The sequence below is a fragment of the Mauremys reevesii genome, linkage group 24 (genome assembly GCF_016161935.1).
Source record: "Mauremys reevesii isolate NIE-2019 linkage group 24, ASM1616193v1, whole genome shotgun sequence".
Taxonomy (NCBI): Eukaryota; Metazoa; Chordata; order Testudines; family Geoemydidae; genus Mauremys; species Mauremys reevesii.
The window spans coordinates 6,818,599-6,958,891 of NC_052646.1; the positions used below are offsets into that span (position 1 = coordinate 6,818,599).

The window sequence follows — 140,293 nt, forward strand, 5'->3', positions numbered from 1 at the left end:
GCCCATTCCGTTTGAGGGATTGGTCCTGTTTCTCTGCAGCATCCCAGCTGTGGGTGTCATTGTCCCTGACCTTCCTTCGCGCGAGCACCAGGATACAGCTGATGCGGGTGGCCGGAGCTGGGGATGGGCAGGGGCGTAACTACGGGCAGGGCTAGAGAGATCATGTTTGTACTAGGGTGGTGCCAGTTGAGAGCAGGGCCCAGGTGTGCTGGGTGCTGCCCGGACTCAGAGACAGTGTAAACAGACCGAGGGTGGGAGGGAAGGGAGTGGGGATGGGACTTGCCCAGGTCACCCAGTGGGTCACTGGCAGAGCTGCGATTAGAGCCCCTGGGTCCCAGTCCAGCGCTCCACCCACTGGACAGCGCTGCCTCCAGCACCGTGCAGGAGGGGCGGGACGCCCTGGTGCAGGGAATTGTGGGGTAGTGGAGGACGAGCTAAACACAGGCTGGGTGCAAAGGGGGTCGGGGAGAGGGGTGGCTCTGCACGTGCTTTGCCCTGGCTCCCCGGCACGTGGGGCCGATATGCGCCCGGGCGCGCACTGTAGGGCTGGAGTGTGGCTGGTCGGGGGAGCTGGGTGACGTGCAGACAGACCCCGGGGCAGCTGGGAGGAAGAGAACTCCTGGGGGGAGGAGAGCCCGCTCTGCTTTAGCACCAGGTGGCGCCGGCCCCAGCTGGCAAGAGGTACATGCCAGGCTGCCGGGCTTGGCACTTGCCCTGTTCCCTGCTCCACACTGCCGCGCTCACCCGGCCAGCTGCCTGGCTCCATCTCGGAGTCGTCCTGCGAGACACCAGCTGCTCAGCCGAGGCCGCCTTGAACAGATTGCGGAGAGACGCCCGGGTCCAGCTGGGCCGGGAGCAAGCTCTGCCCTTCCATCCCCCCTTGCTCAGGGCTGGATTCCCTCCCACGCTTCTGCCCTGGGCCTGGGGCACCAGGGTCCCCCGCCTGGCTTGACATTCAAACCTCTGTCCTGCTCCTCAGGGCTGTGGAAGATAAAAAGACACCCAGGATATGGGCGTGGGAATGGGCAGGGTGGGAGGTTAATGTTGTTTTTTCTAAATATAATGTCGAAATTGACACATTCCAACAGGAAATTTCAGTTTCACCAGAATGCTGTTTTCCGCTAGCCAAAAGTCCCATCGGCAAATATTCCACCAGCTTTAATCATAATCCCCATGTTACTGATGGGGAAACTGAGGCACAGACTTTCACACAGGCCCATCTCCCCCCACCTGCACCCTCGTCTGGATCCCCTGTGCGCACGTGTCCATGTGTACAGGTGCATGCTCCTCTTTCCTGAGCTCCCCCAAGGTGAATTAATCTCTTGTCTGGCTCTCTCGGCCCTTTTCTGGATCCCTGGCTGGCTGCATGCACCCTCAGTCTGAATCCCCTGCATGGCTCTCCTTTTCTAGATCCAGCCTTTTCTGGAGCTGCCCCCCCATTTCCTTGCTACGTGCCCCCGGTGCTACAGGTCCCTCTCCCTACTGCCCCAGATGTACAGAAGCAACAGTCCAGCTGTGGGGACCCCTGTCCCCCACATAGGTTGGGGATCGGCTGGTGGTGTGTGCACGGCTGGGTTCACTTCCAGTTCAGAGAGAGCTTTGCTCACTCCAGACGTGGGGGCTGCTAGTCCCCAGATGGGTGTGTGTGTGTGTGTGTGTGACACACACACAGACATGCACACAGCTGCGTCTCTTCAGCCGCTGATCCCCGCCGCGGAGGTGGGGAGCTCTGCAGGCCCCCCCGAGGTCATTGTTTGGGAGCGTCTGGTCCCTCCCCTCCAGACGCCCGCTGGTGTCTCTTTTCCCGTGACCCCTGCCTGCCATGCGTGTTGTTGGAAACCCGGCTCAGCGGCTGCATGTTTGCTTGGGCTGGCTGGCCTCCCCCCTCCGCCACCTCCCGTGTGCGGCCCAGGGGCCTGAGACCGTTTGCTTTAAACAAAGCGGGTGCCAGGTTGTCGCCTCTGCGAGATGCCCCGGCCCCACAGCCCCGGCTCTCCGGTCACCCCTCCGCCAAGGGCAGGAACGGGCTGGGCTCGGGGGAGAGCTCTCTGCCTCCTGGGTGCTACTGGCCTTGTGGAGGAGCCGAGCGGGCCGTGGGCACGGGGCGTCTGGCTGCTCCCAGGCCAGGCTGGGTCACGCAGATGGAGCAGGACGAGGCCTGGCTGGCCCGGCTCCGGGGAGCAGCAGCCTGGGGCTGGCGGCTCGGCTGGGCAGCAGGTTCTGTGGAGCGAATTCCCAGCTTGGGTGGCAGGGCCCAGCCGGCTCCGCTTCATGCTGAGGGGGCTTCTTTGCCCAGCTCTGGACTGCAGCTCCCCCCGCACCCCGCAAGCAGGAGACTGGCTGCCCCTGTTTGAGTCACCTGCCACTAGTCACTACCCCCAGCGCTGGCCTCGGGCCCTGGTGGGCTGGAGGGAGCAAAGCTCCCAGCACCAAGAGATCAGTGGGGACGGAGCCTGGTATTTACCAGCACCAGATAAGCCCAGGGGCAGTGCTGGGATTTCTCGGCCGTGGGTCACCTTCACCAAGGGCACTCAGCAGCCGCTCTGGCCCTGTGGCAGGCACATGCCGGGGCGAGGGACCAAGCCCTGGAGAAGGGACTGCAGGAGACGATCCTGGCCTGGCATAGGGGCAGGATGCCGGCCGAGGGGCAAGGACACACTGGGGGAGCAGCCACAGAGCCGGTTACGCCGTGCCCCATTCGGGGGTTGCGCTCGGTTACAGCTGTGGGGTTTGGCCTGGCTAATAGGTTCAGCCAGCAGAGATTACACTGCCGAGCGTAACGGGAGGTGTGTGCCAGTCTCTGGCACAGGACAGTCAGGATGCCTGGGTTCTATTCCCAGCTTTGCTAGTGTGGCCATGGTCAAGTCCCTTAACCCTGCCCCGTGCCTCAGTTTCCCCATGGCCCTGATAACACCTACCTCCCAAGGGGAGCTGCGAGCTCAGGGGGCTGCTGCTGTTAACAAACCCTGGCCCAACCTCCGTGGCATGAAGAGACCGTAGAGCCGAGCACAGAGTAAAATCCCAGCCAGAGCCACAGCAGGGCGTCTTCCGGAGCCTGGCCTCGCCTCCAGCCTGTTCAAAGGATGCACCTCTAGCATCCTGGGGGGGTCGCTCCAGCCTGCCTGTCAGCTGGCGTCGGCCTAGCGCCCTGGTGCATGATGGGAAAACCCCCAACCCTCTGCTAGGGTACCTGCCGCTCCACAGTGAAACGGACCCGGGACACCTGAGGGCAGAGCTGTTAAACTGTGTCTCTGTTGGCGTCTCGCCTGCCTCCCCCAGCCCTTTGTGGTGGGCGTCCTGGCCAGGAGACGAGGGGCAATGCTTATGTTTGTCTTTATAGGTGCCGGGGGTGTGTGTGTGCGGAGTGACACATGGCTGGCTGGGCACGGATGGGCTAGTAGATGGCTCTGGATGGCAAGTGGTGGACTTGAGGGCTGGGTGTAGCGAGTAAAGGACTAGCTGGCCTATTGGCTGGCCATGTACAAGGCTAGATGTTCTGGTCGGGCAGCAGCCGGGCCAGCCGGGCGAACGAGTCGTCCAGTCGGGCAGCAGCCGGGCCAGCCGGGAGAACGAGACGTCCGGTCGGACACGTCCTCCGTACCATCTGGAAGGGAAGCCCAAGAGTTGGCTGCAGACGTTAATTTGGTGCAGGTTATTTCCCGAGGTGGCCAAGCCCTGCCTGCCAGAACAGTGAGTCACGTGGACAGGCCCATTGCACCGTGAGACCCCCCTGGTAAAATCCTGCGCCCCCGCAGCACGGGCCACCCCTGTTCATCACAGCCGCTGGCACTGCTGGGTTTCAGGCTCCTCCCCAGTCGTGCTGCTGCTGGGTCCCACTTGGGGGCTCTTGGTGGGGAGGGGAGAGGGCCGGCCATAGGAAATAGATTTAAAGGGACAGGACTGAGTCGGCAGCTGCTTTCCCAAGTGTGTGGGGGGGTCCTTTCCAGCAGGTCCAGCCTCCATCCCCCCAGACCGGTCCCCTCCAGGGCTTGGGCCCCTGATACCAGCACCAACGCCAGCCCTGTGCCAGGGAAGCAGTGAGGGGGGCTGCGGGTAAGTCCTATGGGGCGCTCAGGTTCCTGGCGCCCTCCCAGCCCCAGCTCGCCGGCCCCACACCAGGCCACGGAAAGGAGGGGCAAGTGGCTGGTGGGAATGGCTCAGCGCCTGGCTCGAGCGGCGAGGGAGTGAGTCGCTGATGAACAGTGGCAGGCGGGCGTGGAGGGCACGTGGGGTGTGTGTAGGGAGACCTTCCCTGCCCCGGGGAGAGTGTTCCCCACCTCACCGCCGCTCAGCTGGGGCTATAAAGAGGTTGTCTAAGAGAGGCAGTAGGTGCTAGTGGTTAGAGTGGGAGGAAACGAGAGGGCTGGGAGTCAGGACGCCTGGGTTCTCGTCCTGGCCCTGGGAGCGGGGTGGGGGCTAGTGGGTAGAGCCATGAGCGTCAGGACGCCTGGGTTCTAGTCCCAGCTTTGTCGGCCTCTCTCCCTGGGAGGCCTCCAGTGGAAGTCGAGGGTGTTTCCCCTGCCTCTGGGAGGCCCACTTAGGGCTAGTAGCCGAGCTGGGGATGGCACCGATGCAAGATGGCTTCCTGCTGGGTAGGGCTGGGGCAGCTGTGGGGGGAGGATGCAACGAGCCTGCAACTTCCTTCATACAGGAAGGAAGACGAAATCTGTAACCCTGCCTGCCTAATGCCCGCTGGCATCTCTGGCGATCAGGGATTACGCCTATGCCCCAGCCCTTCTCCCTGCAATCAGACGCCATGTGGTCGCAGAGAGGTTTGGCTGCTGATCAACGGCCAAAGGAATCTGTCTGGAAGGCCCCAGGCCCAGCCGTGCCCTGCCAGCTCCCATCGCTGTGGAGAATGGACAGTGTGTGCCGGGCACGGCTCATCTGGCGAGAGACGCTGCAGAGGCAGCCCCCGTCCTCAGAGCCAGGCAAGCAACTATGATCCGGTGGGTCAGGCCCGGGGAACTGTGAGTCAGGAGCCCTGGCTCTGCTGTGGGACCACGGCTGAGTCACCTCCCCCGCCGTGTGCCTCAGTTTCCCTCCTGACCCGAAACAATGTTCTTTTACTTTTTGATTGGCAGAAAATTAAAAAAAAAATTGGCTTTCATTTGCCCTGAACTGATTTGATTTTTTTGGACTTGGAAACCAAAACTCCCGTTAGTTTCAAAGCTCTGCCCCCGGCCCCATTGTGCCAGGTGCTGCCAGAGCGCGAGAGAGTCCCTGCTCCAAAGAGCTCACAAAGGTAGGCGGGAATCTCAGGCACAGGGTCAGTGGGAGAGCCAGGAATAGGACCCAGGCATCCTGCGTCTCAATCCAGCGCCATTGCGTGGGCAGCCCCGTTTGGCTGCTGCCTGTAGCTCATCCTGGCAACTCTCCCCTGCATCTGGGCTCACGCCACACTTGTCTGAGAAGCAGTTGGCAGGACTGGCTGGAGCAAGCGCTGCCAACCTGGACACCCCCCCCCCCACCCGCCCCACGTGCTCCCTGGCTTGTGGGGGTGTAACCCTATCCAAGAGCCTGGGCGGATGGGGACAGGCTCGGAGTGAAGGGGCCTCTTTGGGCGGCTCTGGGGATCCTGGAGCTGCCGTGACACGCCCAGCGTTGGGCGCCTGCCACCGCACGTGTTTTCTGGGGCTCTCTGGGAGCGGCTAGGCTGGCAAAAGGAAACTCAGCGCCTGGGCGTGGCCGGCTGCCGGGCGGAAGGAATCCACAGCCGTTAGGTGAAGGGTTTGTGCTGTGCTTTAACCACCCTTCCAGCAGGGCCCTGCCTGTTTTTCCGGTGGTGCCTGCCCAGGGGTGTGGGAGCCAGGACTCCTGGATTCTCATCCTAGCTCTGGCCAAAAGTGTTGGTGGGGATAGCTCAGTGGTTTAAGCACTGGCCTGCTAAACCCAGGGTTGTGAGTTCAATCCTTGAGGGGTCCATTTAGGGAGCTGGGGTAAAAATCTGTCTGGGGATTGGTCCTGCTTTGAGCAGGGGGTTGGACTAGGTGACCTCCTGAGGTCCCTTCCAACCCTAATCTGCTATGATTCTGTTACCTAGTACTTACAGCAGGGGTTTGGGTGCCAGGACTCCTGGGTTCTAGTCCCAGCTCTGGGAGGGAGCGTTGCCTAGCAGTTACAGCAGGCTGACCCTCTGTATTACATTGGTCAAGTCACAGCCTTGCTCTGTGCCTCTGTTTCCCTCCCTTCTGTGACTAGAGCAGGATGAGCCGGAGTCTTTCTCCAGCCTCTGATGAGTTAAAAGGCCTTTGCAGTTTCTCCCCAGCTAGTGACCGTTGCTGGGGAGGTGTCTGTGCCCAAAGGCACCGGTGAGCTTGTTCTTGGCATGCGGCTGCAGCCTAGCTGTGGGGCGCTGCACATGCTGAAAGGGAGTAATTAGACCCCGGCTTTGGCACGCCGAGGAATAATTGCCATTCCCAAACTCCTGCGATCCGGCACGTATCAGCTGCAACCTGCAGTAATTGCCGGGAAGCTCTCCTGGGCTCCGGGGCGCACGCATCTCCTCCAGTTTGTTTAAGGCTGACGTTAATGAAGCGGTGAGAATCAAATGCCGTGGCTGGGTTGGAGAGCCAGGAGCCGGGCCACGCTGGGGTCACAGGCTACCTGAGCTGCCTGCGGTCGTGGCGCTTTCATGCCCAGCCAGCGTGCTCACATACTTGGAAGCAGGAGACAGCTTCAGTTCTGCGGCTTGGAAAGCCGAGAGTCTCAGGCGATCGCGATGGCTGTTAGGATTTATGGGGCCGGCTCTGAGTGGGGGTGAATCCGGAGCCAGGGGCAGATCCTGATCTCCGGGACGCCCGTGTAAATCTGGAGTCAACCCACTGACTGCAATCAAGTTAGGCCCTGGTTTTGATCGGTGGCACCTTGGTGTAGCTTTGGAGTCACTCCACTCACTGCAGTGGAGTTAGGGCCAAATCCAGATCTCGCCTGCACGAGTGTAAATGTCACCTCACTCCATTGACTGCCGCTGATATTAGAACTGGATCCTTAACTACACTAGTGTAAATCTGGAGTCACCTTACCAGCTTTGCTGGATCTGGGGTCTGATCCTAATCTATTACACCAGCATAAATCCAGAGTCACTCCATTGTCATCAGTAGCATGACTCCAGATTTGCCTTGGTGTTACTCAGGGAAGAATCTCACCCTGTAGCTCACACCCTGGGCCAGATTTGCATCTGTCTTCAGCAGAATCGTGCTGAGTTTCCAGTTAGCGTCGGCCAAACGCTGACATGAAACCGAAGTGGAATTGGCCAATATTTGCACCAAGCAGTCGGCTACGAATGATTGTTATCGGGTCTGTAGTGCTGCCAATGTGCTTGCTGCTGCCCCCAAAGCAGCGAGGGGCTCAGATACCATGGTGATGGGCACCACGCCTGGCTCTAGCTAGTCTGTGCCCCAAAGAGTTTAAAATGGCCCAGTAGAATTTAGCTTGACCCTGCCTATTAGGTGCCTGGTTTTTTTGCTAGCCCTTGTGGGGGTCCCTGGAAATACGGCCGTGGCCAGGGACCCCATTGGCAGATGTGTCTGAGCTGGGAAGCGTCTGGGGTTAGGAGCGATTCCACCAGGAAGGACGTGAAGTTTGTGCTTCGTGGAGCCTCCCAAAAGCAAAGCGAAGCGTTTTCTAGGCTTGGGCCGCATTGCACTCCTGGTTAGGGCCAGGCGCCTGCAACCGATTAGCGCTGTCTCCGCGGAGGCCTCTCCGGGCGGGGAGCTCAGGCCAGAAACATGGAAGACTAAATAACCGTGCTGGGGCTGCTGTACCGAGGCGAGCGGGGATGGATGGGAGGGCGTGAGAGCTGAGCCGCTGCTTCGCTGGGCGACCACGCGGGGCTTCGTGGCCAGCCACGGACAAGCCTGCTGCTCACCTGGTGCAACGTGCAGGGTGCAGCTCGGGGCCTGTGGGCTTGTCATTCACGGGGTCCTGGCTTGGGGGATGCAGCTGCTACAGGCTGGCGGCTGAATGGACCCCTAGAAGGGGATGCCCCGAGCTGCCCGCATGGTGACTGCAGATGTGCGTATGCGCAAGCACCCACGTGTGCAGAGGGGCGCACACTCACACATGCGTGTGCTCACTCATGCCTGGGCACAGGTGCCCGTGAATGCCTACCTGGGCACGTGCCTAAACACAGGTACACAAAGACGCACAAGCACATGGGCTCACCTGCCCGCACGCACACAGGTACACGTGGCCGTGCACTCACGCACAAGTGTATGCACACATGCATGGCGCACGTATGCACAAGTGCTCGTGCTCGCTTGTGTCCGCTGTTTACTTTGTTTTTGCTGCTAGCCTGGGCTGGCTCTGAGCGAGGGAGCAGATCAAACCAGCAACCCACCCCTGCTGGCTCGTTCGTGTCCGAACACAGAGCACTTCACTGCTGAACGAGGGCCTGGGCGTGTCCCTAAGGTGCCAGAGCCGTGAGGCTCATGGTGCCAGCTAACATGGGCTCCATCGAGGGTGCTGTGCCAAGGGCGAGGTCTGCACGATGCTGCCTGGGGCACCCTACGGAAGGGTGCACCGGGTGCCATTGCGGTTCTGTGCAATGCAGCAGCTGGAGATGGAGGGGTGGGGGCCTGGCCATTAAGGGGTTAATCTTAGCAGGCGGGGGCCTGAGAGCACCCCGCGGGGTGGAGGGGGCAGCTGGGAGGGCTGCAGGAGGCAGGAATGTTTACGCCTGGCTGGGATCCCCTGCCACTTGCCCGGTGCTGGCTGGCCACCGTCCCCACTCTGCTGGCATGGCTGTGCTGCTGGGAACCAGGGCAGAGGTGTAAGCTCCTTATTGATCGCTCACAGGAAGGAAAGCAGCACTTGAAGTCTGGCCATGATCCCCGGAGCCTTTCCAGGGCATCGAGCGCTGGCGTTCCTTTGCGCAGGTCAAAGGCGCCAGGTGGGCGTTGGCCTTGGGCGAGGAGAACAAGGGGACTCTCTGTAGACCGGGGTAGCCAGGCTGAGAAACACACGGGCATCGTGACGCAGGGTGATTGTGCAGTAGCCCTCGTGCAGCACAAGTGTGCAGGCTCCCGCAGCCAGTGTGAGACCTGCACGCACAGTGGGTGTGCTAACAGTACGCTCCGTGCTCTGGGCACCACTGATCGTGCCATCGGACGCAGCAACGGTGTGATCGGCATGCCTGGTGAGCGTGCAGTTTTGTGCAGCCCAAATGCCAGCTGCGTGGCTGGCAAGTGCAAAATCCCACCCTGCTGTGTGTGCTCTGAGCACGAAACCTTCGAGCACCGTGAGCATGCAGTCTTGCTCAGGGCGCGTGCGAGATGTGTGCACCAGGAGTGTGAAACACCCTGCAGCCTGTGTGTAATCTGTGTGCACCAGGAGCACGCAGCTCATGCACACCTGAGGCCGTACAACCCTCCACTGGGAGAGTGCTCTGTCCGTGCACTGGGAACGTGCAGTCTCACACCATGAGTGTGAACCTGCTGGCTGATGCGATGACCGTGCTGTAAACTAGCGTGTGTGTGTGCGCGTGTGTCATGGCTGAGCAGTCTTGTCACAGCAGCTTCTCCTTCAGCGTTAATACAGGTGCTACTGACCTCCTGATCCCAGGGCTAATTAAACCCAGCAAGGGTATTAAGGCAGTGGCTGAGATTTCACACCTTTCTGGGGACAGGGATTCGATGATCTGTCTGACCAGGGCTTAGCTGGATTGGACTCCCTCCCACATCCTTATGAGCAGGGCCCAAATGCTTAATTCATGCCTTCACTGTTAACAGCATCTCTGAATGCTTCACCAGCACTGAAATGCAGCCACCTCTAGGGTGGGGCGTGACGCCTGTTGAAGAGCACGTGGCAACACTGCATAGGAATCGCTCACCTACCATGGAAATGCAGCTGCCCAGGCGCAGGGCACAGCAGCTGTTTAGCGACAACACCTAGGAATCCCGTCTACAACACTGGAATGCAGCCACCGCTGGGGTGAGGGCAGCGGCTGTTTAACAGCGCACAGGAACACTGCACAGCAGGAAGGTATAAAGAATGCTGAATGCAGCGGGAAGGGGGTTCCAAGTAGTTCCAGTTTCTTTACACCAGAGACTGGCCCTTGAATGCAGACATGGCCTCTTATATCATGGGGTGCTCCCCCCCCCTAATCTCCTGCCATCCTCTCCTAGGGGTTCAGGGCTAGATTAATCCCTGGCATAGCCCCTTTGGGGGTCAGTGGGCATCACAGTGTGTGGGGGGTGCTGCTGGGAGCCGGAGCCCTCACAGAACCCTGCTCCCCACAAGAATCGCTGGGCTGTCTCGGCCACAGCTTAAATATTTGCACATGGCGAGGAGCAGAGGCGCCTGGAGCCAAGAGCTCTTGCTTGCCAGGGCCGGGAGCTGGCTAGGCTCTGGGGTGTGCGGTTACGGGAGCGTGGCAAGCGAACAAAGCGGGGCTGGGGGGTGAGGGAAGGCAGGGCTGGGATGTGTGGGAGACGCTTGCGGTCACTTTGTTGTGGGCTGTGAAGGCCGCCAGGGCAAGGCGCCTGCCCCGCTCTCCCTCCCTCGAGGAAGGAGCCGGTCTGTGCGAATGCTCTGGGGAGCAGCTCTATGGAGCGGAGACCCCCTGTCCCATGGGAGGGGGGACATGGAGCAGAGCCAGGCTGGCTGTCAGCAAGGCATCTCCAAGACTCCGCTCTGCGGATGATGGGGTATACAGCCCCCCTTTTCCCTCACTCCCCTTTATCTGGCTCTTCCACTCTCATTTCTTCCCTCCCTCATCCTCCTCTCCTGTCTTCATCCCTTCTGCATCCCACTCCCTTGAGAACCCCCCACCCCACACCACCACCATGTTGTTGCTGAGGGAGAATTGCCACCGCTGTGGGAACAGATCCCTCTGATCCACTGAGCCCGGCTGGGATACAGGCAGCCCCGAGGTCCTGTGAGTGGCCCGGCGAGGATGTCAGCGATACATCCTCCCTTGATGCCCTCTGGTCCTGCTGCTCAGGTGCATTGTGGGATACTCCCACCTCCCTGCCTGGCCTGCTTGCTTCATCCAGAGATGAGGCAGTGCTGTGCAGCGGTTAGAGCACTGGACTACTTAACGTTAGGGCCAAATGAAGGTTTCCAGCACAGAAAAACAAGCTGTTCCTCCTCCCCCAGCCTATTGCCTGCAACGAGAGCCCATGCATGCAGTCCCCCAGCTCTGCCTGTGAATTCACACTGGCTCCCCTTGGGGGCTCTGGAGTCACAGCTGGAAGAACCTGGCCCAGTGCCTTGAATGTAGGCCCAGATTCTAGCCCAGATTTGAACCCAGGAGTTCTGGTTTGCTGAGCTGGGGGGGGGGGTGGGGGCGTTCCAGGAAGTGTATTCAGTGCAGAGGCTGAATGCAGAGACAGGAAGACAGTTGTTAGCCTGGTGTGGAATTTGCCCCCGCCTGGTTTTTGCGACGCCTCCCTGGGGAAGTCCAGGAGACCGATCGCTGTGTTCCTGTAGCCTTTCCCCATCTGCCCAGTAATCTCATCTGCTAATCTCACTCGCTGAGCCCGGGATTAGTTCCCAATAATCCTGTAAACTCCCCCCCCACACACACACACCCCAGAGGTCTTAATTGCTAATGCAGGTCAGGGCAGCAAAATCCTGCCCCGCTTCAGCCAGCTCTGGAGGTGGGATGATGTATCGGGGACTGGTGTGATCCCCTGTATAACACAGGCCAGGGTTTGTACCGCTCTGCTCCCACCTCTCAGATGTCACTTGTTACTGAGGGGAGGGATAGCTCGGTGGTTTGAGCAGTGGCCTGTTAAACGCAGGGTTGTGAGCTCAATCTTTAAGAGGGTCACTTAGGGATCTGGGGTAAAAGTCTGCCTGGGGATTGGTCCTGCTTTGAGCAGCGGGTTGGACTAGATACCTCCTGATGTCCCTTTCAACCCTGATATTTCAGGCTTGTACAGCACCTGGCCCTGCCTGGGAGCTCCTGCCATAGAAACACAAATTAGCCTTGTTTTAACAGATGGGGAAACTGAGGCACAGAGCTGGAAAAGAATTTGTCCAAGGTTGTGACTTGCCTCCTGCTTCTCAGCCCTGGGCTCAGTCTATAGCCCGCAGGTGCCCTTGCAACCTGCTGCTGGCTGGGTTAATACTGCGCATGAAGTTTGCGTGAGTCGGGAGCTTCGGGCTGGTGGAATAGCCCTGGAGACCAATGGCCTGTGTTTATCTACAGAGCCAGTACCGCAGGGGCGATGGCCCAGCAAGCCCCCCAGCCCTGGAAAAATGTCCCAGCGGCTGGGGAGGGGGTGAGGACACTTCCCTCCTGGGTTGAGGCTGCCACGTGCAGAGAGGCTTGTGGTCGCTTGCCTGGTAGGAACCCGCCTGAGACCCAGCAAACTCGGTTCATACAGGGCATCCATCGTGCTGTAACCACTTTCACGGCCCGGCCTGCCCTCCGTGCTCAGCCCCTGCAGTGAGGCACTTCCTGGTTCGCTGAGGCCAGGCTCAGGCTGCCCAGGTCAGCGCCAGTGCCCGTGCCCTGAGCCAGCCTGAGCCAGTGCCCTGGGAGCCGCCTGTTCCCATCGGCGCCTGGCAGGGGGAGCAGGCTCTGCTGACAGCTCGCTGTCTGAGCTGCCCTCTCCCATCAGCGCATTAGCATCAGCGAGGCTGTGGAGCAAACTAACCCCTTGGCATCCGCCCCGTTAGCCTCACCAGCTTCAGCCGGGGGAACTCAGAAGCTGTCTGACCGGGATAATATCGTGTGCCCCTGACGGGACTCCCCGCTTGGCGCTCCGTGGGCAGCGCGTCTTCGGGCAGCACGTTCAGAGAGGCTCCCCCCCATTCGCCGGTTCCCCATCCCGGGGGCACCTGGAATTCAAAACCCGTCCGTTCTTTGCGCCACGCAGAACAGCATCAACTCACAGGGAGGTGCTGTTTGGATGGCCCCAGGAGAAGGGAAATGGGCTGGAGCAAATTTATGCCAGCCCCGCCCCTAGCATATGGAAGCAGCGTGGTCTAGTGGGTAAATCACTGCCAGCCAGCCTGGTTCTGCTCTTGCCTGTTCTGGGTGACGGTGGGCAAATCGCGTCGCCGCTCTGTGCCTCGGTTTCCCCTCCCACCCTGTGTCACTCTTGTCTGTTTAGATTGCAAGCTCCTTTGGGGCAGGGATGGTGCCTGCCCCACGGGCTCTGGTCTTGCTGACTTTCCAGTAGCATGTAGAGGCCCCATCTGAGATGTGGGCCCCCACTGTGCTAGGGGCTGTATGGACACAGCGTGATAAACAGCCCTTGCGCCAAAGAATTTGCAACCTAAATGGACAAAGGTGGAGTGTGAAACTGAGGTGCCTCCAGGGGATGTAACTTACCCAAGCTCATCAACAGAGCCAGGAATAGAGCCCCAGGCTCCCGTGGGCCAGGTCTGAGGTTACCACCCCCGCTGGACCCGTGGCCTGAGACATCTCTCGTTTGCTTGTTGATCCTTAGCCGCTTTGACTCAAGGAGCTTTGAGACCAGAGGGAAGTGGCTGGTGTTTTCCACACCAGCCTGGCAGATTCCAGCGTTCTCCACCCCTGGGCTTCCTGCACGAGCCTTGTCAAAGGCAGAGCCAGGAGCGGGGTGGGTTTGAGGTTGGTTGTATGGGACCGAAGCAGCAGCTCTCTCTCTCTGTGGCCAGACCCTAACACCCCTCTCTCGCCGGCCTCTCCTGGCAGGGATCAGGAGCTGGTGCTGCATACAAACCGACTGGCCGAGGTGTTCCCGGGAAAGGGAGCTAGGGCAGGCTCGGTAGCAAGCTCTGGGCTTCCACCACGATTGAAAAAGCTCTGAGCCTCTCCCAGGCTGAGTTCCCCCTGCAAGCGTTTGGCCCTGTGACCCAGCACATGGTTCCAGCCCGGGCCCCGCCAACACCTCTCTCCCCCCACACCCCTCCTCCAGCCTGTGCTAGGCCCCACCTGGGAACAGCTGCTTCCCTGGGTCCTGACCCCCTTCACCTCAGCCAGTTCTGGGAAACCACCCAGGATGGGGCCCGCTCCCGCCCGAGTCTTCTGCTGCCCCGCCCCTCTGAGGAGCCATGAATGGGGTGCGTGCGGGGGTGGGGGCAGTTTGCACAGCAATCGCACTTAGCCTGGTGTTTCCCCCCCTTCCTTAGATTTCTGTTCTGCAGCTGGGGGAAACTGAGGCACAGAGCGGTGAGAGTGACTTGCCTGAGGTCACACGGGGAGTCAGTAGCAGAGCCGGGGATAGAATCCAGGTGTTCTGCCCTGCCCCCCACCGTCTGCGCCGTTCAAGCTCCTAGAGCAGAGCTGCCCGTGGAACATGAGGGTTTTCCACAGAGCCGGACACCAGCGAAAGCCTTTGTCCTTATGGCCTGAGCCTGAATGCCACGGAGCTGGGAGGCTGCAGGAGCTGGCTTGGGTGACAGGTTCTCGCAATATGTCCCCGTGGCGTGTCCCTGATGGGGACCACTGAGGCCGTCCAGTGTGAGCTCCTGCATTGCCCAGGCTGGGGAATGGCCCCAGGATAATTCCCTAGGCCATAATGGGTGGGTTTGTCCTGTGTTCATTAGCCAATGGGACCAGGGCAGTGACTCCCAGTCCCCTGCCCACTATACAACTAGCCCTCCCTGTCTCTGAAATAAGCGGTGCCAAGCTGACTGTCCCCTCGATCTGGGAGGGTGGGGGATATGTCTCCTTGCAAATGCTTTGCATGGACAGTCGGGAAGCAGCAGGGCAGGGCCAAGAGACAACAGATCCCAGGCCCGGCCGCCAGGAGGGAAAGTGGACACTGAGTGATTCCAATTAGAAATGGACCCAGGGAGTTATTGGCTGGTCACTGAGCTTAGCAGTCTGGCCTGTGCACGATGGGTCAGGGACCCAGACCTGAGAACACAACCCCAGAGGCCTGAATTCTTGGCACCTGCTTTGGCCACTAGATTCTTCCACCCCCCCACATGGGCCCTGCTCCACCCCTGCCATACGCCCTCTGGGTAGGTAACAGAGCACAGGAGTCCTGGCCCCACGCACCTCCCAGCGCTGGGAACAGAACCTTAACTCTCCCATAGGGGCAGAGTTAAGGTTATGGTACACACACACACACACACACACACACATACATACACAGAGTCAGTGATGTAATGGAACAGCCCCCGCCCCACATACAGTCAGTGATGTAATGGAACAGCGCGCGCACACACACACACACACACACACACACACACACACACACACACACACACACACACACACACACACACACAGTGATGTAATGGAACAGCCCAACGTGCTCTGGTGCTAAGAGGTCAATGCATTTCCTGTGCCCGCTGCCTTAGTTATGCTGCATGTGCTAGGTTCACCTGCTGCTTGGTGCTGCTGACCCCAGAGGTTGCTCAGGTAGGTTGGGGTCCTTGTTGGACCTGCCGGGTGTTTCTTCGCCTGGCCCCTCTCTCTCCATTTCCCCTTGGTCTCTAGTCTAGCTGGTTTGCTGGGTCCTGACCCCCTGGAGGACACAGCTGAGCCTAGCTGAGAGTAGTGACTCCAGTCCCACCCCATGGGGGCAGAGTTAAGGTTATGGTGCTTGAGTGGGGCCTGGCTTCTGTTCCTGGCTTGAACACAGACTCCCCGTGTGGCCTTGGGTGAAACACGTGGTCCCTCTGGGCCTGAGTTCCCCACCTGTAAAGTGAAGGTGACGATCCTTTGTCCAGTTAGACTCTGAATTCTTGGGGGCAGGGCCTGTCTCTCATTGTGGATGTGCAGTGCTAGGCACGGGGCGGCGGGGGTGGGGGGGCTCAGTCGGGGTCTGTGCAGTGCTCGGCACATGCCGGGGAGGGCTGGGCTGGGTCAGGGTCTCTGCAAAGTTTGGCACAGTGTGGGGGGAGGGGACCTGGGGTGGTCCGGGGTCTGTGCAGCGCCTGGCACAGTGGGGAGGGGACCTGGGTGGGTTGAAGTATGCACAGCAGCTGGCCCAATGGGATCCGGGGCTGGGTCAGGACCGCTCACCACTGCTATAATCTCAATAATCATAAGCAACTCCCTCAAGGCGCCTCTGGCCTTTCCAGGCTTCCCGATTCCCCGCCCCCCACTAATCCCGTCATCTGCACCAGCACCCGCCTCCCCCACAATGTGATTAGAGCCCTGGGACGATCCCCAGGCTGCTGCTCCGCCCACTAAGGTCCCGAACCTGGAGAGAGGCTCTGGTTCCAGTCCCCCCTCCCTGCTCCGTCCCACCCTTGGCACCCCTCAGCTGGCCAGCCCAGCCTCGTCGCTCTGGGCTTGGCGGCTGGCTTCCCATAGCTTTCCTATGACACGGCCTGGCCCACCGCTGCTGCTGCATTAGCTAAGGCGCTCTCCGTCTGACCCCTCGCCACCCAGGCCCGAGGGGCGCCGCAATTCGTGTTGCTGTTGGCGAAGTCGCCCTTCTCTGCCTCGTCCTCCGCTCTTGGCCTGCAGCCCTCCCAGCTCCAGCTGGGAGCTCTGCCAAGCAAGGCCTGATTTGCTTTTGGGTGGGAGACCCCAGGGGAAGGCCTGGACATGCCGAGAGCAGTGATACTTGTGGGGGGGGGGCTCCCATGCTGGAGTTGGGACTGGAAAAAGCTGGCAGTGCCCAAGGACGCTGTGCTGCAGGGAGGTACTGGTCTGAGTCCAACTCTCTACCGGCTGAGGTTCTGATCCACCCTCGCTGCCCTGCGTCCTGGCACTGAGCCCCACAGTGTCCGGCATCCCGGCCTGGGGTTGCTGCCCCAGGGTTCCAGATCCTAATGAAACAACCCCGCACCTCAGTTCCCTCCCAGCACCAGGACCGCGGCTGCCAGCAAGGGCCGGGGGCTGAGTCACTGGCGTGCGATCAGATCACGAGACGATGATTACAGAGTCACCCGCTTTGGCGGGGAAGTCATCGTGTGCCTGTTCTGCTTCGCTGGCTGGATTTCCTCCGCCCAGGGGCCTGGGTATGCTAGAGGCGGGGAGGTGTTCTGGGGTCAGGGGGCCGGGCTGGGGAGGAAGGAGAAGTGAGTCTGGAGAGACCCCAGTCCAGATGGGTGACTTCAGCACGCTGGTTAATGAGGGGTTGTCCCAGCACCTGATCACAGCCACGTCCATCCCCATCCTGGGCGCGTGCCGTGGAGCTGAACAGCAGGCGAGGCGTGTGGCTAGTTGGAAGCGGTACCCAGGTACGGAGGCAACGCTGGGGCTGTTTTCTCGGGGATTCAATGGAGCAACTGGCGGCTGTGGGGCGTTTTCTCCAGCCCTCGAATCCTCTGGCGCTTTGATTTTTTTCAACATCCTTTAAAAAATGCGGGCACTGGAGCTGGACATGCTGTTCCATGGCTGGCTCACCAGAAGGGCCGGCAAAGGGTGCTCCCTCGCCGCTGTCTGTCCTGCGGATGAGGCTGGCTGGTGATGACCAGCTCGGTGCGTGGGGCATCACAGCAGCAACAGCGGGTGTGCTGGGAGCCAGGACTCCTGGGTTCTGGTCTCAGCTCTGGCCAAGAGTGTTGCCTAGTGGTTACAGCAGGGGGGTTGGGAGCTAGGACTCCTGGGTTCTGGTCTCAGCTCTGGGAGAAGGGTGTGGGCTAATCGTTAGTGCAAGTGGGCTGGGGGTCAGGACACCTGGGTTGTATTCACATCTCTGGGAAGAGGGGTTGTCTAGTGGTTTGAGAAGAGGGTGCTGGCTGCCAGGACTCCAGGGTTCTATTCCTGGCTCAGGGAGGGGCATATCATCAGCACATATCTGTAGCTCTAACGGCGAGTGCTGCATGGAGCAGCTGTGGCTGGCTGCCAGGACTCCTGGGTTCTCTCCCTGCCCATGCACCTTGGGACTGGCTGGTTTCCTGGCGGTTAATCGCTACATCTGGCGCACAGTGCTAATTCTGGAAACACTCGGGGAGGTGACTCCAGGGCAGGATCTTTGTTAGTGTTTATTGAAGCCATTTAAAAAAGGCCCAAGAGATGCGGCTCCAGTGGGGTCTGGGACAGACGCAGCAATGCTCAGCCCCACCCGGCTCGGAGAGCCCCGGGCGCCCCGGTGTCCCGCTAAATTTGAAGCTACAATGGAATCAGACAAGCTGAGATAAGCGAGAGGGCAGAGGTGATGTTTCCTGTGTCATGTCCCCCCAGTGAGCCCGGGCCTCCCACTGCCAGGTGACTTGGGACGGTCAACATTTGGCCGGGCCACTGGGAGTCAGCAGTGGCGAGTCACCTGAGGCCACTTGCCCTCAATCCCTTCTCCAGACCTGGCTTACGTTCTGCTCAGTGCCCATAATACAATAGCCTGGAGGAGCTTGGAGGCACCTGGAGGCTCATGGGATTGTTACAGATGAAATATAGAGGCCCTCAGCTATGGGCTATATCACAGTATGGGCTTGTGGATAAGGCAGTGGGCTGGCACTCAGGAGAGGGGGGGTTAGTTCCTGCTACCAACTCAGTGCGTGACCTGGGGCAAATGAGTCCTGCTTTCTGGGTGTTATTTCCTCCATCCTGTGTGGGTTCTCGATCAGCTGGGTAAAGCAGGGTGTCGAAGATTTGCCAACACCATTTTCATTCAGAGAATGCTGCTTCGAGGAAAGGAATTGTTCTCGGGAAGTTGTAGAGATTTTTGGCTACATTTCATTTAGGAAAAAACCATTGAGGGGGGAAAAACATTTAGAAAATCTTGAAATGTCCCATTTTGACATTTGGGCAGGAAAAAGTTTGGATTTTTTGACCTGGAAACGACTTTTGGTTTGGAAATTGTCTTTATTTTTTACAGTGAGAGAGACGAGTGACCCACACCAGCGAACGTGTCTGAATTTCATTTCACAAAGTACCGGTAATTCACAGTTTTGTCCCAACTGAAGACAAGGGGGTTTTGGGGTTTTTTTCTGAATCTCGAAACTTTTCATGAGATGAAAAATCCAATTTTCCGCCACGCTTTAATTACAAGCTCTTGGGGAGCAGGGACTGTCTCTTGGGATACGTCTACACTGGAGCTAGAAGGTGTCGTTCCCAGCTCCAGGAGCTGTACCTGCCACTAACTCGGCTTGAACTAGCAGGCTACAAATAGAATGCAACACTGACAGCACGCATGGCTAGCTGCCCTGAGTACATACCTCATGGCTCAGGGGGGTCATCCTCGGCTACCCCTCCTGCCATTCATATCACTGCAGCTACCCTTCTATTTTTAGCACACCAGCTCAATCAGAGCTAGCGCCGGTATGTCTCCTCGAGCTAGAAATTACCCCTTCAACGCCACTATGGACGTCCTCGCTCTGTTGGAGCATCCCTCAGCACAACGGAACCCTGGTCTCAGCTGGGGCCTCTAAATTCTGCAGCAATAATTCTGATTCAAGCTGGCTGGAAAATTTGACATTTTTTCCCACGAGTGCTTCCAAACAGACGATCTCCGAATGGCGTTGGTTTAAAAAAACCAGCAGTTTTCCTGTTTTTCTGTCAAACAGATTCGAAATGAAAAATTATTTGTTTCAAATTGACATTTTGAACTGAAACAGCAATTTTCGTTTGGGTCTGACTTATAACAACAGGCTTGAAGGATAAGATTTTTATCAGTAAACGGTGAATTCACCGTAGTCTGCAGAAGAGAAGAATGAGGGGGGATTTGATAGCTGCTTTCAACTACCTGAAAGGGGGTTCCAAGGAGGATGGATCTAGACTGTTCTCAGTGGTAGCAGATGACGGAACAAGGAGTGATGGTCTCAAGTTGCAGTGGGGGAAGTTTAGGTTGGATAGTAGGAAAAACTTTTTCCCTAGGAGGGTGGTGAAGCACTGGAATGGGTTACCTAGGGAGGTGGTGGAATCTCCTTCCTTAGAGGTTTTTAAGGCCCAGCTTGACCAAACCCTGGCTGGGATGATTTAGTTGGGGATTGGTCCTGCTTTGAGCAGGGGGTTGGACTAGATACCTCCTGAGGTCCCTTCCAACCCTGATATTCTATGTTACTATACCAACAAAAAACATGTCCATTGATAATAACTGACATTTATAGATAGGCAAAGTAAGAAAAATGCTGCTTGAGAACTCATTAGCGTCTTGCCTGAATGTGTATGAAGCATGTTGTAATGAATGCACCATAAAGCAGAGGTGTGGGGGAGCCTTGGGGCTGCTCTAACTTACACTCTGCTCCCTGCTGCCCCCTATAGGGCTTGGGGAGCACAGAGTATGTGTAGCACAGCTCTGCTAAAACAGCTGGCTGCTAAAGCTTTAATCTCAATATCTACTGTGATAGACCCAGGCCAGTTGGGTACAGCAGAATAGCAGAAGGCAGATATACTGGCCACTGGATTAACAGTTTTCTGTTCCCTGACTAACCAGAGCAGGGGCTGCTCCAGGCTAATGAGAACACCTGACTAATTAACCTGCAAAGAGTCAGGTGAGGCCATTAAGCTAATGTGACCACCTGACTCTAATTAAGGCCCTGCTGATACTATAAAAAGGGCTCACTCCAGTCAGGCAGAGGAGAGCCGGGGAGCCAGAGGAGAGGAAGTGCGGCTGAAGGGCTGGTTAATGAAGACACCCTCAAGTCATCGTTAAGGGAGCCCTAAGGTAAGGGTGAGGAAGGGAAAAGCAGGAGAGCTGTGGGGAAGTGGCCCAGGGAAATGTAGCAACTCTGGCAGTGAAAGGTTGGCGGCCAATGGCAGCTACCATTAGGGTCCCTGGGCTGGAACCCAGAGCAGATGACAGGCCCGGGTTCCCCCCAACCCACCACTACAGGAACATCTCCTGGGAGGGGAAGACAGGCCCCTGTCAGGACAGGAGGCTGAACAGAGACTGTGGGAGTTCTCTCCCCAACCTCCTCGCTGGCCTATGATGAAAAGGGCTCAGTAGACAATGACCCTGGCCCTAGAGAGAGAAGGGCTACGTGGAGGGTCACAGTGAGCCACTGAGGCTAGCAATAACCGCCCAGAAGGGCAGGACCCACGGGGGCAAGGTCAGAGCTCTGCCACACAACAGTAACTAATTATTGTCTGACCGCTGCACAACTGTGAACATTTAAACTGATAAAAATGCTTAAAATAAACATTGAGATTATCTGTGGAAAATAATAAAACCATAAAAACCAAATTCTGTCAAACCTTATTGTACGACTCGTGATCTCTAGCTCTTAGCTAGTATTGCTTCCCCGCAGATCCCAACGTGCTTTACAGGAGCACCACCCTCCTTTTCCAGAGGGGAGACGCGAGGCACAGAGCCCTGAGGCAACTTTCCCGGTGTGACGCCACTTCAAATGTCCATTTACAAAAGAGGAACAAAGCGACAGTCTCGCTCCAAACACAAATGAAAACCGTTATTTGCAAGTCGGTGCTGTGACGCAAGTGGAACCACAACGTGGAAAGATGAAATGAAGTGAGAATTTTCCTTTCCTCCGTTCCTGGGCAGGGGGGAAATCAACATGTTTCATTAGAATGGACATTTCCCTGCCAAAAAAATAGGTTTTGGAGGAAACTTGTCTTATTCTGGAGGCGGGGTGGGAACTTTCCATGAAAAACATTCGGACCGGCACTGCCGCGGGTACTGAGGGACGCTAGCTGAGAACGGCTAGAGGAAACCCGCTGCATCCGCACCTCAGTTTCGAAGGACCCAGAGATGTTTGCCTCTGGTCTGTTGGAGAAACAGGCCCCGTGGGTAGGTTTCAGATGCAGATCCCAGCTGGAGTTGGGCTCCAGCTGGGATCTGAGTTGACGCTCAGAGGGCTCAGTGCTCAGAGATTTGGTGCAGACTCAGAGCCCTCTAGCTCTTGTTGGCCTGTGTGACATGAGTTTGAAAGGTCTCAGCTCCTTTCCCCGGTGGGTCCCTGGCTCAAACTGCCCCCTTACCATGGATTCACACTGGTCCCCTCACTGGAAGCTTGGTTGCAGGGCCTGTCGATGAATTGCAGTGCCTAGGACGGCGAGCAGCAGCGTATGTCTATGGGGAGGTGAGGGGGAGCCTTGGGGCTGCTCTAGCTTATGCTCTGCTCCCTGCTGCCCCCTATGAAGGCAGAATATGCTACTCCAGCCACACTCCTGGTCTGCCTCCCATGCCAGGGGCTGGGCACAGGGCCCTTTTGCCAGGTCCACACCAGCCAAGGGGGGCCCTGTTCAGAGGGAGGGATTCTGGGGGGCTGGTTCCCCCCACTTTCTGGCCTCTTTGCCTGGCTGGAGTGGCCTAGAGGGGCCAGTGTGTGACTGAGAATCAGGCCCGGTGTATTTCAAACCCGACGTTTAGCTTTCTGAGCCGTCCCCTCCAGTCGTGTTGCAGCCAGAGGGTGCCCAAGCTCTCAGTGCCCGAGCTGGAGAGGCAGCTGGTGGACATCAGGCCCAGAGCCTGCAGGCGCTGACAGAGCCTTCAGACATCACATCACGCGGACAAGCCGCCAGGCCCGATAGGAGCCGGATGGAACGAGGGGCTCTGATCTCCCGGGGGCTAATTTGGGCCTTGAGCCGACACAGCGACAGCTGCCGGGAGGGATGTTTCCCCAGGATAAGGGGACCCTGTTGTCTGGGGCTGGGGCGCCAGAGCAGCTCTGCCCGCTTGGACTCGAACGCAGAACCCTGAAGTGGGGTGGGGGGCATCATCCAGGCCTCACTGCTGCCTCCGGGACGCCTCATACATCCCCAAGCGCGTCCCAGGCTGCGGGCCAGATCCCGCTGCTGGTGACGCCTGGCCCCAATCCGGAGTGACTCCGCTGAGGCTGAATCCGGCCCCGTGCAACTGTCAGCAGTTTCTAGCAGGGGACTGGGGCCCAGGACTCGGTTCTAGTCACAGCTCTGGGAGGGGGAGAGAGGCGTAGTGGTTAGAGCCGGGGAGGAGGAAGAGTCTGGACTCCTGGGTTCCCTTTCCTCCCAATCTCAGGTGATGAATTTTAAAATCCAACAGGGCAGCTGTGAGAGGAGGAAACAAGCCAACGCCGAGTCTGTCCAGCCGTGGCTTCCCCTCTATTTTCCTTCCCCGGGGAATTGTCAAGGGGCCGGGCAGGGAATTCGCTGGATCTGCTGCAACTTGCCAGAGGTGCCTTTGCGAGCACAAGGTCAGTGAAGCAGCGGCAGGAAAATGCCTCCTGCCGCAAAGTCCTGGGGGCCTTCCTGGCACAAACCCACCCCAATTATTAGTGATTAACATCAGGCCCTGTCTGCCCCCACCCCGCCTGCGCTCACGCAGTGCAGTGACAAGCCTGATGTCGAAGTGCCTCTCGACACATCGCTGTGTCCAGGGCCAGCCCAGGTGACGCGTAGGGTTGGGCTGGAACTGGCTTTCCCATTTCATGGGAAATTCTGCCATTTCAACCGTTTTCCCCCCCCCTCTGTTCGGAAACGGAACGAAATCAAAATGTTTCCAAATGCCCCCCCCCCGAAATTAACACGCCCCACAAGGCTGTTTAATAGCTGAATGGATTTGGAGGCCTGAAGATCATCTAGGGGGCTCCTGACACCCTGAGCCGGGGGGGTGATTACAGAGGGGATGGTCTGAGGAGATGGCTTAGGATGGCCTGTAGCCGATCCGCGACTGCTAGAAGCAACTATCTCCAACGGCCGGAGAGGGGACGCCAGCTGGGCAGGGCTACAGAGAATTCTGTCCCAGGTGTCTGCTGCTGGGGCTTGTCCACACCCTCAGCGTCTAACTGAGCGCCAGATGTGGGGTCAGGAAGGAATTTCCCCCGGGGTCAGATTGGCAGAGACCTTGGAGGGATTTTCGCCTTCCTCTGCAGCGTGGGGCACGGCTCACGTGCAGGTTTAAACTAGAATAAATGGGGGATTCTCTGTCACTTGGAGTCTTTAAGCCACGATTTGAGGACGTCAGTAAGTCAGCCGGAGGCCAGGGGTCTGTTACAGGAGTATGTGTGTGGGGGAGGCTCTGTGGCCTTCAATGTGCAGGGAGTCAGACTAGATGATCATGATGGTCCCTTCTGACCTTAAAGTCTCTGAGACATTCCCATGCTAGCTCAGGGGCGGGGGGTGGTTGTCTCCTCCACCGGTGGACCGCAGGGAGAACTTGCAGTGCACATGGGTGGAGGGAACCAGCACAGAGCATGGTGCCTGCCTGGGATCCTGGCCTGGAAAGGGAGGTCAGGAGAACCGGAAAGCTTCTCTCCACCTTGCTCGGTGCAACCCAGCCCTATGTCCACAGGCCCGTGCCTTCAACGCCGGCCCCAGCCCAGGGGCTGTGTACTTTGGCCGAGCCCCTTCGGGCAGCTGGCAGCCCCTTGCTGAAGGAAGCCGCCGCCGGCACACAAGGGCGCACTGTTCCCAGCCCTGCACAAGCACAGGCCGTCCACGCCCACGGATGCCGCCCGCGCTGCCCGCGGCATCGCCCTCCTCGGGGGATGAGGGCTCAGGAAGATAGACGAGACCGGCTGACCAACCAGGCTGGGTGCAAATCAAGGTGGCTCCCGCCGCTGCGTCATGGCCTAGTGGGTGGAGCGGTAGCCTGGGAGTCAAAAGACCAGGTTCAGAGGCAGATTACAGTTTTGTGGGGTCCTGGGCCAGAGCCAGTGGAGGCCCCTCCCGACCCCTTCCGCCTGCAGTCCCTCTTTGTCCCCTCCTGCCGAGGAGTGGGGTCAGGTGCTTCCCCTGCCAGGCGCTCTGACCCTGCTCCCCAGCAGGAGCACCGGGCAGGCGGAGTGGGTCAGGGCTCCTGTTTTTCCAGGGCCCCCCAATTGGCTGGGGCCCCTGGGCACAGGCCCATTAACCCAGTGGTTAATCTGCCACTGGTTCTAGTCCTTCCCTGTGCCTCAGTTTCCCTTTTCTCTTTAGATTGCAAGTTCACAGCGGCAGGGACTGTGTTCGTGCAGCACCCAGCCCCATGGGGCCCTGCTGCTACTATCTAATCAGCCCAAGAGACAGAATTCCCACTGCTGGGACGTTTCTGCCTTTTCTCCCCTCTGAGCCACCTGCTTACCACAGGGGAAAATATGCCAAAAGAGAGGGAAAAAAAGCTAACCCCGGCTCCCTGCACGCCCAGACCACAGTGGCTAGAGGGTTTTACTCAACATAGCAATCCCAAGCCCTTCGCCACGTGCTACTGATTACACACAGCCCCTGGCACCTGGCCGCAGCGCTGGCGAAGGCTTTTGAGTGCCAACGGGCGGGTTAGTCAGCCGCCCCTGCTACTTTGTGGCCTACCCCTAATCCCACCACTAATTCAATGACTGGAGTTGGCTGCCAGGATCCTGCTCTGCTAACCCCAACTATTCAATTGGGGGGGGAAGGGAGGGGAGGAAACAGGGATGCTTCCTTAAAGGCGGGAAACCCAGAGGCCTCTTTAAAAAGCCCCAGTGCGGTGAGGGAGGGGGATCAGTCTGCCTGGATCAGTCAGCCCTTGGTCTCTCTCCTCAGGAGTCCAACGCCTAGCACACTGGGGCCTTGGTCTGTGATTGTGGCTCCCAGGTGTTACCATAATACACCTAATAGCAATAAAATGTACAGCGCCTAGCACACTGGGGCCTTGGTCCGTGATTGTAGCTCCCAGGTGCTACCATAATACACCTAATAGCAATAAAATGTACAGCGCCTAGCACACTGGGGCCTTGGCCCGTGATTGTAGCTCCCAGGTGCTACCATAATACACCTACTAGCAATAAAATGTACAGCGCCTTATCACATTGGGGTTCTGATCCATGAGTGGGGTGCCCAGGTGCTACTGTAATACACCTACTAGCAATAAAATGTACAGCTCCTAGCACACTAGGGTGCTGCTACAATACAAATAGATAATAATGATGGTGAGTCCAGCCCCTCACCCCCAGGCAGACCCCTTCCCACTGGGGAATGACCACTCAAGCCCCCAGTCCCAGGGGCCTGCAGGTGGGGATATTGTCATCAAGATTGTCAAAAGGGGGCGGGGATTGGTGATGGGGGGAGTGGTGACTTCACCTGAGACGCCTTTAAAAGGGCCTGAGTTTTGGAAAGCGTGAAGCCACCACCCTCCGAGTGCCAGGCCCCTGGAGGGAGACACCCAGAGTCACTTCTGAATGGCCTGGCCTCGGCTGACAGCCAGCGGGGCTGGAGTCAAACCAAGTGGCCTGCTCTTAGTCTCCTGAGCCAGTCGGTCCCCTCACGCGCTGGCTGCCAAGGAACTTCTGCCTGGGCTTCCCATGCGGCAAAAGCCCCTGGCGGGACCTGCTCTGAGACCTCCTCCTACGCCCCCGGATCCCTAGCGCACTAAGATCTGGGGTCTGGGGTCTGTGGGGGTTGGCGCATTACAGAAGCCGGAGGCCGGCAGATTCGTTAAGAACAGATCGGGCCCGCAAGGACAAGCAGTAGCTGGGGGACTCGGCTGCGGTCTCGGGGTTTTCTCTTCCCCAGAGAAATGCCCCCCTCAGTGAGAGACCGACATTCGGGGTCTCAGGGAGGCCAACAGGGTAGAACAGTCCAGCTGCCCTTGGAAGAGTCGCTGTCTTTTTTAATCCCACGTTCTCTGGCCCCAGATCAAAGCGCGATAAGCTCAGACTTCGTCAAATAATAAAAAATCCCCTTTTTTTCCTCAGGTCCCTGTGACTCACTCGCTTTCTATTTCCTCTGGATGGGCGCAGGAAACCAGCCCTGCCAGAAAAATGCTAATATTAGCCCTGCCGTGCGCACATCTTCGCTGAGGGAGCGTTATTTAGACGCTGTGGCGATGCTAGTGTCTGTCTTATCAGTAGCACCCTATCTCCACCCTCTCCGCATGTCCTCTGGGGCACCCTCTCCCTGCGCGTCAGACCCAATGACTCGGGGGCAGCAGGACAGTCTCTAGAGAGGCAGAGTTGTCTAGTGGTTAGAACAACATGCTGGGAGTCAGGCACCCTCGGTTCTATTCCCAGCTAAGTCACTTCCCTTCTGCGTACCTCAGTTTCCCCTCCCATTCTTTGTCTATTTAGCTTGCAAGCCTTTCGAAGCGGGGATTGTCCTGGCACAATGGGATCCTGATCTCTGTTCGCGCTACCGTTAATGCAAATAGGCACCAGCAAACCTGGACACCTGCCCCATTTCATCCGGGACAGCTCCCTCGCAAAAGAGATGATGCTGGGAAAACCTGGGCAGGTGGCAGCTCTCAGTGCAAATCCTCCTCACTATAATGAGGTCAGCTGCAGCAAATACATTTGAGAAAGGGTCCTGCTAACGCATCAGCTAAAGGAGGGATCCTCCCATCAGGTTTGGGTGCCTGCCGGGCCCGTCACACCTGGTTGCAGCAAACCTCCCAAGCAGAGCTGGGTGACATGGGCGTTCACTCTGCATGATCCGGTCTGTGCTGAGCCTGCCAGTTGGTGGCGGCTAGTCATGGGACCGAGCCCGGTCAGACCACTGCCCATCAGCTATCCGGTGATAACTGGAGACACTCGCCCCACACCTGGGCTGGATTCATACCTGTGGCTTCGGGTTCCACCACCACTGGTCAAGTCTCCATCTGGCTCTGGCTCAGCCAGCAGGTTCCCATTAGACCAAAGCACCAAATTATGCTGGGCTTCTGGTTCCCACCCATAACGGGACCCTTCCCTCCCTCTGTAACGTGCCGTGAAACCCAGGAAGGGGAAAGAGTTGGCTAGTGTGATTAACCAAAGCCAGCTTGACTTTCAGATGCTGAGCACCCTCTCCACTGCTCTGGGGTGTCCGGGTCTATCCTGACCTGTGGAGAGGCAAAGCAGAGCTCCATAAATCAGGGATGAAATCTTCACTCTCTTCTTCCTCCCTACCGGGACAGGGGATGGACTGGCCGTGATCCAGTCCCAAATCCAGAGAGGACCAGGCAACACCTGGAATCCCATTTAGCGCCCTCCTCAGAGAGCAGCTCTACGGTGCTCTAGCAAAGCAGATGGCAGCAGCGGGGCTGGGTGTTAAGGACGAGGCCGGACTGGCTGCCATGACAGCCGTGCAGTTGGCCAGCTGTGGGGACGGGCTCGGCCAGTCCTCAGCCAGAGGGAAAGCACATGGGACTTCTTAACAGCAGGGAGAACATGCCAAGAGCAGCCCAGGCTGGATGGGTGGCGGCGCCTTCTTTGAGTCCTAAACTTTTGTGTTCCTTAGAAGAGCTCTGTGAAACTGGGGAATCCCTCCGCCAGGAGCTCCAGCCCAGGGCACCACAATATGCCACCACCACAATGTGCGTAGACACAGGGGTGCGTAGCATCGCATGACCATGACCACGCTGCATGGTTTTATTCCAAGCGTCTGAAAGCACCACAGGGTTATTGCTAAGCCGCTGCAGCCAGGTTAATCCCAGGTGACCGCGGGACTGTCGCCAGTCCGTGACCAGGCAGCGTCTCCTCCTGACCTCAAGGCTGGTTTGATGTGTGGGCGCTTTGTGGCCGAGGCGGGCAACGTGATGAGTTCTGTCCTCTTGAGGCCAGTTCTTAATGGTCCGTCCCTATTCCTGACAACATCAGCCTGTCTCGTACTCAGCAGTTGCCTCCTGATGGCTTGCTGAAGAAGGGTCCAGGTTGCAGACCCACGGAGCTGAGGCTGCTAAACCAAGTCCCCATAGGATGTCTGGCAGCCAGCCCCGTTGGAGGACAGTTTCCTGCCTGGATAGATGAGGACATCCCCTGCTGCTGAGGTGCAGCCGGAAGCACCAACGTCTGCATCACACCTTTTGTGCCGACGTGCTGGGTTTTTGGTTTTGCCCAGAAACCTTTAGCCCCCAAGTCAGCTGCCTTGTGCTGGAAGCTTTCTGAGATCGCCTTCATCCTGACCAAAGAGGACGCCACCGTCGCATAAGCCAGGCTGGTAAAAGAGGTCGAACCAACGGTTATCTCAATATTTGCAGGGATATGGTCAAGGAGCCAATCCATTGCACAACGGGACTGGGCTGCGGCCAGGACATCCCTGCATCACCCTGGATCTAGTGGGAAACCTGTTGGTTCCCCAACGCAACCGGGTCCCTAGAGCTTGAATTAGTCTCAGCCAGCTCTCTCGACCGAATCGAAGGCTGCCTTTAGGTCCATGTATGCGGCTGTCGAAGATCAGTTCAATCCACAGTGGAGCACAGACAGGACCCCAGAGTGGGAGAATTCCCCTTGGCTTTCCTGCCGGGACCATCCCAAAGGCGGTGGCAGCACTGAGGACAGAGCACCAACCACGTCGTCCTGCTGCCAGACGGCCACAGCAGGCTGAGCCCAGGCGGACGCAAACTACTGACGAGCACCAGACGCTGGCCCAACCCCTGAGCCACAAGGCAACGTTGCCCCGAACTCTTCTTCCTGGAGTCGTTGGGTCCCTGGCCTAGGGGCACCTCTCCCAGCCCTGAGTCCCCCCACCCCACTGGCCTGTATCCCGCCTTTTAGCCTGGTGGGTGGAGGGCTCATGCCCGAGGCTCCGCTCTGAGCAGGTGAAGCAGCTGCCTGCCGGACGCGGAAGGCCCTCGGAAGTGCCAGGCAAAGTGTCTTCTGCTTCGCACAGCCCACAGCCATAGCAGCCCTGGGGCCAGGGGAAACCCCAGACTGCAGGCCTGGAGCCAAGAACCAGGGGACGGGGAGCAGCACAGAGGGAAGGGGAGCGAGCCTTCGGAGACCCTGACTCCCAGCGGGCGGGAGGGGGCTGGGAGCAGCCTGAGCCAGCGTTGTCAAATGCTTTTAATTGCTCTGTTCTATTTTTGGCACAGGAATTTGCTGGACAATGAGCGGCTCTGACTTGATGTGCAATTACCTGGGGCTGGGGGGACCCACTGGTGCGAGAAACTCACCCTCCCTTAGCGCCCCCCCCCCCAGTCCCCATCTACCCTCCTCTCTAAAACAGTGCTTGGGAGAGGAGTCCCATGCACAGCCCAGGCACAAGGGCTTTATTCGCCATCCCAAATGCTTCCTGGGAGTAAAAAAACCCACTCGGTTCCAGGGAGAAATGGGGAGAAATTACAAGGCCCTGCCAGGGGGAGAGGATTACAGATGGGGCTGGGAAGGAGATGCAGAGAGGCCGGAGCTGGGAAAAGGCACAGACAGGCAGCAGCTGTTGCAGAGGAGAAGGCTCTTGTGCCAGCAGCGGTGAGTGGTGCAGAAGAAAGTGGCACTAGATGCTGTGAGAAGAGGAGAGAGAGAGAGAAACAAGGGGTCTGGTTTCCCAGTGCCCTGCACCTCGTGCGGTTAGTTACACTGCCAGCCCAATGGTTGCAGTGCACTGGAAGAGGGTGGTATCCCTTTAAATAGCTTGTGGACCCCTTGACAGCACTCACCGTGTTTATGTCTCCAAAGGCACCAGCCGCCCGGCAGAGCAGCAGTGTGTGTGCGGCGCTAGGCTCGGCACACTGCAGGTAGTCAGCAAACAGGGCCCTTGTCGTGCCGTGGGGTTCCTCCACATTATCATCATCTTTGTGTACAAGAGCAAAAAGACACAACTATGTTGTGGGGACGCCATTCTTCATTGCCCTGCAGAGACGGTCATTGACAGCAGTGCCAAGCCGGGGGGGGGGACCCTGCCCAGACTGAATGCACTCTCGTGGCAATGGTGCAATGCTGCCAGCCCTCAGTTTTTGAAAATCAGGAGTCAGGCCCCCAAAATCACAAGACTGACTTAAAATCATGGGATTTTTTTTTTAAAGAAAGATACACGTTTTAGACTCTCTTATTTCCTTTCCAGGTTTAGGGTTCACATTTTAAAGTTTTTTTTTCCAGAACCACAAGGACTTAGACACTTGCTTTTTCTTTTTTAAAGGAAAATCAACATTCTCCCAAAATCACAGGAATCCAGGAGCTGGAGCTTTCCAAAAAATTTCACAAGAATGACGCTCATTGTTCACCAACCACAGTGCCATAAAATGTGACCCAAGGGGCATGATTCTGCGTGGTCCTGATCCTGTGCTGAGGTTTTATAAGTTATTCAGGTAACGATATGTTTTCTAGTACAAGAGTTTTCCCTGGGAAGCATCCCTTTAAAAGCAGAGGTGATTCCCAGCTGCTGCTTTAGGTCCTGCCTCTACTAAGCAAATTGGCGTTGGTATAACTGTGTTGAAGTGGCAAAGAGTCCTGTGGCACCTTATAGACTAACAGACGTATTGAAGCATGAGCTTTCGTGGGTGAATACCCACTGCATTGGATGTGTTGAAGTGGTAAGACCAGGCTAAAAGCCTCCAGCAGAGGGGGTGGGAAATTTTTCTTGGAAACCTATTTTTAGCCAAAACCGCCGTTTTTTATCAAAATCAAGACACTGGGGTGGGGGTGGGGGAGAGAAGTGTCAGTTTTAATCAAATTTAATTTATAAAGAAAAACCCTGAAGCATTTCAATAACGTCAAAGCGCCCAGTTTCACCACTGCCTGGACAAAAAGTTGTGATTTTTTTGGCTTAGAAACTAAAGCCATGGAGATTTTTTTTTAAATCTAACTAAACATTTTTTAAAAAGGTTTAAAAGGCCAAAATCAAAATGAAATGTTTTGCCGGACCTGCAGGACAAAGCACATTCAAACAGGAGCGATCTGGGGGAAGACCTGTGGCCTGTATGATACGGGAGGTCAGGCTTGGTCGACCCCTTTGGTCTCAGGCAGTGCCCTGAACGTGTGGGGACTTGCTGCAGGGCCGGAGAGCTTGGATTTCTTTCCTTGCAAAGGATGCAGATCACGTCTCTGAAATGCAACTATTCTGCCTCCAGCGGCACCCCGGTAGTGCCAGGGCTGAAGGGCTTTTCGACCCCAAATGAGGTTCCCCCCCCATCCCGTTAACTCTGGTAGCATTGTCTGGTGGTTAGAGCAAGGGGGTGGCATGGGAATCAGGTGCCTGGATTCTAGTCCTGTTACTGAGAGGAAGTGGAGGTTGGTGGTTAGAGGAAGGGGAGGGTTTAGAGCCCGTGGGAATCAGGATTCCTGGGTTCTATTCCTGGCACTCAGAGGAAGTGGAGTCTGGTGGTTAGAGCAAGGGTGGGTGTGGGAATCCAGACTCCTGGGTTCTATTCCTGGCTCTGAGAGGAGATAGTGTCTGGTGGTAGATCGGGAGGGCTGGGAGCCAGGACGCCTGGGTTCTCTGCGTATCACTATATATAAAATGTGTGCGTACCGTTTATTTGTAGTATTCGGTTAGGATCCAGGGGTTCCTGGGATCAGGTCCTGCTCGACTGCATCTAGGCCAGACCCTGCCCGGTGCAAGCTTGTTCCATGCAAAGTACTGTCTGGTCTAGTTGTAAGTGGCTGGAGCAATGAGGCCTTTACCGCGTCCCTGCACAGAGCTCCCCACGAAGAAATATTTCCACATTCAGCCTCCTCCCATCCCATTCCCCTCCTGCCGGCAGGGGCCTGAGCTAAGCCCGCTGAAGTCAATGGAAAGAGTTCAACCGGGTTTGGATCTGGCCCCTTGGGCTGCGTCTCGGACACCCTCCCAGGCTGCGACCGGAGAAAGCCCCAAGCGCGGAGGCGCAGGCCTGCGCTAGCAACCTGCCGGAGCGCATTGCGTTCACTGGGTTCTGGGGCTGGAAGTCCTGTCAGGGCTCATTCGGGGCCCCCGGAGAGCTAGAGCAGCGGCGTCCAAATCTGTAAACACGGGGCAGCCAGTGACCCGCCTGGCAAAAGACTCAGTAGCGTTGGGGAGAGCGAGGGCGGCCGGGCGGGGGCTGTTTCCCTGCGGCATTTGTCAGACATAATTGTCACCATGGCTGGGTGGCTCTTACCCGCTCTGCAGCAAGGATTCTTGGCCAGCCGCTCTCTGCCCCAGTCGGCACTGGGGCACCCACCCCCCTCGCCAATGTGCTGCTGCTGCTCCCTGACCCACTCCATCTGTCTAGCTCTGGGCCTGAACTGGCTCCCATCACCCGAATATCTGAGCTCCTCATAGACCTTAATGGATATAAAGGAAGCAGGGCAGTGCCATTACCCCCATTGTACAGATGGGGAAATTGAGGCCAGCTCCTCAGGCTCAGCCCCTAAATACCTCCGAGGATCTGGGCCCAAGAGATGAAGGGCTAGACTGTGAATGGGATTTCAAGTACTGGAGAGGGACGCTCGCCAGGGTTGCAGGCGTTATATTTGAAAACTACAGGGAAGTTTTCTTCGCATCATGATCCCCTTTGCCTCCCCTGGTGAGTGGCCCAGAGATCCTGCTGTGCCCACACACATCCCACCACAAGCACCAGCGCTGGGCACACATGGGCCCATCTGGGGCAGGCACCCGTCACTCGCCAGCCACCCTCTGTGCATGGGCGGGGGAAGGGAGCAGCACGAGGCCCAAACGTGGGTGCCTCCTGTGTCATTCAGCCATGTCCTGGGCAGTGGGCTTCCATGTTCAGCCTGCCCTAGCCCCTCCAGTCCCCAGGAGCCAGGGCCACTGCGGCGGGTCCCAGAGCGGAAAGACCCCCCTGCCGCCGAACTGCCACCGAAGACCCGGAGCAGAAGCAGCTGCCAGGACCTCAGCGGCCAAAGGGGAGTGATTTGAAAGCAGCCTGAGTTCTGAGTTCACCCCCAGCTAAGGAGCAACTTGAAGCCAGCGGGGCCCAGCCCTGTAGCTGTGCTCTGAACGCCCCTCCCCGCTGATACCTGCCAGCCCCGGGAGCAGGAGGGCCGGATGCAGGCCACCGGTAGGTGCAGGGCATGGAAGGTGAACTGGAGGGGCGGGACTCACCGCCCCCTCTCCTTGGGTCTGTTCAGAAGAAGAGTCAACCTGAACCTTTGCCAGCGTTTCATGATTCATCCATTCGAAGGCCAGAGGGGACCCTAGAGACCCTCTAGTCCGACCCCTTGTATGACACAGGCCAGAGAACTGCCCTCCAATTGTTCCTAGAGCAGAGGCCAAAACCTGACAGTCCTTCTGCAATCTGGCAACCTTTGGTTTCGTGTTCTCTCCCTGCTTGTGCCTCAAACCCGGATTTCCACGTGGCGGTTGGGACAGGAAGCAGGAGCAGAGAAAGCTGCTTTCCCAGCGCTCTCCGCCTGTTCACAAGCAGGTAATCCGCGAGGATGGCCAGGCCGGGGACCCGGGGCAGCCCAACTAAAATCAGAATCCCGTCCTTGACTGTGTCCTGGAGCTGATGCTTTAGAAGGAGATGCAAGACATCCTCTTGTTAAGACACTGAGCTGCGCCTCAGTCTGAGTTCTGGGCTCTACTCCCAGCTCTGCCCCTGCTTTCCAGTATGACCTTGGGTGAGTCATTTAGGTCCAGATCTTCAAAGGCATCCCAATGAAATCAAGAGGAGTTGGGTGACCTAAATAGCTCCGAGGATCTGGACCTTAATGGCTCTGGGCCTCAGTTCCCCAGCTGTAGAATGGAGCTAGTGATCTTCCTTTGCCCCTGCCTTTGTCTGGCCTGTTTAGATAGGCACTCACTCTCACCATGTGGATGTGCAGCACCAAGCACCGGAGGGTGACTATGCCATGCCCTGGCCGCAGAGGAAGCGTTTTCCAAGGCCACACCTGTTTGAGGTTCGTTTGTGTTCTGAAGCCCAGATCTGCTGAGGGATTTTGTCTCTTTGCGAGGCTGATCCACTTCCTCGTGGTCAGTTAAAAGCAGCCAAGTTTCCAGGTGTTTTCAGCCCTACCTGGGGAATTCTGCTTGGCAAGAACGCATGGTCCAGCCTCTCGGGCGAGAGCTGCAGCCCTCGTAAATGCAAACCCCACAGGATGGGGCTGGAGGGGTTTGGAGGGGAGCCTGCCAGGTGCCGCTGGAAGTGTGTGGGTGTGACTCGCAGGTGGCGCTCCCCAGGGATGAATCATCTCTCCAGCCTGGGGCTGGGTTTGGGGGCTGGCTCTGGCTGGAAACATAAAACCCAGGCGCATGGCAGGTTTTATGGTGCTTCCCGCCAGAGCAGGATTTCCCTGTGCCACTCCCAAGTTGGGGATCTAGCAATTATCGCTCCTCTTCTCCTAGCCGTGTACGGCCAGGCCTGCGGGAGCCAAGGATAAGACCAGCTTTCTGTTCAAAGAGCAACTCTTCTAATGGCTCTAAAATCCACACGGATGCCTGGATTTCCTTGAATCGTGGGGGCACTGGCGAGGGTTAGTGAGCCGAGTCTGGGCTAATTGGAGCAAGGGGTTCCCTGTTGCTTTACAGCACCCGGAAGAGAGCTGAGTTCTCCCCAGAACAGCATGGTCCAATGTTAGGAGTTGAGGCGATCGGTGGGAAGGGGGCCGGTGTGTGTGTGATGAAGGACGAGGGGTTTTAGCAAGAGGCTCCCGGGGATACTCGGCGTCTGCCTGTGGCCATCTTGTCGCCTCCAATGGGCTTTTTAGGGGTAAGATTTATTTGTGTGATGGTAGCTGCCCCAGAGACAGACACAGGCTCCAGCTGGGGAGCTGAAGCCCAGAGAGAGAGACTAGTCCAGGGTCGCAAAGGGAGGCCGGGTCTCCGCAGACACCTTTCCCAGACTGACAGTGGCCAGATCCTGTACAGCGCTTTTCAGCCACAGAGCACCAGGCGCCTTCCAAAGCGGGTCAGTGCCATTAGCTTGACGTTATTGGTGGGGAAACTGAGGCACAGAGGAGTGGGGAGGGACGTCCCCACGCTCATCCTGCAGGCCAGCGACAGAGCCAGGGATAGAACCAGATCTCCCAGGCCAGTGCTCTATCCACTAGGCCAGGCTGCCTCCCTAACTATGAAGCTAGGCGCGTCCTCTAGCAATTAGCGCAGGGGCCTGCGAGTCCGGATGCCTGGGTTCCCTTCCGATCTCTGCCGCCGAGTCGCTGTGCCAGCTTGGGCAAAAATAGAGGGCCCAGACATCCCCATATGAGCAGAGCCGCCCAGGGGGCAAGGCAGGGCTGGCTCCAGGCACCAGTGATCCAAGCCGGTGCTTGGGGCGGCAGTCGACGAGGGGCGGCCGTCCCTGTGTTTTCGCCGCCCCAACCAGCGCGCCGAATTGCCGCCGGACGGCGGGAGCAGTCTGTGCGCCGTTAGGGCAGCAGGCGCGTTTCCACGGTGGCGGCAATTCGGCAGCAGCGTCCATGTTTAGCTGAAGCCGCCGCGGACAGCTAAACATAGAAGCTGCCACCGAATTGCCGCCACCGTGGAAACGCGCCTGCCGCCCTAAGGGCACACGGACGGCCCCCGCCGCCCGCAGCTGCAATTTGGCAGCGCTGCTTGGGGTGGCGGAAACTGTAGAGCCGGCCCTGGCCCCAGGTCCCGGGTCCTGCAGGGGCCCCCACAAGAATACAGTATTCTATAGTATTGCACCTTTTTTTTATGGAAGGGGGCCCCTGAAATGGCTTTGCCCCAGGCCCCCTGAATCCTCTGGGCGGCCCTGGATATGAGGGGCTTTGTCTTGCAACTATCCACCCCCCCCCTCCCGGAAAAAGAAAAGTGTCCTATTTTTCACACTTGCTATGTGGTCACCCTGGGCAAAAGTCCCTTCCCTTCTCCATGCCTCAGTTTCCCCCTCGCCCCCCCGGAGGTTTGTGGATAATCACCCAACTTGGGGGGAGGGGATGAGTGCCTTTGAATTTCCAGCCCCCGGGGGTGTAGGGGTCAGAGGGTGGTTAGGCGGAATGTATGAATCAGAGCTGGCAATGCGGGGAGGAGGGTCTCTTGGCTCGGCTCGGCTCGGTTTTCTCTTCGGTCCTTTTTCAGGCCGGGCGCTGGGAGCCTCCCGCCGGCAGTAACTTCACGCAAGGAGGTAGAGCCGGGGGGAGCAAGCCCCGGGCGCGGGGGAGGCGGGGCGGCCGGGGCTGCCTGTGGAAGGAGGCGGAGAAGGGGCAGGAGGAGGCCGGGCGGCTGCTGCTGCGATCCGCGCCTGCGGGGGGGGGCTGCACCCGGGGACCGGCTGGAACTGACCAGCCCCCGGTCCGGCAGCCAGGCAGCGGCGGAGCGAGGCAGCGACCGGCGGGGTGACCCGGCCCCGGTGCACCCACCCGCGGCGGCTTGGGAGCGGGGGGGCGAAGGGAGCAGAAAGAAAGTTACAGCCGAGTCCGGAGCGGCCGCCCCCCCCCCGGCCAGCATTGCACGGGGAGGTGGGCGCGGAGCAGAAGCGGGGTGAGGGGCTTGCAGCCCCCCCGGGATCAGCGGTCCTGGACTGGGGGCGTCCGGAGACGCTGGAAAAGCGCGTTTTCTGCCTTGGCAAAGGAACCAGCGGTTCGATCCCAAGCGAAACATCTGGCGTGACCAGCTACTCCGTGGATTTCCCTCCCAAAATATTATATCCGGCTCCTGATTCTTTCTATCCCTCCAGCCCCCCTTTTCTAGATCGAGCTAGAGCTTTTCTAGATCTATCTATCCCCAGATACCCCCCCATCTATCTATCCCCTTACACCCCCCTCTCTATCTATCCACATCCACCCTCTCTACCTATCTAATCTCTGCCCCCCCCCCTTATTTCTCCAGGAGCATATTTCTTTCTCAAAACAAACCCCAGAGCCAAAGGGTTAAACGTCCAGTCTGCAGCCCCCTCGCCCCAACCCCTGGATGGGACTCGGGAGCTCTTCAGAAAGAAGGTAAGTGACGCGGCTTGATTATTCTCTGTAGATAAGTGGATTTCTCCTGCCTGTTACTCACTGGAATTGGGTCGGTTTCACTGTAGCTTGAAACCTGTTGCCTCAGTGTGCTGCTGGCTAATTGTCATACACCTGTTGGGGGTTTTGAGACTATCTTTTAGCTGCTACTCCCCAGAAAATGCCAGAAAAGAGAGAGAGAGAGAGAGAGACTTTGTGTGTGTGTGTATGTGTGTGTATGTGTGTTTAAAATGGGTCTTGTTGTACCACCCTTGGTTGCAAATGCATCTTTCATCTGCTAGTAATATTTCGCCTTGCACTGATGTCCGCCTGAAAACACCACTGGGTGCATTGTTGTAAAAGCAACAGGGTGGGGCCGGGGGGTCATAATATTTCAGACACCAGAGGCTTAACAAAAAGTCAGTCCGGCTTTTTAAAGTTCCCCTTTTTTCTGCCCATCGTGGGTGTGGCATCGTTACCGCGGGGTGTGTATTTGTGTGCACTGGGGTGTGTTGAAAGCCGTGGCTGGAACGTGCCAATGGGAGCCAGGGGCGATGCTTTCGCAAGCCACACACACAAAAAAAGCGCCCCATCAAGTTTGCTTTTACTTTTATTTCTTGCAGAGACAAAGCTTTGCCCCCTCCCTGCCGGGGAAATAGCTGGAAACATTTGTTTATGGAACGTGCAAGTGAGAAATTCTCCCCCCTCCCCAACGGTTTTCTCCTTCCCAGTTGTGGTTCTCACCCTTGAAGGCTTTGGACCTGATGCAACCCCCCACCCCACCCCCAGCCCTATTGATTTTGGGCGCCTCTGTGCAGTAGGAAACAACAAAACGCGGGTTCTACTGTTTCACTTTGGCATCCAAAAATACTTCAGATTCTTTCATTTCAAAGGGCTCAGGGAAGGGGGCAGGGAGGGGAATGTTTACAAACAAGGACAGGTTACAGAGAGGAAGAGAAAGGTAAATGCAGAGCTCTGGCCTTTAGCCATTTCTGGGCCCAGCACAGATCTACCCTGTGGGTCCGGGTATTTCGGGCTGTGTTTTCCAAGCTACTCCAGTGAGGAATCTGAGCAGTGGAAGCCACTGGCGGCTCTGCTGTTGTCACTAAAAGGGAAAAGGATTGTGGTGAGGGAAATGTAAAAGGACCCTGCGTCGCATAAAGAAACCTAAAGGTGCTGTTGGGTTTTTTTTAACCTTGATCTGTAGCCACGTTTGGCTGGCACTACCCTCCCGTGATTTACTCAAAGAGTAAAACCTATGACCTCTCTCCCATTCAGTCCTCAGTGCCAGCCTGGGTGGTCCTTGGTGCAAGCGTGGGATGTGGGTCGTTTCTCTGCAATAGATAGATAGATATTATTCCGGGACACATTGCTTCAATCTCACCCCAATTTGGTGCCAGCCCGTCGCACCCTGCCCATGGCTCTGTTCCCCAAAAGACCCTAAAAACCACCTCTTGATGCGTATCACCCATTGTTGCAGCTGCTGCTGGGGTGATTGGAACCTCAGTCCTTCCAGGACTGCGTGCGCTGGACTCCGTTGTCGTTCACACGGCCTGGCTTAATCCCCGAGGGAAAATGTTAGCGGGCCGTAATCCCCTGGGAGGTGGCAGGCGGCGGGCGGTGCTACAGCAGAACCCACCTGCTGTCAACTCCCAGCAAAATTCCCTTTATAGAGCCATGTGTCGAATAAGGTCCCAGATTGTTTCACTACATTGCAATGTGCTGATTGGGACGCTCCCGTGTGGAGTGGAGTTGCTTGGTGGGAAAAAAAATGACTTCACACTAAATGTGTTTGTGTGTGTTCTCTCTGGGGCATATGCACTGTAATAGCGGCTAGAACAAGGCAGACTGCGGGCCAAATCCGGACCTCCAGGCACTTTGGACCACTCCAGACTCCACAATCTTTTTATTTGCTTATTATTATCATTATTGTTGTTGGCTTTTTTATTATTTTCACTGGAGTCTGGACCTTGGCTATACCTTGACCAAGAAATTTGGAATTTGACAAAAAAAAAAATGTGACTACCCCTGGGATAGACTGTCAGGGATCCTGCAGTCTAGAGCTAGCTTTGAAAGAGGAGTGTTTGTTTAATCATCAGATCAGGGACCGGAAGTTATGACACCTGGGTTCTTTTCCCGGTTCTTCCATTGCGTGATCTTGTTCAAGTCATTTGCCTGCTCTTCAGTAATGCCAATGACAAGTGTTTGAAAATTATGAGTCATCTCTCCACCTCCCCTTGCTGCAAAAAAAAAAATAAAAAAAAAATCCATGAGATTGGTTTAGAAATCATGAGATTGCTAAAGAAAAGAATAAATTTTGTGGGATTTCTGTAAGACCTTGGGATTCTGAGACTTTGATGTTCACAACTTGAAGCTTTTTTCATAACCATGAGGGTTAGTAATGTACTTTTTTAAAAAAAACAAACAACCAGGAAGCTGAGATTCTGATGTATTCACATGACTCCAGCAGCTGGCGCTGCAAGAAAAGCGCCAAGTAGCTCAAGACTCTCAGTTAAATTAGGAGAGCTGACATCACTGTTTTTGTGACTCTGTTTTCCCAAGGGGAGACTATTCCTTGCTGTTATAGAGGAGTTGTGAAGTGTCACTGATTAGGGTCTCACGGGCTCCCATGGGAAGTTTGCCTGAGTGGGGAGTACAGATCCCGGCTGGCTGAGAAAGGTTTTGACCTCCTCCGATGACAGGCAATCTATAAGAGCAAAGTATTATTTCACAAGGATATGGGGATATATTATACGCCTCCTCTAAGCATACATTTGAGTGGCAATGCCAGCATTAACCCCTGCCCACCCATTAACCCTAAATCCTGCCCCCGGGCCCTCAAATCCTCTGCCCAAGTCAGTTTAGAGCCAGCACGGAGTCCTAGAGACTAAACTTCATATCCATCCCGAATCTCCTATAGTCTAAGGTCAGTAGCAGCCCCAGAAGCTTTGAGTGGTCCCCAAAATAATGTGCAGTGGAACTTGCTAATTGCGGACTGGAACGGAACAAACTCTGTTTATAGTGGAAGAGAATGGAAAGCCAAAGCTATTTCAGTGCCCTGCAATGTTCGGATTACAATCCATGCCCGTGACAGGGCAGGGTGTGTGTGTGTGTGTGTGTGTGTGTGTGTGTGTGTGTGTGTGTGTGTGTGTGTGTGTGTGTGTTTGTGTTATGACTTTGCTGTAGTATAAAATCCCTCCTTGGTTACATGCCCCTGGATTATTCTGTGTATTCTGGAGCGCCACCCTTAGTGCTGGGTGCCGTCCCGACACATAAGAGATGATGCCTGAGACGTCATTAGATGAGGAGCAAATAGCATTTCCCTGCTGAATTTATTCCCTTGATTGAAGTAAATGTGCTGCTAGCCTAAATATCACATTTAGAAGCTTCCTTTTCACGTGGGAATCAAAGAAAGTAGAAACGGAAGAACCATGCGGGCTCATGCCCAACACTGGATTTTTCCCTATGCACACCGGCGATGCTCTGGTAGCTTTCCATTGCAGGAGACCCTGCCCCTGCTAACAAGCTGGCTTGTCTCTCTGCAAAAGTGTACTCTGCCAGGGTAGTGAAAGCGGTACAAGCCTCCCCTAGTTATACCGGTGTAAAGGTGCTTACAGGAAGGGGCAATAAACTATCCCAGCATAAGGCACTTTTATACCAGGACGAAAACTACGTGTGGACCAGGCTTTAGATCAGGGGTCGGCAACCTGTCAGAAGCGCTGGGCCGAGCCTTCATTTATTCACTCCGATTTAAGGTTTCGTGTGCCGGTAACACATTTTAATCTCTTTCTATAAGGCTAGAATATAGAACTAAATTACTGTTGTATGTAAAGTAAATAAGGTTTTTAAAATGTTTCAGAAGCTTCATGTAAAATTAAATTAAAATGCAGAGCCCCCCAGACCGGTGGCCAGGACCCGGGCAGTGTGAGTGCCACTGAAAATCAGCTCGCGTGCCGCCTTCGGCAGCTGCGCCATAGGTTGCCTACCCCTGCTTTAAAATGTTCGGTCAAGCGCCCTCTCGAGAAGGGCTCTTGCATGTATCACGTGTCTGTAACACACGACTGAATGAGGGTACGTCCACACTGCAGAAAAACCCCAGCGGGAGCAAGTATCAGAGTCTGGGTCAATTGACCGGGCTTCCCAGGGCTAAAAACAGCAATGTAGGTGTTGGGGCTGTGAAACCCAGAAAGGGGGGGCGTGGGTTGACCTGGGCTCTGAGACTCGCTGATGTGGCTTTTGTTCTGCACTGTGGATGTGCCCGATTCTGCAAACACTTAGAACGGAGCTGCTTGACTTTAAGACCAAGAGAAATCCTGCTGAAATCGTTTGTCAGGGAAAATTTGGTAGAACTTTTCTCATGTTCATAGCAACTTTTCCTGGGGGGGATAAAGATCCCCATTGCCCACTCAGCTCTGTTAGTGACGTTTCTGCCCCGGATGTTGATTTGCACCAGTTTGCATCACGTTCTTCCTGATCGGCCCTTGTCCCCCTGGGGATGGAAGCTGATTCGTTACTGTGTGCTTGGTACATCTAGTTACAGGTGCGTTCAGCAGCAGTGTGGGACCTGCAGCTGCAATGGCATCCGTGCAGACGGACTCCTGCACCCAGATCTGATTGCAGGACCGGGGTTGGCTGATCTCTGCTTTAATGCAGATGGTGAGATTGTTAAGATGAAAGGCGAGATTTTACCAAGAACTCCGGGCCAGATTTCCAGAGGATCGGCACCCACCACTGGGGCTCGATTCTCCAAAGCACTCAGCGCCCAGCAGCTCCCATGGTGAGATTTTGCAAAGATCTTGGCAACGCGCCCCCCCCTGCTGAGCTCATCTGAAACTCTTGGGCTTCAGGAAGACGCAATCCTTTCTTGTGTTCCAAAACGTGAGCAGCGCTTGGCCGCTGGTGCTGAGCAGCCTTGTAAAGCAGATGTCAAACCAAAGGAGGCCGGAGGGCTGGGACTCTTAATGGGACTGAACTAAGCGGAGCAGTTTGGCTCGGAGCGGGAGCGTTCTCTTGATGTTGGCTCCTCGTTTCCTTTTGTCTCCGGGCCTCTGCTTTATTTCCCAGCGCCTTGTCTCCTTTTCCAGCGCATCTCCAAGAGAAGAGTACGTCATAGTGTTAAGGAACATGTGTGAGCGTAATGAATTGGAACAGCCTCGGGTCTCCAGGGAGGCGTTGTGGCAATCCGGAGGATCTGGGGCCTAGTCCTAGACCTGACACTTAACATAGGCCCTTAGGCAGGTTATTCAGACCCAGCTCAATCGGTGGAAGGGAAATCAGTGGCCGTCAGGAGCCGAAATCCCTTTGAAGAGCTGGGCCTTAGAACCTGAGATACTTACGCTTGTCCTCAAGTCTGTCCCCGTTCGGCGAAGCCTGCGTTTAAGTGCTTGGATAAATGGGGCCTGGGTGCTTTGCTGAATCAGGGTCAAAGTAACTAGTGATTTGGGGGGCCCAGCTTGAGACAGCCTGCGGGGGGCTGGAGAGGCCCAGTTCCCGTTGATTCTGATCGGGTGTGGTGGGTGCTCAGTGCCTCTGAAAAAAGAACAGGAGTCCTTGTGGCACCTTAGAGACTAACAAAGTTATCTGAGCCTGGACAAAGCCCTGGCTGGGATGATTTAGTTGGGGATTGGTCCTGCTTTGAGCAGGGGGTTGGACTAGATACCTCCTGAGGTCCCTGCCAACCCTGATATTCTATGATTCTATGACTCTATAAGCTTTTGTGGGCTACAGCCCACTTCATCGGATGCATAGAATGGAGCATATCGTAAGGAGATACATATACACATACAGAAAACATGAGGCACTAAAAATCCAAGGCCCCCTCTGGAAATTTGGCTTTGAAGTTCTATGATCTGTTATCACCAGCTGGGGAAAATGCCTCCGTGAGTCATTGGGGAAGAGTGGAGGATGGGCTATAAGGCTCAGCTTCCAAAATTGGATTCCCTTAACCCCTCAAAGTCCGAGGTGTCGGTCCTGGGCCGCCTCTAGATGAAATGGTGGATGAAATGCCTCCTCCCTGGAATGGGCTGCCGACGTGCTAAGTGGCGGTGCTGAGTCCCGATGTTTTAGTCCAGATGCTCCCGTGGTCTGAAAACCCCACAGAGGAGAAAGTCTCTTTTCAAAGACACTCAGGCCCCATATCTGTGATGGGACGGGCCAGACAAAATGAGTTGGGACTGGGTTTGGGTCCCAAGCTACACCCCCTTTTCATCACTCTCCCATCCGACTGATCAGCTCTATGCTGCCTCTACCCCACCAGGTGCAGGGGGCTGATGGAGAGAGGAGGTGGAGCCATAATGCAAAGTGCTCCGGCAGTCCTTGGCTGGTGTAAAGATCCTTTGGCGGCGTGTGGCTCAGAGCAGCCTTTAGGCTGCTCTAAATTATGACATGGGCTGGCCCAGCCCTGAGTCAGGCTAAAGATCAGGGGAAGAGGGGGATGGCTTACTACTCTTTTTTCCCGCTTAGGGTCCCCTTGCTCTTTGCAAAGATCATGGATCTTCATTTTATTGTGATGACCTGGCTTTTGTTTAAGGACCTAACCACTGCTCTCGTCCAGCTGTTAGTTACTAGGGAACATGAAACAGCTTGTCCAGTGAGAAAGGGGCAGAAGGACCATGTGTGGAAATGTCTCCAGGCAAACGGTCCTGTTTTGAGCCGGCTAGTTATAATGGAGGCTTTTCCTCTCCCTTTTTCTTTACTACCGTCAGAATTATTTGCATGAAAATGGGGTTTTTGCCACTCTCTGGGGCTCCCCTTCTCCCTCCTGACATCATGTTTCTTGTTTCTGGTGTCACCGTTGCAGCGTCGCCGACTCTTGACATTTTATCGCGATAGCTGGTGTGGGTTTTTTGTAAACCCCCAGCTCCTGGAGTCCCGTGCCAGTACAAGAAGCTCCCCTTCGGTTTAAAAGAAAAAGGTTTCTAGCCCTCACAGTGGCAGATAAAAGCTTGTGTCCTGAGTGTGTCCTGAAGGCTCAAAATCCAGAAAGCAAATAAAAAGGACTCAGAATGCATTATTTGTTATTTTTAAGCCAATCCGATGATTTTGGAGGGCCTGATAAGTGATTTTAGGATGCTTGCAGTTGGCAGTCCTGTAGCTGGCTGCCACAGAAATGACTGTGATGTTGTAACTTCAGGTAGGGAGTTTATAAGCACTGGAGCCAAATTCCTGAGTTCTCATGCAAAAAGTTCTCGAGTCCCTTAATAATAGAGAGCAATAAAAGGAGTGAAGGCAGGATCTTTTCCATACAGAGTGTTCCTGAAAGTTTTTTCCACTAGGCATCAGCTGTCTTGGCATCCAGCATTGGTTTTATTCATTGTTTTTTGTGTGTTATTAAACTGGCTTGCTAGACAGTTAGCTCACAGCATCCAACGTTATCTGCAGATCACCTCCTGTTTTCTGTGCGAAAACATCTGTCTTAGCTTTCTGCTTTCCCCGGACACTTAATTCCTCTAGCATATTCCCCCCTCGCCTTAACCCCTCCCTACTCCCACCTCCCTGCTGCAAAGGACTGGTGGCTCATATGAGGTTATCAGAAACTTTGTGCACTTGAATCTGAACCAAACCTAGCAGGGCTGTTTCTATAACAATGGGGGATTTGGATTCAGTTCATAACCCAGATCTGGGCCCCACCCAGAAAAACTCTTCCAAGCCCTGGTGTGTTTTGGAAGCTTGGTTTCATGGTTGGCTCTCTCACTGTAACAAACCAAATGCAAAATCCCACATCTCAAATTTTGGGGCGTGTGAAATGCACGTTCAGATCGGGTTCCAAATTTTCCAGCTTTCTAGTTGAAAGAGGAAGCATCTGGTAGTTGAGAATGCCAATTTAGGGTTAGATTTTCAAAGGGTCTGGAATAGGAAATATGATCTCAAAAATTGTGTTCTATCAGGTTCCTATACCACGCCCATCACCGTGGCACCTGGCCCCTTTGCCGTAGTGCCGTAAGGGATGGGACTAGCATCTGTCACACTTTTTCTTTAATTTTTCTGTGGGACCAGAGACCCAAACACAATAAACTTGCCCTGACCTATGAGAACCAGAAAGTGAAACTGACTAAAAACATGAAGTGAAATTGGCCAGTCTGGTTTTACAGTCAAAAGTGAAAAAAATGTTAAGTACCTCAATAGCATCAGGGATGAAAGCCCAGTTGGACACAGAGATTGCTAAGTCCTGGTCTTTTGACTCCTGTTTATTCTCGTGGTGAGTGACGGAGCGAATACAGATGCTCCCACTGTCATTCCTATACAGTCCCCTTTTTAATACCGTGTCCACATTTTTAACAAGTTCTGGTGAAAGTTTCACAGCCAGCATTCCAGGACCGGCTAGCTGACAAGCGCAGCTATGGGGGTTTCTCATAGCTCGAAGGACAGTTCAGATAGGGGAGCGTCACTGGACGGTCTGAGAAGAGCGAGGTTCTCATCCCAGCTCTGACAAGGATTCCCTGGGTGAGTCACTGCAACTCTCTGTGCCTCAGTTTCCCCTTCTGTGCAATGGGGAGGATAACGCTGTCCTTGCTCCCGGAGGCCTTGGGGAGGGTTAATTAGTTCATCTCTGAAAAGTGCTGTAAGCGCTTAGCATTGAGAGCTAAGAAGTGGCTAAACAGAGTGCTGAGGAGGGCATAGGAGGAGAGGCAGGGATGATACCTTTCCCTGCCTTACCGTTAAATCCAGGGCCAGATCAGAGGCCCTGTGGGTGACCCCTGTTGGACGGTATCTGATGGCATGTCGGGTGAAACGTCACTTTACAACCTGATCCAATTCCCAACAACCTTCACTTTTCCGACTGGCCTCGGCAGGCCTGCCAAGCACCCCTGCCCTCTGCTCCCCCTGCCCCTTACGGCATTAGCTTGGTGGAGGGGCAGCCGGGGACACACATTATCATGTCTTCAAGCCCAGAGATCTGGTTCCAAAGTGATTAGAGCTAATCGCTTTCCTCACAGACAAAAACCCGCTGCGTGAAGTCTCCTGGCTTCTTTCTGCTCTTTGCATAATCTCCTCTGAAGCCTTGATGAGGGATCGTCTCCCTCTTGATTCTTAGCTGAACCAGCAGGTTCATAGATTCATAGACTTTAAGATCATCTAGTCAGACCCCCTGCATAATTGTATCCTCAGCATTGAAACGCCCTTGAGCGCTAGCCTTGGGGATCAGGTGCTGCCGGAGCTAGGGGTGCCCACGGCACAGGTCCCATCGGAGGAGTCTTTCAATGTCCCCTGGTTCCCAGACATGATTTGGTGGACGTTGTGAGGGCTCCGCTATCTTGGAGATTAGGCCTGGTACGTCTGAGTGGTGGTGGTGGCTGCTGGATTGACGGTGCTGGAGAGCTCTGTGTCTCCAAAGGACAGGTGCAGCGTCCGTGTAGGCCTGATCTCCAGCCTGGCTCAGTCCTACCCCAGAGAGAACTGTCTCAGGAGGTGAGAGGGGAGCACAGAGGCTCATTCAGGCTTCGGCCGCCCGGCCCACTGGGATGGTGATGCACACTGCAGTGAGGGATCGATCTCCCCATGCCACACCCCGATCCCATGGATATTTGCAAGGTTAGGCCGGGCTGAGAAGGAAGGACCTGGGTCGGGATTACAGACAGTCTGGGGAGATGCTTCCTGAGGCTAAACGCATCCTCCTCCTTCTCCACAACAGCGCCTGCTCAGGTGACGTGATAGACACGCACCTTTGAAGTCCAGGGTTCTGGAGTGGCTCGTGCCGGGCTTGGGGGTTCCTGGCCGAGGCCGGGCTGATCAGAGAGCTGGCAGGGTGAGTGGTGAATAATTTGCAATGCCAGGGAGTTTGCACAACCATCAGTCAGCGAGGCCTGATTCTCAAGCAGTGTACAGGGAGGTCGTGTGGCGTGGTGGCCGGATCAGGTCGGGTTCAGGACACTTCGGGGTCTATTCCCTCTCACCAGCGACGTGGGAAGTGGATCAGCGGGATAAGAGCCTGGGCACAGTGACTGGAGAGAGAGACAATGGATGCAGCTAGGCCTTAGCGCTGAGATTTGGGAGTCCCTTGGGGCAGGGCGTTGGGATGTTGACCTGCTTTATTCCAGGCTATTTGACAGCGCTCCAACGAGCAGGCATTAGAAGCATTAGCTCCGTTACGGGCTCTTTGCATGGCAGAGACGTGTCTTGGCTGAGCGGTTGTCCTGCTGCCTGGCCGTGGCTTGTTGAATGCTCCCACACCCTGGAGAGATGGGGCTATTTCCAATCGCCCGCTTGGTCACGACCGATTTGGGAAGCTAAAGGGGAATGCAGTGGGCGCAGCATATTTAGTTCCCACTCGGCCATCTGAGCGAGTGCCACATAACGAGGAGCTGGAGACATCCCAACTAGATAAAAATACCAGAGCATGGATTAGGGGCTGGTTGGCCAACAGTGGACCGAGCCAAAATCTCACATTTAGCATGACTACCTTAAAGTTAACAGAGCCTAATTCTCATTAATGCCCACTCAACAGTGTTCACAAATGGAAAACGTTTTTGGTTTGAGGCGATTGAAACGTTTCATTTCAATTTGGACCCTTTTTAACCTTTCTTTAGTATAAATTGAGTTCCATTTCGAACCGCTCAACCACAAATTTTTGTTCCAAGAGCTTTTGAAACTTTTCCCCAAGGTTTTTTCATGTCGGGAAATTGGTGGAAACGGGCCCCTTCCCGACAGGTTCGGTTTTGGTGAATCAACGTTTTTTAGCAAAAAATCGTTTTGTCATAAGATTCCCGGACAGCTCAGTATAAAAATGCACCTTGTTTTTGCAAGTGAGACAGCCAGGGGCCCAGGGGAGCTGGTCTGATTTTACCCAAGAGTAACTGACCACAGAATCTGAGCCAGCGATGTGTAGTGTCAACCCCACGATTGGGGCGTTGATTTACATGGATGACTTTTTAAAGAGGGAGTTGAATGTAAATAGAAATGTGACCAGGGGGTTTATTTTAAATAGCAACAAAAACATTTGTGGTTGTTATGGAAACAGTTGCACTCCCCCCCACCGCTAGTCATTTTGGAAACCTAAACATAACAGCACAAGACCCAGGAAGAGAAATGGTCGAATGGGGCTGGATTCTGAATTCCCTTGCAGCCTTGGGTGCCGAGATGGGAAGCCAAAGGACCACCGTCATCCTACTTCTGAGAACCTGAACTCAGCAGGGGCACAACGGAGGAGGGGACCTGGGGCCCCTCCTCGGCCCCTGACCGCAGCCAGGTGGCACCCCAGCAAAGTCTCTTCGCTTGGCCACGTAGGGGTGGCCGGGCCAAATTTCTGTGGCATTGTGACCTCATGCACCAGGTCGCAATACCACTCACTCAGATTTGGCCTGGCCCCGCCTCCACCATAACGAAGGGGCAGCTGAAGCAAACGTGTCCCCCCGCCCCACTTTTTCAGTCCTTCCAGCACCGCCCCACCCCTGCCAAAAACCCAGAGAAAAAGAACCACACGCAGGACAAAAAGCCAGTCTCTGCCCCAGCCGGGCTAAGGAGTGTTTTGAGGGGGGTTAGAAGGAGGTCGTTTTGTGGACGTTGACAGGGAGCTTCCCCCACTGGGGTGAGGAGGAGCAGGGAAGGAAGCACAAAGGGGCTCATTTGCCCACGCGTCACATGGGCGACAGAAGCTGGGATCGTGGGTCGACATCTCGATGGTGCGGGAGAGATGCTAGGGAGGGAGGGGCCGGGCTGGGAAGGGTCCTGACTCCTGAAAGTGAAGGCAAGTAGCCGACGTTTGATGTGATGGAGAAGAGGGAGCCAGTGGAGGGATGCAGAGAGGGGCCAAGCGACGGGCCAGGAAAACCATCTTTGCAACAGCCTCGTGAATGTCTCTGAGCGAGGCCAGACGGCATCTGTCCGGGCCAGAGAGGAGAAGGTTGCAGCAATTGAGATGCAGGATAAGAGCCTGCCTGGTCTGGTCCTCGTCGGGGCAGGGACTGTCCCTTGCTCTGTTCACGCAGTGCCCAGCGCGATGGGTGTCACCATCCGACACAACCGGCGGTTGTCTGCAGCGCCGGACCCAGGATACGAGAGAGACGAGGTGGGTGAGATGATCTCTGCGTTTGGATCCAGCTTCTGCTGGTGAAAGAGACAAAACTTTCGTCTTCTTCAACCCGAACGCTTCTCTCTCTCACTGGCAGACGTTGGTCCAGTAAAGCCGAGGTTCTCAACGCTTTTCTCTCTGACGCCCCCAAGATACTATTAAAAACTCCACTGCCCATCTCTCCCACAACAACTTTACTTAAATGCCAGGACCAGCGTTAGGGGGTAGGAAGCAGGGCAATTGCCCAGTGCCCCACACCAAAGGAGCCCCCACAAAGCTACGTTGCAGGGCTCAGGGCCCCGGGCTTCAGCCCCAGACAGTGGGGCTTCAGCTTTCTGCCCTGGGCCCCAGCAAATCTAATGCTGGCCCTGCTTGGCAGCCCCCCCTGAAACCTACTTGCAGCCCCCCAGGGGACCCCGCACCCCTGGTGGAGAACCGCTGCAATAAAGGATATTACCTCCCGCACCTTGTCTCAACAATCACTAGAGGGAGGAGTACGTTCACCTGCAGTCCAGGGCCTGACCCCACCCTCCTGCACCCAAGTCCCATGGATGACAGTGGCGTGACACCAGCGCCGCTGAGATCAGGATCGGGCCCCACGTCTGCATCCAGTGCTGATGAATGCACAGCCGCTCAGCCAGAGGACAGGCGCAGAGGGACAGCCCCCTGGATGCAATACAGCCGAGACCTAGGGGGTTGGCAGCGAACGCATTGTGGGGACCGATTCTGATCTCACCGACCCAGGGCGAAATCCAGAGAGACCCTATTGGCTTCAGTGGTGCTACAGTGTGAACAGAGCAAAGCTGCAGAGAGGGGTCATATATGAGGGCAAGGGAGTCCCAGTGCCGGCCCATCTGGAGCACCTTGGCCCAGGTGCGGGAAGACGATTTCAAGGCTGGGCGGTGAAACGTAACAGGAGGGATGGAAGGGGTTAAACTCCTAGTCCTGAGAGCGCTGGAGTCTCAGGGGAAGTGATCAAAGCTTATAAATACCTCCAAGGGAGCCATCTAAAGGAAGGATGGAATTAGCCTGGGTAAGGAGCAATGGCCCCAAGTGGAGGAAGGAACAGTTCGGTCTTTGCAGAGGGAATTCTTTATCGGGACAGTTGAACAGCGTGCAGCCATCCTCCCCCACAGCCTGGGGACGGGACCTCGGCCCTGCAGGGGCAGGGAACTCCGGGGGCGTGCAAGCTGCCGTTCTGCCTGGGGAGCGTCACAGCCCCCCCCCCCCACTCTGCACTGGGGGAAATGGGGCACAGGGTGTACAAGACGGTGTGTCCGTGTGTGCTGTGTCTCTGGATCGGGTGTACACATCTCTGTGCACGGGAGCAGAAGTGGGTCTGTGTGTGCAGTGTGTGTGTGCAGTGTGTGTGTGTGTGTGTGTGTGTGTGTGTACATCTCGGCTTGCTCTGGGCTGCTGGCTCCCGCTGTGCGGTGACCGACTTTGTCCCACTGGCTGCAGCGCGTTGCCAGCTGCCCAGATTCCTTCCACAAAACACAGAGGCGAGCGCCAAGAAAGAAGCCCTCAGTCCGGCCTGACAGCATCCTGCCTGGAGGGGCCAGGCTTTCGCCCAGGATCCTGGCGCAGGGTGGGTGGACTCTTCTGGCGATTGCTCTGGGTAGAGCCAGGGGGCAAAGTCTCAGGGTTGTGCTGAATTTTGATCTAACAGAAAGTCCTTATTTCAAAGGTGTGGGGGTGGGGGGCTGGTGGGAGAGCCGAGCTTGTGTGTTGCACTGCTCAGTACTTCCCTGGACGGGACGGACCATCTGGGAGAGCAGCAGCCCCGACTTTGGTTCTTGGTTGCCTGACGGGCCCTGGCTCTGGGGCAAGGGCTGGATGGCTCAGTGGGTTGAGAAGGGGCTGCAGCGTCCATCCCCCCAGGTTACCCGTTGGACGCCAGCCCCGAGCAGCAGGAGCCAGCAGGAGCGACAGTCAGGTGCCCTTGTTCTCAGACAGGTCGGGTGGGTCCAGTTCCCGGGGAGCCGAGCGCTGGTGAGGGTGGCTGTAGTTGGTGCTAATTGCGCCCCGAGGGTTGAACTGGTCTCTGGAGACTGCACACGAGATCTTAGCCCCTGGGCCCCGTTTCTGACGACCTCGTGGGATGTCGACAAGAGGCAACTGATCACAAGCAGCTGCTCTTGAGCCGGGGTAGGTCAGAAGCCGGTCCCGTCCCCAGGAGACCCGCCCTCCCCAGCGCTCTGGAGGTGTCTCAATAAAGCCCACGTTGGAGATGGGATGAGCCCGTCCCATCCAGTCTGCCGAGGGGCCACGCACTGGAGCGACGCTTGTGCTCGATGTGTCCCAGCTGTTGTTCAGGGTCCCTCAGGAGAGCCGCGCTGCCGTCGCCGAGATCTCATGGTCTGGAAGTCGTCCCTGGGATCTAGCCTGGCCTCAGTTTTATTCTGGTGATGCCCGTTCGTACCCTCTCCTTCCCTGGGGCACGGGTCACCGAACTCACCGATGGCATTTTAGGTGTGGAATTCCAAAGGAGATTAAAAGAGTCCGGTGCCTAACTCTCACTTCAGTGGGATTTGGGTGTCCGATTCCTATAGGTTCCTGTGAAAATCCCACGCTTTGTAAGCACCCGTCCCCTTGAAACCCTCCCTCTATGGGGGCAGCCGCACTGAGCAACACCCGCTGCACTAAGAGGCGTGACATTGGATAGACACGTACCCTCTGATAATCGCAGCTGCCACTAGTGGGGCACCAGTTCTTGGGATTTTATTGGGAGTCTTGTGAGATTTGTCATTTTCCTTAAAGCCCCAGCTCCTGGAGTCAGGTGATGAAGAGCTCTCAGCTTTTATTTCAATAAGAAAAGACTTTTCCTAACCCTCACGGTTGGAGAGAAAAGCTGGAAAATGTAACTCCCCAAAAGGCTCTAAACCCAGAAAGGAAATAACAAGATCCCTGACTTCATTATTTTTTTTCAATCTCATGATTTTTTGAAGGCCTTTCTCCTGGCGTTGGGGGCTGGCAGTGCTGCACCTGAGCTGGCTGGGAACCTCACAATAGCCTCAGGGTTATCAATCCCATCCTCCTTCTCTGAAAGCATAGGCCTCTGCCACCTGAGCTAATGAAGAATCCTCACTGCAGTGTGGCATCTAAGACACACAGCGAGCAGTTCCCAGTTCTTTCCAGCAGAGAGCCGTGGTGCACCCACATCTGCAACGATGCTTCCCCCATGCAGCTGGTTCTTTGATTATAAAATGTCCCTAAAGGGTTGAGTGTTAGGTTTAAAAACAGAGCCACCCTTAAAACCAGAACTGCCTGGAGGCATGGTCAGTATTTAAGGTGGAGGTAAAGGGCTAATACAGCAATTGACTTTTGTCTCTTACTATTTTTATGCAGGGAGGCAAGGATGCCTTAAAAAGTCCTGGGACTCTCAGGACAGCCCAGATGCTGAGAGGAAGAGAAGATCATCTGAAGAAGTAAAGCAAGGAGCTTCCACCTCAAAGGAAGGAACTGAGGCAGGATGGGGTCTGTTTATGGAGGCTGGATCAGCAGGTGAGGCGGGATAGTCCCTGAGCTTCTTTGTAGGTTTAGATGTGATGGGGTAGGGAAGAGAAAGAACTGGAATCTGATGCACAGGGACTTCAGTCAATCTGTGGAACTCACTGCTGCTCAGTTTATTTTTGTGGCTTGCTGTGTCCATAGGGCTACAGCCATTTCATCCCTCACTTTACAGCTAGAGGGACAGTGCTTTGTTCAAGCTCACCCAGCGAGTCAAGGGCAGAGCCAGGAATAATCTATCTGAGCAACTCCCAGTCTGCAATGTGTGGATCTCACAATACCCCGGGAGGCAGGGCGGTGCTATTCTCCCCAGTGCACAGATGGGGAAACTGCGGCACAGAGCAGCTAGGGGACTCACCCAAGGTCACACAGAGAGGCTGTGTCAGAGGAGGGAGTTGAGCCCAGCCAACCCAAATCCCATGCTAGTGTCCCAATCACTGGGCCATCCTTCCTCCTGTGCTCTCTGCCTCCCAGCCTGTGTCCTGTTCACTGGCCCATGCATGGAAGCCGTGCGAGCTCAGGTAACATGGTTAAACAGATCTCAGGTTTCAGGGCAGCGAGTGACCATCTGCTGGGGTCAGGAGTGAATTCCCTCCTTCCTCACCTCCCCACGTTCCACGCCGCACAGGCAGTCAGGTGCAGTGTGGAATGTTTTTTATTTCCTTTGTCTGGAGCATCAGGTCTCGGCCATTGCCGGAGGCAGGGATGCCAGACGTGACGAGCTGACAGTCTGATCTGCTGGGGCAACTCCTCTCTTCTCTCTTGCCCAACTCCTACTTACTGGGTGTTACCAGGCGGCCGGGGTCAGAAAAGTGACAACTGATGTCCCCTTCTTATCCAGACATCGGCGTGCGAGTGTGTGCACACGTGGGGATGCGTGTGTGTGTGTACACGTGTGTGCGTGTGCTCGTGTAGAATCAGAGCTCCTTTAGTGACACGGATGAGTACTTATCCTGCTAGCCCCCTGGAGCCATCTCAGCTCTTGGGGAGGGAGCTGGCGTCTGTCTATTCCCATTACCCCAGCCCAGCTTCCGGATCAGGTGGATTCAGTTCTGGCTTAGCCCCTCGGGGTCAGGGTTACACGCGGGATGGCACGTAAACCACACAGAGCGTGGCGTGGTTCTTACGAGCCTGGGGGAAGGTGTGGGGCTGGTGGGTAGAAAGCCCGTCCTTTTACTTGTCAGCTGAGCCAGCCAGACCGAGGGTCTGAGACATGACGAACGTGGGTCTGCCCGCTGTTGAGGCCGTCCCCCCACCCCCGAGAGCAGAAGGATGCTCCCGGCCGGCTGGGTTTGCAAGGCAGGGGATCCCAACTGTTCACAGGGAATTTTAGAACATTGATTGGACACACAAGTCGGGTGCTAAATGCCTCTGGGAAGTGAGGCTCGGTCCTGGCCCCGCGGAGCGTAACGTGAGGGCCCTAAACAGACCAGAAACCAGGGTGAAGGGAAGAAGGTAAAGATCAGGGGACGATTAATAGGCTCATACGGCCACGTAGAAAGCGCCTGATCCAAAGCCCATTGAAATCATGGCAGATCAGTCGGTCCCTGGGGCTCTGGGTTGGCTCTAGGGCACGAACACACGGGGGTGGCTCCCCTTTCAATCTCACTTCTCGTAAGGTTGGCAGGAGTGAGTTTTATGAAGGGATTGGAAGTGAGGCCAAGGCGCTGGCAGTTTTGGGGATAGTGTCCTATTATGTAAGGGCAGCCTAAAAGTCTGGGTGCGTGCCCCCGGCTCGCCCTCTGGGGGCTGGTGCAGCGAACGGATAAAAGCCCGCTACTGTTGCTAGCTAGTGGAGTTGCTGCTATAGCGTAAGACTGTGCTGCAGCTCCTAGGTTTGATCTTGCTGCTGACCTGTGGTGGCATCAGTTCTGGAACGGGATGGGGGCGTGGAAGGAAACCAGCCCACACCAATGTATTCGCACTGTTGCCGTGACAAGGACACAAAATGCACCGAAAAGGGACCATCAGTGAAGCGAATTCAGCTCACTTCTGCATCGGGGATGTGGGAGCTTCCCTGCCCCGAGCCCCTGGTGCCCAGCACAAGGCCCGTCCCTGCGAGATGAAAGGGGCAGCCATGCCTCCGGCATTGCTCGGAGCAGAGGGGCCCGTGGAGGGGGCACGGATTAAGCCGGATTAAGACTGCGCCCATGGGGAGCTACGACGCCCAGCATCCCACGCGCCGTGTCAGGCCGAGATTGAGCCCCACACTGCACGCGGGGACCTGTTCGCTGGCGAGCCCCTGCATGGCCTGAGGCTGCCCCAGGCTGGGCTGGTCGGCTCCACAATGTCTCCGGGCGCTCAGATGGCGACCCAGATAGTGTCCACTGGCCTCCTAGCTTGGGATGTGGCCTTCCTTGCCCGCATTCCTTCTCCGCTAGCTCCCTTCACATTCCCAGTAAATGTCGTGAAACTTCCTCTGACAGCCTGGAGGGCCCAGCTCTAGCCAGGATGGCTAGCAGAACTGGGGCCAGATCCTCAGCTGAATCTGAATCTGCACGGGTGTAAATGACAGCACAGGTTGCCAGGCAGCGGAGCAGGAGACCCAGGGAGTTTCTGCGAGCCGACGTCCGTCTCTGACCCTGACTCTGATCACACTTAAACTGGGGTAAATCCAGAGTGACACCATTGTCAGTAGGTCAGAGTCTCAGCTGATATATATTGGCTGCAGCTTCCTGGACATCAGTGGAGCTGCACCAGTTTACACCAGCTATGGATCTGGCCCAAAATGGATATAAACTGGTGTAATAGAGAAGAGAATCAGGCCTCCTCTTTTTCCCCTCCGCGTCCAGGCGGCAGAACAGAAGCCTGGAGGCTTCTGCGTCCATTTAATTAGACAGCTGCAGAACACAAGTTGCAACAGTGTTTCCTCTTTCTCAGAGGCCAGATTCTTCTAGCTAATTGGATGCGTTCTACTCAGACCCTGTGCTACCGTCCTGAGCTGTTTAACCCAGGAGCAGCTGGATTGCAGGAGCGTGTGAGCAGCGGCGAAGGGGCTGGTGCCTGAGCGCAGAGTGGAGGTAGATGGGAAATGTTCTGGCATTGACTTCCTAGTGGGAGTCGCTATGGGACCAGGAGTCAGTGCGTGGTGAAGGGAGGCATGTTGCAATACAGGACACTTAAACGGTTTGTGGTTTGGGCTGTGAGATGCAGAGATCTCGGCTCCACGTTGAGTCTCGAACCAGGGCGGGCTCAGGGATGTGTCTCAGGCTGGGAGCAGATGAGACGCCGAAGAAGGTGCCCTCTCCAGGGGAGGTCAGGCCCAAGGGCCGCAGCTACTTAATTCCAACCCTGCCGAGGCGGTGGAGCGGTTCCCGGGAGCTCTCTCGAACAAGCCGACCTTTCAGACCGCGGCTCGACGCGCCTGCAGCTCCCCGTCCAAGCCGGAGGAAACAATAATAAACACAGAGCACGAGAGAGTTCATCTGTGTCGACAGCGCTTGAAAAGACCAGCAACCTTCAGCCCTCTTGGCTCGCACCCGGCTTCCGGCTGGGATCTGGGCTTTGCCACCAGTTCACTGCCAGAAACCATGGCACGAAGCTGAATGAGATCTAACAGGGGGACCTCGGAGGGGATAGAGGAGAGGGTTCGGTTGGGTTAAGAGCCCCAGGAAGTCAATCTGAGGCTCTGAATTTAAGACTTTAATCTGAATCAGAATTAGAATCTGAATCTACTCCGAATCCAAACTTTTAATCTGACCATGAATAATTTCCCAAGGGTGGAGGTGCATTCACCAGCCCTGGCAATTTTAAAATTGGATGTTGTTCTAAAATACATGCTCGAGTTCAAACGGGATTTAATACAGGGCAGTTCTCTGGCCTGTGTTATACGGGAGGGCAGATGAAAGGATCAGAGTGGTCCTGTCTGGCTTTAGAAGCCAGGATCCGGTAATCAAAAACACACATCTTAAATTGAATCTGAGTGAATCGAATTTGAATCCTGCATCTTAACTGGAATACATTTAAAATGAATTGTTACTGGAATCAGAACTTGATTCTTAGTCTTCATTTGAATACATCTCGTTTGAAGTTTACTTTGAATAAATGTAATCTGAATTTTACTCTGGATTTGGATTTTAGGCCCTGATCCTGTAGACGTTTACACAAGAGCTTCGTTTTATGTAGGTGGGGATTCCCATTGAAACGAACGAGACTGTGAAGTTAAACGGGCGTAAGAGTTTGCAGGGCCAGCCCTTCATCTTCATTTGAACCTAATCATTTGAATCAGCGTTTTAATAAATTTGAGCTGAATTTTAATCTGAACTGTAATTAGAATTGCAGGATATTTTAATATGAGTTTGAGCTAAAATGTCAAGAGTGCCTAAGTGGTTTTGGAGCCTATATTAAATTGATATTTAAACTCCTAAATCAGTTAGGTTACATCTACACTGCAAAGCAAATCCCGTGGCACTGAATCTCAGAGCCTGGATCAGTTGACTTGAGCTTGCAGGGCTCGGGCTGCAGGGCTACAAATAGCAGTGTAGACACTCCCGTTTGGGCCGGAACCCAGGCTCTGAAACCCAGTGAGAGGGGACGATCTCGGAGCCCAGGCTCCAGCCCGAGCAGGAGCGTCTACACTGCTGTTTTAGCCACGCAGCCTGAGTTACTTTACTTGGGCGCTGAGGTTTTCCTTTGCAGTGTAGACGTACCCTGAGGTGCTTTTGAAAACGTTGCCCTGAATCAATTTAGTTGGCATCTGACTCACTCCTTGATCAGACTGATTTTAACCCATCACCCTGAGCTCCGGATCCCACATTTGCTGGGCTCTGGCTGCAGGCGCTTCCCCGAACAACCGAGCAATGCAACCGCCTCAGCTCCCTGGGCTGCCTTCGGGGCCCCCACGCTGCCGCCAGCTCTCGCCGGGGGAAAGACGGAGCCTTGAACTCGGGGCTCGGTGGGCGGATGTGCGAATCCTCCTGGAATGTCTGCGCTGGTTTCGTCCGCCACCAGAGACCTTGGACTGGGGGTCAGATTCCCTTTAGGCAGAGCTTTTCCGGTCTCCTTTGGGCGGCGACTTTTCCCCCAGTGCTGCCTGTGGCCACTGGCCGTGTTCCTCCAGTCTGAAAATACCCTGTGCCCTTGACTGGGCCGGGCTGGCTTTCCCAGGCTGCTGGCTGAAGGAATGCTGTGGAAGATGTACCCTCTCCAGCAGGTTAACCCCTGGGGCCTCGGCCGGCTCCTGTGGTCGGCGTGTGCGGAGGATCAGGGGTCTTGCCCCGCATTTCCCAGGCTGGGGATGCTGCAGAGGCAGCTCCGGGCCAGACACCGTGGGCCGGGCACTGGGGCTGCGTCCAGCCCTCCCTTGGCTGCAGCAGGAGTCTCAGGCCCCGGTCGGCATTACCCCGGTCCGACAGCTCGGTGAGGGCCCCTGACGCGTGGCGTGGCCTGGCCCAGCCCAGGTTTACTCTGCAGGCACCCGCACAGCTGGCCGCTCTTGACATCCCCTCGCTGTGTTTGCTGCCTCCCCGGTGCCATTTGTGCCGCCTGGGTGTGAAACCGCCTGCTCCTTTGCCCGCCGCCCCTCCAACCCAGCCTGCATGTTGCGAGCACCCTGCTCGAGTCGCCCCGGGAGCTGGATCCCCTCTCTGTTCCCGGCAGGGCTGGTGGATCATCTGGCGAGTCCAGAAAAGGGTCAGGAATTCCAGACCCCAAAGACCAAATAATAGACTGGGAGGAGCCCTAGCCTTAGATCTCCCATCGCCGCCCTGGTAGGTGACTGATCGCCACCGCCCTGACGCTGCTTCTACCAGGATTTCGCTGGGAATGGCCTCTCCACAGACCCCTCGCTTGTGATCGCCCTAGCCACGGCCAAGCTCCTGGAGCAGACACTGCTGGGTCCATGGAAGGATTCCTCCGTTGACCCAGCTCCAGCCTTTCAAAGAGTTGGGGGAAAACCTCTTCCCTTGCTGGTGGGACAGTCTAGACTACAATGCTACAGCTGCTGTGCGGGAGCCGTGCCGCTGTGGGGTGGATGTACCACTCATCCTGCTGTCCCCGGGGCCGAGACCCGGGCTGAGGGTGCTGTCAAGGAGCAGGTGTCTTGGAAGAAGGACGGGCACTGATTTACCGTTCTATTTCCCGTGTTCTCGTCTAGCTTCCCCCCACCCAGTCTTTCGTCTAGTCGCCGTGAGGATGCCTCGCCCGTATTTTATGTCCGGAGAGCGCCATGTGCTTTGCAAAGGAGGGCGATAACCTTAGCCCCATTTTAAAGAGGGGGGAAACTGAGTCACGGAGCAGGGCTGGGACTCGGGCAGCAGTAGAGCTGGGACTAGAAGGCAGGTCTTCTGGCGGGCTAGCCGTGAGGGCGCGGTGCACTCCCGCTCTCTTGGGAGGAGCGGTTGGCTTTGTAACGTGCAGCCAGCCAGGGACAGGCACCGGGGCAGCTCCCCCCTCACTGCCCTGGAGCTGCGGCCCCCTCCCGCAACCCCCGGGCGAAGATGCGCTGTTCAGACCGGCCCTCGCTCGGTTATGTGAACGCTGCGGCCGCCCCCGGCTGACTCAGGGTTCACGAGCAGTTCGGCTTCCCGTTTTCGTGCCGAAAGGAGCGAGGGGGCTCTTCCCGGCGGGGAGCGGGGACGAGCGGGTCGGAAAGACGATGAGTTGTTATTTTGCTGTTTGGAGGAGAAAAGAGAGAGAGAGAGAGAAGGTGCTGGGCCAATTTCTGTGAACTCATCGTCCGGGAGGAGAGTGGATGACTCAGGAGGCAGCGATGGAGTATAACTAGGTCACTGGTTCAAACGGGAGCCCCCGTTCAGATAGTTCTGGGGGTGCATGGGCGGGGGGGGCCTTCGCTGGTCTTGGTTTGTGCCCCCCTCCAGAGTATTGGTAGGTCTGTATGCTCCGGGGTGGCGCCTGACGTTGGACGTGGTCTCTCCCCCCCGCTTGGAATTTTTTGGCAGCGACGCCCCCGGGAATTGGGATTACGGGACCTTTTCATCTCCAGGGCGCTGGTTCGTCTCCAGTGCTGGTCAAGGAGCGTGGTGGGATTGGGGTAGGGAGCTGCTTGCTACGCGGACGCCAGGTCAACCCTTCCCCCCTCCGGCGGCATGGGAGTGGCTCAGGGCTCCAGGTTCAAATCCAGCCCGGGCTGCTAGCCACACAAAATCGTGGCCAAAGCGTTACTGAGTTGGAGGAGCTTTTCTGAGTGCTGCTTCGAACGCCGGAGTCCTCGAGGGGTTTGTTATTGTAGGGTTGCTCCTGAGTGTTGGGGCTGCCTATACAGGCTTGTTGTTGGAGAGTTGCCCATGAGTACAGGGGCAGCACGCGCAGGTTTATTATGGTAGGGTTGCTGGGGCAGGATGCTTTGCTTTTATGGTTTCCCAAACTCTGAGGCCAACAGGGACCATTGTGATCCTCTAGTCTGCTTTGTTATTGTAGGGTTGCTGTTGAGCGCTGGGGCGTTGGCGCTGGTGGAGGAACAGGGCGTCCTAGCCACAAGGCAAGAAAGCATCGCTGCTTTGGGTAAAAGCTGTACAACAGATTACACGGGCCAATAGCAGAGACGCATGGAGGAGGCTGGCCAGCCTGGGGGGGTGGGGGGGTAGACACCCCTGTGTTACCGTGAAGAGCAGATCTGGGCACCTCTCCTCCTCCTGGATTCGCGCGTGGAACAGCCACTGAACATTAGCAGCTGTGAGGTGTTGGGATAAGGGAGCTGCCCAGGAGAGCGAGGGGTTAACGGAGACCGAAGGGAGCAGGGCATTGGAGCAGCAGGGTGGGCACCTCCTCTTGCTAATGGCAGCCTCTCTGGTTTCTCTCCAGGCTTGGCGTGCCTGGACTGGCCCTGGCTCTGGCCCTGCTGACGGCCCAGCTCTGCCAAGGCAGCAGGAAGGTGAGTCACCAGACCAAGGATCTTATAGCTGGGCAGGGGGGCGAGATGGTGGGGTGGGGGGGCAGCTTGGGAAGCAGAAAGTTCGTCCATGAGTGATCTCACCAGCCCCAATGGCACATGTGCATCGCCACCTCCTGGAGTCATCACCCGCTAAAAAAGCATCAGGGAACTTGGCTGGGGCATCCCTCTTGGGGTCTGCTGCTGGGCAAACGGGGATACACCCCGGCCCCCTCCCCCGGAGCCGGGCTGGGACGCTAGGCAGGGTTGGGGACCTGGAGACCTTTCTCCTGGAAAGCATTGGGGAGGTGCCCCCTAGGGGGCGCTCTCCCTTCTGTGCGGGTGACGCCAAACGTGCTGGCTGCACCTGGTCAGTCACAATCTCCTGGTGCTTTTTGGGGGGTTGTACTGGCCAGTCCTAACTGGAGGTAGATGGTGTTCTCCCTCCATGAACCTCCCTTGGGGCTGGGTATGTTGTACTCCAGCACTGCATTGCCTGGGGTGTTGCTGTGGGCTGTTAAACAGCTGCCATGTTCTGCCCCAGAAGTGGCTAAAAATCAGGCAAAGCAGGAGCAAGTGGGAATGGTGGGGCAGGGATAACCCCCTGGGGCCTGGTTTTCAATGACGCTGAGGCTCCTTTATGCTATTCAGGCAGGAAACATTCCCCTGAGAAAGTCCTCATCCCGGGGCCTCCCCTGGCATAAGCATCCGGCGCTCACCCTGCTCCCAGCCCCCTGCATAGGGGGTGGATCTGGGATGTTGCTCCAGCACATTGTGCTCTGGCTAGTCTCTGCTTCCCCCAGCCCATATGAGGCTGTGAGAAGCAGAGCATGAGTTAGAGCAACCTCAGGGCTGCTCTGAATTACACCGAGGGCCCGGCAAGGCCCTGTGTGCAGGGGTCACAAGTGTAGTGGAAAGTCACAGTGTTGCCACAGCCGCTGGGGGGCGGGGGGGTCTCCTGGGTCAGGACTCCTGGGTTCTAGTCTCAGCTGTGGGTGGGGAGTGGGGTCTATCTGTTAAAAGAAGGTGGGTGAGCAGTCAGGACTCCTGGGTTCTATTCCCAGCTGGGAGTTGGGGGAGATGGGGTCTAGTGGTCAGAGTAGGAGGGGTGCTGGGAGTCCGGACTCCTGGGTTCCATTCCTGATGCTGGAAGGGAGTATAGTGTAAGAGTCAGAGCACCTCCCCCCCCACCCCGCATCCTGATCCCATCCCTGGAGGAACAAGTAAAGATCAGGCCCTGGGTTAACCAGTAGCAGAGGAAGGTACAGAAATAAGTGGGAGAAAGAGGCTTAAGTTTCGTGCCAGATTCTGCCCTGGGATTTGCATACGCCATGGGAGCTGCATGCACGCGGCACCGAACAGGGACGGGAGCGCACTAAGTGAGCGAGGTGGGCAGGTTCTCCGGACAAAAGGCCTCTTCCTTTCACCAGATTCTCCGTCTGGGGGGCTCTGCGGGCAGCCTGCATGTCAGGGCTGCCTGTGGGCTGGGGGAGAGGCCGGAGCAGGGGCGACGTGTGTTAAAACACAGCATCACATCATGGGCAAAGTCCATGAGAAGCGGGATGCTGCGGGGGAGGGGAGCTTCCGAACCACCGTCATCGAGGAAATTCCCAAAGAGCCGAGCCAGCACGCAGTGTCCTCCCTGCGGCCTTGGTATGTTGCAGGGAGCGCTGGCGGGGGCAGGAGCAGCATCTTGTCCGCGTTAGGCGTTTACAGCCCGTGGAAATCAGCAGCAGTCTGGGCTGAGGGGGAAGCCAAGCACTCTGCGGGGTGGGGTGGTTCTGCGTGTGTTTATCCGGGGCAGCGTTGCCAACCTGGCTGTGTGGTGCAAAACGGAGCTTTCCCTGGCTCCGCCGAGCAGTCCCCCCTCACCCCCCGCCAGCCCTTCCTGCACCAGTGTCCTTAGTCACCAGAGGCCCCCGCGCAAAAGCCAAGTCGTGAGCCGACGTTCGCTCTTTGCCCTGCACGTTGTGCCCAGTCAGTGAGTGACACACGCAACTGGGCTGATCTGCTGGCGTTCTGCGCCCGCATGGGCACCCGGCCGCACGAGGCGCCAGCAGTCGGAGGATCGGGCCCTCGGCTGGGGGAGTTTGGGATTTGGAGTGGCGGGCCCTGCTGCTAGGGGTGTGCGGCTGAGGCTTGGGGGCAGCGGAGCAGGGGCTCCGGGCGTCACTCAACAGCTGGCTGTCATCCTGCCTGGAAGCCCCCCGATGCAGCCATCTCCTTCGCACATGGTCTCAGCGTTCAGCTGTTACTGACTCAGGGCAGGGCAGGGGCGAGCACCCTGGAGGTGAAAGGCTCCCTATCTTGTTCCAAGCCAACCAGGGCCTCGCATGCAGAAGCAACCCAGAGAAGAGCTGATTAATAATCCGATAAAACAAGCCCTAGCTCGGCTCACCAGCAGATCTCAAAGCGCTTTGCAAAAGGGGTCGGTATGAGTCCTCACTTTTTACAGCGGGGGAAACCGAGGCACGGCCCGGGGCCGTGACTTGCCCCAGGTCACCCCACAAGCAGCACTCGGCCTAGATCCTGCGTGCCAGGCCAGTGCTCTGCCTACTCCGCCACAGGATTACGGTAGCATTGAAAGCCCCCAGCTGGGCACTGCAGAGATACAGAGTGCGGGACAGTCCCTGCCCTCTTGCTCACAGTCTGAACAGCCAAAGGGGAAACTGAGGCTCGACAGCCAGCCACAGTCACCCAGCAGCTCAGTGACAGAGCTGGGACTAGAGCGCTGTAAGCAGCTGCCCAGAGTCTTTGTGTGAAGGGGCAGCAGGGCTGTATCCAGGCCTGCCCCCACTGCTTATCCTGCACTGGCAGCTCCGCTTCCGAGTGCTGGAAAGGCTCTGAGGCATCGTGGGCCTGAGCCCCAGCGGCCGTAAATCGGCTTTGCTCCAGATCGACTCCAGTCGAACGGCGCCCTCGGCTCTCAGCCTGGCTGTGTTGTTCCTTAAGGTGCCGTTGTTCTTGGGGAGGAAGGAGAGGGGGCCCCAAATCTTTTGAAATCTCTTTCCCTCCGCCCACCTCCACTGCTTCTCCAGCCCGGGAGGGAGCAGATGAAAGTGCCGGGCACAGGGCGGCCGGGTCCCCGGTGTGGAACTCCCGGCCTGGCCCGCTGGCGCTTTCCAGCGTCCCTGGACATGAAAAGAAAAGCGTGAGAAATTTCTGATGCGGACACGGGGGCCTGGATGGGTTCGTGGGAGGAGGTTGTGTGACGGGGGCTCTAGATTACTGGTCTGAATGCAGCCTGGAGCGTTACTGGGGGACAGTCATTATGCCCATCTGGCAGCTGTGTGCCATTGGCCGGCATGGAATGAGTTGCTAGTTCTCAGCCTAGGACCAGTGTTGCATAGGGGCTAGAATCGTGGCGTAGGACTTAGGAGACCCAAGTTCTACCCCTGACTGCCCCTTGCTCTGCCTCAGTTTCCCCATCTGTCAAATGGTGATGAGATCCTGACCTGCTTTGCACTGTGCTTTGAGATCTCCTGATGAAACGCGCTCTACGAGCGCCAGACGTCATTGATGCTTCCCCTGGAGATGCTGAGCCTTAGCAGAATCTCCTTTCGATGACTGAGCTATAAAAAAAATACATAGCGCCCCCCCCCCCCCCCCCCCCCGGGTGAAGCTAGCGGGCTGCAGCCAGGCTGGCTGGCTTGATCTGAGCCACTAGAGCAGAGGTCCCCAAACTGTGGGGTGCAGGAGGAACGTTTGGAGGGGGCAGCGGCAGTGGGTCTAATAGCCCTCCCCACGGTACCTGTGCCCTTGTTAAAATCCAGCCAAGCACTATCTGTCTCCGAGGCGCTCCTGAACCAGGCCAAATATTCTGGCAATCGGTGAGCACGTTCATTTTCTTAATTTCCTTTTTTGGCTAACGATGAGCCCTCCAGGCCAGGGGCCTTTGGGATGTTGTAGCGAGGAGGAGCGAACAGCTGGGCAGCGATAAAGTCTCCAGCCTGCTCCCCACAGCTGGGCCCGCCCCGCCTGGCGTGGGATTGTCCCTCTGTCTGAGGCACCCGGGAGAGGCCAGGCCAGGCAGAGCCAGCTGAGGCGGGGGGTACGGGGAAGGGCCCTGCGTTAGGCAGCAGGGACACAAAAGGAAATGCTGACTGGGCAGGTCTGTGCCCCTCAACCCAGCCCGTTTCCCTTCAGCCCCGTCTGTTGGCTTCTCTTCCCCCTGCTCTGGTCTCTTCCCAGGTACCAACCCTCCTGCTGCCGGATCCAGGAGGCTCTATCTGCCCAGATCTTTCCGTCTGTCCCAGCCCCAGAGACCTGGGCCAAAGCTGCCCCTTGGGCACCCAATGCCACCCCTGAGCCCTGGCTGCTGGGTCAGGCGTTACGCTGTGTGGAGGGGGTGACGCCCCTGGTCAGATGCTCACGGGGTGGAGGTGGGGGCCTGAGCCCACGCCAGCGGAGTGGACGTCCTCTGCTGTTAAGGGCCATGGCCAACCGGAGGGTGTGAGAGCCCAGCTGGTGCGGCAGCGTCACCTCGGCCTGGAGCTGGGGACAGGCCCCTCCTGAGGGAGCCCCCCGGTGACCGGTCCGTCTCCTTGTGCCCTTGCAGGTCCCTCAGCGGACGTCTCGGCAGGTGCCCGAGGAGGACGGAGCTGGAAACCAAGCGGCGGGTGCCTGGAGCAGCTGGGGCCCGTGGTCATCCTGCTCCCAGCCCTGTGGGGTGGGGGTCTTGGAAAGGGTCCGCACCTGCCTGCCTCCCTATCAGCGAGCCCCCTGGGGGGGCCCTCATGGCCCACACACGTACGCCCAGCCCCGGTACCCAGAGGAACGGCCCAATCCTTACCGGCCCCGGCCGTCCTACCCCCTTCACACTGATGGGGAGTCAAGGGCGCCTCTCTCCCCACCGGGGCCTGCCCTCCCCCTCCACAGCGGCCCCAGCCACACCCGGGCGGCTCCCCCTCCCGCCCGCTATGGGCCCCAGAACAGGTACATCCGCCACGAGCTGCCTTTGTCCCCGCTGCGGGAGGCCTCCTCCAGCCGCAGGAGGGACCCAGCCCTCGCCCCCAGCGCCCCAAGGCAGGAAGAGGACCCGTCTGGCAAAGCAGGAGCCTCCAGCCGCGGCCTGGCCCACTCTTCGCGTCGGCTGCGCCACCCGGATGCCCCCGCCACCCCCCGCCCGGAAAGGCCCTTCAGACGCGGCAGCTCGGCACCGGCACGGCTGCCCGCCCAGGACTCACTCCCCCTCTTCAAACCCGAGCGGCGGGGCAGCCACGAGGCGGGCGGCGCAGCCAGCAGCTCCCGACACGGTGCCCTCGAGTCCAAGTGGGTGGTGTCCCCGACGCAGGAGTCCCGCGCCGCCAGGAGGTGAGAGCCGGGGTCCCCTGCGGCACAGCCTGGGTTCGCGACCTGGGCGGGATGGGAGGTGCGAGAGAGGGAACCGGCTGGCTCAGGGTGTTGGGTCAGGTGCCATTTGTCCTCCAGTCACTGACGGGTGTGGGGGGGTCCCGGCACCATTCCTACTGCCCTGGCCTCTACTCTGAAGCCCCCCTCCCAGCTGGCAGGCTCGGATCCTAACTTCCATAGGTGCCAAAATACCTTGGATCTGGGCATGGAGACCAAACCACCCGTGTCTCCACAGTGGGGTGTGAGCCCTGTCACTGTCCTTGTCCTGGGACCCTCAGGGCTGCCCATCCGGCAACGGCCCCCAGGGCTAAATCCAGTCAGAAACTAAAAAGGAGCCAGGTGATCTTTGTGAGTGACCCAGGCCTCATCACCATGCTGTTGGGGCACCTCAAATGCACTTCACCTCCCAGCCCCTCCACGAGGCAGGGCTGTTAGCCCCATTGGGCAGATGGGGAAACTGAGGCACGGATGGACTAAGGGACTGGCCCAAGGTCACGCAGGGGGTTAACAGTAGAAGGAGGAACTGAACCTGGATCGCTTTAGCCCCAGGCCTTAGCTCTAACCACTGCACCATCCTTCCTCCCATGCTTCCTAGGGGCTCTGCACAGGGCCAATCTTGCTCTCTCGGCACATACTAGCTAGGAAGCAGTGTTGTGTGTTGTGTGTGACCCACAGCTCCCGCACAGCGTCACAAAATCAAGGCCACACACCGCCGCACGGTGACGGCACCTGGAATGCCCCATGGCAACAGCAGGGAGAGAGCGCAGATCCTCCCACTCCAGAAGCCTAGCCCCACCCCTGCTAAACTATGGGAGAATCCCCTGAGCTGTGTGCAGTACAGGGCTCATGACACAAGGTGTGCCATTCTGAAGCCACCCAGGTCCCTGGCTCCCCCTTTGCTCTGTTTATGCAGGGCCTGTAACAACACGTCCCCCCCCTCGTTGCAGGTCTCGAATTCGAGAGTCGATCAAACCGGGGAAATATGGCTACGGGAAGGTGCCCTTTGCGCTGCCCCTGCACAAGGAGGTGGCAGAGGGGGGCACGCCACGGTTCAAGAGACACCCAGGGCCCTCGAGCGACCAGCCACCGCCGCCCACCAAGACTCCCAAGCGCAAGGCCAAGGAAGCCCCCAGCCGGGAGAAGGAGCCGCCGGCCAAGGGCGAGCACCATCCGCAGCACAAGCAGAGGAAGGCCATGCCAGCGGAGGACTCCGCGCAGCCCCGGCTCCAGGCTGGAGCGCTGGCGGAGAACATCTCAGAGCTGGCAGGGCATAGGGCGAGGCCCAGAAGTGGGGGAGATGGGCCTGCTCCACACCACCAGCCCCACACGGCCGAGCAGGGCAGCGCTGGGCCACTGAAGGCCGAGGCCACAGCCAAGCCCCACACAGGCCCCTCGGAGGACAAGGCGAGTCCTGGAGAGAATCGGGAGCCAGCAGCAGCAGCCGCAGAGCTGCGAGGGGCCCGGCATCGCACCGCGGAGGGCACTCCCCAGCCGGGCCCCTCTCCCACGGAGCAGCCATCCCTGTTCGTTGGCTGGGCTCTGGCGGGCACCGTAGGGCCCGGCGGGGGAGAGCCAATGGCTCTGGAGGAGGCGGGTTCGCAGGAGTCGCGCCAGAGGGCAGGAGCGCAGGCGCCCGTCAAGCGAGGAGATGGAGACGGTCCCGGGGACGGCGCAGGGGGCACCCAGCAGCCTTCCCGCCCTGGGACGCCCGCGGCAGAGAGGGCCCCGAGCAGCGGCCGCGCCCCTTGGCCACGGGGGGAGCTGCGCCTCAGGCACGAGGTGCTGAAGAACCACAGCTCCGCCCTGGAGGCCCAGCTGGCGCCCAAGGGACACGGGGCAGGGGGTGGCCACAAGGAGGCGCCAGAACTCGGCCACCCCCGTCCCCACTCCCACCATGGGGCCACAGGAACACCAAAGCCCAGGCCTGAGGCCACCCACCTGGCCCAGCCAGAGGGAGCAGGCCCTGCCGACCCCCCCGCGCGCTCCCATCCCCACCAGCTGGCCAGGCCCCGTGCTCAGAGACAGAACGAGTACCGCCCGGGCGGCGACGGCCCCCGGGCCTCCCAGAGCCTCTTTGTGGAACAGCCCTCGCCTCACCGGCTGGCAGAACCGGACATCTGGCTGCTCCACCACGGCAGCCCCGTCCAGTTCCAGGCCAGGGGGCAAAGGCCCAGGCTGGGCCTGCACCTGGGCCCCGAGGTGCCCCAGTGGAATCTCTACCACCCCGGCACAGAGACCTTCCACTGCGAGGGGGAGAGCAAGCAGTTCAAAGCCTGCAGGCAGGAGGTAAGGGCCTCTGCTTTCCCTACAGGAGCGCCGGGTGCCTCCCCCTGATGGGACTAGAACTTAGAGCCCTGTGCTTCAAACCCCCTACAGGAGACTCTCCATTCTTCACTAGCAGTATAGGGCATAAGACACACAGGTGATTAGCTCTGCTTTCCTCCAGGAGAGAGCAGTGCTGGGTACACACCCCCACCCACTTTATTACAGTATTAGCCACCCCATTTTACAGGCGAGAGGGGAAGTGACTTGCCCAAGGTCACCCAGCCCATCGGGAAAAGAACCTAGGAGTCCTGACTCCCTCCTCCTCCACTTTAGCCAGCGGGACCAAACTATCTTGTGGGGCCTGCGTCCATTTAACAGTAAAAGGATTCGAGTCCATCTAGGGAAGTGGCCGCTGGCGGGGCTGAGAGCGTCTGAGCTGGAAAGGCAGACGACAAGCGATTCGGTTGCTAATGGAGTTTTTCCTGCCAATTTGTCCTTTTTTTTTGGTTTAATAAACAGTGAAAAATATACAAATGTCAGGCCCAGCCGGTTCCAGGCGAGCCCGGCCACCGTGCTCCGAGAGCGCAGGGCTTATAAATCACCCGTCCCACTCGTTTATACAACGCCGGCCAAACCTCCCCCATTGGCTGGCGGGAACTTGCTCCTGTAAATAGCCATGCGGGGCTGGAGGTGCGGGACAGGCCCCAGAGCATGCTGGGAGAGTTACATGGGCTGTTGGGAAGAAGTTATTTAGGGGCCCCATTGTCTGGTGACTTGAGGTCATGCCGTTAAGGGGAGGGAGCCAGGACGTCTGGGTTTGCTCTGTGAGGGGAGTGCGTTCCAGTGGTTAGAGCAGGGAAGGGGGCTGAGCAGGGAGTGTGGTTTGATGGTTAGAGCAGGTGACTGGGAGGCAGGAGTCCTGGGTTCTGTTTCACTGGTTCTCTCTTGGCCCCGGGCGAGTCGTGTCCCTTCCCTTTGCCTCAGTTTCCCCCCTATAACGGGACAGCCCTCTCCTGCCTCACCAAGTGCAGCTCCAGGAACATTTTAAAAACACCTGGAGATCTTCACAGGGAAGGTGCCCAAGGAAGGCAAAGAAAGTGCATTCACAGCCCATAGCATCTTTCCCCTCAGCTGGGGCCTCGAGGGCTTTGCTGACTCAAGGGGTTGATCCCTTCCATTGAAAGATTGTGGGATGGGGGGTGACTAAGCAGTAAGGGGGAAAGGGGATGGGCAGAGAGTGGAAGGAATGGAGTAGGAGAAGAGGGGAGGACGGATGCCAGAGAGGAGAAAGAAAGGATCATGAGCATCACATGAGCAATCCCTGATGAACAGCTGCCATGGCCCACCCCAGAGGTGGCTGCATTTTGGCACTGGGTAAGCAACCTCTGTTACAGCGTTGCTACATGGCTCTTAACCAGGTGCTGCCCTCCCACCCCCACCTCATTTCAGCAGTGCACAAGTGATCTCTGTGCAGCATTGCCGTGTGGCTGGTAAAGACCTGCCATGCCCCACCCCAGGGGCAGCTGCATTTCAGATCCCAGGGTATTTGTATCTCACACTGGTGATGGGCACTGATATAGCAACACATGCCCCCACAATGGGTAGCAGTGTGGAGACCTGCTTGGCGTCTCCTAGTGCCATATTCAGCTGCATCCCAGCCTCCTTTCCCTTCCAGCCGTGCCCAGCTGACCAGCCCGACGCCCGAGCCGTGCAGTGCGCTGCCTTCAACACCCAGGAGTTCATGGGCCGCCTCTACCAGTGGGAGCCCTTCACAGACGGTAAGGGACTGGGAGCCGGGACTGGGATTCGGTGTCCCCATGGTTACAGAGGAGGGGGGAGCCCAGTGGACTCTCATTGCTCTGCCATGACTTGGCATTCCCAGGAGGTGCCTGCATCTCTGGTGGGCTGGCCCACACCCTCCGGGTGTTGATTGCTCCGGCTGCAGAGTCGCAGGGTGAAAGGTCCTTGCTCTCCGATGGCTGTCGCCCTGAGACCCTGGACTGCAGCTGGGGCCTCTCCGCTCCCTCCCCCAGGGCTGAGTGTGGCACTGCAGAAGGGCCCTGTGCTCAGGGTTTTATCTCGGGGGCTGTTGGCCGCGGCCCCTCTCGCTCTCTGGGTCCTTTCCCCTTCCCTTGCTCCCCCGCGGGCGCAGGCACTGCTCCCACCCCCCCTCGTTCCTGGCAGCTGGATTTGGTCTCTGCACCTGGAGGACACATTCCTGCAGCTGTCGGGCTTGTGTACTCACACGGTGACGGATGGGCCCCAGCTGGGCCAGGGCGTGTCTGTCCTGTCGGCTCCAGGGTGACCCACGCCGATGGTCTTTAACAGACACCCGCGTGTCCGCGTCTCCCAGCCAAGGGAGTGGGTCAGGGAGCTGTCTGGTGGTGCTCGGCTGAGCCCGGCAAACTCGTTTCACTGGTGATGGAAGCACACTGCCCCGCTCCCCTGGAGCCTTTCCCACTGCCTGGGTCACTCTCTGATGAGCCGGTTAGTTCTCAGCGCTCGTCTCGAAGCTGCTCGGGAGCGTAACCCGGGCCTGGGGTTTGGACAGGGGGCGGGCTCATGCGTGTCCTTCTTGAGCATGGCAGCAGTTCGGGGGCTGCTGTGTGTGGAAGTGATTGCGTGTGCGGCATGTGAACAGGTGGGGCAAGGATGGTGCCTGGACGGATCTACACATATGCTTTGTGTGTGTGTCCCTGGCTGTGTCCACGGGCTCCACCTTGCATGTACTGCGTGGATCTGCATGTGTGTTTCATGCGAGCACGGACTGCGTGTGCCTTACTGGCTGTGAACATGTCTGCAGGGAAAGGGCCTTTTGTCTCTTAAATCACCAGTCCAGGGCACTTTGGAAGCCAATTAGCTGGAAAACTTCTCTCCAGGGAGGCCGTTGTGCTGAGGAAGGGGGTGGAGGGTTCCCCATGCCGGGGGCTGGGGTCCCAGCAGGGTGCTGGGACATTCTCATTTCCTGCCTCAGTCCCTGACTCGCTTGCTCACTTCCTTTCGCTTGTGTCTTTAGCAGGAGTGTGGGAGAGGGGGCACGGGTGGGGCGGGGGGAGGGCAGGACCTTGACACCTCTCAGGTCTCGGGGGCAGCTCCAGCCGGGCTGGATGGGAATTAAATAATAATCCGTACGAGCACAGTGTCAAAGTTTGGAAAACACTTGGCTCTGAGTTGAAGATGATTCTGATCCAGAGAGGGTCTGGAGGCGGTTCTAATCTGGGGGAACCAGGCACCAGTTCTGATCTGGGGGAAGCCAAGGGCTGGTCCCAATCCAGGGTGTGTGTGTGTCAGGGAGCAGTTCCGATCCAGAGGGGACCAGGGGCTGAATCTGATCTGGGCGGGCAGGGCGATCTGGGGAGGCTACGGGCTTCGTTCCAATTCCGATCTGATCTCTCAGTTCTGAGCAGGGGCATCACAGCCAGTTCTGACCTGGGGCACTGGGGTCACTTCTAATCTCATTCAAACTGGTTTGTCCGGTCACTGCTGGGAACCCTGGGGGATCTTCTTTTAAATCAGTGACCGCCTCTGGGTGGCAGGCAGCAGCTGTAACCTTTCTGAAATGCCGACCCCTAGGCCCCACGCCCCTCCCAGAACCAGAGATGGAACTCAGGAGTCCTGACACCCAGCTTCCTGCTCAAAACACTAGCAGCAGCTGATTTGGGAGTGAGGAGTGCCCAGGAAAGCCCATGAAAGGAGCCCCTCTGTGCCCCACAGTCCCTGGAGGCCAAGCCTCATGCTGAGACATTTCAGGACCAAGCAAATTAGATGGAGAAAGGTAGAAGCTGGTGCGGGGGTGGGAGGGGGCGAATGGAGGTGGGAGTCAGCCCCTCATCTCTGTGCTGCGGTGCCCACTCCACCCACCTTTCCCGCCCCACCGTCTGTGCCCAGTCCCCACCCCCACCCCCATCCATGGCGCGAAGGCTGGCAGGCGTTTTTTGCCGAGTTCGGCAGATCCAGCCTTTTCGGCCATAATCCCCTTTCTCATGGCCAATGGCCTGTGCAGTAATTGTCGAATGGCATCAGCCCCGCGCCCGGTCTGTTATTCTACGCCCCGCCGGCGCTCTCTGCCCAGCTCGGTCCTCAGGCAGGGCAGGGGCGGCGGGAATCCAGAACCCACGCCGGGTGCCAGCAGGCGCCTCGCTGGCTGGCTGCCTTCCCCGACTCTCTTCTTCGTTCTTTTCTTTCACCTTCTCTTTTCTGTCTCTGTCATTCTTTCTCTCCTTCCTTTCCCTCATTGCCTCTTCCTCCTCTCTCGTCTCTCTCCTCCATTCATCTTTCTTTCTTTCTTTCTTTCTTTCTTTTCCCCGCCCCCAGCTGGCACCCTCCATCCCTGCAGGACCCCTTTACAAACAATCCCCTGCCAGAGCCCCCTTGCCCACCCTGCCGGGCTTTCCCTCCCCCGGCCACGTCCCCGGAACGGCCCTGGTCTAATGATGTGCATAGCAAATTGATTAAGCGCTGGAAGATTTATAACCAGCTGACGCTACACTGTTTGTTGTGCGCCAGGCGCAGCAGAACCGAGGGCTGTGCGAATCTGAGCCGCCAGCCCCTCTGCCTTCCCCGGCATGGGGAGAGCCCATCTCACGGCTTCACCCCACAGCCAGGAGCTTGCCCCCCTCCCCAGGCCTTGCCCACAGTGGGTCTGGCACTGGGGTGGGGGTCGTTAGCCATCAGGCTGCTGCCAAGAGGGTGTTTATCAGATTCCTTTCTAAACCCAGCCAAGCAGGTGACAGCAGCATCTCTGTTAATAACCCTTTGTCCTTCTCCGGCCCCGGCTCACCGAGGATTTCAAAGCACTTTACACAATGGGAGGCAGGGACCGACTATTTTACAGGTGGGGAAACTGAGGCACAGAGCAGGGGGATGCGACTGGCCCAGTATCACACAGCAGGTCAGTGAAAGAGACGGGCATGGAACCCAGGAATCCTGGTGCCCAGTCCCCTGCTCTAACCATGGGGGCCACACTCTCCTCCAAAAAGCCAGAAATAGAACCCAGAAGTCCGGGCACCCAGCCCTCCCCATCCGTATCCCCAGGGCTCTGGCATGGGGCGTGCCACTCCCGCGTGGGGCAGCCAGTTCCAGGGCAAACGGCTCTCTGAGCTCGCCCCGGAGCCGGGTGGCAGAGCCCTGTGGGTGGGGGAGTGCAGGGGAGCTAACGAAGCCCTGAGCGTTCATTAAACAGTGTTCTCAGCGGGCGCCGGCCCTTTCCCCGCGCTCGGTGGTGCAGGCCCCTAAGCGGCTTTACCCAGTTAGTACAAGGACGTGGCTTGTTAACGGCTCTGCGCGGCCAGGGCTGGACCAGCCGGGAGTCCGTGATTAGCTCAGCGCAGCTGGGGCCTTTCGGAGGACGAGCCGTTGCTAATCCGGTTCCACAGCAGGATCAAAGGCAGCCGCCCCCGCCTGGTGCCTCTGGGGAATCATTCCAAAGTGGATTTGCTGGTGCCACTACAGTTCAGATCCGGCACTGCCGTATCCCCAACTCCCAGTGATGGGCCCGTGGGCGAGAGGCTCACCCCTGTGGGTCGGGGCCCAGATCTCCCATGGGTCAGGGGCCCAGATCTGCTGGTGCATCCCCATGGGTCAGGGGTCAGAATCTCCTGGCGTGGCCCAGTGGGGTAGGGTCCCGGATCTCCTGGCGTGGCCCAGTGGGGCAGGGTCCCGGATTGCCTGGCGTGGCTCAGTGGGGTGGGGGCCCAGATCTCCCGGCGTGGCCCAGTGGGGCAGGGTCCCGGATCTCCCGGCGTGGCCCAGAGGGGCAGGGGCCCGGATTGCCTGGCGTGGCTCAGTGGAGTGGAGGCCTGGGTCTCCCTCAGCTGACCAACCGCTCCACCCCCCTGTGCTCTGCCCCATGTGTCCCTTCCCCGCCCCATCTTGCATTGTAGAGCTGGCCCTGTAGGTTCAGAGCCCAGCACTTTGATTGAAGGGGGGGGAGTTGTTCTATCTCTCAGCTCCTTCCAGGGGCTAAAGCTAGACAGAGCCCATCCAGATGTGCAGGATCTGCCCCCCGTCCCAGCCCGATGTGCAGGATCCACACCCCTCATCCCATCCAGACGTGCGAGATCCTCCCCCTTCCCATCCAGATGTGCAGGGGCATGCCCCGCACATGCACTCCCCACGCAGCTACCTTTCTACCGTCCATGCCCAGCCAGCCCTCGGCTGCCGAGCCCCGCCGCGGGGTGAGGACGTGAAGCATGAATAGCATTTCTGTTCAAACACTGTGTTCTTTCCAGTTGGCCGGGGGAAGAGCCGTGGCCTCCAGCCGCTGAGACAGCACGTTGGGAAAATAAACTCTGGCGGGGTTATTATTATTAAAGGGTCCTGCTCCCCCCGAGCTGGCACCAGAGGGCACCAGCATCTCTGATTGCTTGCTCTGCCGGGGGAGGGGTGGCGCCCAGGTCGTGTGGCGTGATCTGGGGCAGAATCGAGGCCTCCCACCTGCCCCTCAGGTTGATGCCATGTGTCCAGCTGCTGGGACGCGCTCTGGCCAGCGTTAAACCGGCCCCGATGCCCACAGCATGCCAGGGAGAGGGGAGGTGCCAGGCTGGAGGGCAAGGCAGGGTCACCCAGTGGGGACGGGGACAGAGCAGATCTGGGCTCAACCTTGCCTCCATAGCACCCCTCCCTTCCCCTGAAGTCTGGGGGAGGTCAGTACTCGGTGGGTTCGGGTCCATCTGGATCGGGGTCAGAACCTGTGGAGTTGGTCCATCGGCATCAGAACTTGGTGGGTTTGGGTCCATCTGGGTCAGTATTTGATGGGTTTGGGTCCATCGGGGTCAGAACTCATGGGTTCAGGTCCATCTGTGTCAGAACTTGGTGGGTTTGGGTCCATCTGGGTCAGGGTCACAACTCGGTGATTCTAATTCATCCCATCTAGTTCCAAATGTCCCACCTGCTGAGGTTTCCACCCCCGCCTGGCGACAATTCTGCTGTCTCATTAGACCCCCGAACGATACCAAACACCCCCTGCCGACCCTCCGAAAGCTGCCTCCTAGCCCCTCTCCCTCTCACCCCTTGGACCAGCCTCAAGAATCAATCTTCCCTTAACATAGCGACAACCACCGTTTGCCCCTGCCAGCGGGGTTTGAGCCCTGGCCCTCTGCATCTTGAGCTAAAGGAGTAACGGTCAGTTAGCAGCAGTAGTAGGGTGTTATCCTTGGTGAGGCCTCCCCTGTCCCCCTCAGCCCCCAGTGCTGCGCTCAGACCACACCCTTCTTGAGTGTTATTCACCCCCATGCTCCAAGGCTCAGCAGCCTGGGGAGAGGGAGGGTCAGGCAGATAGCTCAAGAGGAGACAGACTGAAAAAGAGGCTGTAAATCTCTTGGTTTGACTGCAGGGCTGAGGGGCGTCGCAAAGTGTGCAGTCTCTAAGAATAGGGCCGCGTCCCTTTAAAGAGTTTGTGACCCCGCTAGCTGTGCTCACCATGCTCTGGACTGTCAAAGATGCCACGCGTTTGCTCCCGGCGCGTTACGCCGTCGTTCGCCCCCGTCCATCCGTGTCTGTCTCCCACCTGCGCTGTCCCACGCGCCCCCCCTGTCGGCGCCCGCCCTCGATTTACAACCGGAGCGGCCTGGACTCTTCCCGCAGCTCCACAGCCGGATTCAATCACCCAGGCTGGCGCAGGGCGGGAGCGAGGCCGGGGGTGGGGGATCTCGGGGGCCCTGCAGACGTTTGCTTCGAAGTATGCGGTGATCTGTCAGGCTGGAGAGGTCTGCCAGGAACTGTAGTGTAACAACAAGCCGTGTCCCGCAGCGGGGTGGGGGCTGGGAAATCAGGTGCCGATGACCTTTGCTGGGGGGTGGGGGCGGGAGGGGCTGCAAGAAAGGAGCGGGGCTGTGGGCAGGAGCCCAGGCGCTCGACCTGGAACAGCCTTGAGACTGATCGGGGGGCGGAGGGGGAGCCAGAGAACGTGACACTCAGTGATTCTCAACCTTTTCCGGAGTCTGATTTGTCTTGCGTACCCCAGGTTTCACCTCACTCAAAAACTCCTGGCTTACCAAATCAGACTGAAAAATGCAAAAGTGTCACAGCCACACAGTTGCTGAAAAAAATGGCTTTCTCGTTTTCCCCATAGAATGATAAAATAAACCAACTGGAATATAAATATTGTACTTACATTTCAGTGTGAGGCTTGAGCCTGCCTTGCGTTTGCAAGACTTGTCTGAAGCCAGAGCCCCAGGCGGCAGGGCTGAAGCACGAAACTCAGCTTTACGGGGTCCCCTGCGGCTGGGACCCCGGGTCAGTTGCCCTGCTTGCCACCCCCAATGCCGGCCCTGCACTTGCGAGCCCCCAGGTTGAGAAACACTGATCTAGATGAGTCGAGTACCCCCTGGCCGTCCTCTGCGTACCCCCAGGGGTACACGTGCTCCTGATGGAGACCCACTGAGCTCAAGAACCAAGGGCCAGGTCTCTTCACTGCCTGTTTGCCCAGGGTTGTGAAGATCACGGGCCGTAGCGGATGGTGGGGGCTGCGCCGTGAGACTGAATTGGGGGTGGGGAGCCTGGCGCCTGCTTTTGGGGTCACTTCAGGCCTGGGGTAAAATTCAGAGGGGCCAACGTGATTGAGGAGCCGCAGGGTCATTTTCCCAAGCGACTTAGGCGTGTCGGGCCTTTAGGAGCCTGGCTCCTGCAGTGAGAGGAGACGATGCAAGGAGTTCGTTACACTGCAGCTGGTGGGGGGGTGACTGAGCACCTGCGGAGAGGCCCAGGGGCCATGTGCTGCAGCCAGGCACCCCAGCTGCCAGGGAGACGTACCCCAAGTGTCACTGCATGCCAGCGGCTGGGTGGCTCTGGCTTCAGACACCACCGTGCAAATGAACATCCCTGCAAAGGTGCGGCTGCTGCCAGGTAACCCACCCGTTTGGCTCCCAATGTGAAAGGGCAGGGCTTTGAGTATGTTGAGGGGTTGGTGACTCGGTGAGTTCGGTTACCCAGAGACCACCCGGTCTTTCTGCCCTGCAATCTGCGGGGTGGGGAGGGAAGCAGCGAGGCTGAGAATCCAGCCAAGACTCAGAGGCCTGGGGAAGAAAAGAGCCCGGACGGACGGGACGTTTGCGTTGGAAACGGGAGAGCAGAAAGTCATCCCAAGTGATTAATGACCTGTGAAGAATGATAGTGGTGGAAAAAGAGGGGCGGTCAGCCAGGCTGGGCTGGAGTCTTCTCCTGCATTCGTTCCCCCCACCCCGTCCCTCCCTCTTCCATTTTCACTCTGTCTTCCCATTGCTTTATTCAACCTGTTTTCTCCCTCTCTGTCTGGTCCTCCCCCACTCCATTTTCCCTCTCAGAGCCCCAGAATCTGCCCCTTCCCCACTCCCTGCAGAATGGGCCCAGAAGATGCGGAGGAGATCGGCTGGTGGGGTCAGACCCCAAGGCTGGCCGAGAGCAGAGAGAGAGAGTGTGTGTGTGGTGGTGGATTATTCAGGTGAACCTAGAAACTCCCAGTTTCCCCTATGGGCAGACGCTGTACTGGTATAAGCATCTCTATACCAGTATAACTCCACCCATAGCGGGGAGTGGGGCAGTGCTTTAACGGGGCAGCTACACGATAGTACAGCCGTCGCAAAAGCAGGGCCCTGTGGGGTGGGGATGCTCTGACGCTGATTTCAACCTGGCCCGGCGCCTGCTGGGGTAATGTACAGCTGCAAGTTAAACCGGGAGAAACAGTTTGACATAGAGATGGACGTCCGCACCCAAAAGCTGAACTGGTTTTAACGAAAAGCCATTTAACTGGTGCAGCTTCTGGCAGATCTTAAATTGACGGGACGAAGCGCACGGGGCCTAACCCACCTTTATACAGCGGTAACTGCAGCCACAGCACAGGGCCTGACCCGCTTTATCCCCGCTGGTTTCAGAGGACTGTAGCTAGGGGTTAGTCCCGTGGCTTAATGCAGAGCTGGAATGTCCATAGAGCTGCGTAGACCAGAGGACAAAAACTCTGCATAGATAAGCCCCTCGTTCCCTTCCTAGCCTTTGAAGGGCTCTAGCAAAGGCATTTGGAACGTCGAAAGGGCCCCATTGCCCTTTCTCTTATCTACTGTGGTGCGGACGTGTTCAAAGGACGCGGGTCTTTGCCAGCCCGCCCGCGTCAGGGCGAGACGCAGCTCGTCTGAGCAAGCAGCCATCTGCGTCCCGCTTGGCCCTGGTGTAACTGATTTCCCAAGGCGTCTGGCCAGCAGAGAAGCAGCACCAAACCTCTCCAGGAGATTGGAGCCGGGTGGTTTTCCTTTCCAGGAGCTGGGCTCGCTGTTTACTTAAGGGCCTGCTCTGGCTGCTACCGCTGCAGTACTGGAGCATCTTCTAATCTGTATCTTCCCCCCCACCCTGCTTGTGGGGCAGGGCCACCCTGTTATCCCCCTGGAAAGGCTAATTAATGGGAGCGAGGCAGCCAATGACCTCGGAGGAGCTGGGCCTACATAACATGCGATACAGGACCCTGGTAAAAGAGCAGGGAATCAACCCCATCTCTTCTAAATCTGAGGCTACTGCACTAACCACTAGGCCATCCTTCCTCCACGCCCCAGTGACAAAGCCAGGCTTGGCGCTGGCTGCCATCTGGCCCCCCCGGCAGAGCTGTCAACATCCAGGAGATGCACGGAGCGGCTTTTAGCCAGTAGCCCAGCCACCTTGTTTTCACGTTCCTGGGGGAATGCCCTCCGGTCCTGGCCGCACATCATCCCACCGGGCTAGGGATGCTGCAGGGAAAAGCCCGGCAAGAACCGAAGGCTGGACGTTGAAGCCAGACCCATCCCAAGCAGAACTAGGGGACTGATCTTTCCAAGCGAGGGTGATTAACACCGGAACGAACTGCCCGGGGAAGCGGGGACTTCTCCAGCTCTTGACATCTTCCGGGCTTTAGCCGAATGCAAGTTTGGGGGCCAACGGAGGGGCTTTCTCTGGCCTGGGTTATACAGGAGGGTGGCCTGGAAGATCTAGTGGTGCTTCCGTGAATCCTGCACTGGCCCGGGCAGATGGGGCTGGCTCAGGCTGCTCCCTCCCCAGCTTTTCTGCCACAATGGAGGGGGATTTCAGTCCAGCCACAGAGCGTAGGGGTGGTGTGATTGGCCTGCGACCCTGGGGGAAATCAGGAGCAGGCACATGCGCGCCACTGGGGTAAAGCCGGCGTAAGCAAGAGGCGACAGGGTGAAAGCAGCTTCCCCCTCCCCCTCTGTATTATTTCTGCTCCCGGCTAATATTTGGATTTCTGCTAGACGCGGGGGGAGCGGGGCTTGCACAAAAAGCCCTTTGTTCCCTGCCCCGCTATCAGCCCCAAGGCTTTGCCAGCCGGGGCTGCCAGGCGAGATGGGGCAGCGAAAGGCCAATCGCTGCACATCTGGGGGGGCAAGGGAGGGAGCCATGTGGATGGGGGGAGAGGGGGGGGCCTTTGGTGATAAATCACCCCCGGAGCCGGCTGTTCTTAGTAAAATAAACTCTGGAAAATGTTAAAACGTCTTGGCTGCTCCCCCACCCCACCCTGGCCTGGAGCGGGGCGGGGCCGGCAGAGGGGGGGTTAACCCTTCGTGGGGCAGCATGCAGCTGGGGGTGGGGCACTTGGGAAGGACTAGACAAGGTGGGCATTCGATTGCTCCCCCCAACTCCGTTTCATTACCGAGCCCAGGGAGGAGGTTGGGAGGGTTTGGACATTCAGCAGCGACGCCAAAACGCCCCGGGCCCAGCCCCCCAGGCCCCAGTACTCAGAGCCGGGCTGGGCTAGCGGGTGGCTGGAAGATCTTGGAAACAAACCGGGGGGTGGTATTTTCTTTCCGGTCCTGTCCCAAAGAGCGAGCGCCCTGTTCACCCCGTCTGTGCCCGCTGGGCGCAGGGCACGCACCCTCCTTGGGCTCCTCCGAGCTCCGGGCGACGCACACTGCCAACGACGTGTCTTTGGTTTCTCTGCGAGCCCCCGGGCGGCTCCCAGTGCGGCCCCTGGATACCCAGAGCGACACCCCCGGCCCCTGGGGTCTCTCTGGTCTCTCACCTGGTCCATTCCCTGGGGTCAGGCCCAGCTGAGCGGCTGCTTTTCACGAGGGCAGAGAGCCCATGCTCAGAGCTGGGGTTGGGGTGCGTGAGCCACCCGCCAGGGGCAATAGTCTGAACCTACCATCCCCATCAGCCTCATGTTGCTCCACCAGCTTGGGGGGGGGGGAGAATGCCCTGATCTGACCCTCTGAGAAGCCCCCTTAATCCCCCTCCAGGATATAATAAGCCCCCCTTTAGCTGTGCCCTGGGAAAGCCTCATTTTAGGGATGAGCGGGCGCTGGGTTGGTGCCAGAACACCCGGGGTCTGTTTCCACGGGACGATGGCAGGGAAAGGGGGCGATGATCCAGTCTGGGAGCTCTCTGGGGCAGAGCCGGGCTCCCGCTGGGGCTGCCTGGCGCACGGTGCCCCCTGCGCTCGGTGGGAGCTCGAGGTGCTGCCGTCGCCCGCCCGGGGGTTCTCCCTGGCAGGGCCGCCCTGAGCCCCGGCTCTGTGTGGTTGCAGTGCGGGGCTCCCAGCGCTGCGAACTGAACTGCCGCCCGGTGGGGTACCGGTTCTACGTCCGGCACACGGAGAAGGTGCAGGATGGCACACCGTGCGAGGCCGCCTCCCTCGACATCTGTGTGGCTGGAGAGTGCTTGGTAAGTGAGGCGGGGGTGTGGGCGTTTACATGCAGGGGGGGAGCTCTGTGCCCCGGGACCTCCCCCCACCCCCAGGACCCACTGCTCTAGGCTCTGTCTGTGGCTGGAGTTCAAGGGAGAAGGGAACAGAGTAGACTCTGGCCTGGAGTGGGGCATGGCGACGTCTCTGGGTTTGAGCAGCAGGCTGGGAGCCTGGACTCCTGGGTTCTCTTCCCAGCTCAGCCACTGACAGACTCAGTGCTCCGTGCCTCAGTTTCCCCCTTGGTGCAAAAGGAGGGAGCCAGGGGGCAGCCCCCGGGGGAAGGACACTGGGGAGGAAGCCCGGAGCCCTGCCCCACTCAGCAGCCCTCACCCACCAACTCAGCTCCATCTGCCCTTCCCCCCACCCCCTGCCCCTCTCTGGTGGCATGTCCGTTCTCCTAGCCCCCCAGCCCCTCTTTGCCATGTACTCCTCCCTCGTTAACCCCTTCCTGACCTTGAGCACTGACTGCATGGGTGTGTGGGGGGGTGGGTAATTTATACCCTGCGTTTAACTCCCAAGTTTAACATCTGGCCCAGCGCAGGTCTCCCTCCCTGCCTGGCTCAGGTGGAAACCCCTGTACCCCCCAAAACTGGACCAGCTGTTAGGCTGCCCCCAGGAGCAGCGGCACCTCTTGGCAGAGCAGGGGTGCTCCCCTGGCTGCAGTCGGGGAGCCCCCCGTGCTCTGGGGTCCCTCTAGGTAACAGGAAGGAAACGGGGGGACTGCTGCAGAGGGGCCTGTGTTGGGGAGGGGCTGTGTGGCCAGCTGAGGCATCAGCGTGTGAAGGACAGGGCCGATGTGGTCACATATCTCTCGGCTTATGGAGTCCGGCTGGGGCCTGGGCGAGAGTGGGGGCGGCCCCCTGATTTAAGGCAGGCCCTGGTTAGTGTCTCAGGGGCTCACCTGGGAACCCACATTTGTGCCATCACCCCCCCATGACAGGCTGCTCCAGGGCCCATTTGGAGAGGCGGGGGGGGGGTCCCCCCGGGCCAGGGGGTCGGACGGTGACTGTGTCGGGTCTCAGCCCAGCTCCTAGTGCGATGTGGGTTTGCTGCCCCCTCTCCAGCCAGGCCAAGCTTCGCCCAGGGAGGGGGGGCCGTTAGAACATGGCCAGGGCAGTGGGGTGCCTGTGCCACACATGGAGGGGTCTGTTCTGCACAGGGCTCACGGGCACGGCAGGGGAGCCGGGGGGCTGGCAGGGGTGGATCTAGGTGGGGGGGAGGAGGGGGGCTTGCCATGGCCCCATCCCATCTGAGTCCACATGCCTGTTTCTCCCTGGCTTCGCCTCGCAGAGCCCCGGCTGCGACGGGGTCCTGGGGTCCAACCGGACGCTGGACAGCTGCGGGGTGTGCGGGGGCGACCACTCCACCTGCAAGCTGGTGGTGGGCAACTTCAGCGACTCCAACGTGCCCATCGGCTACCACAAAATCCTTGCGATCCCCCAGGGCGCCACCAGGATCAACGTGACCGAGATGACCCAGAGCCCGAACTACCTGGGTAAGGGCTGGGGCAGGCCAGGGTGGGATGGGATGGGGAGGACGGGGCTCGTCACACCAGGGGATTCTGCACTTGCATTGGAACTTGTGCAAGCTTGCATGCACACATGCGCTATACACACACACATCTTGCATACCCACACCTTGCACGCTACACACACAAACATGTGTGCGCCTTATATGTGTGCACAGCTGTTGCTCACACATTTTGCACAAGCATGTGGCTTCCATATTGCCTGCACACTTCACACACAGGCATCACAAGCACATGCCTTGTACATGTGCACCTGGCTTGCCTACCTTGCACACTTGCATGGGTCTCATCTATGCACACCTGGCACTCACGTTTTGCAGGCTTGCTCCTTGCCCATGCCCAGCTCACATGCGCTGCTCACACACCTTGCACGAGCACACTGCACAGATGCATTGCACGCATGTGCCTAATACATGTACACCTGGCATGTACCTCTCCTGCATCACCTGTGCACTTTGCACATGCACACCTTAAGCACGCGCTACACATGCAAACCTTGTGTACACACGCTATATCTTCATGCAGGCACATCTCATCTAGACGTCACACACCCGGACACCTCCCACCCAGCTGAGATAAGGGCAGGCAGCTCTCCTGCTCCCGGGTCTCAGCTGATTGCCTGCATGGTCAGGAAGGTGTTTGGTAAATTCCCTCCCATGCAGCTCTGTGCTCTAGGCAGGTGTGTATCCTCTGACACACCAGGCATTGGCGCCAACGAGGGGCATGAGCCACGGGGCAAGGAGCTGATGTGATGGGAGAGCCCATCACTCCCAGCGGAGTTTGGGTCCAGATTGGCACTTTGCAGCTCAGGCCATTTTCTAATGGGATCTGGGACAGCCAGTGTCATGCACCTACAGAGACGTGCACACTTATACATGGGTACACAGATATGTGCACATATGTGCACCTACACATGCACACTTTCACAGATACACCCACATGCAGGCCATGCCCACACACACGGGTAACCTGAAACACGGACACAGATACATCCATGTGGGCACATAGACACACACATTCATAGACACACACACGTGTCCTGTGCAATGACACACAGATTTGCACACACACATACACATGTGTATACTGACACACAGAGACATATACACACACCTGTACACTGACACACACCCCGTACGCTGACACACACCCCTGTACACTGACACACAGATACACACACAGCTGTGCACTGACACACACAGACATGTACACTGACTCACACACACACCCCTCTACACTGACACACACAGACATACACACACACACACCTGTACACTGACACACACAGATACACATACACACACCTGCATACTGACACACACAGACATACACATAAACACATGTAAACTGACACAGACATATACACACACACTTCTACACTGACACACACACACACCTTTACACTGACACACAGAGACATGCATGCAGCTCTATACAGGCACACTTGTACATCAACACAGAGACATGCATGCAAAATCTACATGGATATGTGCACACACAGAAACGGACACACATGCACACACACACACACACACACACACACTGAGTGCACCTTTCACTAGCTGCCCTTATACCATGCAAGCCGCCAGGGCTCCCCCTTCTTGCCAGGCTGTGCTGGGATCACAGTCCCCCAATGTGGAAACTCTCCTTGTGCCCCGGGGCCTGGGCTCCAGGGCCGCAGTCCATGCAGAGCACGCCGGGGTCCCGAGTGAGCACGGGGGGAGTCCCGGAGCCCACCCCAGGCTCAGGACGCTCACCCCCCTCCCAACACACACACACTCTGTGCTGCAGCCTTGAGGAGCCGCTCCGGGAAGTCGATCATCAATGGGAACTGGGCAGTGGATCCCCCCGGGCGCTACGAGGCAGGCGGCACCGTCTTCGTCTACACCCGGCCAGGCCACGGGGAGCCCCGCGGGGCGGGAGAGTCGCTGACAGCCGAGGGGCCCACCACAGAACCCATTGATGTGTATGTGAGTACAGAGGGGGCCTGGCTCGTGGGGGGACAGGAGGGCTGGAGAAGGGGGGTGCCGTGTGCCCTAGAAGAGAATGGGGGAGCAGGAAGGGATTCTGGACCCGGGGCCAGTGGGGAGCAGGCTAGGGATGCAGGGGTTCCTAGGCCCAGGGAAGGGGGCTGGCAGAGGAGCAGCCGGTTGGCTCCACGCGTGGCAGGCCGTTGCTGGCTGTGTGGGAGAGACATGGAGGCTGGCTGGGTGGCCTGTTGAATGGCGGGTGCCCCCCACCCCAGGTGCCTTGCTCGAGCCGCTCTCTGTCGTCTCCCCCAGATGATCTTCCAGCAGGACAACCCCGGCGTCGCCTACCGCTTCTTCCTGGCGGGGGCCAGACCAGACAGCCCCGCCCGCCACCCTCCCAGCCACCGGCAGGACGTCAGTAAGGAACCTCCTATCACCCTCCGGGGGGCCCTTCACTTCCACCCCGGGGGCCCTTCCCCCCCATCACCCACTGGGGACCCTTCACCCCATCACCCTGCAGGAGGCCCTTCCCCCATCATTCCCTGGGGGCCCTTCACCTCCCATCACCCTACAGGGGGACCCATCACTCCCACCCTGGGGGCCCTTCCCCCATCCCTCAGGGGGTCCTTCACTCCCCCCTGAGGCCCTTCACCCCCGTCATTCCCCAGGGGCCCTTTCCTCATCACCCCTCAGGGCCCTTCCCCCCATCATGCCCTGGGGGTCCATTTCCCCCCATCCCCCAGGGGTCCTTCATTCCCTCCCCAGGGGCCTTTCCCCCCCATCACCCCCTGGAGGCTTCCCCCCATCACCTCCCAGGTGGCCTTCACATCCCTAGTACCCCCTGAGGGGCCCCCCCCCCGGGAGGCCCTTCCCCGCATATCACCCATTGAGGGTGCCCTTGTGCTCTCCCCTCCAGGTGCCCTGACCATGTTATCACCAAGCGACCAGCTGGTGCCACCCACCTCTTACGATCACCCCATGGGGACCCGGCACCGGGCGCCGGCACCGGCCAGCCAGTCGGGCAGGACCCCCGGAACACTGCAGCGCAACGTCCGCGTCCCACCACTGCCGCCCCCACCCGCCCCGCCCCGGTCCCAGGCACACGACGTCTATTGGAAACGGGTGGGGAGCACCGACTGCTCTGCCTCCTGCGGGAAAGGTGAGCGACCCCCGTGCCCCAGCCCCCTCCCCGCACCCTGTCCCCTCCTCTGCCCTGTCCCCCAGTGACCCAGACCCCAATCCCCATCCTTCACCTCCTTCGCCTCGTCCCCCTGATTCCTGTCCCCTCCTATGCCCCCTCCCCCATGACTCACCCCTACCCCCATCCTCCCCACTACCTGTCCCCTCCTTCATCCCTCTGATTCCTGTCCCCTCCTACGCCCCACGCCCAACCCCATCCTCCCCACTACCTGTCCCTCCTTCATCCCCTGATTCCTGTCCCCTCCTACGCCCCACGCCCAACCCCCATCCTCCCCACTACCTGTCCCCTCCTTCATCCCTCTGATTCCTGTCCCCTCCTACACCCTGTCACCCCACTTAACCACCTCCCTACCCCGATCCTCCCGACTAGCTGTTCCCTCCTTCGCCTCATCCCCCTGATTCCTGTCCCCTCCTATGCCCCATCCCCCATGGCCCATCCCCTCCTACGCTCCATCCCCCATAACCCATCCCCCTGATCCCCATCCCCCCAACTGCCCTTCCCTCCACTTCTTGTCCTCCTGCTCCCCAACCCCATTGCCCCATTCCTCCCTGTTGCACCTTCCCCTTGTGTCTACAACCCCCAGGTTATTGGGGTCCCCTCAGCCGTGTCTATGACCCCTGTGTTATATGGGACCCCCTTTCCCTCTCCCCCCCGTGTCTCTGCAGGGCTCTGGCAGCCCGTGTTCCGCTGCGCCGCCCGCCACTCCCAGGAGGAGGTTGGGGAGGAGCAATGCGCTGATGCCCCCAAACCGCCCGCGCCGGACGAAGCCTGCAACACCCAGCCCTGCCCGGCCTAGTGAGTGTCTGCGTCCCCCTGCCCCCGGCCTGGCCGGCGCCCTCCGAGGGGAGCCAAGGACACAGGGCCCTGGGGAGGGGGGGCAGGTCCAGGGCTGTAGTGAGAGTGGGACCCCCCACCCCGGGATATAGTGAGTGCGGACCCCCGCCCCAGGGCTGCAGTGAGTGTGGGTCTCCCCCAGTTCTGTAGTGAATGCAGGTCCCCCCCCGGGGCTGTAGTGAGTGCGGGTCCCCCCCCCCCAGTTCTGTAGTGAATGCAGGTCCCCCCCCCGGGGCTGTAGTGAGTGCGGGTCCCCCCCAGTTCTGTAGTGAATGCAGGTCCCCCCCCGGGGCTGTAGTGAGTGCGGGTCCCCCCCCAGTTCTGTAGTGAATGCAGGTCCCCCCCCCGGGGCTGAAGTGAGTGCGGGTCCCCCCCCAGTTCTGTAGTGAATGCAGGTTGTCCCCCCCCCCCAGGCTGTAGTGAGTGCGGGTCCCCCCCCAGTTCTGTAGTGAATTCAGGTCCCCCCCCCCCGGGCTGTAGTGAGTGCGGGTCCCCCCCCAGTTCTGTAGTGAATGCAGGTCGTCCCCCGGCTGTAGTGAGTGCGGGTCCCCACCCCAGGACTGTGGTTCATGCTGGTGTCCCCAGGTGCTGGTGGCCACGGCCACAGGCAGGGCCTGGAGCCCAGAAGGCCCCAGTGCCCAGCCTGGGCTGACCCTGACTCTCTCCGGCCGCAGCTGGGACGTGGGCGAGTGGTCGGCCTGTAGCAAGTCCTGCGGGCCGGGCACTCAGCACCGCCAGGTCCTGTGCCGCCAGACCTACGCCAACCGGAGCACCATGGTGCACCCGCAGCACTGCGGCCAGCTGGACAAGCCCAGTCCCACGCAGCCCTGCCAGCTCCACGTCTGCAGCCACTGGGAGGTGCGCACCAACTGGAGCGCGGTAAGGACGGGCCGGGGCTCGGGGTGGGGGGCGGCTCCCTGGGCGGGGCTTGAATGGGGGGAGGATGGGGGCTGGAGGGGCCATGGGGCTGATCTGGGGTTCCTGGGGGGGGGCGGTGCTGTGAAGGGAGGGATGCCTGGGGGTGTCATGAGGGAGGGGAGCCCCTGGGGGGCAGGGGTTCCCCTCCCATCCCATACAGGAAGAGGTTGTCGTGGTGACACCAGTCTCCATGGTGACACCATCTCCCTCTCCGCCCTCCCCGCAGTGCTCGGTTCTGTGTGGCCTGGGCCACCGGACCCGCCACATCCGCTGCATCAGTAACCATGGCGACCTGCTGAGCGACGGCGAGTGCAACGGTAGCCACCGGCCCCCGGCCAACGAGGCCTGCGACATGGGGCCCTGCGTGCGCAGCTGGTTCCACAGCGACTGGAGCAACACGGTCGGTGATACCACCCCCGGTTCTACCGGTGCCACAGCCCCTGCTAGCCCAGCCCTGCCCCCCAGCTCCGCCGGTGCCCCTCAATCCCGAAACACAGCCCCCCGCTAGCCCAGCCCTGCCCCCCAGCTCCGCCGGCGCCCCTCAGTCCCGACACACAGCCCCCGCTAGCCCAGCCCTGCCCCCCAGCTCCGCCGGTGCCCCTCAATCCCGAAACACCGCCCCCCGCTAGCCCAGCCCTGCCCCCCAGCTCCGCTGGTGCCCCTCAATCCCGACACACAGCCCCCCGCTAGCCCAGCCCTGCCCCCCAGCTCCGCCGGTGCCCCTCAATCCCGACACACAGCCCCCCGCTAACCCAGCCCTGCCCCCCAGCTCCGCCGGTGCCCCTCAATCCCGACACACAGCCCCCCGCTAGCCCAGCCCGGCCCCCCCTGCTTCGCGGGGGCCCCGCAAACCCGACCCATAGCCCCTGCACGGCCCGCCCTGCCCCCCCGCCCCGCCGGTGCCCCTCACTCCCGACACCCAGCCCCCCGTTAGCCCACCCCTGCCCCCCAGCTCCGCCGTTGCCCCTCAACCCCGACACCCAGCCCCCGCTAGCCCAGCCCTGCCCCCCCCAGCTCCGCCGGTGCCCCTCAGTCCCGACACACAGCCCCCTGCTAACCCAGCCCTGCCCCCCTGCTTCGCCGGTGCCCCTCAATCCCGACACACAGCCCCCCGCTAACCCAGCCCTGCCCCCCAGCTCCGCCGGTGCCCCTCAGTCCCGACACACAGACCCCCGCTAGCCCAGCCCTGCCCCCCCCAGCTCCGCTGGTGCCCTTCAATCCCGACACACAGCCCCCCGCTAACCCAGCCCTGCCCCCCAGCTCCGCCGGTGCCCCTCAATCCCGACACACAGCCCCCCGCTAGCCCAGCCCTGCCCCCCCTGCTTCGCTGGTGCCCCTCAATCCCGACCCATAGCCCCTGCTAGCCCAGCCCTGGGCTCCTGGAGCAGGGACAGCCCAGGCATGCCAGACTTTGCAGTGGTCTTGCAATGCTGAAGCCCTTCCACTCGGAACAAGGGCGAGGCACTGCAAACTCGTTTCTCGTGTGACCTCAGACCCTTAGAACCCAGGTCTCTGCAGAAACAAGGCTGGTGCCATGGTGACCCTCCCCCTACCCCCCAACCTGGCCCGGGTAAGTTCAGTGGGTTCCCTGTAGGAGAAGCTCCCTGCCCCAGGGCTGGGGCTGCTGCTCCTCTGGGGTCGGGGGCCAGGAGGGGCTAGGTGCAGACCCTGGCCGGTGGCTCCCTGCCTGGAGAAGCCCAGCCGCGGCTTCCCTGCAATGCTGGGCAGTGCTGCTCTCTAGCGTCCCAAGGAGGGAGCGCAGCTGGGAGGATCTGCAGAAGGACGGATGAGGGCACAGGCCCTCGCCCCAGCCCCTGCATGGCCCAAGGAGCCATGGGGCCAATGCGGGGTGGATCCCTGTGTAATGAGCCAGGGTGTGGGGGGTCTGAGCCACCCCAGGCTAGATAGCGCCAGGCCCCAGGAGTCCTGCGCTGGGAGGTGCAGGACTCCTGCACCTCCCTGGCCAGGTTCCCCCCTGGCCAGGTTCCCTCATGGCGTCTCTCTCTCTCTCTCTCTCCCGTCGGTCCCAGTGTTCGGTGGAGTGCGGGACGGGCATCCAGCGCCGCTCGGTGGTCTGTCTGTCCAGCTACGCCAACGGGCAGGTGGAGGAGACCTGCGCGGGCACCAAGCCGGCCGACATGCGGGCCTGCAACAGCGGGCCCTGCCACCGCACCGTCAAGTGGTACACGGGGCCGTGGAGCCAGGTGAGGAGGGGTTCGGGCGCTGGGCCGGGCTGGGTGGGAGAGCACCCTGCTCTCGGGACCAGGCCTGGGGATGCTTCTCTGCAGCCTCCTGGGATGGTTTGCACTCAACACGGGGTATGTGTGCTGCACACGGGCGTGCCAGGCAGAGCAATCAGTGCTGTGTGCACGTGCATGTGCCAGGCAGAGCAATCAGTGCTGTGTGTGTGCGCACACACGGGCCCATACATAACAATCAGTGCTCTGTGCGTGTGTATGTGTGCAAGGGTGTGCATATGTGTTGATGTGTGTGTGCCCATGCGTAACAATCAGTGGTGTGTGTGTATGTGTGTGTGTATGTGTGTGTGTGTGTGACACATACCCAGTGTACAGGCCAGCCTAACGAGTAGCTGTGTCACTCCCGCCCTCTGACCTGGGAGCCCTTTACACTGCTTGGCGTCTATAGCCTCCAATCTGGACTGCTCCCAAACAGCCTCCAGCATGCAATTCACTCCCAGCTACGGCTGCAGCCAGCCAGACACACCTTGACCCTCAGCAGCCTGGGTAATACTGCAGGGTGACCCCAACACTCCCCTAGCCATAGATTTCCCCCCAGAAATGTACATCCTGTCCTGCCCGGCCCTCTGCTGAACAATACAAGGGAATAAAAAGTCCCTCCATTTATTAATAGAAGTGACATGCACATATCTCGTTCCCCCAAATGGAGTTTCCCAGATACTGCAATTCCGACACGCTGGATTAGATAAACCACTAAAACAAGTTTATTAAGTGCCAGGAGAGAGATTTTAAGTCGGTACAAGCCATGAGGCACAACAGTCAGAAATGGCTACAAGAAAAGTAAAGAGAAAACGCTGCTGGTGCCTAACTTAACAACCTCTGTTCAATTCGGGGCAAGGTTTACTCACCATGTGCTCTCTGCCGTCTTACTGAACAAGCTTCTTAGGCCAGGACCCTTTCCCCAGTTCAACGGCTGCTTCCTTTGTCCCTCTGGTGCAGAGAATCAATGGGCAGAGGGGGAGAGAGAGAGGAGGGGAGCCTTGGGGTGTCTGTCCCCCTTTTTACAGCATCTCCCCTCCTCTTGGAAAACAGTTCCAGCTGAGATTCTGGCGACAGAGAGTCTGTGTGGAAGGATGTTCCCTGCTGCTTTTCCTCACCTGTTTGGGGTTTGTGTGTCTACCCGTCCTGCTTGATGAGACTGCTGCTTAAATGCCAATTAAGCAGAGCCCACGTTCCTTTGTTTAAGACAGGCCTGTTTGCCGGGCTCCCTTTGGACCATATGTTAAGATCCCCCTGCAGCTGGAATCTTATCGCTTCACAATGTGGCCACCCATATTTTATCAGGGCAGTACTGATCAGCAGACGATGCCTTTTCCGATGATACCCCCCCAAGGCATAACTCGGTACCCAGATTGTTACAGTAGTGTGGACACGGGGACATTCTGTCAAGGGTTTTAGCTACCCTGGTCTGTGTTTGCACTCGCCAACCCCAGTTCTGCCCTCCTGGAGGCCGAGGTCTCTCACAGACCCCACAGGGACACACCGCAATTCCGGGAAGCACAGGGAGCAGAAGCCGCTTTGCCAGCGAACAGAGACAGAACAGCCTCTCCCACGACCAGCCGGCCTGGTCCTGCTAGGACATGCTCTAATGATGAGTGCTCTGGGTGGGATGTGGGTGCTGGGTGGGTAGCGTGTGGGTTTTCCCTCAGTGCTGGGTGGGTGACAGGCAGGAGCCCTGCTCTGAGCGCTCCCGGCGGACTGAGCCCCCTTCCCTTCCCCGCCCCCCTAGTGCTCGGCGGACTGTGGTACTGGCACCCAGCGGCGGGACGTGATCTGTGTCAGCAAGCTGGGCTCGGAGTTCAACGTGACGGCGGCATCGGAGTGCGCTCCCCTGGAGAAGCCGCCCTCTCTGCAGCCCTGCACCGGCAGTGCCTGTGATGCTCGCTGGTTCTCCACCTCCTGGAGCGCGGTGAGAACCTGTGTGCCCCCAGACTGGCCAGACCCCTCCCTGCACAGATCTGAGCTCCTGGGCTCCCACAGAGGTGAACTCAGATCCTCCCACTCCCCACCTCAGGCCCCTGCCTGCTGAGCCTAGGGAGACTCCCCTTCAGATGGGAGCCGTATAAGGGCTATGACATGCAGCCGAACCATGCATCTCTGTGGCTGCATCTCAGTGCGGAGTGAGTGAGTCCCATGCAGCATTGCTGTGCACTGTTAGCAGCTGCCGTGCTCTACCCCAGAGGTGGCTGCATTTCAGCAGTGAGTGAGTGATTTCCCTGTGCAGCGTTGCTGAGTGGCTGTTGTCAGCTGCCATGCTCTGCACCAGAGGTGGCTGCATCTCTGTGCTGGGTGGGGAGGCCGATTCCCCTGCACAAAATCCGCAGAGCACCGCAGGAGTCCTTAAGGTTTTGGGGGGATGTCGGTTACTTTCCTAACCCCCCCCTCTCTGCCCCCCACAGTGTTCCAAGTCGTGTGTGGGAGGAGTCCAGGTGCGGGAGGTACAGTGCCTGACCCAGAACAAAACCTTCAGCAATCTTTGCCCGCCGGACCTCAAGCCCATCAAGAAACGCTCCTGCAATACCCAGCCCTGCACCCCCGAGCTTGGTAAGGGATGCCAACTGCCCCATGGCCTGCTGAGCCACCCCCTTGTTCTCCTCACTTTACTCCCCCACCTGGGTCCAGCTGTATGCCTCTCCTCTACAGTGCCCCAAGCAGACAGCAGCCAAAGGGAGCCCAGGGCACGGGGGAGAGGCTAATAGGGGAGGCGGTGCAGACCCAGGGACCAGGACCTGGTGCTTAATGGGAAGTGACACAGACTGATATGGAGGGGATGGACTCCCTGAACTTCATGCCCGGCGGGAGGGGAGATTCCCTAGAGGTGGGAGCTCGGGTATGAGCACAGGACTGGCAGCTAGGACTCCTAGGGTCTATTCTCAGCACAGGGAAGGCATGCAGCAGGCTAGTGATGAGAGCCAGGACTCGTGGGTTCTAGTCTCAGCTCCGTCACTTTGCCTCTCCGTGCCTCAGTTTCCCCTTCTAGACAGTGGATGATACTTCCTGCCCCACCCCCCATCTTGGTAAAACCCCTTTGAGAGCGATGGCTGCTCCATTGGTGCCGAGCGGTGATGATGGCTTGGAAGCCCGCCGGGGGTATGGGACCAAATGGGGCTTCCCTGCAGTGTTAACCGCACCCCCCAGCTCCTCACCGCTCCCCTCCTCTTTCCAGACGAGAACTGCAGGGACAAGTACCAAAACTGTCCCGTGGTGGTGCAGGCCCGGCTCTGCGTCTATTCGTACTACAAGCTGGTGTGCTGCGCCTCCTGCACTCGGGCCGTGGAGCGGAGCAAGGATATGCAGAGCCGGTAGCAGTGCCGGCCGGCCAGAGACGGGGGCTGGGCTCTCGCCCGCTCATCGTGGGGCTGGGCATGTTTCTTGGGGAGGACTCGGACGGACCTGGGCTGTGAAACCAACACCCAGCCCTCAAAGACTCTCCTGGGACCTAGCTGCTTGTTCCCTCCGAGGTGACCCAGCAGCATGTGGGGAGGGGACAACCAGACTCTGCCCCCAGGGACGAGGAATGAGCGGCCGGGACGGCTTTGAACAAGGATCACGGCCAGGCCACATGCGTGGCTCGTCCCAGGGCCACAGATCTTCCCTGTCGCTGGAGAGGCCAGTTCCGCTCGCAGATCTAGGGCCTGATCCTGGGTGGGGCTGAGAGCCGGGAGCTTGTCCCCGCTCACTCCAGCAGGGGCCTTGTGAGTCACTGACCCATTCTGCGTACGGGCCCAATGGTGATGGGAAGGGGTGATGTGGACTGCTCCCCTGGGCCGTGATGCTGTATGACCCCGCCCCCCGGCCCCCTCAACACATGCTGAGCCCGGAAAGCCCACCACCCCCCCGCTACCAGAAGGAATTGGTGCTTCCTGCTGGGAAACGCGACTCCCGTCGCTTCCGCGGAGCCTGACCCTCGCACAACCTGTGTCCCACGGAGCTGCGATGCCCGGCGATGCCCCGTGCCGGCTGGCCTCCTCGTAACGGTGCGAAGGGACCCATGTGCTACGCGTCCCACCCCAGAGCCTGGCCTGGGTCTCACGTCTGAGCCCCTTCTTTGGGCATGGAGGTGACACAGCTCGGAGGTCGGGGAAGTGGCTTTCATCAGTCCAGCTCCTGGCGGACAAAAGTCACCGCCCTGATTAGCCCCTGGCCAAGGACCGAACAGGCAGCAGGAACCTGAACTCCTCTCTCACCCCTAGGGGGCGCCCCTGCATTGGGGAGCGTGCCCTGCACACCCAGCCCAACCGCTTCTACAGGTGCTGACGAGACCCCCTGAATGCGCGTCGAGCTCGTGCCAGTCCCCTCCAGTTGTTTCCCCATCCACTTCCTTCCCTGTCCCTGCTTTGTCTGGGGAACTGACAGAGCAAACCTCCTCCTGCGTAGAGCACACGCCCCCCCCAGGCCACAGGGACGTCTGCATGGGCCGGCCGGCTGTGTTAGGGATAGCGTCTCTCCATCACGTCTTTCTGCTTCTCTTGAGACCAACGGGATTCTTGCTGTTAACTTCATGGGCTATAGATCAGGCCCTAGGTTTCCCATCACTTTTATTGTCCATGCGTAATCCCCACCTGCCTGCTCGAGCTAGGCACAGGATTTGAACCTGGGATCTTCAGGAGAGAAAAAGCACATGCCTCTACCACTTGAGCTAAAGCATCACCTCTCTCAGGCATTGTCTGTAGTAGACCTTTAATTTCTTGTGGACCAGCCACCAGACAACAACGTGGACACCCCATGCTAGAGCGTTGCAGGGACACATTTTATGAGGCTGGGTGAAGAAGAGGGTAGCAGACCCCTGACAAATAAAGGCATTATATTAAAGACATTTTATAGAACATTTTTACTGCAAAGCCATTCAGAGTGTCCAGATTATATAAAATATATAACGATATATTATAAAGATTGTATCTGGGTTTTTCTGTGCAAATCTAATTTATTTTTTATTAAAGATGAGCTGATGTTTCCCTGTGGGCTTATATTTTTTCCCTCTTTTTAAGAAATGTGTTACTTTTGCCAACTTGAAGACCATAAAAAAAAAAGTATTCAGTATTAGTTACCTGGTTGAGGGTTGGTTGGTGAAGAGAAATCTTGGGGGGGCGGGGGCTTGGGGCTGGGAAAGACTGTGTAAAGAATAATAATGTTTTATTATTGTATTACAATAGGATCTAGAATCCTCAGCTGAGGTTGGGGCCCAGTTGTGCCAGGCATTGCATAGGCTGAGTGAGAGACAGTCCCCTAAACGGTTACCATCCAAAGCCCTGATTCAGCAGAGCGCTTAAGTCAATGAGCCTTCCTCACATGCTAGAATTGAAGGGCGTATTCGTGTGTGTTGCAGAATTGAGGCCTTAGACTTTGCACTTTGCTTGACCGGGATGGTGGCATGAGCCTGGTGAATCTCACTCTCTGTCAGGGACCAACCTGGCTACAACATCATTGCAGACAACAATGGGAGACAACTGAATTTTGCGTCTGAAATGGCAACTCCCCAACACGGAGAAAAAGGAAGCAAAACAGAGACTTCCTGAGCAATGGTAGGAAACAGAACGTCCTCAGATGACTCACTCTCCACAAGCCTCTAACCCTGACATACAGCCCCAAATACACTGACCAGCTGTGCAAAAGGACTTCCGAAAAATTGAGGAACCTTCACCAGGAGCTCACATACTCCAGAACGGACCCCCCCTCAAACAAGAAATCAGCATATGGTCCCACACATGGGAAGGAAAAAATCAGGAATCCTACCTGGAGACCATGCGAGAAACCCAAAACAACTATCAACCCCCTCTGATGCCAGCCATCCAACACAAAACAAAAATGTGGAACCAACGACAAGAACTCCACAACACACAGAATACCACCTCCGGCAGAAACCAGGGCACCAGGACCCACATGGACACTACATGACACCCCAACATCATCCATCTATCAAGACCACCCGTATCTGGAGCTGAATTCTCTCTACTCTACAAGGGACTGAACTTTGCCCCACCACAAAATCTGATATTGTACTAAGGTGGTCAACTAGAAAAATTCTTTTGCTGACTCTACTTCAAAGAATTTCACAACAATAGCAACACCACCCACAACTATCACGTCCCTACCGACAGTCATAAGGGAAAACAATCATATGACCGCACAATAGCCGAAATCACACCATGTTCATTACACTGATTGCATCAGGGAAAAAATTTAAATTCTTAGTAAAACATCACATCCACCCCAATCTCCCTACCACCGAGAGAACAGCTACAGTCAGTCCCTGAAAGCTAACCACCAGATAAGTATCAGAGCAGCAGACAAAGGGGGCACATTGTGGTACTCAACCGTGATGACTACATTAACGAGACCAGCTGACAACTCTCCGACACCGCCTACTAGGAAGAGATCAGAGAAAATCCCCACCACAATTCACCCAGGAACTTAACGATATCATCAAATCCTTCCCCAAACAACTCTAGCACCTTGTCCCCCCTACAATTCTACCTTCTGCCTGCTTCCCAAGATGCACAAGGGACCCCAGGCAGACCTATCATATCTGGCCATTGTGCTCCTACTGAAGGAATATTGAGATCCATGGAAATCATCCACAAACCATTCACCACACAAAGGACCAGCTTCCTCCAGGACACAATTGATTTCCTCCACAAACTCTGCAACATTAACAACCTCCCTCAGAACACCATCCTTGCCACTATGGCGATTACTTCCCTATTCTCCAACGTCCCTCACAATGAAGGCATAGCTGCCTGCCTCAAATAGCCACAAGACAATGGACGACCCTCAGAGATCCACCCCAGACAGGTCGCCACACTCACCCATTTCATCCTCTTCTTCATGGGCCATCCCGAAGAAGAATTTCTGGACAGATGCACCACAAAACCAATGATATTTTCATCCTCTGGTCAGACAGCTTAAACTCCCTCATCGATTTCCACCACAACTCCAGCAACCACCACCTGTCCATTAAACTCTCCCTGGAGCACTCACACAGTAGCCTCCACTTCCTGGACACCACAATCAGCTTCATCACTGGAACCCTACAGAAAACCATATACAAGAAACCCAGGGATCACCACACCTACCTTCCCCCAAACATAGGTGCCAACTTTTTCCCGGCGCTGGTGGGTGCTGACTCCACCCCTGCTCCCGCCCCCATTCCAACCCCTTCCCCAATGTCCCTGCCCCAACTCCGCCCCCTCCCTGCCCCTATTGGACCCCTTCCCCAAATCCCCGCCCCAGCCCCACCTTGTCCCCGAGCGCCACATTCCCTCTCCTCCCCCCTCCCTCCCAGCACTTGCCTCTGCGAAATAGCTATTTCGTGTCAGGAAGCATTGAGAGCTAGGGGGAGAAGTGGGGATGCAGCGCACTCAGGAGGTGGAACGGAGGCAGAGGTGAGCTTGGCTGCTAGTGGGTGCAGAGCACCCACCAATATTTCCCCGTGGGTGCTCCAGCCCCAGAGCACCCACGGAGTCACCGCCTATGCCCCCAAACATGCCAGTAAATCTGTTATCTACAGCCAGGCACTCAGATACCACAGAATATGCTCTGAGGAGAAATTCCAGGATATACACCTGAACACACTTAAACCGCCTTCACCAGACCAGAGAAGTAGATTGCATCATGGAACGGGCCACCCAAATACCCCGAGAGAACCTGTTTCAGTATGGGCCTGTCCTCCAACTACACACCTCTAGTTGTCACCTACCACCCCACAGTGGATCTCATATGGGGTAGCATTAAACAGTTACAACTGATACTTGGTGGGGTATCCTGAAAGAAAGCTTTCCCGAACCCCCTCTTCTGGCCTTCAAACCACCCCGCAACCTTGCCAAGCTCATCAGCAGAAGCAAGCGCCCCACAGAACCACTTGAAGTGGCACCAGAACCTGCCAGAACAACAGATGCAAAACCTGCTGACCTATCTCCACTGCTACAATGATCAACACCTCCCACAACCCACCTTTCAGAATCCATGGGTCCTACACACGTCTATCACAAGCAACTATGTGGGTGAAACCAGACAATCACTGCACTCTCCGATGAATTCACACAGGAAAACGCTAAAAGACGCAACCCCTAGATCACCTGTGGGAAGACACTTGTCACAAAGTGATCACAATCTGACCTCTCCATCCTCAGCCTTGAAGGAAAACCTGCACGACACCTTCAAAAGACGAGCCTGGGAAAATCATGGTCTTAATAAAGACAAAGGATTTATGGCTTATTACAACACGGTGTCACCCACTCACCCCACTTTCGATCCCACGACTGCAGAGGTGTTAATAGGCCGCGTCTCTTTGAATGGTCTTTACCAACGTTAGCTCCTTATGCTAAACAATCTGTTCCACTCTCTGTTTAGCTGTGAGGTGCTGAGTCCCTTTCCCAGCCCTGAAGAAGCAGCTCGAAAGCTTCCCTCTCACCAACAGAATCTGGGCCAATAAAATATATTCCCTCCCGCACCTGGTCTCTCTACCGTCTTTCTAGTCATTTTCACCAGTGTAACTAGCTGCCTCTGCATTTCCTCTGAGTGCGTCTAGCCAGGCTGCGTGGGGGAGGACAAGCCACTCTGCTCCTGTGTCCCATCATACCGTTTCTATCTCGGTGTGACTGCAGGGCCTGTAAGGGCGTCACACCGGAGTAAGTGAGAGCTGAATCAGCTGCTCTCCCTCAGCTGCCTGCAAACTTAAGGGAGGCAGAGGCCGGACAGTGCATAATCTGCATCCGGATGCAGCCACATGCTAGGCCTGATGTCACACTCATATGGTCTCATGTGGCAGTGCAAACAGTGCATTGTGCCTGGTTGCATTGTAAACAATCCACCGTCTCTAGCTGTCCAACCGCCCACAGGCTCGATCTGTCTTCTCCCAGACACACCCATCAGCTGTCCAGCTAGTCTCCTACTCCCATGGCAGGCTCTGGCAGCAGAGCCTAGCACATGCTGGTCAGTTGGGACTCAGAGAGATGCACTACTCTGCTATAAAGAGGGATGGGTCTTCCAGAGGGCAGAGGCTGGAGGGCACCCTTGCATGGGGTGGGGGGGTAAGGGGCAGTGGAGCATGGGCTAGCAGAGAACGGGGCATCAAGATACCTGAGACAGCGGTAAGAGCAGGTGACTGGGAGCCAGGATGGTTCTGTTTCTATTCCTGGCCTGCCATTTTCAGTGAGTCCCATCCCTGCTCTGCGCTCAACATCTCCAGCGGCAGCACGGGGCGGATTGAGAGCCTTCAGGGCAAGGTGCTTTGTGATCCATGGCGAGGAGGTGACGGAGGAACCATCGGTGTAGCCTGACGGGTGCCCGGCGGTTTGCCTTGCACTGCAGGTCCTGCCGCCGGACACATGGGAGCTCTAAGGAGCACGTTTGCTTTGGTCTGGTGTGTTATTGACAACGGGCAAGGACAGCTGTCCAGCCCGGCTTGTGGCGTCCGAGCTGAGCTCCGTGGGGCGCTCGTCTGCTGGTGCAGGCTGGGCTACAGACTAGGTCTTCTTGCCACGGTTACTGCCTGAGTTTAGCAGAACCAAACACAACCCCTGCTAGCGGCTGGGCTCTAGCTAGTAGCAGCAGCTCGGCTGTAGGGTCACTTGAAGCTGCTCTGAGACAACCAGCATCAGCAGTCCCGCCTGCGGCATGTTTTATGCAACATAACTCTGAGAAGCTGGTTGCTTTCACTGGACAGGGCAGGTTAGCAGCTCACGGGCCTCTCGCTCCCCACTCTGGCTGATCCACCCAGCTCACTACTGAGCTCTGCTCTGAACTGCAGCACTGCTGGGCCTCCTGTCGGTACAGGAGCAGCATGCAAACCCCAGAGACACCCCCTGCCAGGGGTGGTGCCCTGGTACATGACGCAGCCCTAAGGCAGCGGGATGCTCCGAGGTGACATGCCACTGCTCTAAAAGCTGACAGAGGGCAGGGGTGAGCTGGGGGGAGTCCTACGCTGCCCAGACAGCAGCCAGCCAAGGTAGAGGCATCGAGCAAGTTCTTCCATGGCTTGCAAGGCCAGCACCCACGGGCAACCCAGCAAAGCACATGCCCTAAGCAGCTGGAAGCAGCACATTGCCAGCAAGGGGAGTAGTCCTTCCCAGCCCGGGGAATTCACCTCCGCCTTCAAGTCGCAATTCTGCGCTGCCTCCTTGCTGGGTCCCAGCGCTGTCAGTTTATAGGCACACGGGTCTGACCAGGCTCTGCCGGGCACAGACCGAAATGGAGCGTGAGCCCAACCGGGCGACACCAGTGCAAAACAGATGTGAGAGCCCGGACCCCAGCCCCCGCCTTTCCCGCCCCCCCGGCACAAGCCAGTGGGTTATGTGCACCCTGGCGTAAAGCTCTGCAGGGCAGGCCAACGGCTCCTAAGGCCCAGCTCAGGAGCACCCTGATACGAGGCCAAAATGGGGCTTCATGAAAACTCCCTGTGCCAGCGTGCAGGGGGTGACCAGGAGCCGGGCTGCTGAGCACTCGGCTGCTAATTAGTCCCCAGAGGAAGCTGATGGGGTAATTATCTGATCGGGGGCTGGGCGGGATAAAGATTCAAGCACCAGTCCGATAAAGAAGTGCAGGCATCTGACGAAGTGGGTTTTTTAACCCACAAAAGCTGATGCCCAAATCAATCTGTTAGTCTTTAAGGTGCCACCGGACTCCTCGTTGTTTTAGTCTGATAAAGAGGCACAGGACTGGAAGGATGTGCCGGGGAGGGGGGGCGAGGGACAGGACCCGAGCGAGCTGAGTCCAGCCACACAGCAGCCTTCAGGAAGACAGTCTTCTCCCTCCCCCCTCCCCCGAGTCCTGAGGAGAGGGCCACACGCACGGTAGGTGTTGTATGACTATTGCACAGGGACTGTAGTGACGTGGGTGCAGGGAAATGAAGGCAAAGGGCACTGAGCTCACACCCTGGGCGGTGTGGGGAAGGATGCGGGCAGGCCGGCGTGCCCTGTCACCCCAAAACACCGCCCACAGCTGGGACCAGGAAAGGACAACGGCAGCCAAGCCGCCCTGAAACCGACTTCTGCCAGGCACAGAGAGGCCCGGTCATTGTGAAACCCAGCCCAACCCTCGCAGGCTCGGTGAGATGGAGAGAAACCGAAACCAAGGGAATTCGCATTCCCAAGGGGGCAGCAGCAGCCGGATAGTCCAGGGCTCGGTCCAAAACACGCGCCCAAAGCGCCCGGCACCCAGCCGGTCCCGTGGGGCCGACTTTTAGCACCCACCACGCAGCGCCCTTGTGAACATCTGGTGACAAAAAGAGCCACAGCAGCTGGTGTGTTACTTATTTCAGCCACCAGGGGTCACCAGAGAACAACATCAGCAGAACACCGCGCCGGCCTGGGGCTGCGCAGCGTCTGTCTACACGGCGCCCTAAACCCTCCCCCCGCTTCCGTCCGCAAAGCTCAGCCTGACTGAGCTCAGCAAGCACTTGGGCCCTACAGGGGTGGGGGCCGAGCTCTGCCGCAGCGCAGTGTGGACGCAGCTCACGCCGCAGCCCCACTTCAGATGGGCGGTGTGGGCGCGCTAGCACAGCTGGGAGCCCCAGCTCCAGCCAGGGGAAGCCCCGGTTGAGCGTGCAGTGTGGACGCTCCAGGGCGGTGGTGGACTCTAGCGTGCAGTGCAGCCACTCCAGCCAGGGTCCGGGCCCCTCCAGCTGAGGACTCAATCCATGTGCTGTGATTGTCCCAGAGCATGGGGCGGGGTGTCTGACCGATGGTCACTCCACAGCAGCAGCCTGGGGGTGTGCGGCAAGCTGTACACTTACCCCCCGCCCCATCCCCACTGGCCGCAGGGCTCTGACGCAGCCAAGACACTCCTAGAAAACCCACGTCACCCGGCCCAGCCCAAACCTTTGCCAGTCCTACCAGTTCCCCGAGGTTTGCATTAGTCACTGCTCCTAGAAAGGTAACACACACCCCGACAGTAACACGGCCACAACTGCATTTTTTTAATGCAATGGAGCTCAAAGGTAGTAAATGTCATTCAGGGACGGGTATGCAGGATATCGCAGGCAATTGCCCTCTGTCGCAATTATCCCCATTGTACAGCTGGGGAAACTGAGGCCTGGTGGGCGAAGGGCCTTGCTCATGGTCAGCCAGCAGGCGGCGCGAGGCATAGAAGAGAACCGAGGTCTCCTGCACCCAAGTCCAATGCTCTGATCACTAGGCTGCTTCCAAAAGGAGCCTAAATGAATTGTGAACCCAACTCCATAGACTTTCCATCGGATTTGAGCACCTAACTCCCTTAGGCGCGTTTGAAAAGCGTGGCTGTAATGAACTGCTGTGTGCCCAGCAGGCACGTGGCGCTGTTACACAAACCCTTCCACGGCCGTAGTGAGTGAGCAAGTTTTGACACTTGGGATGACATGGGGTGGGGTATCTGGGAAAGAAGTGGGGTGGGGACTAGTGGTTGGAGCAGGGAGGGCTGGGAGCCAGGTCTCTCGGGGTCTAGTCTCAGCACTAGGAGGGGAGTGGTGGCTAGTGGTTAGAGCGGGGCTCCTGGGTTCTGTCCCTAGCGCTGGGCAGTAGAGTTCAGGGCAGGAAGTACCCCGCACGGCGGTGCCGAGGCCGGGATCCACAGACCTTGCTTTCTAGCTGCACTGTCGTGTCCACGTGCCCAACCCTATCTCAAATATCCTGTTATGAAGCCATTCAAGGGCAATCTCCCGGCTATAAAACCCTAAACAGCCGCCCACGCCCTGCTGTGGGAACGGCCCGGCTGCTGGCCAGGCCCCAAGTCCTGCAGCGCGGCCTGGCGGGCACTGGGGAACGGCCGGTGACTGACCACCGATGTGCCCTGCCCCTGCGGTGAGGGAGAGCTCAGCTGGGATCAATGTACAGAGGCTGCTGGACATGGGCAGACCCTGCAGTTCCTCCCAGGGCCCAGCCAGCTGCCTGCGTGCCACCCAGGGGATGTCCACCCTGCAAAAAACCCTGTGGCAGCGAGTCTCAGAGCCCGGATCAGCTGGCTCAGGCTCCCGCTGCGGTGCTAAAAGTACCAGCGTAGATGTCCCCCCCTCGGGCTCTGGGGCCTGACCTGGGTCTGAGATACCCCTGAGCCCTGGCCTGGCCTGAGGAATCAGCTGCCGGGGCTGGAAGGACAGTGGCCCCCGCACAGGAGCATGGGAGGGGGCGCCGATACTGCGGCCATGGGGAGCATGAAAAGAACAGAGAGAGGTGAGGGGTGAATATGGGGCTAATTTCTAGAGGGAGGTTTTCTGGGGGTGGGTGGGTGGCTAAGTTCCCTCTAAGCTGTGTGGCCGCCTCTCACTGGGCCCGAGCTGCTGCAGTGAGAGAGGGCTGGGGGAAAGTCCTTTCTCCCTGCCGCAGCCCCGGGGTAGCCTGCACCACAAACCCCTCGTCCCCTGCCCCACCCCAGAGCCCTCACCCCCACCCTCTGCCCCAGCTCTGAGCCTCCTCCTGCACCACAACCCCCTCCTCCCTGGCCCCACCCCAGAGCCCTCATCCCCTGCACCCCAACCCTCTGCCCTAGCCCTGAGTCCCCACCCACACTCCAAACCCCACAGCCCCATTCCCACCACACATCACCTCCATATTGGTGCAGGTAACAACATTCATTCCGCACATGGTCATGAAAACACAGGGAACACTGGATGGATGGATGGCTAGAGGGGGTACATGAGGAAGGCTGGATGGGTAGACAGGTTCTGTGGATGGAGGGATGGATAGAGGGGGTACACGAGGAAGGATGGATGGCCAGACGGGTTCTGTGGATGGATGGATGGATGGATGGGTAAAGGAGGTACACGAGGAAGGTTGGATGAGTAGACAGGGGTTCTGTGCATGGATGGGTGGGTGGATGGCTGGATAGAGAGGGTACACGAGGAAGGTTGGATGGCTAGACAGGTTCTCTGGATGGATGAAGGGATGGATGACTAGAGGGGGTACATGAGGAAGGCTGGATGGCCAGACAGGGGTTCTGTGGATGGATGGATGGATGGAGGGATGGATGGGTGGCTAGAGCGGGGTACACAAGGAAGGTTGGATGGCTGGACGGGTTCTGTGGATGGATGGATGAATGGCTAGAGGGGGTACATGAGGACGGCTGGATGGCTAGACAGGGGTTCTGTGGATGGATGGAGGGATGGATGGATGGATGGATGGCTAGAGGGGGTACACGAGGAAGGATGGATGGCCAGACAGGGGTTCTGTGGATGGATGGATGGGTAAAGGAGGTACATGAGGATGGCTGGATGGGTAGATGCATTCTGTTGAAGGATGGATGGATGGCTAGAGGGGGTACATGAGGACGGCTGGATGGCCAGACGGGTTCTGTGGGTGGATGGAGGGATGGATGGCTAGGGGGGGTACATGAGGAAGGCTGGATGGCCAGACAGGGGTTCTGTGGGTGGATGGGTGGGTGGGTTTATGGAGCCAGATATTTTATTCGGGCTGATCAGGCCCTGAGACCCTTCGGGACCAGGGCAGGTCCCGTCCAAAGGAGAAGCCGGGCTGGGCATGTGATTGGCACAGGGACGGGCATTCCTATAAAGCCCTCTGCTTTCCTGGCAGAGCGGCAGGGAGCTCCCTGCCTTCGCGTTCGCAGCGCCAGTCCCTGTCCTGGATGTTGGAGCCTCGGGCGCGACATCACCGGCACCAGCCTGCGCCTTGATGCCCTGCAGGGAGCAGCTGCTGCTGGCGGGGTGAACTAGGCCAGTCTGCCCGCGCCCCTTGCCCAGCCCCACGGACACGGCCCTGCTCCCTCGGCCGCCCCACATCAGGGGCCCTTTGCTGAGGCTTCTGCTGGCAGGGCCGAGAGGTTCATCACGATCAAACCCAGAGGACCCCCCGCCAATTGTGTTCCTGATTCTCCGGGATGCTGAGGCCCCTCTGGCAGCCTAAGGGGCATTGGAGTGGGTGGAAGCCGCCCCTGGGAAGCCTCCCCCGCCCCTGGCACCGGCTGGAGGCCACGTAGGGTGGTGTGGAGCTGGCATAGGGAGCTCTGCACCCGCCCTTCTCCCAGCCCCAGTGCAGGAGGTGGGTCGGGGGCGTGGCCTGAGCACCCTGCGCTGTGGCAAGTCTCTGCTCCCCAGGGGCCGTAGTGGAAGGTAGAGCAGCCCCGAGGCTGCTGTAGCGGAGCCCCGGGGCTCAACCCCAGAGCATGGGGCGCGTGAAGGGGGCTTAGCACTGCCTGAACCCCCACCCCACCAGGCTGCACCCCAAGTTCAGGGGTGGAGGGTGTGAGAAGCAGGCGAAGGGGGCTTGGCGAGCTGGGGAGCTGCTGGGAACTTGGCGGCTCATGCCGGCTGCAGGCTGTGTGTGGCCAGCCAGCATTCCTGAGCCGTGACTCAGGCCGCCTGCCGGGGCCCCCAGGCTCCCCAGGGTCAAGGGAGATAACCCGAGCGCATCCGGATTCCTGCTGGCGCATCAGCCGGCGACGCACGGGGGGGACCTGGGCTGGGGGGCAGGAATCGCTGGGGGGGGGGGGCGGCTGGAGTTTGTATTTTTCGCAGGAAATCCCTGGCCATTGAAACAGATGAATGAGGGGATGGCAGGAGCCTCCGGCAGCCCAGCTCAGCTCAGCCACCGGCCTCCGACGGGGGCATCTCTCCAGCCCAGTTCAGCTCAGCCGCCGGCCTCTGCTGGGGGCACCTCTGGGCAGAGCTGCATGTAGGCAACCCAGAGGCTGGCGTCTTGCACACGCACCCCCGCCTAGGTGCACACACACACACACGCACGCACACTAGGGCCGAGTTCAGCACCAGGCCAGCGAGTGGGGACCAACGGTAGCTTTTTAGGGTTCCTGATCCTGGGGCCTGATCCAGCACAAGCTACAGCAGCCCTGAGGTGGAGCTAATTTACTCCCCTTCTCTCCCCCTCCCCAGGGACCATTCCAGCAGTCGGGAGGCCTCTCAGGCCCCCTTTCCGCAGCCACCCCCCCACCCGTGCTGCCCCCCCCCCCCCCGGGTGTAAGCGAGAGGCTTTTGTTTGCTGGGCTCAGGGCCCCCCAGCCACACCCTGGTGCCAGGATCTGGGTGGTCCCTGCTGAGGGCTGGTTCCAAAGGTGCCCTGCGCTGGCCCGGGGCACGGCCGGGCGCGGCTGCCAACACGCAGTCACTGGCTCCAGCCAGGCTCCCTTGGCAGGGTGTTTCCCGAGGCCATGGCGCTGGGCCTGGGAGGGCTTGGGGGGGGCTCCCATTGCAGCCAATGCACAGTGAGAGGGCAGTGGGCCTGGGGCACCCCCCCAATGCACGGGGGTCAGGGGGGGTGTGAGGTGATTTTTTTAGCCAGGGTCAGGCCTGACCATTTCAATAGTGTGGGGCTGCAGGGGTGGGTGGAGGGGCAGCAGCAGAGCTGTGTGTGCAGGTGCCCGGGAGGAGGCTGTGGGGTTGGGGCAGTGGCAGGGGCTGGCAGAGCTGGGGCGGGGACGTTGCTGCACTAGGGACGGGGCTGGGGGGCAGAGCTGAGGGGCGGGGACGTTGCTGCACTAGGGACGGGCTGTGGGGGCAGAGCTGGGGCGGGGACGTTGCTGCACTAGGGACGGGGCTGTGGGGGCAGAGCTGGGGCGGGGACGTTGCTGCACTAGGGACGGGATGGGGGGCAGAGCTGGGGCGGGGACGTGGCTGCACTAGGGCCGGGGCTGTGGGGGCAGAGCTGGGGGCGGGGACGTGGCTGCACTAGGGACGGGGCTGTGGGGGGGGGGCAGAGCTGGGGGGGGGGCAGGGCCATTGCTGCACCAGGGAGGGTTGCCGGTGACCCGCGCTGCCCCCCCGAGAGCTCTGCACCCGGCCTGACCTGCGCTTGTGTTCCCGGGGCCCTGCTCTCCGGGGGTGTCTCTGGCTGCGGTTGCTGCCCAGGTGCCGCGTCACAGACTAGCCGAAAGGGGAACTTTCCCCAGACACGGTGTGGACTCCTCCCCCCCCCCACAGCGTTGCGTGGGCTGAGCCGCCCTCCCCTTCACCGGAGAGCCGGTGGGGCAGGTAGTGGGGGGCGGGGGGCAGCTCTCGGCCCCGGCTCAATGAAGCCCCATTGGCTGCTTGCGAGGTGCCCACGTGAGATGAGTTTGGCAGGTCTCAGCCTGGCCACTAGCAGAGCCCACAAGGGGGTCGCTCCGCATTGGGGACCTGAGTCCCTGGGGCTGCCAATCCCCACCCACGCACTGGGTGTCTGAAGTGCATCAGACGAAATGCAGGGGGGTCCCAGAGCTGGGCTAGCCGGCGGCTGCGGGTCGGGAGTGAGGGGCACCGGCTGAGCTGAGGGAGGGAGCCCCAAGGTGGGGATAGCCGGCGGCTGTGGGTCGGGAGTGAGGGGCACCGGCTGAGCTGGCGGGGGAGGGGGATGTCCCGGGCCTGGCCAGGGGTAGCAGGAGCCGTGAGCTGTCACAGGAGCTGTGCGTGGGCCTCGTTTCTGTTCCTGGCCGGGGACTGCGCGCTCGGCTGCGTTCTAGCTTCCCCTCTCTGTCTCCACCACAGCCCGGGGCTTTTCACCCCATCGCCTTTCCCCTTTGCCTTGCAGCTGAGCCGCAGCTGGAGCGAGGGGGCGGGGGGAATTTGCTGGAATTCACAGCAACAATCCCGGCTTCCACATCCCCCGCCCCCACCTGCCGGGCAGCTCTCCTGAACCAGGTGGGGAGGAGACCCCCCTGCCCCCAGCCGGCCTCATTGCCTGGGCAGGGGCCCAGTCCTCTCCCTGCTCCGCAGACCAGGGCCGAGCCAGGCCGCCCAGTCTGGATTGTTACGCGCTGTAACCTCGTTCCGGGATGAGTTCAGACCTGCTCGCGATTGGCAGGTGTGGACGCACCCGGCAAAGGCCAAGCCAGAGGGTGCGTGTGACCTCGGGGAGGTGGGATTTGCTGCCGGCTGGTTTGGTGGGGGTGGGAGAGGGAAGGCAGAACACAGACCCACCCGAAGGAGCAGCGGCAAAGCCCGGTGCCCAGTCCCGGAGGAAACCCAGGTGTGGGCTGGAAGAGGGTCCCTGGCGCAGGGAGCAAAGGCAGCTGTTTGCTGCTCCTTGAGCCCGGCCTTGGTCCGTTCCCTGGAAATAAACGAGGTTGCACCAAACACTCGATTAGCCCCAAGTTCTCCTCCCAACTGGAACGTCCCCAGCCCCAAACGGCGACCAGCTGCAAAGGGGGGCACCGGGAGCAAGTTTCCCACGAAGGGGGAGCTGAGCCCCCCCTTGCCCGGGCATTGTCCCGCTGCTCTCCCATGCTGGCAGCCTGCCCCCGGTCTTCCCCTCTGGCGGGACCTGTGCAGATCTCTCTCCAGATGGCAGCTGGCTGGGCGCTCCCCCCCGTGCCAGGCATGGCTGGCAGCAGACACACACGGCTTTGTCTTGCTTGCGGCGTTCCCGGCTGCTGCTCGGGGCTGGGGGTGAGGGGGGAGACGACAATGGGGTGCTTGACAGAGCAGAGTCGCCACGACACCCCATTCAAGCCACCTAGAGAAGGGGCAGGGGGCAGTGTCGGCTGTGGGGGGAGCGTCCTGCTGCCCCGACCCTATGGACCAGCTCCTGTAATGGGGTGGGGGACCCTGCTGCCCCCCTGCTGGGGGAGTCAGGGTTCTCCCACCGCGAGGAGCAGCTCTGGACTCTGAGTGCTCACGGCTTGGGTCTGGGTCTCAGCCCCACCCGGCCCTGGAGCTAGAGGAGTGGGCTGCAGCCAGGCACCCCGCCTTAGCACCCCCCCTTCCGTCGCCACCAGCAGGGGCCGGCGGGGAGCTCAGCACGGTGGCCGGGCCTGGGGTGGATCCTGCTGGATCTAAGGGTTGCATACCAACCACTGCATGCGAGGCGGGAGCGGGGGTCCCAGGTTTACCCCCTGCGAGTCGTACCACCACAGGTTACGATCCTGTTCCGAGCAGGGTCTGGCGGAGCCGGGCATGGCTGCAAGACCACCAGGGAGCAGCTGATTGGGGCAGACGCACACCCCGGAGCAGCGCTAGCCGGGGCTGTGACGCCCCTAAAGACGCGTCTCTCAGCTGAGATGTAAAAGCCAAGAGGTTACTGGCCAATAAAAATCCCCTGAACCCCAATGGCCTGGTCTAATTCCCTCCCCGTTCTTCAGCCTCAGCAGGAAAGAGGAGTCTCCCTCACTTCCTGTCCTAAACTGCTGTTTGCCTGTGACAGCTCGGCTGCACCCTAGCCCAGAAGTGGCTGCATTCCAGCGCTGGGGGGGGAACGGGGACGTGGACACAGCCCCCCCAAGAACCTCCTCTGCAAAGGTTGGGGTGGCACCTCAGGTGGCATAGAGCCACCACAGAGGGGGCATGGCTGGTGAAGGGGGGCACGGTGAGTCCTGGGACGGCAGGCACTGACTGGGAAGTGGTCAGCTCTGTGCTGGCCACGGGGCACTCAGCGGGAGAACTGCCCTCCCCCGGCAGCGAGCGGGTGGGGGCTGGAGGGCGCTGGGCTCGCTGAGCCAGGCAGTTCTGCAGGGCCGTGCTGCACAGTTCAGCAGAACCCGGCAGCGAAAGCAGAATCTGTGGCTGCCGACAGGTTTGGGGCAGGAAATCGCCGGCCAGCCTCTGAGGCCGGCTTCCACATCTCGAGCTTGCAACTGTGTAAAGGCAGCAAATGCTCTGGCAGGCAGCATGGCCTAGTAGGCAGGGCAGGGGTCTAGCAGCCATGACAGCTAGGTGCTAGGCCTAGCTCAGCTACTGACCTTCAGTACATCAGGGCCCTGCTCCGTGCCTCAGTTTCCCGTCCTACCCGTTAGCTATTTAGCTTGGAAGCTCCTTGAGTATGGCCTGCTTTTCCCTTTGTGTCTGTGCAGCATGAGGCCCTGAGCACAGGTTCTTCCTTATGTCCTGTCCCATACCGTGGTGCCGCACAGCTGTGAAACAGCTGCCATGTCACACCCCAGAGGTGGCCGCATTTCACTGGTCACTATGGGTCGGATTTCTTTCTAACGCACTCAGCGCCCCGCCGCTCCCTGCAGGGTGCTGAGCTGCTTTGGAAAAGCCGGATGCTTCATTTGGGTGCCTCAGAAGGGGCTTGTTCTGAGCTCAAGGAAGCAAGTGGCTTGTTCACAGGCGAGTTGGCAGCCAGCGTCAAGGACGTGACAAGCCGCTGCCCGCGAGAGTCAGGGATTCTCAGCGCTGGCTTGTGCCAGGCATGGCCCCGCTGGAGAGCAGAGCTTGTCTAGCAGGCTGGAAGCCTAACGAGCTGCTGTACATATTTCTGCAGCCAGCACGGGTGATTCATCCCCTGCTGTTTGTTACTGGCTAGGCCAGGAATCTGGTGCGGGCTCCTCCTCCCCCGCCAGGGGTTTCGTGGGTGTAGCCAGCAAAGCCAGGCTGGGGACTGAGCAATGCTTGGAATGTACCTCAAGTCCCTGGGGCATGGGTGTAATATGCTGGATGGAGTGAGGGTCTAGTGGTCGGAGCTGGGGGGCTGGGAATCAGGAGTCCTGCGTGCTAGTCCAGCTTGGGGAGGGGACTCGTTTCTAGTAGTTGGCAAAGGTGAGTCAGGAGACCTGGATTTTACTTTCATCTCTTACCCTGGCTGGCTGCATGACCTCGAGCAATTTTCACCTGCCCGTGCCTCAGTTTCCCCCCTCTCTAAAATGGGGCTAATGATCCTGCCCCACAGCACATGGGAATTACAGGGGGTTCATATATATTCTTGGGGTAGGTGAGAGCAGAGGCAGGCCCAAGCCACATGCCAGAGGAGAACTGGGGGACTGAATTATTGAGATAACGCCTGTCTCTGTAACACCAGAGCTTCTCCAATGAATTACACTCGGCCGCCCCACCCCCTCCAGCATGATCGCCTCTTGATAGAAGAGGAAACTGAGAGCTGGAGAGCAGAAGCTAAAGCTCTAAAACAAAATCTTAAAAAAAGCTTTAAAGTGAAACCAAAAAACCCCGTGGGGCTGACATGCTGTTGACGGCTAGCGTAGTGTTCGCTCTGCTTGTATGCTACACCCCTCCCCACCCTGCCTGTGGCTGGGCTAAGAGACACCTCGTCCGCCTGTATCCAGCTGGTGCCTCTTGTCTTGTTCTGAGACGGGAAGGTCTTTGGCCCAGGGGATGCGTTTGTACAGCACCTGGCGCAGGGGCCGTGACTCGCGGTGCTAATACAAACCGTAAGGCGAAAATCAAGCCAGGAAGGCGGCGGCTGAGCTGGGGTTGGAACCCAGGAGTCCTGCGCGCCCAGTGACTGGCCACAAAGGCGTTAATGGCGGGCAGCTGGCCAGATCTGCACCTTCTGGGCAGGAAGTTTCTGGGACAACCCAGAGAGCTGCTCTGCCTCTTGCTTTGCAATGTGGTTATCGAGGCCTAGAAGCTTCCTGCTGGCTCTGACTCAGTGATCTGGTGTTTACGGGGATGGGAGGGTGGAAAGGGAAACGGGGGGGGGGCTGCATTCCTTTGCAGCCCGGGGACCCCCTGCGGCTCCCGGGCATTCCAGAGCGAGCCCGTACCTGCCGCTGGCAACAACGGGGCCCCCCCAGCGAGCTGGGTGCGGGCAGGGCCGGAAGTGTGCGGGCAGAGGAGAGCTCGCTGCCAGCTCTGCTCACCCGCCCCCCTGCCCACGTGAAACGCGCCAGCTCAGCGAGCGAGTGGCAAAGTACAGCGACCTTCAAACGCCGTGATGTAGCGATTAGAACAGGGGCGGGGAGTGGGACCGGGAGTCAGGACTCCTGGGTTCTTTCTCCAGCTCAGGGGGGGGAGGGTGTCTACGGTTGCACCAGGGGACTGGCAGTTCAGAACTCCTGGGTTCCCCTTCTGACACCGACTCGCTGCGTAACCTTGGGCAAGTCCTGCCCTCTCTGTGCCTCAGGCTCTCCATGGGGCGACTGATCCTGGGGCCGGCCCCCGGGGCGGCTTGTGGGGCTTAATCCCTTCGTGTCAGCAGAGCCGAGTGAGCCCCTCAGGCCGACGTCCCCACCCAGGGGCTGACACAAGCTAGCGATGCCCGTGTGACATGACGCGTGCCAAGGTTACTAAAAATAGCCGGCAGAGAACCCGCTGGGCCATGACAGCTCTTCCTGCCTGCGCAATGGCGTGTGTCCGGCTCCGTGGCTGGGAGACACGCTGGCCGTCTGGCTGCGTGACGTCAGGACGTGCGGGGCTCCCCCGCCCCCGCCCCGGGGCCCGGCAGGCTCCAGGATCTGAGCTGGACGCCCCAACCTCGGCTGCCTTGCGCTACACCGGGCGGGGCTCCAGACCAGGCCTCCCCCCAATCCTGTCCCCCTGGCGTCCTCCCCTCACCTCCCCCAGCGCCCCCACCCAGTCTCCTTCCCTCACCTCCCCTTCCCTCTCCCAGCCACCTCATCTTCAGTCCCCCCTCCTAACCCCCACCCCCTTCATCTCCCGCTCATCACCTCTTCTCCCTCCAGTCCTGGCAGCACCTTCCCCACCATCCTCTCACCCTCCCAGGACTACCCCAGGGGCACTGCCAGGTCCTGCATCGCCTTGGCCAGCATCTGCCAGGTTCTGTGCCAAGCTCTCCTGTCAACAGGGCTGGATCCGCGGGGCTCCTAGCAGCACCCAACGGCACTCTGGGGAGATTCTCAGCTCTTTCTCCCTTAGCGTTCGACCGCGTAGGCCTGGACGGAAGATTGGGATCCCGGCACCCCCCACCCAAACGCTGGGGAATTTTGCAGCTGGATCGCGACCCGAACTCTGCAGCTGGGACACGTTTCCCAGCTCCCTGCAAGAGGGGGAATTCGCCTCGCGCCTACACCGAGGCGGCAGAATTACCGGTGTCATTTCTTGTCACAAGGGATCAGCCCTGACTCTCGCTAACACAAGTGCAATGGCACTTTGCTGGTGCACTTGCCCGGGCGTCGTGTCCATTCGTAGCCGTGCAGTGAGTTTGCGTCGGTGTGACCGAGAGGAGAATTTGGACCCGGGTTAGTAACTCTGCACTGCCCCAGGATGGAATAACAGAGAGCTCAGAATTTCCTCCGCATTGTTTGCAGCTTGAGTTGGGAGTCGCGTTGCTCTCTGGCTTTGCAAACATCCCCCGCCTAGTGCTCCATGCCAGAGCTCTCCCACTCCCTCAGGATTTACCGTGATGGGTGCTGCAGCCTTCCAAAGCATTTGCAGCCATGTGAGACCGAAAGTCCCTTGAGCTTGGTAAAATGCAGCTGGGCTTCTAGGAGAGGCGGGGTTAAAAGGGACCCTGCAGACAGAACTGCTCTGCCATACGCGTCCCCTCTCATCAGCCGGGCAGGGCTAGCCCAGCTCTGGGGAGGGGGGCTTGTGAGTGGTCCCCAGCATTGGTGACTAAGGCCTAGATCTTCAAACGCAGTTTAGGCATCCAACTCCCATTGGCGGTTTGGTGCCTAAATACTTTCGGGGATCTGGGCCTAAGAACCAGCTCCACCACCATGCCTGGGCTGCACAGGGGTAGGTGAGAGTAAACACTGAACACCCTGCTGAAGAAAGGGGTGGTGGCTTGCCCCAGCACCAGCTGCATTTAAGCGCAGGCAGGCAGGCGGTGACTCTGCCTGGCTGTCCATGCCGCATCTCCACCTACACAACAGGGACAATAACCCTGGATCGCGATGGTTAATTAGCAAACTGTCTGCAAACTGTTTCAGCGGGAAGCTGTGTGCATTGTAACACAACTGGGGGTTACTTGGAAGATTATGGCAACAACAGGGGACTCCTGGTTCCCAAAAGCTCCTACATTCCCAGCACCTAAAGGAGAATCCCCAGGTGCTGTCAGCAGTATAGAGCCTATGGTACACAGTTGAGAAGGTCTCATTGCAGTGCTACGTGTGTGTGTGTGTGTGTGCGTGCGCACGCATGTGCATGTACACACACATATGCACACTGTAGCCAGTTGGTTGCATTATTAGCATGTGTTGCAGGCAGCGCCAGGCGGCTGCAAGGATGTTGACTGTAGACGGGGGAGGATGGGGAAGGGCAGTGACTGGGTCAGAGACCTCCACTGCAAGAGCCTGCACTGCCCGGGCCCCAGCTGCCCTGCAGCGAGGCTCATGGGGGCTCCTTCCCCACCCTTCCGGCTGGAGTCAGAGAGGGGCGGGGGTTGGGGCTTCCTTCCTGGCTGCTGGGTGTAGCTCCCTGACCTCGCCCCAGGCCAGGCTCAGGGGTCAGCTCTCTGCCACGTGTGCAACTGACGTCCATGAGCAAGTGATGATTGACCAATGTCCCCCTTCCCCACCCCCCCAGCTGGGTGTACGTGAGGTTTCACACACTCCTACAATGCACTGAACTCATCAGAGCCACCAGGGGCCCCAAGCACACGCGGGCAAGTGGGGGTAACGTGCACCATGCATGCTCCCCGCCACACACACACACACACACACACACACACACACACACACACACACACACACGAGTCCTGCAGCCCTGCACAGACCCCTCTGCTGCGTTCTGCAGCTCCCTCTGCTCTTCCAGACCTGGGGGTCCCACACAACCCCGCCGACACCCCTCGGTGCTGTCACTCCTCCCCCATGGCTATTCCAGGCTGGAGCTCCATGCACGCAGCCCTCCAGTCCTCCTCCCGCACAGTGCTCCCATGCTCCTCCGGCTCAACGCCCCCCCTGCTGTTTCAGCCCTGGGCGCCCCCCATACAGCTCGTCTGCTGCCCCCCCAAGCCCCGGCCCTGCTGTTCAGTCCTGACCCTTGTCTGCGCACAGCTGGGGAACTGCCTCTGGGCCAGAGTCTAACAGGAGCTGGACTGAGAACGGCCAAAACTCGTGTCACGTGTGACGTAAGCCATGGGGTGAACAGGCCTCCAGGGGTGGAGGCCAGTGGAATTAGACAGGCTGAGGCATTCTCTGCTCTCATTGGATCTAGAGCCTGCCGGGAAGGAGGCCAGCGAATCACAAATCCTTGTCTGTGCCCCCACTGAGCTCACCTAGCCTGCCCCCAAGCCCCCTGGGGGGGGCCTGATCCCTTCCATGGGGGGACCCCGCTGGCTGCAAAAGCGTTCACTACACCAGGGATCCATTTGGTCCTCTGCCTATTTCCTGCTGACACCACCAGCAGCAGGAGCATTTTAATTCCACGCCGGGCCCGGTTCTGGTGCATCTGGTTACATATAAACAGGAGCTACAAAAGGCCTTTTGTCCGGTCCCCCTCCCCCACCGTACAGGCCTCCCTTGTTTCAATTTCCACGGCTAATTTCAGCCAGGGTAGAACTGCTGTGTCCTTGCAGGGAGCCCCGCCCTGCAGCCGCCGCGTCCCACGCCAATGTTTCCAAGGGCCGCTCCTGTATTCAGCGCCCGCCAGGGGTTAGCAGGACAGGACAGGCTAGGAAGGCAGGGCTGATGGGGTGGCAACGTGGTCTGGCTGATGGTTAGAGCGGGGGACTGGGAGCCAGGGTTCCCTTAGTTCCTTTGGGAAGGAGCATGGTCTGGTGGCTAGAGCAGGGACTCCTGGGTCCTATTTGTAGCTCTGCCACTGATTCATGGGATGACTGTGCCTCCCACCTGGCTCGGTGCCTCAGTTTCCCCACCTGCAGCCTAGAGATGCGTACACCACAGCGAGTGGCGGGGGACCTAATAAATATTTGCAAAGCACTTTGAGATCCCCAGCCGACGGGCTGCAGCATCCTTTGGGGGACAGAGATTCCTGTTTACCGGAGGAGCCAGAATGGCTTTGTAAGCGGGTCCCAGTGTGACCTAGTGGCTTGAACATCGGACTGGGAGCCAGGAGCTGTGGTTGCTATTCCCAGCTCTATCTCTCACCTTGGACAAGGACTTTCCCCTCTCCGTGCCTCGGTTTCCCTTCCCAATTTAGGTTGCTTAGTGCAGGGACGGTCTCTCTGTGCCCGCACAGCAGCTGGGGCCCTGATCTCAGCTGGGCCACTCGGCGTGACCGTAATAATCAATGCAGCTGAAGCTGCTGCAAAATATTGACCCCTGACAGCAGCTCGATACACAGAGTGCCCCAAGGTCATGACTTTTTACAGCTCTTGTGATTTTGAAGCCTGATCTGCCGTCGCAATGTCTGCGTGAGCGGGGGGCTGCTGACGGACAATGCGCGAGGACGGACGGAGCGTGGGAGCCACGCGGGAGAGACAGGGCAGCCGGGCGAGAAACAGCCAGAGGTGGCCAAATGGCGGCTGATCCCCCCAGCACCGGCCTCTGGGGGATTTACTCCTGATTTACACCAGGCTGAGGGGAGAGTCAGGCCCAGGGGAATCTCTCTGCCTAGCAGGACACAGAGCAGCTCCCCTCCCCCCACGCCATGCAGGAACTGGCTTCCTGGAAGCCGGATCATGTGATTTCCCCCATGATGCTATTACCAGCACTGTTGCTGGGCAGAGCAAACTGCCTCGTGGGCGTGTGTGCGCGCGGGCCTGTGTGTGTGCACAAGCGTGTCTGTGTATGTTCGAAATGGGCCAATCGGAGCGGAAGCAGCCCCGGCCGCTCCCCCGGTCGCTGTGGGGGGATCTTCCCTTTGCACTGGGACTGAGCGGGGAGTGGGGGCTAGTGGTTAGAGCGGGATGGGGGCTGGGAGTCAGGACTCCTGAGTTCTGTCTCTCGCTCTGGGAGGGCAGTGGGGTCTAGTGGTTAGCGCAGGGGAGGCTGGAAATCAGGACTCCTGGGTTCTGTTCCGAGATCTGAGAGAGGAGGGTAGGGTGACTAGACAGCAAGTGCGAAAAATCGGGACGGGGGTAGGGAGTAATAGGAGCCTATATAAGAAAAAGCCCCAAATATTGGTACTGTCCCTATAAAACCGGGACATCTGGTCACCCTAGAGGAGGGGGGGGGTCTAGCAGGTTACCTCAGGGGAAACTGGGAGTCAGAACTCCTGGGTCCTCTCCCCAGCTTCGGTTTTCTCCCTGGAAAAAGCACATTGGATGCCTGGCTAATCTGGTGCGATGGCCCCTGATGGGTATTGCAGCTAAAGGCAGCCTCTGGGGCAAAACTTGCACTGATTCAACACACAGCGTGATCCTAGCTAGTCCTTATGCGGGATGAACCTCCCATGGGACCGTTCACCAGGACGAGCCCTCGGGGGGAGCCAAATGCCGGTGCCTAGGCATGACCGGTGGTGCGTCGTGTGTCCCAGAGGAGCTGCGCTTTTGGCACAGGTGCCCGGGCGCCAGCCCTGACCTGAAAGGAAATGAATGGGAGCACACAAGTCTGCTAGTGTCGGCGCGTGTGCAGGGGGTGAACGAGAGTGCACAGGGATGTGTGCCTCTCAGTGCCCATGGCCACGTGGGTCCGTGTGAGCGCACCGGGATTGTGAGTGCAAGTGTCTGGGAGCACAAGTGAGCGGGAACAGGGTGGGCGTGTCGGGGAGCGTGTTGCTGGGCCGACCAAACGGCCGTGTGTGTGTGTGTGTGTGTGTGTGTGTGTGCAGGCGATGCATGCCTGAACTGACATGTGAGGATGTAAGTCTCATCTGAGAGCATTTGGGAGTGCATCTTCACAACTGTGTGTGTGTGTGCGCACGCACGCGTGTGTGAAAACTGTACATCATGTACCCCCTTGGGAAAATATGCTGCTGATTCCTGCAGAAAAGTCCCGAGTCACCGTGGGAAAGGCGCTAGATACCGCAGGGACTGATGGAATTGCTGCTGTAAATAACCTTTCTAAATATAGCTGGGAGGGAAGTTCGCAGCACCATATCCCATGATCCCGGGGACATGAGTGTGCCCATGGTATATATTAATAGCTGAGCACGCCGTGTTGCATTTCGTTATCGTTCAGTGCCCCCACCGAGGGGGATGAGCCCTTTCACGCATTTTCACCTATCTCGGTTGTGTGATCGCTGAAGGAGCTTCTATAAGCAGCTGGGTTAGCCATCCCTGTGCAGTGGAACGGTCTGCTCCACCCCAGAAGTGGCTGCATTTCTACACTGGTTGAACGATCCCTGTGCCGTGTCATGGTGCAATGTATCAGCTGATCTGCTCCACCCCAGAGGTGGCAGCATTTCAAGGCTGGATGAACGATCCCTGTGCGGCGTCATGGTGCAATGTATCAGCTGCTCTCCTCTGCTCCAGAGGTGGCAGCATTTCAATGCTGGATGAGCGATCCCTGTGCAGTGTCATGGTGCGCAGGATCAGCTGCTCTGCTCCATCCCAGAGGTGGTTGCATTTCAGTGACAGGTGAAACGACTCCATACGTTGCTTGTAATCACGGCGTCAGTGGTTTGAGCATTGGCCTGCTAAACCCAGGGTTGTGTGTTCAATCCTTGAGAGGGCCACTTGGGAAACTGGGGTAAAAATCTGTCTGGGGATTGGTCCTGCTTTGAGCCGGGGTTTGGACTAGATACCTCCTGAGGTCCCTTCCAACCCTGATATTCTGTGATTCTAAGGCCAGAAGGACCATTAGATCCTCACCCATTTACCTCTATATTGTGTCCAGTATCCTGCAACGGGCAGGGAAAGGTGGCTCCCAACACACTTTATGATGGCAAGTTGCAGCAGGGCCACGCGAGAGATGATGTTGTGTGATGGGTTTCTAAGAACTGGCCCCCCTAGGGTTTCAGAGAACCCGGAATCAGCTCTTGCCTGTGGTCACGTCCTTCCCCAGCTACACACAACTCGCAAGCGCTAGCCGCAGCATTCTCGCTGCCAGTGCTTTCCAGCCCATTTCACACTCATGCAAATGATGGCACAAGAGGTTGGGTAAGGGAGACGCATGTCCCTGGTTTTCAGATGAGGCATAAAGTCCGGGTGTTGTCCACCTAGTCATCGTAAATCCCATGGTACCTTCCACAGCCCGGGGTAAATTCCAATCAGTGTAATTACCCTTTAGCCTCCTTAAATTCCCCTCCGCGGTTTCAACTGACTAAGGTTCATGTCTCTGCCTCCACTAACCTTTGGTGGGGCGTTGCTGTGAATTGTTAGAAAGCTGCCTGCATTCCGCCCCAGAAGTGGCCGCATTTCCACCTTGGGTGAGCGATTGCTGTGCGGTGTTGTGGTGCACTGTATCAGCTGCTCTGCTCCCCCCGAGAGTGGCTTCATTTCAACAATAAGCTTCTCAACTTTGCTTTGGCACGTTTGGCTACTAATAAATAACTCTTAGCGCTTCTACAGAGCTTTTCATCCATTGGGCTCAACGTGCTTTGCAGAGGCGGGTCAGAGTCATGCCCCTCATTTTGCAGACAGGGGAAACTGAGGCACAAAGAGGTGACTTGCCCAGGGTTGCACAGCCAGTCAGTGGCAGAGCTAGGAAAAGACCCAGCAGTTCTGACACCCAGCCATTGTCCTATCACATTGCCTCGTGAAAAGAAATAATCAATAGTTAATGATGCTGAGAGGTTCTCGCTTGCAAAGCCCAGCCAGACATCAAGCCTTTAACGGATGCTCAAAATTAACTTTGCTTGTGGCTGGTGGGACAGTCCCCTGTATAGAAACCTCGGTGAAGCAAAAAGTACCGGGGGAAATACATCTGCAGGAGTGCCGGGCTGCAGAACCACTAGAGGCTGCCTTCGTGTCCTACCGCCTGGCTCTTCGGATACCACCGTTGCAGCTGCTCTTCCAGCCACAGGGACAGACAGCTGCAAGATCCTCTCCCACTGTCCTGGGTGGAAGACTTCAGCTGTCTGGACTTAGCACCCGCAGGACATAAGGGGAAACAGGCCCAAAGTGGTACAAGCCACAGCCCCGCAGGACTGTCAAATGGCAGCACTGGTGCGGTTTAAAGCTGCAACAGGCTCAGCAAGACAGGACGGGGGAACTAGAGGGGCATCTCAAATAGGAAGCTATGAGCTGGCAAACCAGGATGGACCATCCCATCTCCAATGGCAGCCAGAGCTGGATGCACGACTCACCCACTGATGCCTGCACTGTGCAATACAATGGTACCAGGAGGAATTCCTTCCTGACCCCCATGCTGGCTGTCACCTTATGCCCTGAAGCATGAGGATTGTCAGGCCTTCAAAATCTCTGTAGGCATTGGTGCCAGTCTTTGCTCAGACCAACATCTAATTTACTAAATAATTCACATTGGTAACAGACACAACCAAAGTTAAAAACACCAGGGGCCAGGAGGCTGCCGAAAGGTGGGCGTCTCTAAGAGGCAGTTTTGTCTAGTGGTTAGAGGACAAGTAGTTGTCAGGATTCCTGGCTTCTATTCCCAGCTCTGCATGAACAAAAACAAATCGCTTTACAGATTTTTTAGGCAAGAAAGAACCATGAAAGCACCTAGTCTGACCTCCTGTACAACAGGCCAGAGACTTCGCCCAGCATCTCCTGGGTGAAATTGAATCCAATATTTTGTGCTTGGCTAAAACAAGGAGGCCTCCAGTCTGGATTTGAAAACATCCAGACATGGCAAACCCCTTGGCAGTTTGTTCCAATGGTTACTCACCTTCGTTTTTCTTTCCAATGTGCCGTGATCTGGCTCCAGCGTCTGCTGAGTGTAACCCTCAGTGAGCGGAACTCGTCCCACCCAAGCTGTGCTCTCAATGAGCCCAGCCTGCCCTGTGCACCCACAGCACAAACTCAGCGGGCGTGATGTCCCGGCTGCCTCGGCTGGAGAACAGCTGCCCTAGGAGGAGGAATGAATGGGGCGGTGCTCCTTGAAGTGCCTTTCTTTGACCGCAGCCCCCCCACCCGGCAACATCTGCAGACACCAGGTGGGTGATCTCCCTGCATCATAGGGATGGCACCTCGGATCTGGTGGGGGGGATTGGGGGTGGAGGGGCTCAGCTCAGCCTCGGGCGTTTTGTACACAGAGGGCTTCAGGAAAGTGGAGTATGTGTGAACCAGCTCTGGTAAAACCAGATCTGCTCCAAATCCAACCCAAGCTGTTTTCCAAGCTCAATCGCTAAGGATGCGCCCTGGCTGATTCCCTGCCCGCCCCCTTCCCCTGAGCTGGGATCTAAAGAGCGCAGATGGGAGAGGGGCCCTGGGCATCCGCCCAGCTGCGAATCCTAGGGGAGGAGCAGAAAGCCCCTCGATGGGATACTGCTCAGCACTGAAGAGGGGGCGATACAGCAGGGGCTGCAGCTGTGTAAATTCCCCTTTATTCCCAGCTTCTTTGGTGCATGTCAGCCCTGCACTGCAGCCGCCCCTGCTGTTCCGTAGCCTGGGATTGCTCTGCTAATGCACCTCACGTCCAACCCCCGGCCCCCCTGGCGAATCCTGTCCCGATCGCTCCACTCACGTCTCTGCCCACGGCTTCATCAGGCCTGGGCTTCCCTCAGCCCGGCCAATGCATCTCGGTCCCGGCTTCCAGCACTGCTGCCCTGCTATTCCAGCCCAGAGCCCTCCGCTGCTCCCCAGACCTCGGCTACAGCACCGCAGGGCCTGGTGTTTGCACGCTGCTCTGCTGAGCTCCGACTGCTGGTATTAGCCCAGGGCCCTGTCACACATTTTTCCCATGGCACCTCCGGGCCTGTCCGCAGCACCCCTTGGGCCAGAGGCACTGACTCCGTGGGTGCTCTGGGGCTCGAGCACCCATGGAAAAAAAATAGGAGGTGCTCGGCAGGCACCGGTCACAGCTGTCGGGTGGGCCGACAATCAGCTGTTCAGGGAGGCGGAAGGGAAGGGGGCTCTGGAGAGGAGCCAGCAGCGGGCTGGGGGAGGGGTAAGAAGAGGCGGAGTGAGGGCAGGGTCTTGGGGGAAGGGGCGGAGTGAGGGTGGGGCCTCAAGGCGGAGTCGGGGTGGAGCACCCACAGGGCAAACCAAAAATCAGAGCCTACGCCTCAGGGGACCCTGGGAAAGGGGCTTCCAATCCCATCGGACATTGTGGTGCGTGTGTGAGGCTGATAAACTCCCCCTTGTGCATTCAGCTGAGACCCGGCAAACTCGACACAGGAGCTAGAATCTGGCGACAGGCTGGGGACGCTGACAACCCACAGCACATTCAGCCCAGGGCTGGAAGTTTGCTCTGACCTGTGAAGAAGGTAGCCATGAGTTCGGATTCAGAGGCCAGTTTCACCGAGCTCCCCTGGAACAACTCCAGTAAAAATCTCAGGCACCATCTGGAAGCAGGCACCATTAGCCTGCGGTTCAGCTCGGACGGTGTTAAAAAAGCAACATTCTTGAGCTCACATTTCAATAGCACTTTGAAGGCTTCCCCCAAAGGGCTTCTCAAGCTGTGTATTCAAACAGCGACAGGGTAATGCACCCACCTCGAGTGGAGCAGACAACTAGCACACAGCCAGGGAGAGAGCAGAAATCCTGGACAACAGATGGAAAGCACTAGAGAACTTTAATATTTACTTAGATCTGACAGGTCTGCAGCTGCTAAGATTTCTCCCAAAGGGCATCTCTAGAGAGCATGTCCCCAGGGCAGGAGACCCTGGGGGAATCTTGGGTGAGTGATTGTCCTCGCTTTGTGCCTCCATTTCCCCATCTTTAAAATGGGTCGAATGAGCCTGCCCTCCTTAGGGATGTACTGATGAAAGGTGCCACATTAGGGCTAGGTACTGGTGTATGGTGTGTTGCCTTGGGAAGATCTGTAGATCTGTACAGCATCTAAGCCAGGGCCTCCGCTGTGACGGGCTCCTCTCTAGTTTCTTCAATGCGCAGGACGCTGCAGCCTGGCCCGCCGTGCTCCGTAATCGCAGCTTCCGGGGTCAGCAGCCCAGGAACCGCTGAGCCCAGTGGGGCTCAAAGGCCCATTCCGCTGGCTCGAGCTGAGCAGAGCGTTGCTTTAGTCACGGCCCTGCTGTGCTGTCACTGAGGCAGACGGAAACACGCTGAGCTGCCAAGGGGAAAAGCTTAGTCCAGCGCTGAAGAACGCAGGCTGCAGCCCGGCATGGGGTCCAGCCTGCACGGTTTGGGGATCCCAGGGCCTAACGGAGCTCATGGGAACAGGTCCAGAATGGGCTCCGCAGCTGGCCTTGTCAGCTCCACCAGCCGCAAGCAACCCTAGAGAGAGGGGGGCACATTTCTCCAGCTCTATTAAACTGGCTCGCAGGCATCAGGAGTAGCAGACGGCTCTTGTGGTTAACAATGGGGCAGAGATTTGGTTTCCATGGTGGCTGGATCAGAGCGTGGCTCAGAGCGTGGCTGTGTAGCCTGCCTCTGAGAGTGGCCGTGTGCTGGCTGCTTGGGCAGGGATGGTGGAGGACACCCCTTAATGGGCAGTGCTAGAATTGAATGGCCCCTGGCGAGTCATTGAGAGTCTTACCGCTTACATGTGATTCCTCCAGAGCTGAGGAGGAAGTAGGGTCTAGTGGTTAGCGCAAAAGGCTAGCCAGTAGCTTTGGGCAAGTGGCCTGCTTGCCGTGCCTCAGTTTCCCCATCGACACAAGGGAGCTAATAACCCCTGTCTACAAAGTGGTTTAAGGTCCTCAGGTGCCATAGAAGGGCTGTGTAGAAAGATGGGCTAATACAGCTGGGGGCTCAGACACCTGGGCTCTATTCCCATCTCCGCCAGTGACCGTGGGCAAGTCATTTCCCTTTTTCGTGCCTCAGTTTCTCCCCCTTCCCTTTCTTCACCTGTCTCGCACTCCGTGGCTGTGCGACGCCTACCGCAATGGAACCTCTAAACACGTCCGTGAGAGTCGGCGGAGGACCCACACGTCGACTGGGGCCGTGTGTATAATGGGGCAAAATGTGCCCAATCCTGTCCTCTGAGCAGATGGTTTCCGCTACTCTTTGCCTGGCCACCACTGCCGGTAACAACCAAAATATTTGTGCTCTGTGGAAACTCTTGTTTCTAACCCAGTTTGGCTTAGTCACGGGCCCCGTGAAAAGGTCAGCCTCCCCCGGCCGCCCTGAGGTGAAATACACCCGCTGGCTTTCAACGTTTCATCTGCATGTCAGGGGGCCGGATGACTAATGGGGAAACCAGATACAAAGCAAAGCCGCTTCCCTAGCGACGGCGGGGAAAATACAGGGCTCAGCTGGCATACGCTCTGCCCGACCGCTGACCTGCCCCTTGGAAGCTTCCGGATGCCACCGAGCAATGCCAGGGGATTGATTGTGAGTGAGAGAAGCCCACCTGCATCCTCCCACAAGGGGTTCCCAGCGTAATGCCTCAAAAGGTGAAGCCCAACCCCCAGGAGGTCGCTGGTGAGAAAAGCATTCAAAGCTGGGCATGTGAGAATCAGCTGATCAAACTGGTCCGTCCAAGATGCTTATCTGACTCCACCGGCGACCCCGAGATACCCTGTGATCCCACGGACATTTCCAGGGGACTCAATGATACCCCCCAAGAGATTCATCCAGTTCCATTGGTTCTTCCAAGAGAGTCACTAAGCTCCCACGATGCTCATCTGACCCAGCAATAACCCCCAGATGCCCATCGTAGAATCTCAGGGTTGGAAGGGACCTCAGGAGGTATCTAGTCCAACCCCCTGCTCAAAGCAGGACAGGACCAAACCCAACTAAATCATCCCAGCCAGGGCTTTGTCAAGCCTGACCTTAAAAACCTCTAAAGAAGAAGAAGATTCCACCACCTCCACCATCCAGTCTCACCAGCCCCCATCTGAGCCCAGCGTCAACCCTCAACCTGGCGTTAATGGTCAGGAAACTGACCAGTTTCCCCTTGAACCATGGCGAGATGGATCCTGCTGAGGCCTTGCTGGGGCTGAGACTGCCACCCTCCCCCGCCCTTTATATTCAGCACCAGGCAGCTTCCATCCAAGGATCCCAAAGCGCTTTCACCAAAGCCAGGTTGGTATCACGACCCCCATGTTCCAGAGGGTGAAACTGAGACGCAGAGAGGGGAGCTGACGTGCCTGAGCTCACACGGCACGGGGAATCCAGGCTTCTTAGCGTGAGCCTTATCCAGAAAAGCACCTTCTCTCCCCCGCAGTTTAAACTGGGATGGGGAACCAGTCGTGTCCAGGCACTCCCATGCTGCAGGAGAGAGCGGCTAGCAGGGACACTGGCGGGGACGGGGAAATGTTTGGCTCTATTGAAACAAGCCACATGAGGGATGATCTAGCAGATTTCCTCTTCCCCAAACGCCCACCTCAGGACGAGGACACCCTCCCAGCTCCCACGGATAATGCCCTGGGATGTGTGGAGCCCAGACCTTGGTTCTTGATGCTTCAAACTGCATGACTGTCCCCCAAGGGAGCAAACCGCACGGGAAATATCACTGTGTCTACCGCAGAGGCATGGAGGGCCGGGAGTCAAACCCGTAACTAGGGAGCCCACCGTCCATCCTGCTGACCAGGAGCGTCTCGTTGCTGCCTTGTGCTTCCCCAGCTGTGAGTCTCCTGTCCTAGGGTAGGTCTGCCCTGCACGTGAGCGCAGCTCGTGTACACACAGCCACGCTACTGTTCATCGAGCTACCTCGGGGCCCACCTGCAGTAGCTCAGACCTCACCAGGGGCCGGACAAGTCCAGGGCCACCCAGAGGCTTGGGGTCTTCGGCGGCGGGTCCCGGAGCGGAAGGACCCCCCCACCGCCGAATTGCTGCCCGGGCCCCGCAAGAGTTTTCCGAGGCCCCCGGAGCGAGTGAAGGACTCTGCTCCAGGGGCCCTGAAAAACTCTCGTGGGGGCCCCTGTGGGGCCCGGGGCAAATTGCCCCACTTGCCCCCCCCCACCCCGGGCAGCTCTGGACAAATCTGTCTGGCACCAGAGCTGGCTAGATTCAAGGGTCCATCTCTTGTGAGGGCTAAGTGACTCCCCCATCCGCTTCCTGCACGCTCCGGGGTCTGCTTCCATTTCCTTCCCCTCCCTTCAGCCAGCCGCTGTCACACACGTCTCCTCCCTGTGCAGGAATAAGGCCCTTTGCCCTCAGCAGGGACTCAGCCAGTTTGCAGAAGGCGTGGGAGGGCCCGGCCCTGTGCAGAAGCCCAGCTTGAGGCTGTTAAGCACCCCAGGGTTTCTGGGTAGTGCCCAGGCCTAGCATGGGGGTCCGCAGCTGCCAGCCTGCCCCGCTCCCCCAACCCCGCCACCCTAGCAGCTGCAGGGTGCCTAACGGCTCCTAGTTCCATTAGCTGCAACAGGGACTCTGAGAGACAGCTCAGAACAAGGGGCATCTTGGATCTAAGCAACCCAGGGTCCCCCCCGTACTCCATGCGGCTTTGAGAGCAGGCGCAGGGTGCGTTTAACTGGCTCAGAAGGCAGGAGAGCCCCTGGGATTGCCTCTGCGATAACTGGCAGCAGGGGCTGCTTCCCAGTGGGAGAATCACAGAGGGATCGCTCAGCCGTGGAGATGGGACACGGGTGTGTTGCTATGAATGGGTGCGGTGTGTTCTGGTCTGTGCCTGTCAAGGGGTGTGTGTGTTTGTGCTGGAAGGAGGTTGTGTGTGCGTGAGGGGGGAAGGTTAGGCTTGGGGGAAGGTGCTGTGTGTAGCAGGAAGCTGTGGGGGTGGGGGTTGTGTGGGCTGTGTGTAGGGTGTGTGTGTGTGGTATACAGAGGGGGTTGTGTATGCAGAAGGTTATATGTAGGGAGTTGTGAGGGGGTGGGCTGTGTGGTATACAGAGGGGGTTGTGTGGATTTTGTTGCAGGGTGTGTGTGTGTAGCAGGTTGTGTGGTGTATAGCGGGGGTTGGGTCTGCATGGGGGCTGTGTATAGGGAAGCTGTGTGTGCGGGAGGGGTTTGTGTGGTATACAGAGGGGGTTGTGTGGATTTTGTATGCAGGCTGTGTGTGTAGCGGGTTGTGTGGTGTATAGCAGGGGTTGGGTCTGCATGGGGGCTGTGTGTAGGGAGGCTGTGTGTGCAGGAGGAGTTTGTGTGGTACACAGAGGGGGTTGCGTGGATTTTGTATGCAGGGTGTGTGTGTAGCAAGTTGTGTGGTGTATAGCGGGGGTTGGGTCTGCATGGGGGCTGTGTGTAGGGAGGCTGTGTGCGCAGGAGGGGTTTGTGTGGTACACAGAGGGGGTTGCATGGGTTGTACATGGGGGAAGGAGCAGTGTGACAGGGGGTTGTGTGTGTGTGCGATTGTGTTTTCAGGGAGGGGGTTGTTGTGTGTGTGTGTGCAGTGCCTAGCCCATCGGGGCCGCTCGTGGTGCGTGTAATCTATATCCAGCTGGGAGAGCCTGACTTCTGTGTCCGCGTACAGCTGAGATGGTGCAGGCTGGATCCCCCAGAGATGGGCTGGGGGTGGGGGTGGGGCTGACCCCCCCCCAGGCTACAGTTGGCCTCCAGCCGGCTGGGCTCTAGCCCCTTTGCTCACACCCAAAGCTCACACACTCAGCGGGGGGCAGGAGGTGCGATGAGTGGAGAATGTGACTCTCTCCTGGACCCTGCAAAGTGCTGAGTGGAGGCGCACGCACTGCACTGCACGAGGTGCAGGGATGGGGAAAGCAGGAGATCCCATGATGCTGAGCTCACATGCAGAGGGAGCATGCAGCACCCACGGGGTGTGTGTGAGAGGGATTAGCTGCCTCCCAGGTCGAGCCTCACCCTGCGCAAGTGGGGAGGGGGATGGGATCTCTCCACTTGCCGGCTGGACAGCTCAGGATTTCCAGGGCGAAGCGGATTTTCCTTGAGCCCCTGGGTTCCGCAGCTTGGAAGGAACAAGGCGGGATGGGCTAATGCACTTGCTGTCGATTGGCCGGGGAAGTGGGAGCCAGGCTGCTCCTTGCAAAGGGGCAGACAAAAGGGGCAGCTGTCGCCTCCCAGGACGGGTGGCCGCTGTTTGGGAACAGATGGCAGGCCAGGCCTGCAGCACCAGCTGCCACCCAGATGCAGCTGGCTCTCAAGCGCTGCATTGTTCTCGGTTCCGTTTGACGTTTACCTGCTGGCCCAGGCCCCAGTTGTTTTCTTGTCCCCTTCGATCTCCTCCCCCAGGCTGTTCATTTGCCAACCCCCTTCTTTTCCCTTTGCAGGGATCAGATGAACCTTCTCAAAGGTGATGGGGCTGGGCTGGGGAGAAAGGGGCTGGAGCCGGAAATCGCGCCAGGGAGGGGAATTCCAGCCAGAGAAAGCAGGAAGGAAGCCGAGTGAGATAAATTCAGCTCAGCTGGCTTCCTGGATGTGCCTCCACGGCCGCCTTACCCCATGTGGGCTTTGGGCTCCAGATCCCTGGGTTCTGTCTCTGATCTAGGGCATGCTCTGTGCCTCAGTTTCCCCACCTGTAAAACAGGGCTTGGTGCTACTTCCCCTGCGTCGCGAAATACTTTCAGACCAGTGGATGAAAAGAGCTAGGTTCTGCCAGCCAGGGGCGGCTCTAGACATTTCGCCGCCCCAAGCAGGGCGGCGTGCCGCGGGGGGCGCTCTGCCGGTCGCCGGGAGGGCGGCAGGCAGCTCTGGTGGACCTCCCGCAGGTGTGCCTGCAGAGGGTCCGCTGGTCCCGCGGCTTCAGTGGACGCCTGCGGGAGGTCCACCGGAGCCGCCTGCCGCCCTACCGGCGACCGGCAGATCGGCCCCCACGGCATGCCACCCCAAGCACGCGCTTGGCGTGCTGGGGCCTGGAGCCGCCCCTGCTGCCAGCCCTTGGGAGGGACAAACGTCCAAATGGAAATCTGGAGCCCTGCTCCGGCGCTGGGGCTTTGTTCTGCGCCACGGGGAGCCAAGCCCCTTTGAACATGAGCTAGTCTCAGCCACTTGCATCTGACGCACAGTCCTGTCTCCAGCCCCCACCCCTGCTCATGGGGAAGCGATAAGCTGCAGCTGGCGTTTTATCTCTCCTGGTCCTTTGCTGTTCCAGGAAGCGGGCCCTGATCTCTTGTGCATGCGCGTCTTCTGCTCGGGGCCCCAGTTAGCTCCGTGCCCTTTCCTTCAGATTTCTTAGTAAAACCGAAACGTCTCACTTTATTCTTAGCAAGAGGCTTCTGAATTCTGAGAAAGCAGGTACAGCTGGGTGGGCCCAGAGCTGCTCAAAGTGAAACTGACTCAGCTGTAGACACAGGGCAGATGATCAGCCACCTCTGCACCTTCCTCTAGAGGTGGCCACGTTGTACTAGGTCCTGTAGGCACACCAGTCCCTGCCCCAAAGAGCTCACAAGCTCGTTACCCCATTTTGCACCTGGGAACTGAGGTCTAGAGAAATTAGCTGATTTACCCACAGTGGCACAGCCTGGACTAGCACACAAATCTCCTGAGTTCCAGCCCAGTGCCTTACCCACAAGCCCATAGAAATTGCTGGTTCAGCCCCATCGAGCTCAGTATCCTGTCTCTGACCCTGCGTAGCACCAGATGCTTCAGAAGAAGGTGCAAGAAACTTCTCATCAGGCGGATGAGGAATAATCTGCCTCTCACATTAGGTTTCCTCCTGGTCCCTTTAGTTCGATTGGTTTAGACCCTGAAGCATGAGGTTTAATATCTCTACCAAAACATACTTTAGCATTAACTGTTCCAACTCATTCGTCCTTCCTCGGCAGCTAACCCAGTTCCCTCGGTGAAGCTCCCCTGCCACTGACCTAGAGTACCCAAAGCTGCCCAGTTCCCAGCTACGGGGCGAGAAACGGGGTCTGCATTTGGAGCAGGAGAGATAACCATCCAGTGCTAAAGCCTGGGAATTGCAGTAGACATATCTGCGGCATCAGGCCAAGGACAAAACAGTGGAACATCCCCTGGATGGTCCATGGAGCAGACTCAGGGCCCCCAACGTGTTTTCTGGCCTCCGATTTCTCCAAGCCCTTGGGCTTGCTTTTGTTTGTTGACTCAGGCCTGGTCTACATCATGAAGTGAGATCAATCTAACTACATCGGCTGTGAAAAATTTCATGCGATGCACTTACGCCCTTAAGGCGTAGCTGCTGCCAGGTCAACGGCAGAACTCCGGGGAGGTGGGTTAACTGCAGCGAGGGAAGAACCCCTCCTGGCACTGCAGGGACTCTCTACGCTACCAGCTTACCGCAGTGTTTCTAGTTTCAGGGACCTCCTTGGAACTCCGTGCCACCGTGGGAGGGAGAGGAGGATGTTCTCGGGAATGCAGGGGCAGCGCGGGAGGAATGCCTGGTCCGAGCTAGACCCACGTGGCTTGTGTCCTAGTCTGCCTCACAACAGGCAGAAGCCATTCAAGCCTCCCACCAAAGTACCTTAGCTCTGCCCTGGAGGGGGTGAACCAGAGCAGGGGCTGTGCAGCTCATTCAACCTGGAGCCTCTCCTCTAGCCAGGGACCCTGTTGTTATGGTTCTTGCCTAGATTTTGTGACCAGGCCGAGAGCCTCTGGCACATTGCACAGACGTTGTCAAACAGCCAGCAGCTGGTACCGACTGACCGTGTGGAACCCATGTCTGAAATGATTCAAATGGTTCCTACTGGCCTTTGAGTCTATGAAAGTAAGTGAGGGGTGACCGGGGATTTCTTTTATTGCCCCTTGAAGGGCAACTGAAATAGCCACCCTCAGCCAGGCTAGCCTCTCGGCTTGGAGCTCAGGTGTGTCCAGCCCTCACCTGTTTGCGAAATGGGGCCAGGCGTGCAATGTGGAATCAGGGGGGCAGGGCCCCAGCTGGCATCAATGGGTGCAGCTCCATGGGAGTCAATGGGGCCAGAACCCCCGGGGGTGTAAATGGCATGGTTCCATGGGAGTCAATGGGGCCAGAACCCCCGGGGGTGTAAATGGCATGGTTCCATGGGAGTCAATGGGGCCAGAACCCCCGGGGGTGTAAATGGCATAGTTCCATGGGAGTCAATGGGGCCAGAACCCCCGTGGGTGTAAATGGCATGGTTCCATGGGAGTCAATGGGTCGAGATGCCCAGCGGGTATAAACTGGCACAGCTCCATTGACTTTGAGGGAGCTCTGCCAGTTTACACCCGCTGGGGGGACCTGTCCTGGGGCATTTTCGAGGGGAATTTGTTGTGAAAAATACCATCCGTTTGGTAAACAAAATGTGACAGCCAGAGAAACTCAACCTGAAATGCTCAAAGTCACCTCTGCTCCCTGGGGGAAGTAGGAAATGACCCTGGTTTAAAAGCAGCCCAGGCTGTTCAGTGCACTAATTACACTCGAGAAACAAATTAAAATGGGAGCCATCCACATTCCAGCCCTGGCTGGGATCCAGGCATGAATTCACCCTGATGGAATGCCTCCCACGCTCGCTTCTGTGTCCGTCCTTGAGCACTCGGGCCCGGACTCTTTGGCCTTAGACTCTGCACTTGGGGCAGGGATAGGGGTGGAGAGAGAAGGCAGCACTTCCTGCATCAGGCGCCAGGCAGGGTACATAGGGTACATCCACACAGCCGCTGGGACGAGTGACGCCCAGCTCGGGTAGATGAGCTTGCACTAGCGGTGCTCACACTAGCAAAAGCGGCGTAGCTGCGGCAGGAGGCGAAGCACCCAAGGATATGCTTCGGGGGTCAGGCGGGGGAGTATTCAGGTGGCTGGCTCAGGCCACGCTGCTGTTTTTAGGCACTAGCTCATGTCTACCTGTGCTAGGATCACCCCTCCCAGCAGCTGGGTGGAAGTATCCATACTCTGTACTCTATTCTGTTCTATGGGCCACCGAGAAGTACAGAGTAGCCACAGTGCAGCGTGCTCTGGCCCGGCACCCTGTGCTGAGGGCCTGGGAGCAGGCCTGGTGCAGCGATAGATCAGCTAGGGAGGCCCCCTGCCTTGAGTGGACTCCAGAGGCTATTTACACCCACTTCAAGGGAGCTCCGTGCAGCCAAGGTGGCAGGAAACGTCCTCAGGGCAACTCACGCCAGTTTTACATCAATGTAACTCCAGGAGTCATGCAACCGTGAACCAGTGCAAACTTGTTGGGGGACAGAATGCCCTTCCCCATCTCGAGCAATGATTTCTCCTTCATCTTGGAAGGATTCCCTTTGTTGTTGTTGCAAGGCCCCGGGGTCTCTTATTACAGTACGAGCCAAGGCAATGATCTCATCGGAAAGCAATGGCGTTAACAGATGGGCAGCATTCAAGTGTTTGTTCTCAGGATGGAAAGTTAAAAGAGGCTCCCTTGCAAAGATCCCATATAAGTCAGCTTTGTCCACAGGACTATGCTTAGGTGTAAAAAGCCCTTTGGCAGTGCTGAAGAGCATCCATCGCAGAAGCTTTGCACGAACCCCATTAGTCCTGGGGCAGCTTTCATGGCTTCCTCTATCCTTTCTCTTTCTACCAAGACTTCCAAGAAAGGGAGGCTGCTGTGCTGGCCGACGTGCCGGGGATTTCTGGGGCACTGGCATCTGCTCACTGGCAAGAGAACAGAGCAAAGGGACTTTCTAAGAACGCGCTTCACAAATGGCAGCTTTGAAAGGCAAACAGAAGGTCCCGCCTGGAGCCGGCGGGCTGGCAAAAGGCAAGGGGACTTGAAAACCAGATGCCAATCCAACGGTCGGGACCAAGATGTGAAGTGAGAACATTGCGCACAACCAGCTGTTGGGGTGGGTTGGCTCATGACTTCATCTGCTCAGCTAGCGCTAAAGATCTGTAAATGGGGATCACAGGCCTGCCTCACAGGGGTGAGAATAAATACTTGGAACATTTTTAATTGTTCAGATACTACAGTAATGTGTTAAGTATCTAAAATATCCACAGTAGAAGGATGGAGAGCAAGCGCTTAGATAAAGTACCTTTCCTTTGATGACCACTTCTGAGAAGAAAACTGATGTGAGTTTGTCTAAGGCAGGGATAGGCAACCTGTCAGAAGTGCTGTGCCGAATCTTCATGTATTCACTCTAATTTAAGGTTTCGTGTGCTAGTCGTACATTTTAACATTTTTAGAAGGTCTCTTTCTATAAGTCTAGAATATAGAACTAAACTATTGTTGTATGTAAAGTAAAAAAGGCTTTTACAATGTTTAAGAAGCTTCATTTAAAATTAAATTAAAATGCAGAGCCCCCCGGACCGGTGGCCAGGCCCCGGGCAGTGTGAGTGCCACTGAAAGTCAGCTCGCGTGCCGCCTTCGCCACCCGTGCCATAGATTGCCTACCCCTGGTCTAAGGGAAGACTCAAAGTGGAGCACTTTAGAAGAGGAAGTTGAGGCCGTGCGTGGAGATTCGGGAGATCTGGTTCTGCTACAGACTCAGGCCTGGTGTACCACTACCACTTACTTCTTCGCTTAGGGGTGTGAAAAAACACCCCCCTGAGCGATGCAAGTTTCAGCGCTGTAAAGTGGCAGTGTAGACAGTGCTACTCCCCACGCTGGGAGCTATTCCCCTCGCGGAGGTGGTTTTATTACAGCGCTGCTCTCCCAGCGCTGGACCGCGACTCCACAGCCACGTTCGGCAGCGCTCTGACCTCGGCTGTGTAGACATACCCATAGTTTGTGATCTCAATCACGTCACTTCATCTATGTGCCTTGTCTCCTATTTCTAAAATGGGGATAATACGTCGATACCTGATCGGGAGTCAGGAGACGTTCAGATACTATGGTGATGGATGGGAGCTATTTAATTGAGCCTAACGGGAAGGTGAATATAACCATCTACAAGGACTTGGAGTAGCCTCCCAAGAGAAATTATGGAAAAACTATTGTTTGGGGCATTTAAAACTGAATAGACTCTAGGAAAGAAACCAGGAAAATGGGGCTGGTGGGGTTCTGGAAATTGCTGGATTAGATCACATAACAGGTTGTTTCCATCTCGAATTTCTATGAAAGCCCTAGGCTGTCTATTTTTGTCGCAGCACCGGCCTACTACCTGCGGAAGCATGCATGCCAAGAGAGATTTGCACAACGGTTGCACTGCAACACCAAAAAATTTCAGGCATGATTTGCACATTGCTGTTTGCACGGTATTTCAGAAAAACTTCAGCTTGCATCCATTAAAGGAAACGGGCCTAGCCTCATGCCACAGTATGAAGTAAGCTCTTTAGCAAGAATGCAACAAAACCACATTGCTGAGTGTTCAGTGTGTTATACTTTGGTCTATGGAGCCAAGCTATGGGATTTTAGTTGGGAGCAGCAGTGAATAGCTGGCAAAGACAGTTGACCACTGCAGTCCTCTGTTTATGGCGTCTGTCTGTCACTATAGAAACTATTACATCATGCCCTGAGCATTATAATTGGGGGATTGAAAAGTACATTTGTTAGCTTGAGAACTCACAATGTTTTGCCCCAGACCAGTAGTACAAAAGCACTGCTAGACCAGGGCCCAATGAGAACACTAAATTAACCCTCCATTAGTGCTGAGGTGTCTACGTTTGCAGTGCCACAAAGTATGTTTCTAGCCATAGCAGGTGGCACCAGCTTGACCTTTAAACATCACTTCTGATTACCATTTTGCTCCTTTCCCCATTTCAGTTCTGACCTGAAAGTTGTAGTCAGGGCCCAGCTCCTCAAAAGGTATTCGGATTCCCAACCTCCGAGCCTTAATACCTTTGAGGGCTGGGCCCAGGGGTCTAACAACCATTTGTGACAGAAACTAATTCTTTGTAAAGGTACAGCACAATCCCCTCCCTCCTTGCCCTTCAAAGGGTATGAAACATTTATGTCTGAGCAACAACCAACATCAGCCTGCGAGTGGTGGATGCAAGCTGGTAAGCAGAATGACTTGATTTTAAAAGGCCCAAAGACGCATTGTGGGCAGACCTTTTTGGTATTCCAGCCACATACCAATACCCCATGGTGCACAGTAAATCCCTCTGCCAAGGGTGTTAAATGCAGAGAAATGTCAGTGGGGTACACACTGAAAATAATGGTTACCCCATAGGGATTTGGGGCAGGGCGGGGAGAAGAGTGGTGAAGTTTTGAAGGCGAGTTTTGAACTATCCCCCAAGTGGCAGGCTGCCATTGCAGCAGCAGTTGGAGGACACCGCAGTCACTTTTAATTCCATTAGCATCCTGTGACTATATTCAATAGTCTAGTTTTTGACTGAGTTGCAAAACTTCCTGAAGTTGGGGGGGAGGGGTTGGACACCCCCCTCTGATGTCCAAATCCCAGAGCCAGCATTGAAAATCTCAGCCACAGTTTCTAATAAAAGAAAGTGAACTGAGATTGGCTAGTGGGGCACAAACCCCATTACGGGTGGGGGAGTAAGGGATTCAAATAATCCAGGGAATCTTTATTAAAAAGAGAGAAAAAGGGTTGGGAATGGGGGATGAGAGAGATGTTCAAGATGATAGAGCACGCATTCATAACATGTTCCTACTATTTTGTTTTGTTATCAGGAGCTACTTTTCATAGTAGGATATATTGCATAAGCAATATAAATATAAAACTTCTTTTTAAATGAAATATACAAGAAGCCCTGCTATATCAATCAGCCCCTCTATAGTGTGCATTAGATAGGTCCATAGGGAAGCACAGGGACCTCAATGAGGCCTCTAGGTACTACAGAAATGCTACTGCTGCATGTCTTCAGCCTTGGGTTTGATGGACCTTCCTGTGTCTTAGTGTTGTGATAACTTAATAGCTAACAGGGCAAGGAGGGTTTCTTAGCTGATCAGTTCAGCTGGTTCCAGGAACTGCAGGATCATTCTCAGAAAGGACAAATGAAGGCACTGACCTTGTTCAAAAATTGGAGGAAACTCTTGTTTAGAACATGAACCTTTATTAACTAATTGCTTCAGAGAGGGAAAAATAAAGTGTGGAGTGTGATTACTGGCACATCTTCTGCTCGCTGAAAGCCCTTCTTTGAAAGGGAAAGGAAGTTGCCACCCTTTTACCAAAGCCGAGATAGTCTGTGGTGAATAGATAGCCTTCACAGTATAGACATGGTTACCAGGAAGCAAGAGAGCTTTGACGCACTTTACACCCACTACCTAGAAACAGAGCAGCCAAGTAGCGAAGGGGAAACCACTCTACAAATTCCATATTTGCATATTTCCATAGCACAGCCCCACCTTTACATGAAGCAACCGGACTATGGGAAGGGGTTGCATAGAGAATATTCCTAAAAGCAGCTTAAAAGGAAGACCCAGCCAAACACTTCCAGACTCATCACCATATACTAAAACTGCCACCTTTCTTCCAGGGGCAGAGGCCCAGATTCTCCAAGGTACCGAGGCTCCTAACTTCCATTGATTCCTATGGAAGTTGAAGCCCAAATACCTTTGAGGACTGGGCCAGTGACTAGCTGCTGCTGTAGAAGGTGGCCATCTGCCTCATTGTTACATGAAAGCTGACAGACTGTTCATTCAAAGTGGGGGTGGGGAGGAGGGAGGAACATGATCTATTGCACTAAGCATTTTCTTGTTTAAACCATGACAAAGGTTTCATTTTTTAACAATGCTGCCAAGAATTCTGCCACTCACCTCCCAAGCAAGGGCTGAAGGCATAGAAGCAGCAGAGAGAAGACCCCATCGGTTAGGATCATGACCATCCCATGCTACACACCATAGAGCTTTTGCTTTTTCAGACGGGCCTATGAAACAGCTATTTGCCAGAGTGTCAAGTACCCTGCCTCCCCCATAAGCAATGTCATTATCACCAGTATACAGAGCCAATCTAAAGCTCTTTTGAGAGTGAGCAAGCATGATTCTTGGGTACACAGCACACTTCACTCATTATACATACCCTGCACCCCACTCTCCTGTAATATCATACAACTGTTTGCATCTTTCAATGCCAGCATTCATACTGAAGAACCCCCCGCCCCTATCACTATACCCTTAACAGCAGTCCTAGCTACCACCCTCAGCTTGCAGTGAGGCAGGGCATGACTCTGGGTAGGTCAAAAGGTGGCAGCTCTAGCACATATCCCATTGTCAAAAGGAACCTTTGGTAGGGTAACATATCAGCACAATTGAACATATTGCTTCTGCAGCAAGATGCATCAGGACAGTTGCCCTCAGGGAGCAATCCCCTCAGAGAAGCTGTTGTGGAGAGGTACTTGTTTCTAAAGAAGCTTGTATAGGAGAGTCAATCCTGGGTAGCTGCTTCAGGCAGGAACAATACTTGAGTATCGATTGATGTTTTCTTGCCTTCAGCAAGAAAGTAGGCTCTATGTATAGCTAGAACTGCACTGTTAGTTTACAGTGGCTGTAATTAATAGTAAACCCTTACTAGGTTATAAAAAGCATGTGTGGTTTAAATACAGGTATATTTGCATGATTTATTTTAGGAGGAAACAGTCTACAGAAAAGCAGGCAGGCATAATTGCAGAGTAATTGGAATCTAATACACCCTTGAAAAGCTACACCCGTTTGGTGAAGGCTGTTGCATGTCTGGGGGCTGGGCAGAGGGGGAAGAAAAAGGAACAAGTATTTCAGTTGTACACATTGTCTGGACCCTGCCTGAATGTCAGGGCAGGGCTGAAGAGACTAACCGCCCCAGCTTAAACAAAAACTCTAAAGATTAAAGGCTATTTGTGAAATGTTACTGCAACTGTTGAATTAGCCTCTCCCTTTGTGGTTGAGCCTCTGAGTGCAGCTGTTAGCACTTTTTATGTAGTCCTGTGTGATGTTTAGCTGAACTCTTGTATGTGACTGTTGAAGAGGTAAATTGAGCTGCTCAGTGAAGAAAGATTCCCCCCTTCTCCTTTTAAAGATAGTTGTGATCTGCTGAACTGTTGAGATTTAAAGTGCTGGAGAGGAATGTGAGCGTTTCCTTACTAACACAACTTTGGGTCAACTGAACATGATCATGGAGCAAGGGTTCTCACAACTTTTGTACTATGGCCAGGATGTTAGGGATTTGTCTTGACACCCCCTCATTCACAGTTGGAAACTATTGCTAAGACAGCTAGAGCAGCTGCTTACAGAGAGGACTAGAAAAGCCATAATGCTTTGTCAGCTGTGTGACTTGATGCAACAGCTGGATGCAAGTAGGGATAGCGCTATGGTAAGAGGGAGCCTTGTGCAAGGGCTATGAGCTACTCCAGGCCCATAGAACACTTTGGGCATGTACATATAGTCATTCATACCATAACTGAAGATTTCCACTACCACTGTAGCAGCAGGCTGGAAATTACATGCACATTAGGGAGAAAAGGTCACTACAGTCATAGCATACACTTGGCCACAAAATACTGTTATGGGGTGCTATTGCCTTAACTTCCAGGCAGAGGAACAGCAGCAAGATTTAATTGTGCAGAAGTGAACAAAAACCACTTTATTGACAAGAGTAGGATGCTCATTTATTATGTAAACAAGCAAGCCTGACACTAGCACCATGTTTAAAGTCTAGGCTTTGTTTTACATTAGCTTCCACTTCAACCCTAATTCAGTCTGAACAAGATTTTATACAGTGAAGACCAATATCTAATTTTGCTGAAAAAAAATTCAATGTGAAACTATTGTGCATCCAGAGAGGGAATCAACTAGCTCAGTTTAAAAAAAAACACCAGATTACTCCCTGCAAGCCTGTCCAGAAGTAGCTACTGAAGGATTGAATTATGTCAAATTAATGGATTAATGGTGCTAACTGCAGATTCAATCCAATCTAGTTTTATTTAGTTTGAAAAAATGCTTACATTCAAATTATAGCTTAGTTTTGAATCAAGACTAAAAAAAGAGGTCAAAATAAAACGTGACTAGGAAATAGCCAACAGTGGCTTCCAGAACACTCACCCATCCATTAAAGAGTCAGGAATAGCCCAAAGATTAAAATAAAATAATAAAAAGAACACTTGTGCTGTTGCCAGCACATCATGGGGAACACAGTAATCAGTCACATAGCTGATCTTTGCCAGAGAAGCCTAGCAGTTTTACTAGAGTACTGAGGAAGAGACACTTTGTGGAAGTTGGGTAAAAGAAGCAAAAAATAAAATGCTGTGTGCAATGGGCTGAAGTATAGTATTTCAATAAAGTGATTTGGACTCACTCAAGCCATTTGTCTCAAGAGATCTCTGTAAAAATGTACATATTTTACAGTTTTATAGACATTTACAAAGTTCTCTGTACAGCCTCCCCACCCCCTGGGAAGTTTTTACATACTTACAACTGCACTCCCTCTCTTTATAGCTGCATGTGTTCTTTGGGAGTCATAACAGAGGGGGCAAATAATGGCCTAAGGAGCTCTACTGACAGCCTGTTACAGTTGATTAGCTACAGTAAGGTCAGGCTTCTCAGCTTTCAAGATTGACTGTACCCCTTTTTACTGCTGATGGAATGTAGGCATATTTCAGCAAAAGTTCCACTCATAGCTGGTATATCTGGTTATACCCAGAACAAACCTTTTTGCACTTCTAACTCAAGACACAAGCCACAAACTTAGAGACTCAGTGGGTCCACAGGACCCTAGTCCACATTTCCAGTGAGCTATGATCACAACTCAGAGCTAAGGAAATGAAACTCATTCCACATACAGCCATCATACCAAAACTAGTAAAAGCCTCTAGGTAGTCCGGAGTAAGAGCCACTGGTGCTTTGTTGATTTGCAGAACAGGAGCTGTTCCCTTTAGGTGACAAGACTGCACTTGAAAATAATACTTTTAGCATCCTCTCACAGGGCTCTTCAAGGAAGCAGTATTACTTGCTTCATTTTCTGTTCTCGTTAGCAAAAAAATCCTCTTGTTGGTACTCTCAGTCAGACTGCACCATACTATCCTTTCTGGGGGGAAGTCACTCAGCGAGATTCCCAGATATTATTCTCTATGTTCCTGTGAAGTACAGTCTCATAGGTATTCTCTCTCAGTAGGCAGTGTGCAGTTCAGTAACTCCAGATGCAAAGGAGAGCAAGTCCACCTGGCATTTAGGTAATTTATGCCATTCCTGGCTCATCGCATCATGTAGGCCAAGCTTGCTCCCAGTCCAGCAAAGCCTGCAAAAGCCACCAGAACATTCCTGATGCTACCTTCTAGATCCTCTACACGGAAGAATTCAACAAATCCCTCCTGGAAAAAAGAAGTGAATTATTAATGTCTAACATTAGCCATTTTTCCGGGGGGAAGGGAAGAGAGGCCCACAACGCAGTTTGCCTTTATGAAGTTCTCATAACAGCAGCATCCCAGCACAGCAACTGGGGACTCATTATGACAAACTTGTACCAAATACAGAAACAATTCAGTACATTCTACCTGATTAAGGGAACCTGTCTAGTGGGTTGAGTGTGGAATTTGGATCAAATTGCAGAATACTCATGGTATGACAGAACAAGTCAATTCACCTTTGCACCTTCTATTTCCTATTTTTAATTTGGAGATATGTCCATGGGGCTTTCAGATATATGGATGAAAGTGCTCTAAGTACAGAGCACCACCATAAAGCACCACATATGTTTACTACACCAATTAAGTGATTCATAATCTGCTTGCACTGCTCCAACCAGTAGTTTTAACTGGACTGGTAAATCACCCTGTATACCTTTAGGCATGTACAAGCATAGATGTTACCAAGTGTCAGAGAGGTAAATATTACTAGACTGATGGACAACTTCATTAGCCACATTCAGTCCCTGCAATCTCTCACTTACCCAGCCTCTTTGGTTAACTAGCCAATCTCGTTTGCCTGTGACAAGCACATCTGTGATGATCCCTGCTAGTGTGTTGATGCAATTCTCCTGGTTTATGCTCTTCAGGTGTTTTGCAACAAAGGCACCAAAAGAGATGAGTGTCACAATTCTACCCCAGTTTGTTACTCCATCACTGAAAACATGGGTTGCAACGGCAGTCACTGACTTCAGATCCTCCTCATTCTTGATGTCTAGCTTCCGAAGCATCCCTGAAGTAAAAGATTAGCAGAAAAACACACTGAGACTACAGAAGTAACTCACTAAGTGACCGCAAACACTATACAATAGGTAGTATAAACACCAGCAAAAATATCCTTAAAGGCTAGACAAGTATGGTATATCCTTCCTCCCAAGTGGAAGAGAGGAAGATGGGAAAGCCATTATCTCCAGGCATGCAGGCATTAAGTTTGGAAGCATTAGTACACAATTATATTAGCATGAGCTATTTTAGTTTGGTAAATCCTTTTTTGAGACAGGGACCTAAAATGAAAGTGCTGTGAAACTGCACTTAAGCTTTGGGGAAAAACCTCTGTATTAGCCAAATCACAGTAACCTTCTCCTCACTGGATACAGAATAAGCAGCAAAGAATCCTGTAGCCCCCCAGGGGCAGGTAAATATTGCTTGCTTATATTTACCTGCCCTTGGAAATTTCCACTCTTGCATCCCCACGAAAGCTCATGCTGCAAAACGTCTGTTAGTCTATAAGGTGCCACAGGATTCTTTGCTGCTTTTACAGAACCAGACTAACATGGCTACCCTCTCTGATACTGGATACAGAATGACAGAACACCAAACAACAAAACCAGTTTCTTTTCAGCCTATCTTTTGGACACTCCTTGAACAAGCTAGGTGAGTTAGAACAATT

At 57.3% G+C, this 140,293-nt stretch overlaps 2 protein-coding genes across 4 annotated transcripts in view; one reads left to right on the forward strand and one right to left on the reverse strand.

Moving 5' to 3' along the window:
• The first annotated feature begins 36,328 nt into the window (after positions 1 to 36,328).
• ADAMTSL4 (ADAMTS like 4) lies at positions 36,329 to 94,448 on the forward strand. 3 transcript variants are annotated; one of them, XM_039512726.1, is made up of 19 exons: positions 36,329 to 36,368; positions 37,073 to 37,182; positions 52,535 to 52,690; positions 60,458 to 60,527; positions 65,083 to 65,837; positions 66,824 to 68,162; positions 69,817 to 69,919; positions 80,617 to 80,753; positions 82,066 to 82,270; positions 84,095 to 84,273; positions 84,586 to 84,691; positions 85,190 to 85,432; positions 86,140 to 86,269; positions 86,983 to 87,187; positions 87,453 to 87,626; positions 89,257 to 89,430; positions 91,214 to 91,393; positions 91,884 to 92,028; positions 92,651 to 94,448. In XM_039512726.1, the coding sequence occupies exons 3-19, from the start codon at positions 52,659 to 52,661 to the stop codon at positions 92,788 to 92,790; spliced, it is 4,317 nt and encodes a 1,438-aa protein (XP_039368660.1). In that variant the 5' UTR covers positions 36,329 to 36,368; positions 37,073 to 37,182; positions 52,535 to 52,658; the 3' UTR covers positions 92,791 to 94,448. The 3 variants fall into 3 exon arrangements, with proteins under 3 accessions (XP_039368660.1, XP_039368661.1, XP_039368659.1); XM_039512727.1 differs by lacking the exon at positions 36,329 to 36,368 and adding an exon at positions 36,492 to 36,702; XM_039512725.1 differs by lacking the exon at positions 36,329 to 36,368 and having other exon boundaries at positions 36,715 to 37,182.
• A 41,228-nt stretch (positions 94,449 to 135,676) lies between these two features.
• Positions 135,677 to 140,293, reverse strand: part of MCL1 (MCL1 apoptosis regulator, BCL2 family member) — a 6,952-nt gene continuing 2,335 nt past the window's right edge. Inside the window, 2 exon segments of the mRNA XM_039512148.1 lie at positions 135,677 to 138,810; positions 139,389 to 139,636. Coding sequence (XP_039368082.1) covers positions 138,694 to 138,810; positions 139,389 to 139,636 — 365 coding nt within the window. The 3' untranslated portion in view covers positions 135,677 to 138,693.

Excerpts from the sequence above, each read along its gene's own strand:
- ADAMTSL4 (XM_039512726.1), top strand. The coding sequence starts at position 52,659 with ATGGGGTCTGTTTATGGAGGCTGGATCAGCAG. Across the intron at positions 60,528-65,082 it reads TCTGCCAAGGCAGCAGGAAG|GTCCCTCAGCGGACGTCTCG; the intron begins GTGAGTCACCAG and ends GTGCCCTTGCAG. Across the intron at positions 82,271-84,094 it reads CCAGAGCCCGAACTACCTGG|CCTTGAGGAGCCGCTCCGGG; the intron begins GTAAGGGCTGGG and ends TCTGTGCTGCAG.